At 36.7% G+C, this 144,179-nt stretch overlaps 3 protein-coding genes across 3 annotated transcripts; 1 reads left to right on the top strand and 2 right to left on the bottom strand.

Moving 5' to 3' along the window:
• Nucleotides 1-11,618: 11,618 nt before the first annotated feature.
• Nucleotides 11,619-31,971, bottom strand: LOC140149634 (uncharacterized). The gene is made up of 4 exons (XM_072171717.1): nt 31,873-31,971; nt 16,329-17,019; nt 13,412-13,669; nt 11,619-12,681 (listed from the first exon to the last, which is right to left on the bottom strand). The coding sequence occupies exon 4, from the start codon at nt 12,466-12,468 to the stop codon at nt 11,632-11,634; it is 837 nt and encodes a 278-aa protein (XP_072027818.1). The 5' UTR covers nt 12,469-12,681; nt 13,412-13,669; nt 16,329-17,019; nt 31,873-31,971; the 3' UTR covers nt 11,619-11,631.
• Nucleotides 31,972-41,165: 9,194 nt separating this feature from the next.
• Nucleotides 41,166-45,877, bottom strand: LOC140161907 (kelch-like protein 28). The gene is made up of 4 exons (XM_072185205.1): nt 45,865-45,877; nt 44,370-44,974; nt 43,255-43,512; nt 41,166-42,361 (listed from the first exon to the last, which is right to left on the bottom strand). Exons 1-4 carry the CDS (start codon nt 45,875-45,877, stop codon nt 41,252-41,254), a joined length of 1,986 nt encoding a protein of 661 aa, XP_072041306.1. The 3' UTR covers nt 41,166-41,251.
• A 33,301-nt stretch (nt 45,878-79,178) lies between these two features.
• On the top strand, nt 79,179-131,471 carry LOC140149627 (uncharacterized). The gene is made up of 34 exons (XM_072171708.1): nt 79,179-79,369; nt 93,952-94,017; nt 94,590-94,838; nt 96,121-96,292; nt 96,660-96,817; nt 98,135-98,392; nt 99,578-99,697; nt 100,371-100,496; nt 101,699-101,929; nt 102,498-102,657; nt 102,887-103,023; nt 103,325-103,585; nt 103,902-104,021; nt 104,633-104,749; nt 105,796-105,900; nt 106,645-106,764; nt 108,049-108,220; nt 109,234-109,400; nt 110,141-110,404; nt 111,530-111,649; nt 113,304-113,417; nt 114,217-114,339; nt 114,717-114,836; nt 115,157-115,273; nt 116,530-116,643; nt 117,586-117,699; nt 118,137-118,268; nt 119,067-119,174; nt 121,424-121,537; nt 122,212-122,343; nt 122,592-122,705; nt 124,106-124,285; nt 125,624-125,741; nt 126,579-131,471. The coding sequence occupies exons 2-34, from the start codon at nt 93,957-93,959 to the stop codon at nt 126,733-126,735; spliced, it is 4,875 nt and encodes a 1,624-aa protein (XP_072027809.1). The 5' UTR covers nt 79,179-79,369; nt 93,952-93,956; the 3' UTR covers nt 126,736-131,471.
• Nucleotides 131,472-144,179: the final 12,708 nt, after the last annotated feature.

Here is a 144,179-nt window from a genome sequence, read left to right as displayed (position 1 = left end):
CTTCGTGTTTACAATATACACAATTATTTGGGAATCCGATATTAATGAAGTAAAATTTCAGCGCATTAAACATCTACATATCTTACACCAGACGGGTAGTAATTTTTTGACTCGATCTTGCTCGAATGTCAGTGGATTGTTTCAGATAAAACTTTTGTTGTAAATCCTCGTAGCCATACTTGTGTTCCTCAATATAATTTGCATAGACGGCAGTATTGCGAAGGCCTATTTTTCCAGGTGGTTCCGTTTTGCCCCGGGGGTCCGTTATGCCCCACCTTCCCCTACTTCCTTTCATGTATAATCCATTTACCGCGATCGATGCTTGGCGAAATCATTACTGGAAAAAATTTATAACAAACCCATCCACGAACAAGCAAACGCTACCCAGAAGTAAGATTATGGAATTTCACTGATGCTCTGAACATGTATAGTAGGTTTGTTTTGGGATCTACACTCAAACTGTTTTCTTGATCGTGTTGTGTAGAAAATGTCCTATTAAACATCGAAAAGGTAATCAAAATCGGCCGCTTTTTTGCTGAGTTTCATCTTTAGCAAATAAGGTAAGATTTTGGTGACTTTTTCGATGAAAAATAGATGTAAAATGTTCTTAAATAATGCACAATGTTCCGGTTGAGTCCGGTACATAAAACCTGTTTAATTTAATAGTTTATATGTGTATAATCGTAACTAGCTAACTCGTTTTAGTGCCAAAGACTGCCAACTCTGAAAAAAGCCATCAAAGTTCGGAAAAATTGGGCAAAATGGAAGAAAAAGATGTAGGCCATCAATGACCGATGATCACGTCACCAGAGAAAATCCTATAGGGTGCTTGCACGGAAGGTCATTAGTTCAAATCATCCTTCACACACGCTCCAGAAGACATGCAAATACATGGAATACAATACCAATCCCCGGGGGCACTCACATTCCCCAGCTATACGGGTATGTGCCGCGGCGACGACCCCCTTTTTCAGAGCCGCTAGCCGTTCCTTAGACCCACTAAATTCATTGATTGCCGCTCTTGAAGCCCAAAAATTTTTCTAGCCGTTCCATAGACTCTCAGATCACCGATCTCCGCTCTCATTGGCATTTTGATTGGCGTGTTTTCTGTCCTACTATTTCGAGCCCAAAAAGCTTCAAAGGGAATTTTCCATCGATTTCTTCCCCATTGAAACACATTGTATATAGGAATAAGGTGGATTTTGGGCGGGATTTTGGGCTCCTTGTACTTTGTAGTAGTGGCAACACTGGTTGGTTGATTGTAAACAGTGATTGCAGCACTGCCGGCCGGCGAGTGCTGAGGCCTTCAGCTGATAAACACTTTGCTGGAAATAAATGATTTTGAGATCTCTTTTGGGAATAAAATTGCCAAATATAAGGAAAAGTACCTCAAATAATTATGTACACGTCCTTGCAGCTGGCCATAACAGTGAATTAAAAGGTAATTTACGATCTGCTGGTTCAGTGCCAATAGTGGAATGCGAATGGTTGTCAAATTCTGCATACTTCACTCAATCGTCTCATGTATGCATGACAGTTCAATGTAGCCTAAATGTTTTTCTTTAGTTACGGCACTGAAAAAATATTTTTGAGGGTTTGTTTTTATGGTGGGCTTTTAAATGCTGCTCGCTGCTGCTATAATTATCAGTAGGCTATAGGTAGGTCTGCAGGGTCTAGTAATTTTGATCCGAATGCTGGTTTGCTTTGCTAAGATTTCCATCGTAGGCCACCCCATCAGACCAATTTTACATTAATGATTTTCTTGATCAAAGTGAAATCGATTCCTTCAAAAATCTGTGGCAAAAACGTAACGAAATTGAGCCCTGGTTTGGCCTGCATGGTTTAGTTCCGCGAACCGCCATTTTCAGATTTTGGCGGCTAATCAGTTCCCAAGACCCCCTTTTGGCTGGTTAATTAGTTCCCAAGACCCCCTTTTTGAGCTTTTTTGGCCGGCCAATCAGTTCCCTAGACCCCCTTTTTGGCCGGCCGATCAGTTCCTTAGACCTCGAGTTCGAAACTGGCGGTGGCACACCCCTACCAAAAAAAAATTCGAGTGCCCCCCCCCCGGGTACCAATCACCTATTTAACGCGGGGTATTGATCAAAGTAAATCCTCATGAATAACAATGTCAACTAAATGTCGGTAAAGGGAGTGGACAAAGTGAATGCGTTCGTTGTGGTTCCTTCTTATCTCTTTCTTCCATGATTATATCACTCATACATAAATTCTAGACAGTTCATTGGTTGATTACCATTTTTATCATCACCCTCTCCGTGTGATAGTTTTTACCATCATAGTGCTGCGCCGTAGTGCACCTGCGCCAGGCCGTGCGCTGACTGTCAGACTCGCCAATTTAGTTATGGGGTAGACAGCAAATTGTGAATTATGTCACGGCAAAACATAGTATTATGTTGATGAAAAAATGTATTCCCTATCTTAAATAGTATTTTTGAGTAATAGAATTTATGTACGAGTGATATAAAACAAATATTAACTGTCTTAAATTTGTGTAATGGTCGAAATATAATCACTCAGTGAAAGATGTATTGTTCCATTCCACTCGCCGTTCCGGCTCGTGGAATGGAACAATCCATCTTTCACCTCGTGATTATATTTCGACCATTACACTCATAGACAGTTAATATTTGTATATCATTAAACAATGCTTAGTCTCATTTTTTCACCTATTATAAACCGAACAAACTTAAGGGCATACTACACCCATATATTGGTTTGATTGGTCTAAAAAAATATTTTTTCATTTATAGCTAGGCGATATATGCACGGATCATGTGAAATAAAAAAAAATGAAAAAAAATAAGAAAAAAAATGCTTTTACACATTGTAGTAAGTCATTTTAGCCCTATATATTTTTTGTTTACTGTGTATCCTAGTAACTCAGATCTGTGTTTCATAACAAACTATAATTTATTCTTTTCAACATGTTCAAGTAGGGTACATGAATAGAATACATTAAATCCTTTGTTATACTCTCTATAGAAAATCTATAGTGGTGCATGCAAAATATATAACACTGAATAAATTAAATAAACACTTACACAATGGATGAATAGTCATTAGTCAATTTAATTATATAATGTGTTGTTAGGAGAAGAAAAGGCTATTAGGTCACCGTATGTCAGGTTATAAGCTGTTATAGGTCAATTGGTTCAGGACTTCAGGTCAAATTTAAGCATCAATTTTGAATACACATGTAAGAGTCTGTGATATCATAATGAGGAATAATTTTGATATTCTGTCTTTAACTGGATATATATCGAGAAGTGCAAGGTGGATATACTAATATACCTTGGGATGTAAATGGTGAGTACAATTTAGAATGCCTAGTTGACATGGATTTCACAAATAAATATAAAATAGTTACCAAAATCACAAAAGATAAGCTTACGGAAAACTACCCAATATGGTGGTATAGGTGACAAGAAATACAATTTTTTCAACATTGCTGCAGTATGGTTGTGGTAACCTGTTACCTGGGGCTTAATTATGTTTCAGTGAAATAATGTCGCAAGTTAAAAATACAAAATATAGCTCAACATTGAAAATAGAAGCATTTTACCCAGTTCCTTTTTGATAGTTGTGGAGCACCAAGTTCATGAAGTCATAAAAGAAATCAGGAACCACTTATTCCCATTTTACATATCAACTTTATTTCCCTAACGTGTTAGCAACACATATCCAAAATTTTAACGAAATCCGTTGATAGTAAGCTTTCCAAAATGAAGTGAATTTAAATCATCAGTGATGTACCACCTTTTGGCTTCTACTTTTAAAAGCATGTAAGCTACGTTGATACCGATGCCACCAATAAAACGAGAAGATTTGCCCTTCATTTTGCATACCACTTTGTCCAATTTGTTTTTGTAATTTCTTCACAAAATGCAAAAAAATGCAAAAAAAATCAATGGGTGTAGTACCCCTTAAGTGATGTCTTCAATACTGCTATCAGAAATTGATAATATACTACAGTAAGAATTCCATCTGAATGAATACAGCAATATGCGATTGTATTTCCAAGGACAAAATGTGGGCAGGGTGAAAATACTGATCAAATTAACCAATCAAAAGACATTATCCGATTATACCAGCCAATCAAGAACGAGTTTGATTCACTTCTGCATCACATAGTGCATGCAGGCATTCCTCATGCTGTGTTTATTCAAATGTAATTCTTACTGTAGAATATCATTCATGCCTACATGAATATATCATAGACTGGTTCCATTTTTGAAAAAATCACATTCCTAGCAGCTAGTTTGTGTAAAAGTTGGCAATCAGCTTACTTTTGTTAATTTGGGTATGCTGAACTCGAATCTGTTGTCTGCCAAGCAATATTTTGTGACTGTGACCCTCAAAAAGACCATAACGGGAAAAATTAATTTTATTCCAATAACAGTTTCAAACATGTCAAATTATGCATCTGGCCCCACAGATCCCAGAAATGTAATGTTTGTGTGTGTGCAACCTATCGTTAAGCAGTTATGGGACATAAAAGGTCACAGGTCGATTTGCTTGTTGTGTATGGGTCAAAAATCAAAGTTGCTCCAATTTTGTTTCAGAGGCAAATTGTTTGTCTAGCTTAGAGGTTTCAGAAAAAGAATAGTTAGCACTATCTGTGATGTCTAGTTACCATGTTACACAGCAAAGAGTCAAAAGATATGTAGAATTCCATAAGATTCAATTGAATTTGTATTTGTTTATTTATTATCGATTTTCTGAACTTGACGAACAGTTTCCATCCATTTTTACAAAAATCGTAATAATAACAAATAGACCTTGGACCTGTTGAGCCTCATAACTAGGTAACTATGTGTCCTACCTGTAAATATGTTACATTTTAGACCCAGATGAATAATTTTACATGTTTTTAGTGAATTCGGAGCATGTGTAATTTTTGCCCCCTGTATGACCATGTAGGGCGTTTTGGGGTCTTTTCTAGTGTCACAGGGTTCCAATATACATTGGAATTGGAATTGGAATATATCCAATATACAAATGTAGCTGGGCAGATATTTGAATTCAGCATACCCAAATTAACCACAATAATTTGGTTGCCAGCTTTTATGCGAACTTGCCAATTGATGCTTAAATAAGCAATATTTCCAAAAACAAGAACCAGTCTATCAGCTGTAGTTAGCAAAACATTGAAACAATCAAACAAAATGATAAATGCAGTTTCTTTCTATATTCAACTTTTATTCATGTCTTTGAACTGATTATTTACATTACATTACACTTAATTTAGTAAAAGTCATAAAAATACTGGTTGAAAAATGCTTCAAGTTAATGTTCACAAATGGTCACTTACACTACAGACAGCAGAACCAGAGGAGGGGAGAGGCACCCCAGTGGTGTAGCGTCATAGGGGTAAGGGGCGGGGGCATATTCCCCCAATCGATTGCAAAATTTAGAAAATCCCACAGGGAGATTGCCGAAAAATAGCTTGTGCCCCCTCAATCAGACCCAGTGGCCCCCAATCATGGCCGATGCACCCCCAAAATATGATGACCCACGCTACGCCACTGGGCACCCCTCCCCTCTAATAGGCAACAATCATGAAAAATCAGCATCATTATTTCATCAAATTTAAAACTAAATCCACACCCAAAAAAGATGGTTGGCTTGCTACAATACTACTCATGTTAGGTACAATGTAGGTACAAACGTAATTAGCTTGATCCAAAACTACAGGCATGAGAATGATCATTAATATCAAACATATGAACATCTGGGAGTGACATTTAAATGTTAATTCTGGTACAAACCTGACAATTCAAATGCCCGATCTTTGCCTACTCAGTTTCTGTTATTTAAAGATATTTTACAAAGTCTTATCTTCTTTATTGATCGCATTGATCTATTTCTGGGTTCGGGTTCCATTTTAAATCTGTGCATGATCTCTTACCACATTGAAGCAAGGCTTCACATTAGCATTCAAGCCTTGACCTCTAAAATTGTTGATTGACCTAATTACATAACAAGATTCCTACTGGGGAAGTCCGCACATACAGGTACGTGTACACAATCACAAAGGTACTTAGCTGATACTGTACAGTACCAGGTGGGTATACCAACCAGTGTAGTACCAGTACAGTACATCTGCTGGTGGGTCCTGTGCAGCAGCATTAGTACCGTGTAGCTTCTCCATGTATATTAGTTGGGTATCTTGTGCAGACTATCACAATAGGAATCTTGTAGTGTACACATTGTTGTCAAGCACTTTCTGACGTGGTGGTGGTAGCATCTTACCTGGTACATAGGAATACTGACCACAAACTTCATCTTATATCCAATATCTGCCACTATACACCAATTAACACTAACCTAAACATACATGTAGTACCAATATCTACCACACACCAATCAATCAATTATTATCTATTCATTTTAAGTCGCTGGTAACCAGTATTTCAAAAAAGGGTGTAGCTTTGAAATGATGTAATATATGATGAGATTAAATTTTATTCAATATCTATGCTGACCAACAGATCGTTTTACAGTTTCGCGATTTAAATTACTAGGCTTATATGACCCGATATTGCCAAGAAGGCATTGAGACAAACAATATGCATGTGAAATGTTCCAAAGGTTAATGATCGAGAATGAAAAGAACAGATTAACTTTATCATGTTTGTCTCCCTATGCATGAGTGTGTATATGGCCTTATCTTATGTTCTTGATCAGGTATGAGGTATACATTAAAATAAATCGCATTATCGTGTTCACTCTGGCGTAAGTTTGGGCCCTATTTGACTCATTGGAACGTTCGAAAGGACCACCCGCGACTGTCAAGGTAAAATGAATCAAGTATAATCAACTATTGTCAGTGATCTTAACCCTGGAAATATGGAAACTTTTGGGACTCATATAACTGCTAAATTGTTGGTCTAAACTATATATGACAGTATACATATGTAGAATGGCAAAGACTTGATAAATTCATCTGTGAGGTCAAATTTGGGCAGACAGTGCTTTTTTAAAAGAAAATCCCAAAAACTGTTTTTTGGCCCAAATTTGTCATTGGATTAGAACTGTTCACACGAGACCAGATTTGTTCATTTTCAGCCTATTATGCAAGTTGACCTCAAATGACCTTTGACCACCATAATTATGTGACCTTTGATACTACTAATACATGACCCAAATTTGGTTGTAATAGCATTTAAACTGTTCACCTGAGAGCATTTAATAAAAAACTTAAACAAAATTTTAACCAAAGTGTCACATACAGCCAGACATACAGTACACCCATATCCATACAGAAAAGTGATTAGCCTATAGGCCTATGGTCATCTGCCTTATCAGGTGAGACAAAACTTTTTAAAAACATACACATATGTCACTATGTAATACCACCGAAGATATCATACTGTACAGTAGGACATTTTCGCAAAGGTTTTTATTTTTGCACTTTTCGGCTTTCGCAGATAATTGCAAAACTGTAAATTTAAAAGTACATCAAAATATTTTGCCCATAGGCTTTGATGACTACTGTATTTGTTCCAATAAGCACCCATGCCCCAATAAGCACCCACCCAGGGTATTTTCAATTTGCTAAAGGGCACCATTAATGTTGAAGTGACGGACAGACGTCGATACCATGAAATAGCTGAGGGATTAGAAGTCCTGTGTAAACTTGCAATATATTTTCTGCATCAGAAAAGCTACTAGAACGTCTCAGGACCATTTTATAACGTACATAGATTTGTCTTTAATAAATGCCTGTTAGGAAAAAATTAGGTAAACCATGCATGTACAAAATTATGCGCCCACCCAAAATGACTTTGTTAAGCGCCTGGGCGCTTATTGGAATGAATACAGTAACTGCAATTAGGAATATAAGAAACTGCAAAACTGCTCCAACAGTTCAAATTGCAATAAAATTAGTATCCAAAATTTATTATACCTTACAGTATACTTTTCATACTTTATATATCTACATTTCATTCAAATACACACCAGGCTAGAATTATTCAAAATGCTACGATATGTAGAAATCTAAACTGCTAAATTTTATTTTGCTGAAATCGTATCTGAAAATCAATATAAGAGGAAAAACCAACTCATTTAGGGAAGAAATCAATACTTAACCGGTTGCACTGCGTTAAAAAACTGGCTCCAACCGGACGGAACCGGTGGTCAACCACCAGTCAAGTTATGATTTCATCCCTTATAGATTAGCTCTCTATGTAAACATAACTGCAATGAATAACTATTGTATGTAAAAGAACAAACCGAAAAATTTCTACAATAAAAAAATTAAAAAAATTTGAAGGCTGATCCCTAGCTCCCAGTGGCATAACCAGGGGGATCGAGCTGAGCAAGACCCCAATCTTTTTTCATGGATGAAAATAGGGACACCAAAGAGTAAAGTATCATTAAAATGACTAAAAATGGGACAAAAAAATTGACAAATGGGGATGAAAATTTGGCTTTGACACCATTGTGAAATGTTGAAACGAATAAATTCATTCTCTCTATAAACATCAGTTTTTGACCCCTTCACAGTGTAATTTACCCATTACCAACTTCAAAGTAATGCGCCATATTGCCTTAGCTCCAAAGCTGCAGCACCCATATTTATCCAACAGTCAAATATGTTGTAAAATCACTCATTAACTTTCATGTTCATTTATTTTTCAGATTCAAATTATTGTTAAATTATTCAAATGCTTATATTTACCCAATAACGTATTTGAGATTAAACATTGACTTGTATATTTTACACCCTGCTACGATTGGTACACGCAGTCAGCAGTACTAGTGTTTATGCATGCAGCGCGTGCATAGCTGAACCCCGTTCCCACACACACACACACAGCGGCCATGCGAAGATGGATTTTAATGTCACAAAAACAAAAGATCCGCCAAATTTGCAGCGGATCCGCCTCACAAGCTTCAGCGCATTCAACGCTACGATAATACACGATGTTAATTTGAGATAGACAGTGACGTTCCTAATTACAAAAATTAAATATTTGCGATTAAAAAGTCGTGTTTTTGAATGATTCTGAATTTTATCAATGAAAATGCAGCGATGACGTCATTGGGTTAACGATTTTCCAACTGCTGATTGGTTGATTGCGTCACTGTCTGTGATCTGTGCATGCACGGTACGGTCCGTACGGAATGATTTTTCGTATGGGTAAAATACACTGTGCCCTTCCCCATCAATTTTTTGGCCCATTCCATAATTCCAAATTTCCAATCAGGTCTAAAGGTCAGGTACTATAGTTGGTCAATCCTAAAATTTCAATCCTTTCAGCTATTCAAATGGGATGATATCTCCCCAGTAGTCAAATTCTTTTTCCATTTCTTTTCTATCAAAAGTGAAACTACAAATCATTCCTCTGTGTCCCTTGCTGTTACTAAAAGGTTCCCACTGATAGACATCTACATCTGTGATCTGATCTGAACTGATGGAAATACCAGTGTTACAGCTGAATCCATTGATGCTAACAAACACTTCATCAGCGATTCTGAAGGCACCAACCATGTTCTCTGGGATGTGTTCTTGGTTGATGCTTACTCCCACCTTCACTGAGACAGCATCTGTTGCTTCATCATCGGATAGCTGATGGACTTCTAATGCATGTACTACTGGCTTGTGTTTGTGCTTTGTAGAACAATACCTTCCCACTGGTTTATCACATTGACTATTCACATATGAAACTCTATAGCATACATCTTTATATACATGTGGGGGATTGATAATACCATGTCTGTCTACTTCATGATCTTCGCTATGTACACTCTGCCAGTATTTTGTGTTTGGATGATAGACCTGCAAGATATACTTTACTTGTGATGCACTTTGATAATCAGCTGGGGTAATCCCATGGACTATGATCTTTCCTTTGAATGCTAAAGCTGATATGCTGTGACATCTTTCAGGAAGCGGTGGTAAAATTTCCCATTCTTCTTTACTTAGATCAAACCTCTCCATGTTACTAATTTGCTCCCCATAATCATTTGATCCACCAATTGTGTAGATATAACCATCCAAGTGCACCAATGGGAAATTATTCCTCGCAACCTTCATACCATTTAATCGAATCCAGCAGTTTTCCTTGGCGTCATACCTGTGGAATTCACGTTTACACAGCAGGTCAGACATGTCATACTCAGAGTCATAGAGCTGAGATAAACCACCTGCTGCATACAGTCTTCCATTGACCACTACTAAAGATTGATTAGACGCAGAATGAGGCAGAGGACAAAACCCAGTCAGATATTTCCAACACTGTTGTATGGTGTGGTAGTACTTGAATGTTTTTGTGCATGAGCGGTGTAATGCATCTCCAATACTACCGAATGAAGATACAGGTGCCTGAAATGATACCATAAAAATGTTAACACAGTAATGTCATTGAGCACACACATAAACATGCAGAAATTTGAGAAGCAAACTCGGCAATTTAAGGAAGTTCCTGCCATCCCGATGCCTAGAGAAAGGAACGATAGGAAGGAATGAAGATGAAGAACGAAGATGAAAAGAAATGTTAATTTCTCCGCCCAGAGTTTTGAACCACTGACTCTCGGGTGCGCGGAGGACAAGACCAGAGATAACAAGCTACGAGTATGGACAATGCCCGCCAACAATTTTAAGTGTGTATGGTGTATATGTGGATGACAATTTGCAACCGGATTGTGTGGGATGCTTGGTCTTACAGTCGCTTTGTAGTATTTAGTATGGTTAGGGTTTGAAAGTCAGTTTGACCAAAATAATGCGAGTCTTCAGGTTCCAAAGCCAAGGGAGTATAAACTGAATATCTTTTATATTATTATCCTGAAAATGTTGGTATACAGGAATAAGTTAAAAAGAGTAGTTGAGAATCTGATTGGTAGCATGACCTCCCCCAACTGTACCAAACACAACTGCCTAATAGCCGGGCCTAATAGGCAGAAGAGGCAAACAACTCATTTAGGGAAGAAATCAATACTCGACCGCCGGTTCACCGGCTGTTGCACTACGTTCAATTGTTTAGAACAATAGAAACTGGCTCCAACCGGATGGAAATGGAACCGGTCGACCACCAGTCGAGTTCTGATTTCATCACTTACAGATTAGTTCTCTATGCAAACATTGATGAAAATAGGGACGGCAAACAGTAAAGTATCATTAAAATGACTATTTAAAAAAAATACGACAAACAAATTTACAAATGGGGAAAAAATTTGGATTTGCCCCCTCACACTATAAAGCTGGCTACACTGCTGCTAGCTCCCTCCCTGTCTAAAGATTAAAGAACATAATTGTGAAATGTTGAAAATAATAAATTCATATTATATCCTTCTCTCTATAATTTGGTTCACCTCACGTTTGGTAGTGACGTCAATGCTACTTCGCGGTTGCGCTGCAAGCATGGTAATAAACCGCTTATGTACGCGGGCATATGACTTTACGCACGCGATTTTAAACGGTGGCAAGCAAAATACGCATATACGTCACTACCAAAATTGAGATGAACCAAATTATATAAACATTATCACACTTTTTGACCCCTTCCCCAACAAAACCCAGGAAGTCATCAATTTTTTAGCCCATTCCATAATTCCAATAAGGTCTAAAGGACAGGTACCGGTACTATAGTTGATCAATCCTTTCAGCTATTCAAATGGGATATCTTCCCAGTCTACTTCTTTTTCCAGTTCTTTTCTATCAAAAGTAAAACTACAAATCATTCCTCCGTGTCCCTTGCTGTCACTAAACGGTTTCCACTGATCGACATCTACATCCGTGATCTGATCTGAACTGATGGAGATACCAGTGTTATAGCTGAATCCATTGACGCTAACAAACACTTCATCAGCGATCCTGAAGGCACCGACCATGTTCTCTGGGATGTGTTCTTGGTTGATGCTCTCTCCAACCTTCACCAAGATATCATCTTCTGCTGCATTAGATTGGGGATGGACTTCTAATGCATGTACTACTGGCTTGTGTTTGTGCTTTGTAGTACAATACCTTTCCACTGGTTTATCACATTGACTATTTACATATGAAACTCTATAGCATACATCTTTATATACATGTAAATGTGGGGGATTGATTGAACCATGTCTGTCTACTTCATGATCTTCACTATGTACACTCTGCCAGTGTTTTGAGTTTGGATGATAGACCTGCAAGATATACTTTTCTTGTGATGCATATAGATCAATCCCATGGACTATGATCTTCCCTTTGAATGCTACAGCTGATATGCTTCTACATATTTCAGGAAGCGGTGGTAAAATTTCCCATCTCTCTGTACTTAAATCAAACCTCTCCACATCACTGATTTCATTCCCATAATCATTTGATCCACCAATTGCGTAGATATAACCATCTAAATACACCATTGGGAAACTATTCCTTACAACGTTCATACTATATAATCGAATCCAGCAGTTCTCCTTGGCGTCATATCTGTGGAAGTCAATTTTACACAGCAGATCAGACATGTCATACTCAGAGTCATAGAGCTGACCTAAACCACCTGCTGCATACAGTGTTCCATTGACCACTACTAAAGATTGATTAGATGCAGAACGAGGCAGAGGATATAACCCGTCCAGATATTTCCAACACTGTTGTGTGGTGTGGTAGTACTTGAATGTTTTTGTGCATGAGCGGTGTAATGCATCTCCAATACTACCGAATGAAGATACAGGTGCCTGAAATGATACCATAAAAATGTTAACACAGTAATGTCATTGAGCATACACATAAACATGCAGAAATTTGAGGGGCAAACTCAGTAAAAAGTTCATTAACCCTAACCATCCTGATGCTTTTAGCCAAGAGAAAGGAAAGAAAGGAAGGAAGGAAGGAAGGAAGGAAGAAAGAACAAAGATGAAGAAAAAAGTTAATTGGCCCTGACTTTCGGGTGCGGAGGACAAGACCAGAGATACATGTGGCAAGCCACGATTGTGGACAATGCTGGCCAACAATTTTATGTGTGTATGTGATGTGTGGATGAGAATTCAAAATTGGATCATGTGAAACAAGACCTCACTCTTCAGAAAGCAAATTTGGTTTGTAGTAGAGTGTCAAATTGTTAATGTTAAGCGTAGGCCTACTGCGAGTTCAGAAATGGCGCAGCTACCATGCATAAATTTATGCCCGCGTAAACATGATTCAAAAACAAAATGCATGCACATAGGTAATTTTCACTGGCAATGACGACACGATCATGCTACGCACTAGCCCAATGACGGAAATTTTCATAATTTGCAAATGATAACACGATAACGGCAAAGATTCGGTCGAAGATGGAGACTATAATATTATAAAGTCTGTTAAAAACCACTTTAAATATTTTCCCCCAGCACATATTTGAGTACATTTTTGTTCAATTTTGGGAAAGAAAAGTACATGACGACCATACATTGTACATATACTTACTGTAACGATGTTTCTATTTGCAAATAGCTGTGGTGACTTGAGTGACAAGGTAGCGTCAGACTGACTTGATGTACGCAGTTGCAGTACTTCATCAACTAGAGCTTTGCACTCTGGCTTTTCCAGTATGTCCTTAGTAACCAACTCAGTCAGATGTTCTGGTGTTACAAGACCAAGTCGAACCTTTGACAAGAGGCTGTGTGCATGTGTATGTCTGGTCTCCCAGTCCTGCTTCAACCAGTTGATGACTAACTCCAACACCTGCAAATGGATATGTACATGTTGTAATAATACATTTACTCCCTATTCCAGAAAAATACAGAACTAATTTTTTTGAATAAAAAAAATACAATCCTGTTTTGCCAAATGAAAAATAGCTAAATTCTAATTCTTTAGTTAGTCCTAACTAACAATAAAAGTCAAATTTAGGAACAGGATTGAGCTATGTTTCATTTGGCAGAACTTGATAATATTTTTTAATCCCAAAAAATTAGTGCTGTATTTTTCTGGAATTGAAGTACATTGTAGTCCCTGTTTTAACAGGGACTAGTTAAAACTGTGTACAGTGTGGAATCGAATGTACTCCTTTTATCAGCAGTAATGGTAGCATGTCATAAGGTGGACACAGTTTCCATTACATGTTCAAAATTAACAAAAAATGTATTTTTCCAGTATGTCCTTAGTAACCAACTCAGTCAGATGTTGAAAAGTGCAACTTTTTTTAAAGCATTATTTTTGAAAAATGTGATTATTTTTTTTACCAAAACAAAAGGATTTTGAGAAGGGATAACTTTGGAAGGGTAGCAAAAAGATTCCTCTATTCACAAGATTTTACATTTTTCAAATCAACAAAATGAATGTCAAGTTATGCAAAGAAATGCTTTGTAACTCCTAAATTGATTTTACCATTTTTGAAACACCGGTTCAATAAAACCTAGAAAAACTCTTGTCATGTCAATGAATCATTGTTTTGGGCTGTTTCACAATCAGGGTACACAAGTGGGTTGCACGAGGGTGCAAAATCAGAGCATCTTAATGTGATTGTTTTAAATGTTAAAGTGGTTTAAATATATCAAATTTTCAAGTTCTAACAATTTTTTAGCCACAAACCACTTTTTTTTTTTTTTTTTTCAAATATTATTTTTTAATTGGCTATATGAAGCAAAATGGCCAAATACCAAAGTTTACAAACAGCATTACAATGATTTGATACTGCCTTTTTTCAACTCCAAAGTTGTCTAATATTATTGCTGACAAATATAGCTTTCAAATGATATACAGATTGTATATTATGTAAACATCAATTTTTCGCAGAATCATGTTAACTGATGGAAATAGTTCAAATATTGAATTTGACTAAGGGAAGTTACTTGCAAGTTTACCAAAACAAGTAAAATCTACACAAATATGCATTTACATGATGCAGTGGGTTAGTATCTTGTCTCATGTCAAGTTTGGCGGTCATACTACTTAGCGTTTTTGAGATATGAAGACAAATGTGTCAAAAAATGTCCCCTCCTTTACATAGTTTTGTTGACTATTTGGAGCATAAAATCAAAATAATAACATTGACCAAGTGGATTTTGCTATTTTTATGTCTGCTTGTATCCAACCCATCTTCCTAGGTTCACTTTTCTTTAGTTCAAACAAAGACAATCCTATTATTTTAATAAAATGCAAAAACCATTGATCGTAAAGGAGGGGACACATTTTTTTTGACAGGCTGAAATCTTAAAATTGGAATTACAAATTATTTCTCCAAAAATCACACTTAATTATCATCAGCAGTTCCTATTATGATATTTAACTACTTTTCACCACTCTATCAGTGTGGGAATATATAAAATTAGACAAAGTCATGATTTTGTATTATCAAGCGTAAAGGAGGGGACATTTTTGGATGTGGCAAAAGAAAAAAATCTATAGTGAATTTCAAAAATTGGTTCTTATCCCTACAATGGTTGCACTTGAGCTATTAAAAATGTAATTTAAAAACATGGTACCTAACTGCAAAAATATATTGCAGAGAGAATAATGCTGTAAAGGAGGGGACATGGTTTTTTTGACATCACTTGGTAAGACTCGTCCCCACTCCGCCACTTGATGTACAATCATGACTTTTGGTACTTTGAATAACAGGATACACATGAAACTTTTCACCCATTCTGCACAATTTGGAAGGGTTTTAAATTGATTTATAGTGCTTCATAAAATCAAATGTAAAGGAGGGGACATTATTTTGGAGATTTTTGACAAATCTTTCTTTGGGTCGCATTTTTTCTGTAATTCAAATATGCAAATGATTTTAATTTCAAAACTTAGGTGCATATAACTACATTTAGAAATGTCACCCAGTAGTAAATTTAGAATTCCTTTACTATATAAATTACAGCTTTCAAAATGTGCCTTTTGAAGATGAAACGTCAAAATGTCAAAAAAAGTGAACTTTTCACCATATAATGAAAAAACTAAGGCATTTGTGTGATTTCTTTTATGTGTGATTTTAAGGGGAGTAGACATACTTCATTTATAAATTAAAAGAAATCATTCAGTTTCTTTCATTAAGCAGCAGGATGCTAAGAAACATGGATTTTGAAATATGTACCCTGATTGTGAAACAGCCCTTTTATACTGCAAGATGATTGCATGGGTGACTGGGTTATCGTATACATAAAAATTAAAGAAAACAATATAAAATCAAAACATTGTATCAAGAATGTTTTTGTACATTGCATGTATCGGATATTTTTGGCCAAAACAAAGATCTTAACTTTCGGAGGGTAGGAAAACGATTCCTTCATTCACAGATTTTTAAATTTTTCTAATCAATGAAATGTAAAGTTATGCAAAGAAATGTTTTGTAATTTTAGGGGGGGGGTGGTATTTTTTAACCCTTTATAATATCCACAAAGTTCTTTACCTGCTTTTCTTCATCTGCATGACATGTTGCTAGTTCATCTCGCACAGAAAGTTCTCCAAGAATGATGCACTAGCATTCTGCATAAACACATCTGATCTTTTCATCACTTCAACATTATCTTCCATGAACTGAACTGCAGCCTTTTCCAACTCTTTAAAGTCATCATAATTCTTTGCTAGCATGTATATCTTAAATACATCATCAGGCGGAATCTGATGGCTCTCATCAATAGCTTTAAAAGCTTTAAAATATCCGTCAACAATGGTTTTATAAGTTTTGTAGACATGTGTAAATTGCATATAGCATGCCATATCAAGCACATCAAAAGCCAGCTTGGGTGACATCTTTAGTACCCCAGTGTAAGCATAGTGAATCAACACTTTGAAAACATCAGGATTGCCATCAATATTGATTTCTTTCTCAGTACTTTCTTTGAACCCTGATGTAAACATGGCCTTGTAGTAGTAAGCACTTGATGCGGCCAGGACAGCCCTGTGAGCATTGAAAGCTGTACCGCCAACATTGATAATGATGTCGCATAATTGGTTATCTTCTCTCAGATCATTTAAACCTAGGGACAGCTGTCTTCCATACAACTGGTTCGTAGCTTCATTTTTAGGTCTGTAATTCCAGCGATACATTTTCAGTAAATGTGATCTGCAATTTTTTGACACAGTGTGCTCCAGTGGAACTGTAAAAGTAAGAATATTAAAATTATAAATGATGTGGAGCAAATCACACGCAATAATTAATATCACATTCACACTAAAAGAAGCTCAATGAACAAGGCCGTCAATCCAATGTTGATTGGGGGTGCACAGGTTTGGTTTTAGACCACAAAGCAGGCCTCTCGTAGCCCAATGCAGGGTGTCTGACTGAGGGGAATTCGTTGGGAAATTTTTCAAAATGGGCATCAAATGAAGGCATATAGTGGACATTTGAAAAATGTTCAATATGAAGGCCCAATTGAAGCAGTTCCGAGTTCATTTTTAGTGGTGTGTCTGGGGGAGGGGACAAAGAAAACAAAATTATCCTGTGAGCATTATTTCGGCTTGATTTTGCTGAGATGCGTATGCGCGTGCAGTATGTGAAAATTTCAGTTTCATACTCAAAGTGAAAATAAAGCTGCCCGGAAAAGTTGATACACATTGGGTTCATTGCATGTGAAGCACACAAAAATTTGCATTTTTCCACTATTTTATACCCAAATCAAGGTGTTTACCAAATATGTAGGGCAAAGCAGGCCTGTAGCCAGGGGGGTGCCAAAATAGAGATTTGTTATGCCCTTTTGTTCCAAAAATCTCCAAATCCGCCCCTCAGTCCAGAAAGGTTCAAATTTTGAAAAAAAAGGTCCACTTTTTCAAAATCAGCACCCCCCCAAAATAAATCTTGGCTACAGGCCTGGGGTGAAGTCCTACATATTATTTAAACAAAACTGGCCATGCGTTTTGAGTTGGGCCGGTAATGCGTAACATGTTTAATTGCAAGTTGAAAATTGCATGTTTTTTTCCTTTGAATGTCCATATCTTTCCATACCCAAAATATATAAAAGTATACATCTTCTTGCAGCAAATGAAATGAGGAATCCAAAAATGCACTTTAAAATGGCATAGGGTATAACTAAGGAGTTACGAAACTGAAAATACCAAATATTTTAGAAAGTGAAAATTTGACAAATTAAAAAAAAAAAAAAAAATTAGGTGTACCCTACATATTTAAAAGTTCCATAATTTGAATTCCTCTCAGTCAAACTTTTTATACATATTTAAAACATCATAGGGTTCAATAAAATTAAAATAATTTTGCACCAGTCTCTTTCTATAGTTTGATCAGCTCGTAATCGGCGGGCCTTACAACATCGCGGATTAATATCAATATATTTTATTTTGCGAATTGTCTTGTGCCATCTCGCCAGAAGCATCACAAGTTATTCATTGAGGTCATAAACTTTGTCGTTCTTTAAAACGCAAAATATATACAGCCTGTCTCAAAAAAAATTGTGCAAGTGAAAAGCGCCCTCTATGGCAATTAGAGAATACCGTTGTGACATAATGCTTACATCAACGTCACGGGCGCAGTCTTAGCTCTCAAATGCCGTTTGTTCTGTTCAATTTGCTTGTTCCAATTTCGAGATATGCTTAATGAACAACGAAAGGGTAAAATCACAATTGTGCCACTTTTACTAGGGAAGAGAGCTGTACATGTAAATCAATGATAGCTGATGTTGATGCGTCTATTGCAATCCTCCTTTCGGGCGCATGTATTAGGCGCATCAACATCAGCACGCTGCGTATTATTTTGTCTAATATCTCTCCCAACAAGTAATACGGGTTCGTTAACCTATAACATGCGCAATATTTGTTTGTCTTTTAACATGTCTTAAGTGACTAAGCGAATAGAAAAAAAAAGCGAATAGAATCATGATAAAATCATTGACTTGTACATGTATTTAATTTTTACAGCAGAATGTGAAGTATTTATTTATCTTTTAATCTCTTTTAAGTGGAAAAAGAGAATCATCATTCCTGCATCATGATGAAACAGTAAAAAACAGTCAAAAAAAGTTTGTATTGTGTTATTGATGCATTCTTTTGATTTCACGAAGGAACTCTTGATAAACTTGATGCTATCACTGTTACATGTAAAGCCCTCTTCCCTAGTAAAAGTGGCACAATTGTGATTTTACCCTTTCGTCTTTATCTAAACATATCTCGAGATTAAAACAAGCAAATTGAACAGAACAAACGGCATTTCAGAGCTAAGACTACGCCCTTGACGTTGATGTAAGCATTATGTCACAACGGTATTTTCTAATTGCCAGAGAGGGCGCTTTTCACTTGCACAATTTTTTTTGAGACAGGCTGTAGACAAATAGGTCAACTATATCACTTTTAACGTCGGTCTACTTTTTCGTCAGTAGTCATGCGCATATTTTGGGGACTTTGAGGCGCGAGCCCCGGGTAAAAGCAGGGGGCTCGGAAAAAGGGGCAGCAAAAAGCAGGAGGCAGCAACAACGAAGGGGCGGCAAAAAGAATTAGTAAAGAAAACGGGCGAAAAAAATTTGAAAAAGTATAGAAGATTGTGAAAAAATTGTACTATACATCAAAATGTGTTGCTTTTTTTTTTGCTCTTCACTTTTTCAAACCACCTTCCTGTTAAGGGGCGGCAAAACTGAATTTTCGTCAGCCCCCCCCACCCCCCGGTAGGAGAGGCCACGGTACGCCACTGGTAGTGGTAAAAGCCTAACAATTCTTGCACCATGTGAGATAGTGATCAGTGTGAAATGAGTATAGTCTGGTAACTTAGAAAAAAAGGTCCTACTCGTCGGACTAACCCGAACGGAACATAATATGCAAAATTGCTTCTCAAAGCAAATTACATTAGCTGGAATAGGACCTATGATTGTATGGTGTTATAGTAATTATAAACAAGGAACAAAATTACATTGTAGTTTTACAGAACTGTTTCGTGAGGTCTTGAAACAAGACCTCACTCTTCAGAAACCAAATGCAGTAGAGTGTCAAAAAGTTAATGTTAAGCTAGGCGTAGGCCTACTGCCAGTTCAGAAACGGCGCAGCTACCACGCATAAATTTATGCCCGTGTAAAGTATGCAAAATCGCTTTATCTTACGCATACGTATATACGCGCGTTAAATATTAATGGCTGTTGGCGCAACAGGTGGTATACTCGCAGTAGGCCTATGCTTTATCACAAAATGTTACAGAAGGTAAACTTACTCTACATGTATGCCAATTCAATATTGCAAATCTAATAGTTACATACATTGTAGCAAATGTTTTTTTCTGTGCCTACATGTACTAAGTTCATTTCTTTTGTTGAGAGAAGAAAACTGTGGTCTATGGATGATGAAGAACTTTTCTTTGAGGCAGAGGTTGCAGATTTTGCTCGATGTGGAGTATGCTCTTGCTCTGCTGATGATTCTCCAATTTATTGAATAAGTTACTTTGTTGTTTTTCAGCTTCCAAATGTATTCACTCAGCGTTGTTGCATTGCGTTTCTCCTCATTTCAGAAGCTCGGTATGTTGGTTGTAGCGGGTTTTAAATGAGTTTTCAGTGAGCCCGATGTGAGACTGTGGCTTGATATACGACACTGTTGATCAAGCAATTACCTTTCAGTGGGCACTCATTATTTCTGCAGTTGCAGCTGGTATCTTGTTTGTTTGGTCTGTTGAGGCTCTCTGGTCTTCATGATATGTTGTGTGCAGATATAATTTGGCTCACATTTGGCATACAGCTGTAGCTTAGTTTTACCATGTTTCGGTTCTCATTTCTTCACTCTCGTCACATACACAGCACTTCTTGGAATCTTGGGACCGGGAGTTGGGAGTGTCAACTTTCAATTATTGGAACTGGGGGAGGGCAATTTGATATTGTGTCCCCACATCCCAAAATGTGGAGGGACATGCCCCCGGATTGACACCCAAGGCCAGTGGCAGTGTGCCTGCCAAAATTGCTCCCCTGCCCCTTTTTGCTTGCCAAAAATTGCTTGCCCCGCCCCTTTTCGGCTCGCCAAAAATGTCTTGCCCACCCCCCAAAAAATAAATTTACCCTCCCGCCAGGGCTCATAATTATTCCATCTAGTCCCTAAAATGGGGTACCAACTTCCAGGGCCGGATTTGCCTTTTGGGGGGCCCTGGGCCAGGCCAAAATTTGGAGGCCCCCAAAAGCACTGTGAGGAAGGCATGTGCAGTCAAGTGGCCAAGTTTTAGATTTCAGTAGGACCGCGCGCGAAAAAAATTCAATTTTAGACTATTTTAGCTCAGTTGAAGTTAAGGGGGTACTACACCCCTCGATAAATTTGTGTCTAATTTTGCATTTTTCTCATAAACTAATAACACAGTGGTAACAAAAGTTATGTATATTATAGGGGCAAGGACAAGGTATCCAAGTACTACACTGGAATTTCAGTGACCCAAGACAAGTGGTTTGTTATGTGGCCGTGCGTTTTGAGTTGGGCCGGTAATGCGTTACATGTTTTCGTGAGATGAAAATTGCATGTTTTTCGTTTGGATATGAATATCTTTCACACATTATACCCAACATATATAAAAGTATACATTTTCTGGCTGCAAATGAACCAAGGAATCCAAAAATGCACTTTAAAATGGCACAGGGTGTAACACTAATGAATTATGAAACTGAAAATACCAGATATTTTAGGGAAAAAATGTAAAATTTGACAAATTAAAAAAAAAAAAGTTAGCTTCACCCCACATATTTAAAAGTTCCATTTTTGAATTCCTCTCAATCAGAGCTTTAAATACATATATAACATCATAGGGTTCAATAAAATTAAAATGATTTTGCGCCAGCCTCTTTCAAGGCATATTTTCCCATTGACTTCAATGTGTAACCCGAACGGAAAATAAAATATGCAAAATTGCTTCTCAAAGCAAATTAAATTACCTGGAATATGATTGTATGGTGTTATAGTATGCAGTTTAAAGTGAATTGTAAAATGTGAAAAAGAAATGGACCTCTTGCATCATATGACCCTGGGGTCACTTTTATTAAATTTGCTCCTCCTGATCCTCCTCCTCCTGATCCTCCTCCACCCCGCACATTATGCTAATTAGATGCAAATTATTCAAATGTTAATAACTTTTTACAACTTTTGTAAGGTTTACTTAATTGGTCTCATCACAAGCTTTAATTTGACACCAAATTTAACTACATAAGCTACATATTAACTGAGAAAATTAAAAAGATGAACCCTAAAATGCCACGCGCATGTAACATCTCCACCTATTTACTGGCCCAACTCAAAACGCATGGCCATTTATGATAAGAAATAAGATACCACTAGGATGTACCTAGTTTCCTATCATACGTGTATATAACCGCTTGTCTTGAGTCAATGAAATTTCAGTGTAGTAATTGGATTCCTTGCCCCAATAATATACATAACTTTTATTACCAGTGTGTTATTACTTTTTGGAGAAAAATGCATAAATAGTCACAAATTTACCACAGTAGTACCCCCTTAATAATTTGCTACAAATAGGCCAGTGCGCGCGAAGGGACCGTTCACAAACACTTGTAAGGGACCGATGGAAAATTTTTTATCGCAAATATTTTTTGGGGCCCCCTTTACAGACCTCTAAAATTTCAGGATATAAAATTTCAGAAAAGCATAAAAACTCAATTTCTCCAGGAAAATTTGTGGTCATTTTTTTCAGGCCCCCCCTTATGAGAGTCAAAATTTTTCAGGGCCCCCCTTTTTGCATCAGCCCCCCCCCTTACAAGTGTTTCTGAACGGTCCCTTAGCCGTAGCTCGAGATACTCTAGCTAAAATACAGGTTTACATTTACTATCTTACATTATCTTGCTGTATTTCAGCTAGAGCGGCATAAGAGCGCCATATGTAGTGCTTCCGGTTTTTTTTTTAGAACAATACTGTTACGTAAGACGAAGAAGAAACCTGCCCTACTCATTATTTCATTGTACTTATTAATCCCAATGATTGATATGGCAACATCTCCTAAGCTTTTGAAATCTAAGCCTAGAAAAGTGTACAAATACCAAAAAGCCAATAATGAAGGGTTGAAGAAAGATTTTACCAATCTCAGCTCCAAAATTTTGGACTCAAATTCTTCCACTGTTGAGGATGATTGGAAATTGTTTAAAGAAGGTATATTTCAGGCAATGGACACACACATTCCCTCAAATTATTCTTCAAAAAAGAATACCCGGTAATACCCCATGGATCTCACCGAGCATCCGTAGGAAGTTGAGGAAAAAGCAAAGAATCTTTAACAAAGCTAGAAAATCTGGTAATGAAACTGACAAACAAAATTTCAGAAACATCCGTAAAGAAGTACAAAAAGACACTAAGGTGGCATACTGGAGATGGGTAAGATCCTCATGCATTGAGTCCCCTAAGCAATTCTGGAGCTTCGTGAAGAAGTTACGCAACGATATAGTGTGGGCATTCCTGCTCTTAGAAGCAATGGCTCACTTAATATTAGTGATAGTGTTGGAAAAGCTGAAATCCTAAATCACCAGTTTGAATCGGTCTTTACCAATGAAAACCCTACCGATAACCTGCCTAAACAACAGTGTTATCCCCCAATGCCTGATTTTGAAATATACCAGGAGGGGGTATTCAAATTACTGAATGATTTGGAAGTTAACAAGGCCCCAGGGCCGGACGGCATCCCAGCAAAAATCCTGAAATCTTTTGCCAAAGAACTCACACCGGCGTTATGACACACATTTTCAGGAAGTCTTTAGACACAGGGTCCCTTCCTTCAGACTGGCTCACAGCTAACATCACCCCAATTTTTAAAAAAGGGGACAGAGCCACTGCATCAAATTACAGGCCTGTGTCTTTGACACCTATTTGTTGCAAACTGTTAGAACACATACTTCATAGCCAAATTATGCACCACTTTAATAATTTCAATGTCCTATCGGACAGGCAACACGGCTTCCGCCGTGGTCACTCGTGTGAGAGCCAATTAATCCTTACTGTCAACGACCTTGCTGAAGCCCTTGATTCCAAAACATCTGTCGATATGGTAATCATGGACTTCAGCAAGGCGTTCGACACGGTTCCTCACCAGAGGCTGCTTTACAAGTTAGAAAAATATGGTATAACCGACAGGACTCATACATGGGTAAAAATTTTTTTTAACACAGCGGAAACAGAGAGTTGTCGTGGATGGTGATCATTCACAATTCACAGTGGGTGCCAGTTAGATCAGGCGTTCCCCAAGGCACCGTCCTCGGCCCCTTATTGTTCTTAGCATATATAAGCGACCTCCCTGGTAACATCTCGTCGGAGGTTTGTTTATTTGCTGATGACTGTGTAATATATCGCCCCATCCACGACAACTCTGATGTTTCTCGCCTTCAATCTGATCTTGATACCTTGCATATGTGGCAAAACAACTGGCAAATGCAATTTAATGCCAGTAAGTGTTTCACACTTAAATTGTCACATTCTAGAAGTAAGACTACCCATCAGTACAAACTAGGGCAGTCTGTGTTGCAAGAAACGGACTCACACTCATATCTGGGTATTCAAATAACAAATAATCTTAAATGGGATAACCACATCAATCATGCCATCTCAAAAGCCAATCGAGTTCTAGGGGTAGTGCGTAGAAATTTGCATCCGTGTACCACTGAACTCAAATCAACTGCCTATAAGGCATTAGTGCGGCCGCACCTACAATGTAGAGTATTGCGGAACCGTATGGGATCCGGCAACTAAAGAACACATACTTAAATTGGAGGCGGTGCCACGCAAAGCTGCAAGATTTGCCTGCAGAAATTACGACCAATAGTGTCACTAAAATGTTGACACAACTGGAATGGGACTCACTACAACTGCGTCGACAAGCTAGTCGCCTCACTCTGCTACACAAAACCACCACAGGTCAGGTCGCCATACCGGCTCAAGAATTTCTCATACCAGTCACCCGCCCCACTCGCCGTCAAAACGTCAAGGCATTTAACAGACCACGAGCCAACAAGAACTGTCTCAGAGACTCATTTTTTCCAAAAACAATTAATGAATGGAATACCCTGCCTAACAACATCATTAACATCGAAACAGCGGAAGCATTCAAACAAGAAGTAACCAACCACCTAAGAAAACAGCAAAAACTCCAAGATTAATAGCTCTCTCAGCGCTCTCACATATACCTGATCTCATGTACCAATACCTTGTGTATTGGTACATGATTCGGCGGGTATACTTCAGCAATAGCGAATAAGTGTACACCAAATACAGCCCCCAAAATGGTCTACTTTTAGCGTGCCTTAACTCCGAAACAGTTTAGTCAAAGTTAAAAATGCGATCCCCAACGTTAACCCTTTGCTTACCTTGGACGAATTTGCAGTATTTTCCGCTAGCTCCGTGTTGAAAAATGTCCGGTACTTGCCCGGTACAAACATAGAAATGGCCACATTTGCTTCAGTCCTGGTATGAATATTTCTTCCGTAATCCAATGGTTCCAACGTGGGCATCACGATGATAGTCTCCTACACAACCAGATTGTGTCGGCATGACGCTCGTCGATCCTAAAAGTGAGGACAGCGTGAGCTCTTACCTGCGTAAAAGTCTGTTCGACAAAGGCAATAAGGATGATTGACAGCGCCGCAGAATTCCAAAATATTATTGATGATATGTTTGATGCCTATTGTAAATCGTACATAAAATGTGCATGGTCTTTAAGGACACATTTGAAGGCATTATAAATAATGTCTTTATTATTTTTCTTTTTATATTCAAGTTCTGATTAATGTCCTTGAGTAGGCTACTAATTAATGTACATATAATGAGGTTTACTTCAGTGTAAATATTTTTATTTTTTATTTTCATGTTTGAAACGTATCATTTGTATTTACTGCTGTTTAATTTTAAATTAATTTAATTTTGTTTTATATATTTATTCACATTGTTATTATTTAAATGTTTTTGGATGCACCATCATATTGATGAGTGCCACTGATGTAAAAGTGATATCCGAATAAAAACTAAAAAAAAACTAAAACTAACTATCATGACAGCAGACAGGTTGCGCTGTTCTCTGACCTTGACTGTTCGTCACGTAGACATACCGTGACCTGGGTACACGTACAAAGCTGGGGGATGCGACTCGGCCGCCATTTTGACACGCTGTATCTACTCTTCAGAAAAATTACTTTTGGTGACGCTTTTATATCAAACAATTTTCGATAACGGATTTCTACTAGGATTTCAATTTTTTATTAATGAAGGTGCATGTAGTTTTGAGGAATAACACGGGATGTTTCGAGTTTTATTTCAATATATATATCAGTTGTACACAACTATCTCATTTTGGAAAATGGATCTCATTTTGAAAATCATCTCAAATTGGATAGAATTGAGATGCAATTTGAGAACGAATTTGAGTACCAATATGAGATCCATAATCACCCAATTGGTGCTTAGTACAAAATGTTTGTCATATCTCATGGTCAAAGAAGTTGGATGGGGATCACCAAAATTGTATTTTGGTAGAGCAAGGCCTTAAGTAGCATTGGGAATTTTGTGCTTATATTACAAGTTACAGATCATGTTTCTCTGCCAAGAAGACAAGGTCAATTACCAGTGCATGTACATGTGTTATTGATACTACACTAATGCATCCCACATTATCAGGGTTTTACCTAGCTGGGGGGTTTACAACCAACCCCCCAAGCTAGGTACTGTTTTGCTATCGGATCTTTCTTCTTTCTTCTTCTTTCTGGCAATATTTTCAAAATGCTTCTACGCCTACATGTTACACCCTACAATTACGTAACTTGCACATATGTATCGGCTATATCCAGTGCCCATAGTGTCTAAACAGAATTGGGGTCAAAGGTCATTAAGGGGGAATTTCCGGTATTTAACCAAATATCTTCAAAATGCTTCTTCTGCCACATATTATATAGTACAATGATGTCATTTGCATAAATGCATCAGCTATACCACACGCCTATAACTTGCATACAGAATTGGGGTCCAAGGTCATTAAGGGGTAAAATCTTGCAATTGCATTATCTGGACATCTGTAAGGGGTATGGGGCTCAAACTCGGTGACAACAAATCTCATGACCAGGGGAACATTTTGCAGGGGTCAGGTCAAAGGTCATGTAGAGGTCAAATTTTAGAAATGCATTTCCTGGACATATGTAAGGGGTACAGGGCTCAAACTTAGGGTGACAACAAACTTAGTGATCTGGGGAACATTTTGGAACACTTTGCAGGGGTCACGTCAAAGGTTACCTGGGGTCAAATCTTATAATTTCATTTTCTGGATATTTGCAAGGGGTATGGGGCTCAAACTCAGTGACAACAAATCTCATGACCAGGGAACATTTTGCAGGGGTCAGATCAAAGGTCATGCAGAGGTCAAATCTTAGAAATGTATTTTCTGGATATTTGTAAGGGGTACAGGGCTCAAACTCGGTGACAACAAACTTGATGACCAGGGGAACATTTTTGGAACATTTTGCAGGGGTCAGGTCAAAGGTCATCTGGGGTCAAATCTTAATATTGCATTTTCTGGACATCTGTAAGGAGTATGGGACTCAAACTCGGTGACATCAAACCTCATGACCAGGGGAACATTTTTGGAACATTTTGCAGGGGTCAGATACCTCTACAACACCAACACGCCCCAGCTAGGTTTGTGGTCTATGACCACCATTTGCCACTAGTTGTTTCTGTTTTTCTCTATGATGAATTATTTCTACATTACAAAACTCTTTTTATTTAATTCTTTTTTAAATACTAGTACGTAGCAAACAACCAGAAATGAACTATTCTGTTGGATATTCCTTTGTTAGTAATTAAGTCAGTAGCGTAGCCAGTGGGGTGGCAAGGGGGGCAGAGTGCCCCCCCCCTGACAAAAAATGAAAGAAAAAGTGCCCCTGTGACAAAAAATGAAAGAGAAAATCTGGAGGGCAAAGGAAAAGAAAGAGGACAAGGGGCGCCCTTTTCCACCAAACTTCACCCCGATCATGGCCAAATTAGTGTAAAATATAAAAATTTTGCACACCGCACACGTGCTCATTCTCACAGAAAGCCCCTTTCATCCCAATCATGGGCGAAAATAGTGCAATACAAAATTTTTGCGAGCTACACGCACACTTAGTCCCTCTCTAAAAACCAAACCGGTATATTTTTTTTCGTCTGTGCCCCCGAAATTTTATTTTGCCCCTCCTGACCAAGAAAGCTGCCTACGCCACTGAATTAAGTTCGCTATTTTACTATATACCGGTACTCTAGTTTTGTGCAAATGATTTTTGGCATTAGGCCTACCTGTTTTTTATTTCCCACTTAAAAGTACCTGACATATTTTTCACTCAATGTTGGTGCTCAAGAATGAAATGAAACCACTTTTCTGTAGGAACGTGCACATCAAATTTATCACATTCTCGGCTAACACTTCTGAAACATTGAAAATTGCATTCTCTATTTTTTTTTTCCTACAAACTTGATTAAGATTTGTTCAATTCCCTCCCTCTCAAACTTATTTTGGAGAAAAGCTGAAAAATCTTTTGAAGTTACTATTTATAGTTTACTACAAATGCATTCAACATCAGAGGGTTGACCTTGTTTGAGGACACAGAACAAGAGGCATGAATTGGTTGTTTACAAAAGACCATGAACACCATTAAACCTAATATACTTGACCATGAGAAGTCCAGACACTGGGTACATCTGGTTCCATGTACCATACATGATACAGTACTTCACCAACTATAATAGTTAGCACCCAATAAAAACTAATTGGGTGGATTATATCTCAATTTGACACTCAAATTGGATCTCATATTGGATCTCAAATTGCTTCTCAATTCTATTCAATTTGAGATGATTCCAAAATGAGATCCATTTTCCAAAATGAGATACTTTTGAATAGCAGGCCGGGGATTGAGGTTTCGTTGTTTCAACGATCCGATAGTAGGATACGAAACTTAGGCTAAAAATGTCTAATGACGCCATGTTTACATGAAAACATTAGCTGTTGCGAGGTCAGTGTCGTTGAATTTGTTACCTAAATTCCTTTCAGGATATTCTGATTTCACTTATTTATGATGTGTACGAAAATTCACCATATAATCTCAAAAGTGTGAATGCAAGCAGTTATTGCTGACAATAGAAACATTGTTGCAAAGTCATTAAAAACAGGTATGTATTACAGACGTACTTTGGCCGAAATGAGATACAGGCCAGTTAGTAGGTAACCTAGGCAAACCTTAGTTAACACATTTACTAGTCAGCTTAATTACGAGACCGGGGCCCCAACACAATGCATATTTACATAGAAATTTGAATTTTTTTCGAGAATAGGTGGGTGAAGGAAACCTACATAAATATGTTTTCTATACTTCACTTGACCCAAATATATATGATTTTTTATGGTGATAATCAAGTCGCACATGGAATTTTAGAGTGATTTTGATAGCAGTTCCATTAAAAAAAGCTGCCATCGCCATGAGACTAAGATCTAGAAACACCCCCGAAATGCTGTTTTGGGGAATTTTGCTAGCTGAATCTTTTTGATGAAAGTCAATCTTTGACAAGATGTAACTTTGCTACGGAAAGTGCTATGAAAAAAAGGTTTTCAGTTTTGGCTTAGTTTACTCAAGGGCTTTAATTTGATATATAAAATGATGCAGTTTGATGGCAAATTTGAATTCACCTAGGATACCTACAGTTAGGCAGTCTAGCTCTCACATTCCTTTGCGTTTGGCTTCAGAAGAGGCGTTGCGGAGTATTTCGTCAAAGTCAAAGTCAAAGCCATCTGGCCCTATGGTAAATCCGGCCCTGCCAACTTCAGATGCAGGACTACCACCATGACCACATGGCTACATTGATCATTGTAACACATGTGACAATGAACAATGCATGCCACCACGTACGTACATACATGACATGTGGGATGTGCATACGTGCTAGATACAGACTTTAAGGTACATATTTCGAGGTGCATAACAGACACCAAATTTGTGTCATAACAAGGCTAGGGGACGCAGGGGTAACCTTGTCAATCAATGGTTATTCTATTGTCCACCAAAGTTAAGCTTATGACATCACCAATACTTTTATATCCATGATCAATCCAATCGATAGGCAATTATCCCCAGAGGACCCAAGTTTAACGTGTGCGCATAAACCAGCATGAAGTTAAATAATTACAATTTGAAATGAAATAAAAATTTATAATAATAATGAAAAATCAATTATAAATAATGATAATAATAATAACTTTTATGTTAAATAATTGACCATTTATAATATAAAGCTGTCTATAAAGAGTCTGAAAGGCCATCCTGGCAAACACAAAACATTTTTGGGTTTTGGTTTTGGTAAAAACGTTTTAATAACGTTATTGAAAAATATTTTCTGCAAACATTTTTTGCCAAATATTTTGTCACCACTTAAAATAAATAATTATAGGTTTGAGAATATTTGTAGTAAATCAGAAAATGTTTTTGAATGTTATGAAAAAGTTTTATTCCCTTTATACCCTTTATATAACCAGACATTTAAACATTTTCTGGCAACCTTTTCTAACCTTTTGCGAATGATGTCAAAAACTCGAAAACATTTTGTGTTTGCTGGGATAATTGAACATAATTCAAAATTGAATAACACAATATATAAATAATAACAAAAAATAATATTGCAAAACTATAATACTAATAAATATGTATTAGGCCTATACTCAAAAGACGCATTCTTATTTGTATTAACAATTTGAGAATTATTAAAGTGCTTAGTTTTAACCATGGAAGAAAGAGATATCTCTTTCTTCCATGTTTTAACCAAATAAAAAAACACAAAGCGCATTTTAATATAATATTTTTCTGCTAAATTGAATTGGTAAACCTACATTTTATGACAAGCTATAGTATAGTCATGCTGTTTGTGCGGATATTTATAATGTATAACGTTACAAATTCATATTTAGGCCTATATGATAATGATAAAAAAAGTTTTAATTTCTTTAAGGCCAAATAAAAAAAATAAACATGTTTCACGTCCCCTCCGCTTCCTTTTTTTGAGGTTTTCTCAATAAATTTTTATTTTTTGAAATTCAGTTATAACTTTTCAAAAAATATGTCTAGGAAGTTGGGATGCTTTCTATAGCCTTGTTAAGATACAAGAAACATTTTAGGAAGGTTTTGTGATCATTTGAGGGGGTGTAACTCTCAGAACAACAAATAAAAAAGGGCCTCCTCCTTTTTCCAGGCATTATTGTATGTACGGATTGTACGCTAAAACAGCTCTAAGTATGGGTATTTACACCAATTTTGCGATAAAAAATAGAAAATAAAAAGCCCCCTCTTCCTCCTTTTTTTCAAAAACCTGGACGTGAAACATGTTTTATTTTTTACTCAGCCTAATAAAAAAAATCTTATATACCTTATATTCTTATAATATTATCATTATTTTGTTTATATTTTTAATATCGGTTTAAAAAAAAATGATAATCACAAAGAATAAATTAAGTCATGACAACTTGTTGTCCAGAATCCAGGTAAAGTATTAAAGTGCGCCGCCGTAGCTTAATTCCATGATCCTACTTTTATCGATACAAATACCGATCACTTATCGGATTAAGTATTGAACACAATAGATGAAGTATTTGATTGACAAGGTTACCCCTGCGTCCCCTAGCCGCTTGTCCAAATTGGTGTCGATGACCTGACATGCATGCATTCTTTTGTGATGGTCTTTCAATTTGTACCGAGTGTCCTTGGCAGACTTGACTATGCTTCAGTGGTCATGAAAAGATTCAATAGATAACCTCTGCCCCACTAATCCCCAGCTATTGTCTGAAATTGCACCTCGGAAGATATATTATAACAACTCAGTCCCTCAAATGATAGTCATATAACGACCAAAAGATAAATGACTGACTATCATTGAGGACTGAGTTCCGCAGTCTACATACGTGCATGATTGTGCAAACTTAAAATTTTCCATGATTCCACAAAATATAGCAAAAAATAATAAAAATAATAAAAAATAATTTTTTATTGCCTTACCCTAGTCTTAAAATATCAATCAAATCTAGGCGAAAACAACGGGGAAACATCCACGAAAATATCAGCAGTTCGTACTGTTTACCAACGTGGTAATCGTACTTTTGCCACGAAAACTGTTTTAAGTGCCTATTCACAGTCCGTCGCCCATTCAGGGTGGTCAAGTCAAAATTTATATCGTGCTCAAATCTTGTGGCGCTTTTTTTTACCACTGTCCGTGACTGTCGCCAGTCGCGTCCCCTACCCGGGGTAACTTTGGGCACTTTTCAGAGTTTTTAAATCACTGCTTCCAAACAAAACCAATAATATTTCTAATTATCTCCTTTTTATGACATTAGGGTTCCCTTCTACACTTTGAAGTTGAAAAAGATTTTTTAATAATTTTGTAAGGGTGACCATGGGGTTCAAAATAGCCTGACCAAAGATACCCCACATTTGGGGCAACTTTGGTCAGAGTATCACATTCCATGAAGAAAAAAAAAAATCAAAAAGATTGACCTTCGCTGTATATGAGCAAGTTTTTGTTTTAATTTCAAGGAAATTGGACATGAGCGACTATTATTTCTTCCAAATATATTTCTTAACAAATTGAGACCAAATATGACTAAAAACAATATTGCTGTAAGGAAATATGACCATTAGTTCACAGCATCTTGCGAATGGAAGTGAGCTTTGGCAAAAAATGCATTGATCATTTCATAGAAGAATTCAAATATCACAGATATACTTTTGTCAAAATTTTGATGGGTATGCCCCCCCCCCCAGTAGGGGTCTAATGTTGTAAGGGGTTGTGTAATAATTATGAGCGGGCAGCGGGGGGGGGGACTTCTAAATGGCTCAACAAAAATCGCTTGCCCCCCTCTCTGCCCGCCAAAAATTGCTCTCCCACAGCCAGGGGCTATTTTAGATGAAAAAAGTCACTGCACGTTGGCGATGTGAAGTCTTGGTGATCAACCAGGTTGCAACAAGTTTGCGGGGAGGGGGTGTTGGAGGCAGGGATGTAGGCATGGATATGCCCCCCACCCCCCAAAGAAAAAAATCACCAAAGGCCAAAAAGGTCCAATTTGAAGGCGTAGCGAGGAAAAAATGACGTTTTTTATGCTTTGTCTGTCAAACAAGATCCAATTTGCCCATTTGCGAGCGTAGGAGCGAAAAAATTCAGGTTCTTTATACTTTCTTGGTCAAAAAAGTCCACAATTTGAGAAAAGGTGCAAAAAGGTACCATTTTTCAAAACCAGCCTCCAAAAATAAAACCTGGCTACGCCATTGAATATAGGGGAGTTTCCTCCTTCAAGTTTTGGAGATTTTTACAACATCACTCATTTAAGCACTTGACACTCTTAGTTATAAAGCAACGCAATGTGTGATTTGCAAAAAGAATAAATTCTTATTTAAATGTTTATTTTCACTGATCACATTATCCCCTTTTAATTTCGAGCCAAACAAATGAGGTATATAACGAAGAAAATTGCGATTCATTCCAACCAACGCACTGAATGGTCTATTGTTCTATTGTGTCCGATTTGAGCGCTGACATATTGGAAAATGTTGCCAATCAATATTCATGAGAGTGTACATTCAACGTCCAATTTTCGAAATTGGGTGACTTGTGCTTTGCAGGTGTAAAATACATCTGACTGGGCGTTTTAAATACGTAACGCATAAAGGCATTGCCATCATCGAATGGCTGCCTATAGTGCTGTTAGTGTTAGGCCTATGTGTGTGTGTGTGGGGGGGGGGCTGTGTATAGTTTCTATAATAATTATTATAAAAGGCCTACATTTATTTGTCATTCATTTCTTTTCCTTTCTCTGTACTTGCTAAAGTATCACTCCCTCTTCTTATCTCCCTTTACTTCTCCATCTCCTCTTACGTTTTGTCCCCTCTCATTCCTATCATTTTCCTTACCTTTCTATTTATTTACGTCTATTTATTTATTTCTCTTTATTTCTTCCTCTTTCTCTCTTCCTCCAGTCCCGTCTTATTCTTCATATCCCCTCCTCCACCCTCACCCCCTCCCAAGACCTCTCACAGAAGAGCTGCCCCCTTCAGTACGCCACTGATTATGATATTCCCCTTCTTAAAATAAAATAAAATAAAATCTCAATTTGTAAAACAACTTTTATATAGGCCTATACCGGTATACTTATTATATGTTACATGTATACGTAGCTCCCGGGACGTAGCTATTTAATACCATTATTGTACTATTGACATGCAGACACATGGCAACCTTGATGCGTAATCATTCAGCAAGCGCATTCAATTTATTTAAATGAAGCACCTAATGTCAGTGGGGTGACAACGAAATATGCATTAGCGGCTAATGTGTGCCTTTTGTGCTTACGGCTACTCAATCACACCCTTGGGTTTATGTATAACAATAGGTACTTTTCGTTCCATTAAGCGCTTTCACGCGACTTTCATTTGATCACTTATTGACAGTAGCCTGCTAGGTAAAGCGTTAATACACTGTCGGGTCAGCTTACTGATTTAATGGCGGAAGCCCTTTGTCCCAAACAAAAGGTACCTTTCGATGAATAGCTTGTCAGATTTCAAATCGGCACAAGGTTTCAATGCGTTACGTAATCTATTTCCTCTCCATCTTATAATAGCTCCATGATTCCAACTACCTACAATGCGTGTACTACGCTCGCCGATCATATTACATGTAACTGCACTGAGCATCGCGCTCGACGTGTGTACATACAAGCTGACATCCACGGTACATGTTAGCAAGTATTAAATCGATCGTTGAATTCGTTAAATTTTACTGTTATTAAAGCGCATCACGCTTAGTCTTTTCTAGTATACCACTGGGCATTATAATTATGCAAAAAGTAGAAATCCGAGTAAAATTGAGGGCGTCGCTGTGAAGCAAATCACACATTATGGCTTTAAGCCTTATCTACAAACAAATCTGCAAAATACTCTTAGGCCTATTTGCTCTTATTTTGTTACTTTTTGAAAACAGAAAGAACACCCACGAAATGAGTACAAAATACTCTTCCACTTTCACAAAACAAAATCACCCTAAAATTGAATTAAAAAAAGCAACTTGGCCGAAGGCCCAACAAAATGATTTTAGGGGGGAAATGTCTGCAGTCCAACACTTTGCTCACTTGTAGGGATTAGGCCTATATGACTATTTTTTATTGGCAGGTTATCAATGTTGCGAGCTCAAACGGGTTGGGGTGTGTCCTTAGATCCCCTGGTGGAATCGTGTATCAAAGCCCCTGGCGGGGGCCAGGGTGTAGAGCCCCAAGCTCACTAGTTTTTATATTTAGGCCTTTTCAAGGCATCGGTAGGTGCTATATTTAAAGCATCCCTGTTGAGTTTGTCGAATTGCATCGAAATATTTTAAGCACGGATTTTTAATTCTCACTGCACGGAATTTTAATATCACTGCACAAACGTGCCAGGAGGCACGTTAAAATAGCCCCTGCCCACAGCCCCTCGGCCTGCCAAAAATCACTTGCCCCCTAATACAGGGAACCCATACCGTAGTAGCTCTGTAGCGCCAATACGAATTAGGGCAGCGCCAATACGAAAATGTCATACCGATAAATGACGTGTCTGTTCATTGCCCAGTTTTTTAAGTTTGCGTTGCGAACTACTTGCCCCCTCCCCATTTTTTGGATTCCTATTTGTAAACCTTAGGCCTAAAATGGGCTAGATACATGTTGCAAGCGCAGTGAGCAGGAAAATTTTCATATTCAAGTGTTTCCATACTGTTTTTCTAAGCCTTTTTTGAGAGTATTATTTAAAAAGGTACCCCATAAAATACTTTCCCACCTAGCCTGGCTTATCAAAAATTGCTTTCCCCACAATTTTACCCTCCCACCAGAGCTCATAATTAATCCACAGCCCCTAAAGAGGGCTCAAACAACCGGGGGAACAACAACACTTTTGTAAAACGTACATAACTCATTAACAACAATCAATCAATCAATCAAGTTTTCAAAGCTAGTATAATGATTATTTGTAGAATGAACTTTTGCGAAACATCAAAGTGTTATTTTTCAATAATATATTGATATAGAAAATGAAAATAAATTTTTTGGCTGCACCAACAATACCTCGTTTACTTCGTGATCCTAGCATCCTCTTTTTATGACATTTTTCAGTAGATATCCACGAAAAAAGCTTATTTCCAAAATTTCAGTTGATTCTGATTTTGCGCTTATGCGAGTTATGCATGATTATGTGTATTACACTGCTCCATAGACAATGTGTTGTAATTTCGTTCTGGTGCACCAGAACGAAATTCAAATTTGCGATATTTTTTGCTAAACGAATTAATCTGCAAGAAATATTTGGTACATAAACATTATGTAGCCAGAGGTATCCAGTGATGTAAAAATCTCAACTTTTTTTAGGAAAAGTGGGGGGATGAGGCTGTGGATCACGAAATGCCCCTTTAAGGGGGTACTACAACCATGGCCAATTTGGTGCCTATTTTTGCATTTTTCTCAAAAATTATAGTGCATTGGTGACAAGTAAGTTATTATAGGGGCAATGACTACAACTACTGCACTGAAAATTCAGCAACTCAAGGCAAGTAGTTAATATTGATTTATTGATCAAATATTTGGTTTCCCTCATTTTTTATTGTAATTCCACAATGGTTGTCTGTGCTGAAATAACAGTTCCAGTGCAGTAGTTGTAGTCCTTGCCCCTATAATATACATATCTTACTTGTCACCAATGCGCTATAATTTTTGAGAAAAATGCAAAAGTAGGCACAAAATTGGGCAGGGGTGTAGTACCCCCTTAAAGCCATATTATAACATTTCCATTCAAAATAGATTAGTATCTCTTTGCCATAAAATGTTAACTATTATTATATACCTCGTATATAGATTCCGGTCATCTGATTGGTTGAATGTGCAGTCATTGAATTAACTATGCCCTCAAAATGAACTATGGACCGGTCCATGGAAATGAACTATGGACCGGTCACGTGCGTCGTGATCAAACTGCGCAATCGCAACATCCACATATCCATTCGGTATATAAAACAAGTATTGACTGCTTTATTCGAGACATGGTTAAGATTATAGGCCCGCGGTGATCTCAAAACCATGCTATGCGCCTCGGGTCATAGCATGGTTTTGAGATCACAGCGGGCCTATAATCTTAACCATGCCCCTCGTAGCAGTCAATATTTGTATACTATCAGATATGTCCCCTTTTAATTTTGAGCCGAACAACTGAGGTAAAGGAAACAAAATTGGAATTTAACAGCGCCGAGGTCGCTAATGTGTATCACTCCATCGGTTGTGTTACCGTATTATCCTTTGATGTGTATATCCGTCCCGCACGCCATGTACATAGGCCTACTGTGTAGTGTAGTGAACAGTGTTCGAAATAAGCACTTATCCTCTTGTCCAAAAACCACTGGGGACAACCATATTGAGCTATATACTTATCCCATGGACAACCACTATATTTTACCTCCAAAAGTATGACACATTTTGGGGACAACAAAAATGTATTGAGGACAAGCATAAGTAACGCTTTAAGTTATCCTCGGGATAACCTCCATATTTGAAGAAATGCAAACATGTAAACAGGTATGGGTAGCCCCGGGGGGTAGCCTTATTTGCATTACACATACGCATCACACGTCATTGTGTTCATTCACAATGGTTCATTGTGTAAAAAAAGAAACCATTTTAAACAGTGTTAAAAGTTGCATCTGAGTCCATAGGATTAAACCCTCAATCAGTACAGTCAGCCAGGTCTATTCATGGTGTGGTAAAAGAAATCTGACTGCTATGCACTCAGGTGCAACATTTAAAACGGCCTCTTTTCTTACACAATTAACCATTGTGATTTAACTGAGATTGGAATTCCAGTTTCCTTTCTCACGAAGTAAGGGCTAAGAGTAAAATTGTACAATTGTGTTTGGGAGTGGCCTTCTCTCTTTTCTCTGTTTCCTAGCTATTTTCTTCCATTTCTTGCTTTGTTTAGCAAAGCTTTCTAGGCCAGCATGCATATATTAGCCTACACTGGCTATTCAGGCTTGTGCATTTGTATGAGCTTGGAACGGTCCATGGTTTTCCGTGGATTAGCATGTGTTCCTCACGGACCAACCTGGGTAAACAAACAAACAAACAAACGCAATCATGTGTGATGCTACAAATTGGTCCACATGTGTAAAACAAATAGGGCTAAAGCTAAACAAACCATTTTACATTTCGTAAAATATTTTTTGACTTATTTTAATAAGTATTAGGGGGAACTTATAAGTTGTGAACCCATTATATACACACACACGTGTATATATAGCAAGTGGATGTTATACTAGTATGCAATATCAATCGTAGTTAGTAAAACATTGAAACAATTATGCAAAATGATAATACAGTTTATTTCAATATTTATTTTTTATTCATGAACTGAACAATGGACATTTTCATTATACAAACTAAATATAAGTCATACAAATGGTTATTATTCTGATTAATGGTTATTATATGAAGTGCTTACAAGGTACATTCCCAGATTTTGAGGTTTAATTATTTTCATCACATTTGTCTTATTGAACACCCTTCATCTATGTCGCAAGTTGAAAAATAATGGCATGTCACATGTCATTTATTGCATGAAGAATACTGGCAAGTACACCTTTTATTTGGCTATTCGGGCTATTTTGTAAAAACATACATGTTGTTGCAACTTTCATTTGTTTTTTTATGTTACATCATGAATGTACATGTACCACATCATGAAGTCAAAATGACAACAATAAGAACAATATTTCAGTCAGTGAACCTCACACAATGAATACGCATTTAAATTAATGTCACAAACAGGGTCAATCCACAGGGGTTGGTGGGTTTCACCATCCCCCCCCCCCCCCCCATGTGCAACACATCATGAAAAATCATCCAATTGAATATATGAATACAAAACCCACCCAAGTCCATACTTTGGCCAAATTGAGCTAAGCATGGGAAATTGTTGCTATACATAGGCCTGCCATATGTATGAAAGAACAACTCAAATTCATCCTGTGTCTATTAAGCATGTGAAAAAATAGCATGTATGAAAGAAACACCCAAGTCCAGGATTTGAGTCTTGAAACACAAAATGGGTTTAATCAAGGAAAGTGTGTGGTCTATATTACATGGCAGTATGCTTATCAACATTATACATACCTGTGTGCTTTATTTTGTATCCAACATTGTTGTCTTTGTATATGATTAAAAAAACCACCCAAGTCCAGCATTTAAAATGAACCCCACAAAGTCCCTGAAATGCTAATCGTCATACATAATACAGTTTAACCCGCTCATTTGCACGTAAAACTTACCATATTGACCAGGTAAATCTAACTGAAGGAATTAAAATGATACACAGGTTTTTTTTTTCTCAAAATCACTTCCCATGGACTTGGGTGGGTTTTGAACTCATATATATTCAATTTAAGCCTCTCCACCCCCAATTTGATCATTTATCAAATCCTGGATTTTTCATACAACATACGAAATTAAATTTAACATACTACCAATTTAATAACAAGGTTATGCAAAGTAAATTCTCCATCCTAAATTCTGGGTAGTTCAAGACACTACTCAAGTTTTATGTAAATACTGTAATTTACTTGACACAAAATTTCATTGCATCAAAAACCATTACATGCCTTGTTTAATTTTAATTCATGGATTGTTTTGTTTGGGCAGCAGGGTAAATTAATAACATTTCTGACAAAACACACATACATGTATATATAAGCAATGAGGCTCATAATAAGGAGTACTATAATACAGAATACATGATTACTTTTAAGGGATCTGGAATGAGCATTTTGAACGTTTCGACAGTATTTTTTGTGGCACATGAGAGCAGATCAGACATATCGAATTGCATTCTGAATATGTGACCCATCATATCGAAACACGGCAGTTGTCGGAAACCCACATTTAAAGATAATAAAGAAAAAGTGCCCCGAAAATTTAAGAAAATAATAAGGAATTTGAATCCTATTTGTCACATAAAATCACCATTCAACATACGACATCAATGGAAGAGGTGTCATTTTAAAGCTTAAAAGCTCTCCTTTAGTCTGATAAAGAAACCTACCAGTTCATTTTTGACAACAACTGCCGTGTTTCGATGTGATGGGTCACATATGAAGAATGTCTTTCTGATATCAAATAATTTTCATTTTATGATATTCACGATATAATACAAATTTTATGACAAATTATTAAAATTTGATATTTTTCACATAACAGTCCTCGAATTTAATTTGATAAATCTAATGAAATATTTTAAAGTGTATGTAGCTGGGAGGAAAAGTCGACGGTCAATTGAAAACTTTGACCTTTCATATTGAAGATATGGATTTTTTCCCGAAACGACCTAATTTTTTCTGGTGTTTGGGGAAAAAAAATCGTATCTTCAATGCGAAAGGTCAAAATTTTCAATTGATCGTCAGCTTTTCATCCCACCTACATACACTTTAAGTATAAATCATCAGATGTATATAGTTTACTTCGAGTACTGTTAAATATCAAAAATATCAATTTTTAATCATTTGCCATCTACCCCATCCCTTAATTGAATTTATGTGTGATAATACCTATCTTCTTTTGTGAAGAACATACATCATTTGTGGAGTAAAAGCAAATCAAACACATGTATGCGGTAATATTCTTGCACATTATGTCCTATCATATCTTATTTTATATCATATATAAAAAAACTCAAAATTTTCAGCATCTATTGTCCTCTCTTTTATATCATATTAAAATGATTCAAAATTTTCAGCATCTATTGTCTTTTGATATACTGCCCCCCTTTCTATAAATGTTATCACACTTTTTGACCCCTCCACCAGTAAAACTAGTTTTGTTTATAAGATATCATCAAATTTGTGGTCCATTCTATAATTCCATCAGGTCTAAATGTAGTTGATCAATAAGGCAAAAAAAAAAGATTGTTTGCCTGTCCTCCAGCGACCGACCGTAATTTACCACCCGAGTTTAAAAATAAAAAAGTTTTTAAAAACTTTTACCGACCGACAGACCCATGTTTGTGACTGTGTGAGTTTTGTTTTTTTTAGCACTACTTTTCAACAAAACTACAATGATAACAAACTCAAAAATTAAATAAGATGAAGAAATTAATAAAATAGAAATAGTTTTCACCAATAGTTGAAAATATTGCAAAAAATCGCTAAGATCGATGATAGAGATGGTCATGGGGTAGGAACTTGGGAATGCAATCGAAAAAAAAAAGAAAAAAAAACGCTTCCATACGACCGACCCAAAAAGTTGTGGAGGACAAGCAAACAATCATTTTTTTTTGGCCTAAGCTCAATCCTTTCAGCTAAATAAAGAATGAGACACTCCCTATCAGTGGCTTCTGTTTAATTTTCCAGTTCTTTTCTGTCAAAAGTAAAACAAGTTATTCCTCCTTGTCCCCTGATGTCACTGAACGGTTTCCACTGATCCACATCTACATCCGTGATCTGATCTGAACTGATGGAGATACCAGTGTTATAGCTGAATCCGTTGATGCTAACAAACACTTCATCAGCGATCCTGAAGGCACCGACCATGTTCTCTGGGATGTGTTCTTGGTTGATGCTCTCTCCCACCTTCACTGAGACAGCATCTGTTGCTGCATCGTTAGATAGGGGATGGACTTCTATTGCATCTACTACTGGCTTGTGTTTGGGAGTACAATACCAAGGCCTTGGTGTATCAGATTGAACTTTAGCATATGAAACTCTATAGCATAAGTCTTTATGTACAAATAGATGAGGGGGATTGATAGGTCGCCGATCTATTATGTTTACTTCCTGGTTTACTTCACGCACTTCGCTATGTACTCTCTGCCAGTATTTTGAGTTTGGATGATACACCTGCAAGACATACTTTACTTGTGGCTGTGATGTGGTGGGATTATCAGCTGCCGGGGTAATCCCATGGACAATGATCTTCCCTTTGAATGCTACAGCTGATATGCTGCGACATCTTTCAGGAAGTCGTGGTAACATTTCCCATTCCTTTGTACTAAGATTAAACCTCTCCACATCACTGATTTCAATCCCAGATTCATTACATCCAGCAATTGCATAGATATAACCATCTAAATACACCATTGGGAAACTATTCCTTGCAACATTCATAGCTGGTAGCTGGCTCCATTGGTTCTCCACGGCATGATACCTGTAGAAATGCTTTTGACACACTGGTACAAACCTGTAGTTGGCTTCTTCTTCATACTCATCGTCCCAGTCGGAATCAGAATCATGGAACAACTCATCCGTGTCCAGCTCTTGGTGCTGGTCTAAACCACCTGCTGCATACAGTCTTCCATTGACAACTATTAAAGATTGGTAAGATGCAGAATGAGGCAAGGGACTTAACCTTTTCAGAGATTTCCAACATTGTTGCGTGGTTTGGTAGTACTGGAATTTACAAGATGAGACTGTGATGCCAAATGCGTTGCCAATGTATGTAGATATAGGAGCCTGAAATGATAAACATAGTAGTATGATAACACTGAACATGTATGTAAAACAAGCAGACACCAGAGGAGCAAACAGTTCATTAGCCAATTTGACCAAAACAATGTAGGGCCTTGGTGGGCTCCCAAGGAATGTAAGTATGATCTGAATATTTGTATTATTTCACTGTTGCTATGAAGTCCCTTTGGAAATGAGGTAGTAACCTTTAACAAAAACCTGGCCAAGTGAGATATGTAAACAAGACATTGACATGGGTAAACTGTCACCCAAATCCATGCCACAGTCACAATTTCAAAGTTAGTAGAATGTTCAAACTTTGTGCCAAAATCTGTTTAATATCACTTGAATATTTTGATATCAGCACATATTTAAGCATTTTTGCGCTTTGTCCTCTCACTCCATTATTGATTAAGGGGAAGTACATAGTGACTATAACATCGCTGGAGCGACAAAATCTTGTATCTCAATTTTTGATAAAAATGAGATTTTTTACTGATTTTGTAGCTATATGTATATATAGCAATGTCAATCTGCAAAAATACACCCAGTCATTTACAAAATTGTACTGATAAAACCTTGTATATTATATGGTGTTATGAGGTTTTATCAGTACATGTACAAAATTTCGGCCAATAGCATAATGAATGTTATTATAAGTGTGGTGCAAAAACCTTGCATCTCAAAAAAATCAAAACCATGTAACTCGCATCTTTTTTTTGCATTCAGTTATTTCCGTCATTACTGTTGCAAATTGCATATAAACACTGTTTCTTGACATAAGAAGGCAGTAATTAATGCTACAGTTACCCCATTACAAGATAACCATGTTTTTTCTCTCCTGAACATTTTACTTTTTATAGATATATGGTTTTGTCACCTCAGCCATGATAACTTACTGTAATGGTGCTTCTGGTTGCAAATAACTGTGGTGACTTGAGTGACAACGTGGTGACAGACTGACTTGATGTACGTAGTTGCAGTACTTCATCAACTAGAGCTTTGCACTCTGGCTTTTCCAGTATGTCCTTAGTAACCAACTCAGTCAGATGTTCTGGTGTTACAAGACCAAGTCGAACCTTTGACAAGAGGCTGTGTGCATGTGTATGTCTGGTCTCCCAGTCCTGCTTCAACCAGTTGATGACTAACTCCAACACCTAATATTGAAAAAAAAAATTGCTGAAAATGTATTATACGTATGTAAATTTGTTTGGTGTATATTACCTTGAAGTAGCCCAGCATTACGTGATTCTAGCATCCTCTTTTTATGGTAGTTCAAAAGATGTCTACAAAAAATTTAATTTCCAAAATTTAAGTTGATTCAGACATTGGATTTGTGAGTTACAGGCCACCATGTTACAGACAGACAATAAAAAATTGATGATGTTTTTTGTCAAATGACCAAATCTACAAGAAAGTTTATGTGCAAAAACATTTTGTAGTCCTGGGTTTCTGATAGCATAAAAATCTTAACATATTTGGAATAAGTGGGGGATGGGGGATGAGGCTTTGGATCATGATGTGCCCATTTTACCAACAGAAATGCAATGGGTATGACTTTGTAGCACTCTTGCAAAAAAACCTCTGCATGAATCAATTACTTTCACTGATTTGCTGCTGTATTGATCACCTTTTATTCATACAGCTGATGATTCATGGATCCTGCTCAACAATAATGTCAGTTTTTTTAAAAATAATTTGAATGGCATGAGCACTTGACCAGCCTTAAATTAACTCAAGGTACAAACCAAAAGTTTGATACCATCCTATAAATGAATCTGCTCCCTAAAATAAGTGGGAAAGTGAAAAAAATCATGTTTTACTGATATTTTAACTTTGTTTTTACAAAACGTCTTGGCCCCTTCCCCTAATGCTTATAGAAAGTCATCAAACTTTTGGGTTGTTTTAAACTCAGCATTTTCATATTTTCAAACAATATTCTTTACCTGCTTCTCCCCACTTGCAGTAGCTAGTTCTTCTCGGCACAGAAAGCTCTCCAAAATGACACACTAGCATTCTGTAGAAACACCTCTGATCTTTTCAACTGCTGCACATTATCTTCCATGAATTTCACTGCCGCTGTTGCCAACTCTTCCAAGTGATCATGATTCTTTGCTAGCAGGTATATCCTAAAGGCATCACCGGCTGGAATCTGATTGTTTTTACATTTCGCTTTCAAACACCCTTCTATAAAAGTTGCACACGTTTTGTAGACATGTGTAAACTGCATATAGCATGCCATATCAAGCACATCAAAAGCCGTTCTGGGTGACATCTTCAGTACCCCAGTGTAAGCATAGTGAATCAACACTTTGAAAATACCAGGATTGCCTTCAATATTGATTTCTTTCTCAGTACTTTCTTTGAACCCTGATGTAAACATGGCCTTGTAGTAACTGCTTGATGCGGCCAGGACAGCCTTGTGAGCATTGAAAGCTCTACCACCAACATTGATAATGATGTCGCACAATTGGTTTTCTTCTCTAAGATCATTTAAAGCTTGTGACAGCTGGCCCGGGTACGAGTGGTTCATTGCTTCATTGTCATGGCCTTGCATCTTCGAGCCAAGAGTAAACACATTTTTAGCTGATTTACGAAACATGGTGTGCTCAAGTATAACTGTAAAAGTAAAACACATTTAAAGTCATAAATGAAAGATATCAGACCAAATAAAAGAAATGCATCAAACTTGTACCGGTAACTTTAAAGGAATGTGACCCAATACATTTGGAACATGGAATTCTTTAAAACGTTCAAGCATTCATGCAAAAAGAACACAAAAATGTTACTATGCTACAATGTATGTACGATCAATTTGTAATGGTCTTAGGACCTAAATGCATGTTTGCAGTTTTGTAACTAACTGCATAATACAATGTGTTTACACTCTGACTTTAAAAAAATGGTACATGATCAGTAGAATATTGGAAATTGTTTGCGATGTGCAGATTGTGCACTTTTATGAGGCATGCCTATTTGGTACTGATAAACTATGGTACTGGTAGGTGGTAGCCCTTTGGAGACTACAATTTATCAAATACCGTACATGAACATGTATGAAGTTTTAAGATTTTTCAACAAAAGAGACTTTTCTGGAGTGAAATTTGGTGTAGAAAGTAGAACTTAATCTGTTATTTAAAAAAAGCAATGTATACTGATACTCATTTTTATGACATTGTCCTCATTTTGATTAGGATGAAATAAGACTATGCCAAACAGACAATGAAAATAACTCACAAGAAATAGGCATATCTTTGATATTTTCATGGGCTTGAGCCTTTAACTCTAAATGGAATCAACTAGTACTAGTTAGTAAAATTTACGTTTCAAAACAATATTTGAAATATAAAATTTGTGTGTGTGACAACACATCTTTTTTTTCACAACCTCAGTAGACAAGAGGTCTGATTTTACACAGTGAAGAATTTGGCTCAGAAGCAAATGTTTCTGAACCCTCATCAGCCTCCCAAAGTTCACCAATTCAATGTTGCACATATATGCTTACTTACTGTCTTTTATCATATTGCGCACAAAAAGCTTGGTCAACTCGCCTAGAAAGGTCAACTTTGGCGAAAATTAATCTCTATATATTTCCTATCCTGTGTTGGACATCCTTAAAGGTCGCTCCAAATATCTGGAAAACACATTAAGTTGGGAGCTGTGTAAAGTTTGGATGGTATAGAGGTGAACATTGTCTTGATTATATTTTAAGCCTATGGTACTTTAATTGGGTTGCCCTTGTAAGTTTGCCTGGTCAACTGGATGGGTCTTTAAGAGATTACACAGTACATGTACATGTAGCTAACAGATGCAGACATAGATCCAAGGTCCACATCGTGAGCGTTGAATTATTTTATTCTGCAGTTTGGCTGGTTACTGGGGCTGGTTCCCACAACATGAGTCACACATGTGACACGGCTATAAAAAAATTGACCGGAAATCTCAGGATCATTAAAACGCCCACAGATTTCAAAATACGAAAAACAATCAGCTTAAAATCATGGCATGCCTACATTGCTTATTATAGAGGGCCTCTTTCAACTCAAAAGTTGCGACCAAAGTAAATGGCTTAACTGTATACTCCCCATGAGAAATGCAAAAATTTGAAACTGGACTCCCGAAACTTGATTGAAGGCAAAAAAAGTGACCATACAGAAGTTATCATGCAGTGATGGATCCCTGCGGTGAAAATTTATGCATTACCCTGTACTTGCTTTTTTGTACAGCAAGTCATAATGATGGCCACGCAGAAAAATGCAGAATTTGAAGAGACATAATTGCCCATGGTTCAAGACCCCTTATTTTAAAAAAAATAATCACCTTTTAAAGCAAAATAATTTTCATGTGAAATAAATGTACATCTTTGATAAAATTTTATGATCATCACTACTGTACCCGGTACTCATTCAATATTGCAATTCAATATTCAAATGTCACTAATATTTAACCGTGAATCTAATATTTAACCGTGAATATAACCCCGCCACCTATGCAAGTGATTTGGTCATGGTGATTGGACAGATCAGTCACACAGATACAAAAAATAAATGAACAGTGGTCACAAATACACATTTTGAGCCATATGTCTGATGTGGTGAACTAAATGTAGTATGTACTACCTACATTGTACCACTACTATACTAGAACTTTCTTGAATGAACACAGCATTTAACAACCATGCATTTTTGGGTTGTTTTTTTTGTTTCTTTACAGGGATGTTTTGGGGATACGAGCCCCAGGGTAAAAGTGTGGAAGAAGGGGCAGCAAAAAATAAAGAAAAAAGGAAAAAGGGAGTAAAAATTATGATTGCTAGATTCAAATTTTTTTAACTATATATATATAGGCCTACATCTACATACCGGTAGGCCTATACTTCTACTTCTTTACTCTTCAAAGCCTGTTTAGCAACTAGATTTTTAGCTTTAAGGTTGCTAGCGCTTATAATCCCTTTTTTCCCCTTCTTTTTGCTCTTCACTTTTTCAAACCATCAAAAAAAAAATTGGGTCAACCTATTCGGGCTGTTGATGTTCATTGTTCAAGGGGCGACAAAATTTACCTTTTCTGCAGCCCCCGGGTAGGAGCAGTCACGGTACGCCGCTGACAGCTGTACATGATTCGACCGCGATCATAATGCGCATACCATAATTAAAAAACTAACCAATCACGATCATGAGTGCATCAACTGTGTGCCGTTGATCTGGCATTAGTCGCATGCATTATGAATATTTTTAAATGATGGTTGGATTCACTTCCGCGTTATACACACACAGTCATACGTGCTGGCGTACATAACGCAGTGTACGTAAAAAATCGTCGTCATGCTATGTTAGGCTGTGTTCAATTCATTCAAGTGAAATTTCTTATACAGTAGTACGCTAGTGCAAAATTCGTCACCATTGTCACCTCTTCGAGATTGTGCACAATATAATTCAATGACTTTTAGCTCATATTTGCTAATTTAATGATAAAATTTGATTACTACGTATTCCACGACATGTTTTACAAGCTATAGCAGAAAATAAAATAAAAACATCCTTCTTTTCTTGTCTTACCAAGGTCGAAAACTCCGGGCGAAAATACTACTCGTGTGAAGTAAGCCCAGCCCAGTGATCACTTGCGATAATCAATTTATAGGAAAACTATTGGGTGCACTTATTCCATTCGAACAATGCCACATTTGATTCTGATCGGCAAGCTCCGGCACAAACTTCCACACAACGCGTACGCGATGGGAGTTCGAGGGGAGTTCATAACACATATTATTTCCAGGTTCAATAGGCTAAACACTAAAACAGTTTTGGAGTTGATGTACACGTTTGTGGAAGTGCTACAAATATTTGAAGATCTTTGTTGAGAATTATGAACAAATTGAGAGATAATATAAAGTATATTTAAATTATTTATTGTTATTTAAAAAAGAATGCTTTTTACAAGCCTGATAGCAGAAAACCATGATGAAAATAGGCTTATGCAAATTAATGTAATCTCACTTACCCCAAACAAATCCACTTGGGTTAAGTGGGACGGTGGTTCTTTAAATGTGTTGTTGATAGAAACAAAAACAAAACAAACTAAAACAAAATTAAATTAATACGTTAAATTGCATAATAATAGCCCTATAGGATCTAATGTTGCGCCAACAAGCTCAAAAATTAATACTGAACATGCCTATTGAATGACTTGATTGTTGATTTTGAGGCTAAAAATCGAAAATCATTGGTTTTGTTTAGTTACCAACAACCAACAAAATAGGAAAAAAAAATCATGAAAAAAATAAACATAAACATAATAATAATATGATTATATTTTAATATTATAATTTTCGGATTTATAATTTTAGGATTTTCACTATATTTTCGCACACGAATTTCGCAACCCCCCCCATCAAAGAGAAAATGTCATGCCCCACCTTGAATTTACCATTCCTATAATTTTATGTCCCCCTATTAAGGGCAATAATTCATGTCCCTCCCCTCAAGTCAATCAAAAATGTCGCATCTCCCTAAAATGCTCCATACCCCTGACGTATTGTGATTATTCCCTAAATTTCAAATATTTTTGTGAAAAGAATAAGATTAAAAAGATGGGGTGGGGGGGGGGGAGTCCCGCAAATAACTGAAGATGATCTTCATGGTCTAAATCAAGGATAATCAAAATTCAAAAAAACCCTTTATCAAATTGTGTAGGCCTATACTCATAGCACGTAAACCTATATGGGGTAGGGGTCTTTAAAAGCCATTTCCCCATTATTATATAGCCCAATGAGCTGAAATTCAAATATTGTGATCAGAATAAGATTTAAAAAAAATTGGGGGGTCCCCCAATAACTGGAGTTAATCTTCATAGACTAAATCAAGGGATTGTCTTCAATAAAAAAACCGAATATATAATGTTGTACGGTGTTACGAGTCGTACTTGACTCAAGGCCAAAATCACCTTTTACCCGAACTCACACGAATGCACAACACAAATACACTGGTTGGTTAAGCCAACAAAATCTAAGTCTTTAATTGAAAGCACGTTATGATTGGTACAATATATGACAACAAATGTACATACACAATAATCAAATATAATCACTCTTTAACTATTTAGTACTTAGCCAGCATTCTTCTTCCTGGTGATCATAAAGTTCTTGCAATGTTCTGGACGATGATGTAATATATCCTTGTTCACTTGTCCTGCGAAAATCAGCGAAGTCCAGTGTACACTTGAGTTTATAAATATCCTTGTGTATGAAATCCTCACACAAAAATGGTGTTGCTTTCTCCTTGCCGTTATCTCCTTGCGATGCAGTTGTCCCCACTTATTTTGACAGTTGTGTTGAATCAAAACACCAGACTTCAGCAAGTCGACAGAAGAATATATATTCCTTTCTTGGAAGAAGGACGTTCTTTGACGTATTCTAGATCTTCTCCGACAACACTGGCAAATAGTAGTACTTTCACTACATAAAATATTTCTGGTTTGCAATTTCCTTTCTTTGAAGGAATTGGACTGTAAGCATATTAGCTAGCTAGCTCAGATCAACACTATCAACTGTGACAATAATTGTGTTTACATTTTCTTATAATTATATCAAGCAATGGGAAAAACCCCATTCTATCAATAGGCTATTACTACCTTCACACTATCCTGCAGTCTGGGAAATTCCCAAGTCTTAATTATAACATTAACCTTTCACATGACATCATTTCCTGAGGGGAATCCCGTGACATCATCTTCAATTTACAATCTCTAGGGGTATTACCATATGATCCAAAATTAGAAATGATTCAATTTGTTTTTGATCAAGTTGATGCAAGAAAGGGGAATCCCTAAAATACACAGAGATAAATCATCAAATTAAATTACTCAGGGCACATCACAACGGCTCATAGCATGTAAACCTATATAGGGTAGGGGCCTTTAAAAGCCCTTTCCCCCGCTATTATACGGCCCGATGTGTTGTTATATGTCAGTATGTTCATAGCACATAAACTTAGGGGGGGGGGGCTCTTTTTAAAAGCCCTTTCCTCGCTATTAGATAGCACAATGAGCTCAAATTCAATTATTGTGAACAGAATATTGTAAAGAAAAAAATGGGGGGGATAACTGAAGATGATGATGGTCTAAATCAAGGGATCATCTGCAATAAAAGCCCTTATATAAACCTAGGGGGGGGGGTTAAAAGCCCTTTTCCCCCACTATTAGATAGCCCAATGAGCTAAAATTCAAATATTGTGAACAGAATAAGATAAAGGAAAATATTGGGGGGGGGGGGGGTCACCCAATAACTGAAGACGATCTTCGTGGTTAAATAAAAGGATCATCTTCAATAAAAGCCGAATATATCGAATGTTGTACGGCTCATATCACGTAAAGCTATATGGGTAGGGGGTCTTTAAAAGCCTTTTCCCCCGCTATTATATAGTCCAATGAGCTGAAATTCAAATTTTGTGATCAGAATATTCAATAAGATAAAAAAAAAATTGGGGTCCACCCAATAACTGGAGATGATCTTAATGGTCTAAATCAAGGGACCATCTTCAATATAAAAGCCGACTATATCGAATGTTGTATGGCTCATAGCACGTAAACCTATATGGGGTAGGTAAAGCCATGATTTCTTCGTGATACGGAAAAATTGACGGAAAAAATCACGGAATTCGGGGTTTGCTCACGGAAATTTGAAAATGCCACAAAGTAGTGAAAATCTGTGTAAACTGTCTAACTTTTGTGTTGATTTGCAAAAAAAACAAAGAAAAGTGATAATTTAGCAGTAATCAACCATTAAACAATCCATTCTAGCATTTATTCTAGGCCTACGATGCAAGATTCTGTCCGATACAGCTATCGGAAGTACACACAAGACAATTGATGATGCTTAATTTTAATGGGGATGTTGAGGGAGACTACAAACATGCTTGTATGGGAATGTATGCACTTTTCAGTGCTTTATAATGTAAAACGGAAAATCACGGAATCGTCCAATTTGTAACACGGAATTTAAATTTTGTAACACGGAAAAATCATGGCTTTAGGGTAGGGATCTTTAAAAGCCCTTTCCCCGCTATTAGATAGCACAATGAGCTGAAATTCAAATATTGTGATCAGAATAAGATAAAAAAAAAAAAATTGAGTGGGTCCACCCAATAACTGCAGATGATCTTCATTGTCTAAATCAAGGGCTCATCTGCAAAAAAAACCCCATATATCAGTATGTTCATAGCACATAAACTTAGAAGCCCCTTCCTCGCCCAATGAGCTCAAATTCAATTATTGTGGAGAGAATAAGATACAGAAAAAATTGGGGGGGTCCCCTATAACTGAAGATGATCTTCATGGTCTAAATCAACTTCATCTGCATGCCCTTAGGCCCGCTATATAAACCTATGGTGGGGGATTAAAAGCCCTTTTCCCACTATTAGATATAGCCCAATGAATTAACTGAAATTCAAATATTGTGAACAGAATAAAATAAAGGCCAAAATATTGGGGGGTCCCTAATAACTGAAGACGATCTTTGTGGTTAAATAAAAGGATCATCTTCAACATGTTCAATAAAAGCCGAATATATCGAATGTTGTACGGCTCATAGCACGTAAACCTATTATGGGGTAGGTGGTCTTTAAAAGCCCTTCCTCCGCTATTATATAGCCCAATGAGCTGAAATTCAAATATTTTGATCAGAATAAGATAACGAAAAAATTGCCCCCCAATACCTGGAGATGATCTTCATGGTCTAAATCAAGGACCATCTTCAATATAAAAGCCGAATATATAGAATGTTGTATGGCTCATACATAGTGTATCAAAATGATTGGTACCGGGATATGTGACATTTTAAAACAATATATCAAAACTATAAAATGGCTAATTAATATATTTTTGTACTATAAATAGAAAGGGGCATATGTTAACTTACTGATAATGAAGATAATACTAGGTTGATGCATCTGGGAGATATTGTCATTTAAACGAAGATCGACGTAATCATGGTTTTACTTACACACCTTAAGCATGTTAAGATGAATAGGTTCACTGCTTGAACTATTTATTGCATACATGCTCTTAATCAATATCTCACTTCGTCCACATAACATAAAATTGCTTTACACATACTTTTAAAAAGATGTCATGCCCCCCACCTTGAATTCACCATTCCTATAATTTTATGTCCCCCTTATCAAGGTCAATAATTCATGTCCCTCCCCTCAAGTCAATCAAAAAATGTCGCATCTCCCCTAAAATGCTCCGTACCCCTGACGTATTGTGATTATTCCCTAAATGCGAGGGCAATGAGCAGGAAATATTGCATATTTAAACGTGTTAATAGCGTTTTCTAAAACTTCATTGAATTCGGCGCGGTGTTGGTAAGGGATCTTTGAAAGCCCTTTCCCTCGATATTTTGATAGCCCCAAAATGACATGAAATTCAAATATTTTTGTGAAAAGAATAAGATTAAAAAGATGGGGGTGGGGGGGAGTCCTGCAAATAACTGAAGATGATCTTCATGGTCTAAATCAAGGATCATCAAAAAACCTTTATCAAATTGTGTAGGCCTATGCTCATAGCACGTAAACCTATATGGGGTAGGGGGTCTTTAAAAGCCATTTCCCCGCTATTATATAGCCCAATGCGCTGAAATTCAAATATTGTGATCAGAATAAGATAAAGAAAAAAAATTGGGGGTCCACCCAATAACTGGAGTTAATCTTCATAGACTAAATCAAGGGATTGTCTTCAATAAAAAAGCCGCATATATAATGTTGTACGGCTCATAGCATGTAAACCTATATAGGGTAGGGGGCCTTTAAAAGCCCTTTCCCCCGCTATAGTATTATACGGCCCGATGTGTTGTTATATGTCAGTATGTTCATAGCACATAAACTTAGGGGGGGGGGGCTCTTTTTAAAATCCCTTTCCTCGTTATTAGATAGCACAATGAGCTCAAATTCAATTATTGTGGAGAGAATAAGATAAAGAAAAAAATTAGGGGGGGGGGCTATAACTGAAGTTGATCTTCATGGTCAAAATCAAGAGATCATCTGCAATAAAAGCCCTTATATAAACCTAGGGGGGGGTTGAAAGCCCTTTTCCCCCACTATTAGATAGCCCAATGAGCTAAAATTCAAATATTGTGAACAGAATAAGAGAATGGAAAATATTGGGGGGTCACCCAATAACTGAAGACGATCTTCGTGGTTAAATAAAGGATCATCTTCAATAAAAGCCGAATATATCGAATGTTGTACGGCTCATATCACGTAAACCTATATAGGGTAGGGGCCTTTAAAAGCCCTTTCCCCGCTATTATACGGCCCGATGTGTTGTTATATGTCAGTATGTTCATAGCACATAAACTTAGGGGGGCTCTTTTAAAGCCCTTTCCTCGCTATTATATAGCACAATGAGCTCAAATTCAATTATTGTGAACAGAATAATGTAAAGAAAAAAAAATTGGGGGGCTATTAACTGAAGATGATCTTCATGGTCTAAATCAAGGGATCATCTGCAATAAAAGCCCTTATATATATAAACCTATGGGGGGGGGGGGGGTGAAAGCCCTTTTCCCCCACTATTAGATAGCCCAAAATGAGCTTAAATTCAAATATTGTGAACAGAATACGATAAAGGAAAATATTGGGGGGGGGGGGGGTCACCCAATAACTGAAGACGATCTTCGTGGTTAAATAAAAGGATCATCTTCAATAAGCGGGGGAAAGGGCTTTTTTAAGACCCCCTACCCCATATAGGTTTACGTGCTATGAGCCGTACAACATTCGATATATTCGGCTTTTATATTGAAGACGATCCCTTGATTTAGACTATGAAGATTATCTCCAGTTATTGGGGAGACCCCCCAAATTTTTTAAAAATCTTATTCTGGTCACAATATTTGAATTTCAACACATCGGGCCGTATAATAGCGGGGGAAAGAGATTTTAAAGGCCCCCTACCCTATATAGGTTTACATGCTATGAGCCGTACAACATTATATATTCGGTTTTTTTTTTTATTGAAGACAACCCCTTGATTTAGTCTATGAAGATTAACTCCAGTTATTGGGGCGACCCCCCCAATTTTTTTCATAATCTTATTCTGTCCACAATATTTCAATTTCAGCTCATTGGGCTATCTAATAGCGGGGAAAGGGCTTTTAAGACCCCCACCCCATATAGGTTTACGTGCTATGAGCCGTACAACATTCGATATATTCGGCTTTTATATTGAAGACGATCCCTTGATTTAGACTATGAAGATTATCTCCAGTTATTGGGGGGACCCCCAAATTTTTTCTTAATCTTATTCTGTCCACAATATTTGAATTTCAGCTCATTGGGCTATCTAATAGCGGGGAAAGGGCTTTTTAAGACCCCCTACCCCATATAGGTTGACATGCTATGAGCCGTACAACATTCGATATATTCGGCTTTTATATTGAAGACGATCCCTTGATTTAGACTATGAAGATTATCTCCAGTTATTGGGGGACCCCCCCCCCCCAATTTTTAAAAAATCTTATTCTGTCCACAATATTTGAATTTCAGCTCATTGGGCTATCTAATAGCGGGGGAAAGGGCTTTTTAAGACCCCCTACCTCCATATAGGTTTACATGCTATGAGCCGTACAACATTATATATTCGGCTTTTTTATTGAAGACGATCCCTTGATTTAGTCTATGAAGATTAACTCCAGTTATTGGGGAGACCCCCCAAATTTTTTTTAAATCTTATTCTGGTCACAATATTTGAATTTCAACACATCGGGCCGTATAATAGCGGGGAAAGAGATTTTAAAGTCCCCTACCCTATATAGGTTTACATGCTATGAGCCGTACAACATTATATATTCGGGTTGTTTTTTATTGAAGACAATCCCTTGATTTAGTCTATGAAGATTAACTCCAGTTATTGGGGCGACCCCCAATTTTTTCATAATCTTATTCTGTCCACAATATTTCAATTTCAGCTCATTGGGCTATCTAATAGCGGGGAAAGGGCTTTTAAGACCCCCTACCCCATATAGGTTTACGTGCTATGAGCCGTACAACATTCGATATATTCGGCTTTTATATTGAAGACGATCCCTTGATTTAGACTATGAAGATTATCTCCAGTTATTGGGGGACCCACCAAATTTTTCTTAATCTTATTCTGTCCACAATATTTGAATTTCAGCTCATTGGGCTATCTAATAGCGGGGAAAGGGCTTTTAAGACCCCCTACCCCATATAGGTTGACATGCTATGAGCCGTACAACATTCGATATATTCGGCTTTTATATTGAAGACAATCCCTTGATTTAGACTATGAAGATTATCTCCAGTTATTGGGGACCCCCCCAATTTTAAAAAAATCTTATTCTGTCCACAATATTTGAATTTCAGCTCATTGGGCTATCTAATAGCAGGGGAAAGGGCTTTTTAAGACCCCCTACCTCATATAGGTTTACATGCTATGAGCCGCACAACATTATATATTCGGCTTTTTTTATTGAAGACGATCCCTTGATTTAGTCTATGAAAATTAACTCCAGTTATTGGGGGGACCCCCCAAATTTTTTCTTAATCTTATTCTGGTCACAATATTTGAATTTCAACACATCGGGCCGTATAATAGCGGGGGAAAGGGATTTTAAAGGCCCCCTACCCTATATAGGTTTACATGCTATGAGCCGTACGGTACAACATTATATATTCGGCTTTTTTTTTTATTGAAGACAATCCCTTGATTTAGTCTATGAAGATTAACTCCAGTTATTGGGGGACCCCAAAAATTTTTTCTTAATCTTATTCTGGTCAATAGCAATCCTACCCCATATAGGTTTACGTGCTATAGCCGTACAACATTCGATATATTCGGCTTTTATATTGAAGACGATCCCTTGATTTAGACTATGAAGATTATCTCCAGTTATTGGCGCCCGGGACCCCCCAAATTCTTTCTTAATCTTATTCTGTCCACAATATTTGAATTTCAGCTCATTGGGCTATAGCGGGGAAAGGGCTTTTTAGACCCCCTACCCCATATAGGTTTACGTGCTATGAGCCGTACAACATTCGATATATTCGGCTTTTATATTGAAGACGATCCCTTGATTTAGACTATGAAGATTATCTCCAGTTATTGGGGGGACCACCCAAATTTTTCTTAATCTTATTCTGATCACAATATTTGAATTTCAACACATCGGGCCGTATAATAGCGGGGGAAAGGGATTTTAAAGGCCCCCTACGTACCCTATATAGGTTTACATGCTATGAGCCGTACTACATTATATATTCGGCTTTTTTATTGAAGACAATCCCTTGATTTAGTCTATGAAGATTAACTCCAGTTATTGGGGGGACCCCCCAAATTTTTTTTAAATCTTATTCTGTCCACAATATTTCAATTTCAGCTCATTGGGCTATCTAATAGCGGGGAAAGGGCTTTTAAGACCCCCTACCCCATATAGGTTTTACGTGCTATGAGCCGTACAACATTCGATATATTCGGCTTTTATATTGAAGACGATCCCTTGATTTAGACTATGAAGATTATTTTCAGTTATTGAGGGGACCCCCCAAATTTGTTCTTAATCTTATGCTGTCCACAATATTTGAATTTCAGCTCATTGGGCTATCTAATAGCGGGGAAAGGGCTTTTAAGACCCCCACCCCATAGTTTACGTGCTATGAGCCGTACAACATTCGATATATTCGGCTTTTATATTGAAGACGATCCCTTGATTTAGACTATGAAGATTATCTCCAGTTATTGGGGGGACCCCCCAAATTTTTCTTAATCTTATTCTGTCCACAATATTTGAATTTCAGCTCATTGGGCTATCTAATAGCGGGGGAAAGGGCTTTTTAAGACCCCCTACCCCATATAGGTTTACGTGCTATGAGCCGTACAACATTCGATATATTCGGCTTTTATATTGAAGACGATCCTTGATTTAGACTATGAAGATTATCTCCAGTTATTCTTTTTTTAAATCTTATTCTGGTCACAATATTTGAATTTCAACACATCGGGCCGTATAATAGCGGGGGAAAGGGATTTTAAAGGCCCCCTACGTACCCTATATAGGTTTACATGCTATGAGCTGTTCAACATTATATATTCGGCTTTTTTTATTGAAGACAATCCCTTGATTTAGTCTATGAAGATTAACTCCAGTTATTGGGGGGACCCCCCCCCCCAAATTTTTTCTTAATCTTATTCTGGTCACAATATTTGACTTTCAACACATCGGGCCGTATAATAGCGGGGGAAAGGGATTTTAAAGGCCCCCTACCCTATATAGGTTTACATGCTATGAGCCGTACAACATTATATATTCGGCTTTTTTTATTGAAGACAATCCCTTGATTTAGTCTATGAAGATTAACTCCAGTTATTGGGGGGCCCCCCCAATTTTTTTCTTAATCTTATTCTGGCCACAATATTTCAATTTCAGCTCATTGGGCTATCTAATAGCGGGGGAAAGGGCTTTTTACGACCCCCTACCCCATATAGGTTTACGTGCTATAGCCGTACAACATTCGATATATTCGGCTTTTATATTGAGACGATCCCTTGATTTAGACTATGAAGATTATCTCCAGTTATTGGGGGACCCCCAAATTTTTTCTTAATCTTATTCTGGTCACATTATTTCAATTTCAGCTCATTGGGCTATCTAATAGCGGGGGAAAGGGCTTTTTAAGACCCCCTACCACATATAGGTTTACGTGCTATGAGCCGTACAACATTCGATATATTCGGCTTTTATATTGAAGACGATCCCTTGATTTAGACTATGAAGATTATCTCCAGTTATTGGGGGGACCCCCAAATTTTTTCTTCATCTTATTCTGTCCACAATATTTGAATTTCAGCTCATTGGGCTATCTAATAGCGGGGAAAGAGCTTTTTAAGACCCCCTACCCCATATAGGTTTACGTGGTATAGCCGTACAACATTCGATATATTCGGCTTTTATATTGAAGACGATCCTTTGATTTAGACTATGAAGATTATCTCCAGTTATTGTTGGAACCCCAAAATTTTTTTTAAATCTTATTTTGTCCACAATATTTGAATTTCAGCTCATTGGGCTATCTAATAGCGGGTGAAAGGGCTTTTTAAGACCCCCTACCCCATATAGGTTTACCTGCTCTGAGCCGTACAACATTCGATATATTCGGCTTTTATATTGAAGACGATCCCTTGATTTAGACTATGAAGATTTTCTCCAGTTATTGGGGGGACCCCCTACATTTTTTCTTAATCTTATTCTGGTCCCAATATTTGAATTTCAACACATCGGGCCGTATAATAGCGGGGGAAAGGGATTTTAAAGGCCCCCTACGTACCCTATATAGGTTTACATGCTATGAGCTGTTCAACATTATATATTCGGCTTTTTTATTGAAGACAATCCCTTGATTTAGTCTATGAAGATTAACTCCAGTTATTGGGGGGACCCCCCAATTTTTTTCATAATCTTATTCTGGTCACAATATTTGACTTTCAACACATCGGGCCGTATAATAGCGGGGAAAGGGATTTTAAAGGTCCCCTACCCTATATAGGTTTACATGCTATGAGCCGTACAACATTATATATTCGGCTTTTTTTTTTTATTGAAGACAATCCCTTGATTTAGTCTATGAAGATTAACTCCAGTTATTGGGGGGACCCCCTAATTTTTTTCTTAATCTTATTCTGTCCACAATATTTCAATTTCAGCTCATTGGGCTATCTAATAGCGGGAAAGGGCTTTTAAGACCCCCTACCCCATAGGTTTACGTGCTATGAGCCGTACAACATTCGATATATTCGGCTTTTATATTGAAGACGATCCCTTGATTTAGACTCTGAAGTCTATCTCCAGTTAGTGGGGGGACCCCCAAATTTTTTCTTAATCTTATTCTGTCCACAATATTTGAATTTCAGCTCATTGGGCTATCTAATAGCAGGGGAAAGAGCTTTTAAGACCCCTACCCCATATAGGTTTACGTGCTATAGCCGTACAACATTCGATATATTCGGCTTTTATATTGAAGACGATCCCTTGATTTAGACTATGAAGATTATCTCCAGTTATTGGGGGGGACCCCCACATTTTTTCTTAATCTTTTTTTTGTCCACAATATTTGAATTTCAGCTCATTGGGCTATCTAATAGCGGGGAAAGGGCTTTTTAAGACCCCCTACCCCATATAGGTTTACGTGCTCTGAGCCGTACAACATTCGATATATTCGGCTTTTATATTGAAGACGATCCCTTGATTTAGACTATGAAGATTATCTCCAGTTATTGGGGGGACCCCCAAATTGTTTCTTAATCTTATTCTGGTCCCAATATTTGAATTTCAACACATCGGGCCGTATAATAGCGGGGGAAAGGGATTTTAAAGGCCCCCTACGTACCCTATATAGGTTTACATGCTATGAGCTGTTCAACATTATATATTCGGCTTTTTTTTATTGAAGACAATCCTTGATTTAGTCTATGAAGATTAACTCCAGTTATTGGGGGGACCCCCCAAATTTTTTTTTAATCTTATTCTGGTCACAATATTTGACTTTCAACACATCGGGCCGTATAATAGCGGGGAAAGGGATTTTAAAGGTCCCCTACCCTATATAGGTTTACATGCTATGAGCCGTACAACATTATATATTCGGCTTTTTTTAATTGAAGACAATCCCTTGATTTAGTCTATGAAGATTAACTCCAGTTATTGGGGGGACCCCCTAATTTTTTTCTTAATCTTATTCTGTCCACAATATTTCAATTTCATCTAATAGCGGGGGAAAGAGCTTTTTAAGACCCCCTACCACATATAGGTTTACGTGCTATAGCAGTACAACATTCGATATATTCGGCTTTTATATTGAAGACGATCTCTTGATTTAGACTATGAAGATTATCTCCAGTTATTGGGGGACCCCCAAATTTTTTCTTAATCTATCTTATTCTGGTCACAATATTTGAATTTCAACACATCGGGCCGTATAATAGCGGGGAAAGGGATTTTAAAGGCCCCCTACGTACCCTATATAGGTTTACATGCTATGAGCCGTACAACATTATATATATTCGGCTTTTTTTATTGAAGACAATCCCTTGATTTAGTCTATGAAGATTAACTCCAGTTATTGGGGGGACCCCCTAATTTTTTTCTTAATCTTATTCTGTCCACACTATTTCAATTTCATCTAATAGCGGGGGAAGAGCTTATTAAGACCACCTACCACATATAGGTTTACGTGCTATAGCAGTACAACATTCGATATATTCGGCTTTTTATATTGAAGACGATCTCTTGATTTAGACTATGAAGATTATCTCCAGTTATTGGGGGGACCCCCAAATTTTTTCTTAATCTATCTTATTCTGGTCACAATATTTGAATTTCAACACATCGGGCCGTATAATAGCGGGGAAAGGGATTTTAAAGGCCCCCTACGTACCCTATATAGGTTTACATGCTATGAGCCGTACAACATTATATATATTCGGCTTTTTTATTGAAGACAATCCCTTGATTTAGTCTATGAAGATTAACTCCAGTTATTGGGGGGGACCCCCAATTTATTTCTTAATCTTATTCTGTCCACAATATTTCAATTTCAGCTCATTGGGCTATCTAATAGCGGGGGAAAGAGCTTTTTAAGACCCCCTACCCCATATAGGTTTACGTGCTATAGCCGTACAACATTCGATATATTCGGCTTTTATATTGAAGACGATCCCTTGATTTAGACTATGAAGATTATCTCCAGTTATTGGGGCCCGGACCCCCCAAATTTTTTCTTAATCTTATTCTGTCCACAATATTTGAATTTCAGCTCATTGGGCTATCTAATAGCGGGGAAAGGGCTTTTAAGACCCCCTACCCCATATAGGTTTACGTGCTATGAGCCGTACAACATTGGATATATTCGGCTTTTATATTTAGGACAATGCCTTGATTTAGAATATGAAGATTATCTCCAGTTATTGGGGGACCCCAAAAATTTTTCTTAATCTTATTCTGTCCACAATATTTGAATTTCAGCTCATTGGGTTATCTAATAGCGGGGAAAGGGCTTTTAAGACCCCCTACCCCATATAGGTTTACGTGCTATGAGCCGTACAACATTCGATATATTCGGCTTTTATATTGAAGACGATCTCTTGATTTAGACTATGAAGATTATCTCCAGTTATTGGGGGGACCCCCCCAAATTTTTTCTTAATCTATCTTATTCTGGTCACAATATTTGAATTTCAACACATCGGGCCGTATAATAGCGGGGGAAAGGGATTTTAAAGGCCCCTACGTACCCTATATAGGTTTACATGCTATGAGCCGTACAACATTATATATATTCGGCTTTTTTTTTATCGAAGACAATCCCTTGATTTAGTCTATGAAGATTAACTCCAGTTATTGGGGGGACCCCCCAATTTATTTCTTAATCTTATTCTGTCCACAATATTTCAATTTCAGCTCATTGGGCTATCTAATAGCGGGGGAAAGGGCTTTTTAAGACCCCCTACCCCATATAGGTTTACGTGCTATGAGCCGTACAACATTCGATATATTCGGCTTTTATATTGAAGACGATCCCTTGATTTAGACTATGAAGTCTATCTCCAGTTATTGGGGGGACCCCCAATTTTTCTTAATCTTATTCTGTCCACAATATTTGAATTTCAGCTCATTGGGCTATCTAATAGCGGGGGAAAGAGCTTTTTAAGACCCCCTACCCCATATAGGTTTACGTGCTATAGCCGTACAACATTCGATATATTCGGCTTTTATATTGAAGACGATCCCTTGATTTAGACTATGAAGATTATCTCCAGTTATTCGGGCCCGGGACCCCCCAAATTTTTTCTTAATCTTATTCTGTCCACAATATTTGAATTTCAGCTCATTGGGCTATCTAATAGCGGGGAAAGGGCTTTTAAGACCCCCTACCCCATATAGGTTTACGTGCTATGAGCCGTACAACATTCGATATATTCGGCTTTTATATTGAAGACGATCCCTTGATTTAGACTATGAAGATTATCTCCAGTTATTGGGGGGACCCCCCAAATTTTTCTTTAATCTTATTCTGTCCACAATATTTGAATTTCAGCTCATTGGGTTATCTAATAGCGGGGGAAAGGGCTTTTTAAGACCCCCTACCCCATATAGGTTTACGTGCTATGAGCCGTACAACATTCGATATATTCGGCTTTTATATTGAAGACAATCCCTTGATTTAGACTATGAAGATTATCTCCAGTTATTGGGGGGGACCCCCCAAATTTTTTCTTAATCTTATTCTGTCCACAATATTTGAATTTCAGCTCATTGGGTTATCTAATAGCGGGGGAAAGGGCTTTTTAAGACCCCCTACCCCATATAGGTTTACGTGCTATGAGCCGTACAACATTCGATATATTCGGCTTTTATATTGAAGACGATCCCTTGATTTAGACTATGAAGATTATCTCCAGTTATTGGGGGACCCCAAATTTTTTCTTAATCTTATTCTGTCCACAATATTTGAATTTCAGCTCATTGGGTTATCTAATAGCGGGGGAAAGGGCTTTTTAAGACCCCCTACCCCATATAGGTTTACGTGCTATGAGCCGTACAACATTCGATATATTCGGCTTTTATATTGAAGACAATCCCTTGATTTAGACTATGAAGATTATCTCCAGTTATTGGGGGACCCCAAATTTTTCTTAATCTTATTCTGTCCACAATATTTGAATTTCAGCTCATTGGGTTATCTAATAGCGGGGAAAGGGCTTTTAAGACCCCCTACCCCATATAGGTTTACGTGCTATGAGCCGTACAACATTCGATATGTTCGGCTTTTATATTGAAGACGATCTCTTGATTTAGACTATGAAGATTATCTCCAGTTATTGGGGGACCCCCAAATTTTTTCTTAATCTATCTTATTCTGGTCACAATATTTGAATTTCAACACATCGGGCCGTATAATAGCGGGGAAAGGGATTTTAAAGGCCCCTACGTACCCTATATAGGTTTACATGCTATGAGCCGTACAACATTATATATATTCGGCTTTTTTTTATCGAAGACAATCCCTTGATTTAGTCTATGAAGATTAACTCCAGTTATTGGGGGGACCCCCCAATTTATTTCTTAATCTTATTCTGTCCACAATATTTCAATTTCAGCTCATTGGGCTATCTAATAGCGGGGAAAGGGCTTTTTAAGACCCCCTACCCCATATAGGTTTACGTGCTATGAGCCGTACAACATTCGATATATTCGGCTTTTATATTGAAGACGATCCCTTGATTTAGACTATGAAGTCTATCTCCAGTTATTGGGGGACCCCCAATTTTTCTTAATCTTATTCTGTCCACAATATTTGAATTTCAGCTCATTGGGCTATCTAATAGCGGGGAAAGAGCTTTTAAGACCCCTACCCCATATAGGTTTACGTGCTATAGCCGTACAACATTCGATATATTCGGCTTTTACATTGAAGACGATCCCTTGATTTAGACTATGAAGATTATCTCCAGTTATTGGGGGGACCCCCCAAATTATTTCTTAATCTTATTCTGTCCACAATATTTGAATTTCAGCTCATTGGGCTATCTAATAGCGGGGGAAAGAGCTTTTTAAGACCCCCTACCCCATATAGGTTTACGTGCTATAGCCGTACAACATTCGATATATTCGGCTTTTATATTGAAGACGATCCCTTGATTTAGACTATGAAGATTATCTCCAGTTATTGGGGGGGACCCCCCAAATTTTTTCTTATCTTATTCTGTCCACAATATTTGAATTTCAGCTCATTGGGCTATCTAATAGCGGGGAAAGGGCTTTTAAGACCCCCTACCCCATATAGGTTTACGTGCTATGAGCCGTACAACATTCGATATATTCGGCTTTTATATTGAAGACGATCTCTTGATTTAGACTATGAAGATTATCTCCAGTTATTGGGGGGACCCCCCAAATGTTTTCTTAATCTATCTTATTCTGGTCACAATATTTGAATTTCAACACATCGGGCCGTATAATAGCGGGGGAAAGGGATTTTAAAGGCCCCTACGTACCCTATATAGGTTTACATGCTATGAGCCGTACAACATTATATATATTCGGCTTTTTTTATTGAAGACAATCGGCTTTTATATTGAAGACGATCCCTTGATTTAGACTATGAAGATTATCTCCAGTTATTGGGGCCTGGGACCCCCAAATTTTTCTTAATCTTATTCTGTCCACAATATTTGAATTTCAGCTCATTGGGCTATCTAATAGCGGGGAAAGAGCTTTTAAGACCCCCTACCCCATATAGGTTTACGTGCTATAGCCGTACAACATTCGATATATTCGGCTTTTATATTGAAGACGATCCCTTGATTTAGACTATGAAGATTATCTCCAGTTATTCGGGCCCGGGACCCCCAATTTTTTCTTAACCTTTGTCTGTCCACAATATTTGAATTTCAGCTCATTGGGCTATCTAATAGCGGGGAAAGGGCTTTTAAGACCCCCTACCCCATATAGGTTTACGTGCTATGAGCCGTACAACATTCGATATATTCGGCTTTTATATTGAAGACGATCCCTTGATTTAGACTATGAAGATTATCTCCAGTTATTGGGGACCCCCAAATTTTTTCTTAATCTTATTCTGTCCACAATATTTGAATTTCAGCTCATTGGGCTATCTAATAGCGGGGAAAGGGCTTTTAAGACCCCCTACCCCATATAGGTTTACGTGCTATGAGCCGTACAACATTCGATATATTCGGCTTTTATATTGAAGACGATCTCTTGATTTAGACTATGAAGATTATCTCCAGTTATTGGGGGGACCCCCCAAATGTTTTCTTAATCTATCTTATTCTGGTCACAATATTTGAATTTCAACACATCGGGCCGTATAATAGCGGGGGAAAGGGATTTTAAAGGCCCCTACGTACCCTATATAGGTTTACATGCTATGAGCCGTACAACATTATATATATTCGGCTTTTTTTATTGAAGACAATCGGCTTTTATATTGAAGACGATCCCTTGATTTAGACTATGAAGATTATCTCCAGTTATTGGGGCCCGGGACCCCCCAAATTTTTTCTTAATCTTATTCTGTCCACAATATTTGAATTTCAGCTCATTGGGCTATCTAATAGCGGGGAAAGAGCTTTTAAGACCCCCTACCCCATATAGGTTTACGTGCTATAGCCGTACAACATTCGATATATTCGGCTTTTATATTGAAGACGATCCCTTGATTTAGACTATGAAGATTATCTCCAGTTATTCGGGCCCGGACCCCCAAATTTTTTCTTAATCTTATTCTGTCCACAATATTTGAATTTCAGCTCATTGGGCTATCTAATAGCGGGGAAAGGGCTTTTAAGACCCCCTACCCCATATAGGTTTACGTGCTATGAGCCGTACAACATTCGATATATTCGGCTTTTATATTGAAGACGATCCCTTGATTTAGACTATGAAGATTATCTCCAGTTATTGGGGGGACCCCCAAATTTTTTCTTAATCTTATTCTGTCCACAATATTTGAATTTCAGCTCATTGGGTTATCTAATAGCGGGGGAAAGGGCTTTTTAAGACCCCCTACCCCATATAGGTTTACATGCTATGAGCCGTACAACATTCGATATATTCGGCTTTTATATTGAAGACGATCTCTTGATTTAGACTATGAAGATTATCTCCAGTTATTGGGGGACCCCCCAAATTTTTTCTGAATCTTATTCTGGTCACAATATTTGAATTTCAACACATCGGGCCGTATAATAGCGGGGGAAAGGGATTTTAAAGGCCCCCTACGTACCCTATATAGGTTTACATGCTATGAGCCGTACAACATTATATATATTCGGCTTTTTTATCGAAGACAATCCCTTGATTTAGTCTATGAAGATTAACTCCAGTTATTGGGGGGACCCCCAATTTATTTCTTAATCTTATTCTGTCCACAATATTTCAATTTCAGCTCATTGGGCTATCTAATAGCGGGGGAAAGGGCTTTTTAAGACCCCCTACCCCATATAGGTTTACGTGCTATGAGCCGTACAACATTCGATATATTCGGCTTTTATATTGAAGACGATCCCTGATTTAGACTATGAAGTCTATCTCCAGTTATTGGGGGGACCCCCCAATTTTTTCTTAATCTTATTCTGTCCACAATATTTGAATTTCAGCTCATTGGGCTATCTAATAGCGGGGGAAAGGGCTTTTTAAGACCCCCTACCCCATATAGGTTTACGTGCTATAGCCGTACAACATGCGATATATTCGGCTTTTATATTGAAGACGATCCCTTGATTTAGACTATGAAGATTATCTCCAGTTATTGGGGGGACCCCCAAATTTTTTCTTAATCTTATTCTGTCCACAATATTTGAATTTCAGCTCATTGGGCTGTGTCATCGCGGGGAAAGGGCTTTTTAAGACCCCCTACCCCATATAGGTTTACGTGCTATGAGCCGTACAACATTCGATATATTCGGCTTTTATATTGAAGACGATCCCTTGATTTAGACTATGAAGATTATCTCCAGTTATTGGGGGGACCCCCAAATTTTTTCTTAATCTTATTCTGTCCACAATATTTGAATTTCAGCTCATTGGGTTATCTAATAGCGGGGGAAAGGGCTTTTTAAGACCCCCTACCCCATATAGGTTTACGTGCTATGAGCCGTACAACATTCGATATATTCGGCTTTTATATTGAAGACGATCTCTTGATTTAGACTATGAAGATTATCTCCAGTTATTGGGGGGACCCCCCAAATTTTTTCTAAATCTATCTTATTCTGGTCACAATATTTGAATTTCAACACATCGGGCCGTATAATAGCGGGGGAAAGGGATTTTAAAGGCCCCCTACGTACCCTATATAGGTTTACATGCTATGAGCCGTACAACATTATATATATTCGGCTTTTTTTATTGAAGACAATCCCTTGATTTAGTCTATGAAGATTAACTCCAGTTATTGGGGACCCCCAATTTATTTCTTAATCTTATTCTGTCCACAATATTTCAATTTCAGCTCATTGGGCTATCTAATAGCGGGGGAAAGGGCTTTTTAAGACCCCCCTACCCCATATAGGTTTACGTGCTATGAGCCGTACAACATTCGATATATTCGGCTTTTATATTGAAGACGATCCCTTGATTTAGACTATGAAGTCTATCTCCAGTTATTGGGGGACCCCAAATTTTTCTTAATCTTATTCTGTCCACAATATTTGAATTTCAGCTCATTGGGCTATCTAATAGCGGGGAAAGAGCTTTTTAAGACCCCCTACCCCATATAGGTTTACGTGCTATAGCCGTACAACATTCGATATATTCGGCTTTTATATTGAAGACGATCCCTTGATTTAGACTATGAAGATTATCTCCAGTTATTGGGGCCCGGGGGGCCCCAAATTTTTTCTTAATCTTATTCTGTCCACAATATTTGAATTGCAGCTCATTGGGCTATCTAATAGCGGGGAAAGGGCTTTTTAAGACCCCCTACCCCATATAGGTTTACGTGCTATGAGCCGTACAACATTCGATATATTCGGCTTTTATATTGAAGACGATCCCTTGATTTAGAATATGAAGATTATCTCCAGTTATTGAGGGGACCCCCAAATTTTTTCTTAATCTTATTCTGTCCACAATATTTGAATTTCAGCTCATTGGGTTATCTAATAGCGGGGAAAAGGGCTTTTTAAGACCCCCTACCCCATATAGGTTTACGTGCTATGAGCCGTACAACATTCGATATATTCGGCTTTTATATTGAAGACGATCTCTTGATTTAGACTATGAAGATTATCTCCAGTTATTGGGGGGACCCCCCAAATTTTTTCTTAATCTATCTTATTCTGGTCACAATATTTGAATTTCAACACATCGGGCCGTATAATAGCGGGGGAAAGGGATTTTAAAGGCCCCCTACGTACCCTATATAGGTTTACATGCTATGAGCCGTACAACATTATATATATTCGGCTTTTTTTATCGAAGACAATCCCTTGATTTAGTCTATGAAGATTAACTCCAGTTATTGGGGGGACCCCCCAATTTATTTCTTAATCTTATTCTGTCCACAATATTTCAATTTCAGCTCATTGGGCTATCTAATAGCGGGGGAAAGGGCTTTTTAAGACCCCCTACCCCATATAGGTTTACGTGCTATGAGCCGTACAACATTCGATATATTCGGCTTTTATATTGAAGACGATCCCTTGATTTAGACTATGAAGTCTATCTCCAGTTATTGGGGGGCCCGCCCACCTTTTCTTAATCTTATTCTGTCCACAATATTTGAATTTCAGCTCATTGGGCTCTCGAATAGCGGGGGAAAGAGCTTTTTAAGACCCCCTACCCCATATAGGTTTACGTGCTATAGCCGTACAACATTCGATATATTCGGCTTTTACATTGAAGACGATCCCTTGATTTAGACTATGAAGATTATCTCCAGTTATTGGGGCCCGGGACCCCCCAAATTTTTTCTTAATCTTATTCTGTCCACAATATTTGAATTTCAGCTCATTGGGCTATCTAATAGCGGGGGAAAGGGCTTTTTAAGACCCCCTACCCCATATAGGTTTACGTGCTATGAGCCGTACAACATTCGATATATTCGGCTTTTATATTGAAGACAATCCCTTGATTTAGACTATGAAGATTATCTCCAGTTATTGGGGGACCCCAAATTTTTCTTAATCTTATTCTGTCCACAATATTTGAATTTCAGCTCATTGGGTTATCTAATAGCGGGGAAAGGGCTTTTAAGACCCCCTACCCCATATAGGTTTACGTGCTATGAGCCGTACAACATTCGATATATTCGGCTTTTATATTGAAGACGATCTCTTGATTTAGACTATGAAGATTATCTCCAGTTATTGGGGGGACCCCCCAAATTTTTTCTTAATCTATCTTATTCTGGTCACAATATTTGAATTTCAACACATCGGGCCGTATAATAGCGGGGGAAAGGGATTTTAAAGGCCCCCTACGTACCCTATATAGGTTTACATGCTATGAGCCGTACAACATTATATATATTCGGCTTTTTTTTATCGAAGACAATCCCTTGATTTAGTCTATGAAGATTAACTCCAGTTATTGGGGGGACCCCCCAATTTATTTCTTAATCTTATTCTGTCCACAATATTTCAATTTCAGCTCATTGGGCTATCTAATAGCGGGGAAAGGGCTTTTAAGACCCCCTACCCCATATAGGTTTACGTGCTATGAGCCGTACAACATATTCGATATATTCGGCTTTTATATTGAAGACGATCCCTTGATTTAGACTATGAAGTCTATCTCCAGTTATTGGGGGGACCCCCCAATTTTTTCTTTATTTTATTCTTTCCGGAATATTTGATTTTCAGCTCATTGGGCTATCTAATAGCGGGGGAAAGAGCTTTTTCAGACCCCCCACCCCATATAGGTTTACGTGCTATAGCCGTACAACATTCGATATATTCGGCTTTTACATTGAAGACGATCCCTTGATTTAGACTATGAAGATTATCTCCAGTTATTGGCGCCCGGGACCCCCCAAATTCTTTCTTAATCTTATTCTGTCCACAATATTTGAATTTCAGCTCATTGGGCTATCTAATAGCGGGGAAAGAGCTTTTAAGACCCCCTACCCCATATAGGTTTACAAGCTATAGCCGTACAACATTCGATATATTCGGCTTTTATATTGAAGACGATCCCTTGATTTAGACTATGAAGATTATCTCCAGTTATTGGGGCCCGGACCCCCCCCCCATTTTTTCTTAATCTTATTCTGTCCACAATATTTGAATTTCAGCTCATTGGGCTATCTAATAGCGGGGAAAGGGCTTTTAAAGACCCCCACCCCATATAGGTTTACGTGCTATGAGCCGTACAACATTCGATATATTCGGCTTTTATATTGAAGACGATCTCTTGATTTAGACTATGAAGATTATCTCCAGTTATTGGGGGGACCCCCCAAATGTTTTCTTAATCTATCTTATTCTGGTCACAATATTTGAATTTCAACACATCGGGCCGTATAATAGCGGGGGAAAGGGATTTTAAAGGCCCCCTACGTACCCTATATAGGTTTACATGCTATGAGCCGTACAACATTATATATATTCGGCTTTTTTATTGAAGACGGCTTTTATATTGAAGACGATCCCTTGATTTAGACTATGAAGATTATCTCCAGTTATTGGGGCCCGGGACCCCCAAATTTTTTCTTAATCTTATTCTGTCCACAATATTTGAATTTCAGCTCATTGGGCTATCTAATAGCGGGGAAAGAGCTTTTAAGACCCCCTACCCCATATAGGTTTACGTGCTATAGCCGTACAACATTCGATATATTCGGCTTTTATATTGAAGACGATCCCTTGATTTAGACTATGAAGATTATCTCCAGTTATTGGGGGGACCCCCCAAACTTTTTCTTAATCTTATTCTGTCCACAATATTTGAATTTCAGCTCATTGGGCTATCTAATAGCAGGGGAAAGGGCTTTTTAAGACCCCCTACCCCATATAGGTTTACGTGCTATGAGCCGTACAACATTCGATATATTCGGCTTTTATATTGAAGACGATCCCTTGATTTAGACTATGAAGATTATCTCCAGTTATTGGGGGACCCCAAATTTTTTCTTAATCTTATTCTGTCCACAATATTTGAATTTCAGCTCATTGGGTTATCTAATAGCGGGGGAAAGGGCTTTTTAAGACCCCCTACCCCATATAGGTTTACGTGCTATAAGCCGTACAACATTCGATATATTCGGCTTTTATATTGAAGACGATCTCTTGATTTAGACTATGAAGATTATCTCCAGTTATTGGGGGGACCCCCCAAATTTTTTCTAAATTATCTTATTCTGGTCACAATATTTGAATTTCAACACATCGGGCCGTATAATAGCGGGGGAAAGGGATTTTAAAGGCCCCCTACGTACCCTATATAGGTTTACATGCTATGAGCCGTACAACATTATATATATTCGGCTTTTTTTATTGAAGACAATCCCTTGATTTAGTCTATGAAGATTAACTCCAGTTATTGGGGGGACCCCCCAAATTTATTTCTTAATCTTATTCTGTCCACAATATTTCAATTTCAGCTCATTGGGCTATCTAATAGCGGGGGAAAGGGCTTTTTAAGACCCCCTACCCCATATAGGTTTACGTGCTATGAGCCGTACAACATTCGATATATTCGGCTTTTATATTGAAGACGATCCCTTGATTTAGACTATGAAGTCTATCTCCAGTTATTGGGGGGACCCCCCAATTTTTTCTTAATCTTATTCTGTCCACAATATTTGAATTTCAGCTCATTGGGCTATCTAATAGCGGGGAAAGAGCTTTTAAGACCCCCTACCCCATATAGGTTTACGTGCTATAGCCGTACAACATTCGATATATTCGGCTTTTATATTGAAGACGATCCCTTGATTTAGACTATGAAGATTATCTCCAGTTATTGGGGCCCGGACCCCCAAATTTTTCTTAATCTTATTCTGTCCACAATATTTGAATTTCAGCTCATTGGGCTATCTAATAGCGGGGGCAAGGGCTTTTTAAGACCCCCTACCCCATATAGGTTTACGTGCTATGAGCCGTACAACATTCGATATATTCGGCTTTTATATTGAAGACGATCCCTTGATTTAGAATATGAAGATTATCTCCAGTTATTGGGGGACCCCCAAATTTTTCTTAATCTTATTCTGTCCACAATATTTGAATTTCAGCTCATTGGGTTATCTAATAGCGGGGAAAGGGCTTTTAAGACCCCCTACCCCATATAGGTTTACGTGCTATGAGCCGTACAACATTCGATATATTCGGCTTTTATATTGAAGACGATCTCTTGATTTAGACTATGAAGATTATCTCCAGTTATTGGGGGGACCCCCCCCCCCAAATTTTTTTCTTAATCTTCTTATTCTGTTAACAATATTTGACTTTTCAACTACATCGGGCCGTATAATAGCGGGGAAAGGGATTTTAAAGGCCCCTACGTACCCTATATAGGTTTACATGCTATGAGCCGTACAACATTATATATATTCGGCTTTTTTTATCGAAGACAATCCCTTGATTTAGTCTATGAAGATTAACTCCAGTTATTGGGGGGACCCCCCAATTTATTTCTTAATCTTATTCTGTCCACAATATTTCAATTTCAGCTCATTGGGCTATCTAATAGCGGGGGAAAGGGCTTTTTAAGACCCCCTACCCCATATAGGTTTACGTGCTATGAGCCGTACAACATTCGATATATTCGGCTTTTATATTGAAGACGATCCCTTGATTTAGACTATGAAGTCTATCTCCAGTTATTGGGGGGACCCCCAAATTTTTTCTTAATCTTATTCTGTCCACAATATTTGAATTTCAGCTCATTGGGCTATCTAATAGCGGGGGAAAGAGCTCAGTTTTTTAAGACCCCCTATCCCATATAGGTTTACGTGCTATAGCCGTACAACATTCGATATATTCGGCTTTTACATTGAAGACGATCCCTTGATTTAGACTATGAAGATTATCTCCAGTTATTGGGGCCCGGGACCCCCAAATTTTTTCTTAATCTTATTCTGTCCACAATATTTGAATTTCAGCTCATTGGGCTATCTAATAGCGGGGAAAGGGCTTTTTAAGACCCCCTACCCCATATAGGTTTACGTGCTATGAGCCGTACAACATTCGATATATTCGGCTTTTATATTGAAGACAATCCCTTGATTTAGACTATGAAGATTATCTCCAGTTATTGGGGGACCCCCAAATTTTTCTTAATCTTATTCTGTCCACAATATTTGAATTTCAGCTCATTGGGTTATCTAATAGCGGGGAAAGGGCTTTTAAGACCCCCTACCCCATATAGGTTTACGTGCTATGAGCCGTACAACATTCGATATATTCGGCTTTTTTATATTGAAGACGATCTCTTGATTTAGACTATGAAGATTATCTCCAGTTATTGGGGGGACCCCCCAAATTTTTTCTTAATCTATCTTATTCTGGTCACAATATTTGAATTTCAACACATCGGGCCGTATAATAGCGGGGGAAAGGGATTTTAAGGCCAATTACAATTGATTCTTAGTTTCCTGTTTCCTGCCCGCGTCCAAAGTAGAGAATTGCAAACTATTTAATTATTTTATTTATATTTTGGATTTTCTCTTTAAAAATAACTTTTAATGACTACCATTTGCTACTTTCTGACTTTGATCATATCATCTATAATGATGAATAAACATAGAACCTAATTGTACCATTACTTATGTATAAAATCAAACATAGTAGTAAAATAATTAAATGCATGCTCCTTGTCAAAATGGCTTGATGTAGGTTGCGACCACTTATTTTAAAATAAAGAAAATAAAAGATAATTAATAATTAATAATTAAAAGTCGCCTCATCCCTGGTTTTCAACAATGAAACAGGAAACTAAGAATTAATTGTGAAGGGCCTAAAGGCCCCCGATAGGTTTACATGCTATGAGCTGTTCAACATTATATATTCGGCTTTTTTATTGAAGACAATCCCTTGATTTAGTCTATGAAGATTAACTCCAGTTATTGGGGGGACCCCCCAAATTTTTTCTTAATCTTATTCTGGTCACAATAGGCCTATTTGAATTTCAACACATCGGGCCGTATAGGACCTTTAATTGAACCGAATTGCGCTGGTACATAAAACGTGGAGCGATACCAGGCCCTATGCACTTCCCTGGGCGATCTTCAAGGTGATTACGCCCTCAATTAGTTGTGCGCCCAATTTTACACCTAATTATATGAAAATATTGATCACCGTGTATTTTGATCAGTGGGCTGGGCTTACTTCACGTTGGTAAAATACTACAGGAACAACGAAATCTGGTTTTCCTGTATCTATTCACAGTCCGTCACCCATATAGGGTGGTCCAAAACAGGCCTTAGATTAAGGGTAGATGCGGTATTGTTGGTCGAAGCAGCCGAAAAATCGATTTTTATTGTCTAAATCAATATATTATTGAAAAATAACACTTTGATGTTTTGCAAAAGTTCATTCTACAAATCATATACTTTGAAAACTTGCTTAATTCATTGTTGTTAATGAGTTATGTACATTTAACAAAAGTGTTGTTGTTTCAGCCCTCATTACAACATAACTCAAGAACCACATGACCTACAAAAGTATTTCTGTGATATTTGAATTCTTCTACACGCTCGCAAGGAAATGAGTAATGCAATTTTTGCCAAAGCTCACTACCATTCGCAAGATGTTGTGAACTACCGTACCAAATCGCAACACTTTAAAATAATGATCCGCCGAGTTTAATCCACCGAGACGCCCCCAACACCTTGCCCCTACCATTTGAGGGTCGTCGGGCCTATAGGGACCGTTCACAAACACTTGTTATGGGGGCCTGATGCAAAAAGGGGGCCCTGATTTTTTTTTACCCTCCTAAGGGGCAGGGGGGCCCTGAAAAAAATGACCAGAAATTTTCCTGGGAAAATAACCTATGCTTTTCTATGGGGTTGACCTATAATTTTAATGTCAAAGGGGGGCTGAAAATTTTGAGATTTTAAAAGGGGCCGGACCTTTTTTGCATCAGGCCCCCCCAACAAGTGTTTGTGAACGGTCCCCTACGGGATAGTACCTGACTCATGTTCTTACTTAGGGGGGGGGGCTGGTTTTCCTCAAATTGTTCACTCTTTTTGACCAATGCACCCCCCCACAGACAAAACGTTTTGACCACCCTTCCGCCCCCCCCCCCCACCCCTCTCATTATTGTATAACATTATAAACATTATTCCAGTGGTGCATGGTGTGGTATCTGGATCACATGTCATTGGGGATGCTCTTTGAAACATTCCCGGTGGGACAATTGCGCATGTAAAACAAACACAAGGAAATTTTCATTTTATACCATTTAGATTTGCCCCAAATCAGGGTTTTTATCTGATTTTACCAGGGATAAATGAAATAGGATTTATTTGGATAAAAATGCCAGTAGTATTTCCTAGACCAACCCAGATGTTGCATGTTGCTGATTCATCTTTTATTTTATAGTAATTAATAGACCTATGTGTGCACATTATTTTTTCAAACAAAAGCACTGAAAACCCAAAAGAATTCATTGGTATGTTTTTTAAAAGAGTTGACCAACTTTGAAATTTCACCCGCTACATAGCAGCTATAAACAGCCATTGTAGAATTATGCAAATTAGACATTGTTCCAGTAGGCCTACTTGGGTTTCCGGTACTTTTGATATGTTTTTGTTTGAGCTTGCCAAAAAGAGCTTAATGCAACTAATGGAAGTACCTTTCGATTTGCCTCCCAAAGACCCTTATTTTCCCGTTTGAACAGCACCTTTCAATGATTTTATTATTTCTCATGTTTCTTGTGAAATAACAAAGCCAATTATAGCCATTAAGATTTTAGAACTAGCTAGAAATTCAATTTTCGTGGCTTCTTTTGGCGCTTACCCAGTGACCCCATGCATATTTTGTACATTTTGCTCTCACCGAATGCCAAAAATCATGCTCCCCGATGACCCCATTTTTTATATATAAATTTATTTTGCTCACGCCGAGTACTAGCAAGCTGTTTTTTGCAGCCGCTCCGAATGTTTTAATTGCACTCCGGGGTTGAGGCCCGGGGGGGGGGGGGCGGGGGCACTCCAACTTTGGAGGTGACGAGTATGTAGGGCTGTTAAGACCCCATATTTTTTACGAACATATGCTCTGTCACCCGAAGACCCCCTATTTTTCTATTTGATCTGTCACCCAAAGACCCTTCAAGTTCAATTTGAACAGCAACTTTCATTTTTCACTGATTTTGTTACTTATTTTGAAAAAACAATGAAATTTGAAGCCATTTAGAACTAGAAATTCGATTTTCGAGGTTTTTGTGGCGCTGTTTCGGCTCTCACCCAAAGATTCCATTAAAAAAAAAGGTCATGTTCTCACCCAATGACCCCATATTTTTTACATTTTGCTCTCACCGAATGCCCCTTAGTGCGAAAGTGCCAGTCCTACACCTATATCCATTTCATATTGAAGTGCCACGGGGGTTGAGGTAACACATAATCCATTTCATATTGAAGTGTCCCCCCAGGGGTGGCCCTGGTATGCCCATGGTGGGGATGGTGGTATGGAGTTTCAACCAGGGACTCTCACATCCCTGTTTCAATTCAAGTGTAGCTGAGAGAGGAATGCGTCAAGGATGTCTACTGTCACCGGTACTCTTCTTTATTGTGGAGGTGAAGAAACACTGCAAAAATTAACATCAGAGCGACACTTAAAGCACTTTGTGTTGTAGAGTGGAGGCTACTCTCTTAAATTGCCCGATTGAATATCAAAAAGATTAAATTTTATCTGGAAAAGTGTTATTTTTATGTTTGACTTTGTTTTATAAAGATCTGTAAATATTTCTTTTGTTTTTCATTGTATTATTAGGAAAATTATGAGAATAAGAAGCATCAAAAAAGTTATTCTTATGTATGACTTTGTTTTATTAGGGTTTGAAAATATATTTCCTTTGTTATTCATTGTATTATGAGGAAACTTATGAGAATTTGGTTTTACAAACCCTAATAAAACAAAGTCAAACAAAAGAATATTTTCTTTCTAGATGCCTATTTGCAATTCTCATAATTCTCCTCATAATTCAATAAAACACAAAAGCAATAAATTTACAACCCCTAATAAAACAAAGTCAAACATAAGAATAATTTGAAAAGATTAAAAATCTATTTCCTTTGCCACTGGTAGTTCTACTTCATCCATGTGCTATCAGAGGTAGATCTACTTCATCCACAGTGCTATCAGGGATAGTTCTACTTTATCCACTGTGCTATCAGAGAGAGTTCTACCTCATTTACTGTGCAAGTCACTGGTAGTTCTACTACATACATTGTGCTATGCTATGAGGGGTAGGTCTACTTCATCCACAGTGCTCTCAGGGGTATTCTACTTCATCCACAGTGCTATCAGGTATTGTGAGGGAAAATATGAGAATTGAAAATAAGCATCTAGAAAAAAGTTATTCTTATGTTTGACTTTGTTTTATTAGGGTTTGTAAATCTTTTTCTTCTGTTTTTCATTGTGTTGTGAGGAAAATTATGAGAATAAAATAAGCATCTACAAAGTTATTTTTATGTTTGACCTGTGATGTTTTATTAGGGTTTGAAAATGTACCGGTATTTCTTTTGTTTTCCTTGTATCATGAGGGAATTTATGAGTATCCGGAATAATCATAGGAAATTACTTTTATGTGATATTCAAAATCTGTTCTTTTTATTTCGAGGGAAATTATGGGGAGTTGAAATAAGCATATTGAAAGTTTTTTTTTTAATTTGTTTTATGATGCTTTCAAAATGTAGACTTTCAAAAGCTAGATCTTTATATATATTATTGTGTTTTGATTTATCCTGCATTATTCTAAATATATGGTATTTTGTTTAGTGTCTGAAATGGTTATGAGGTATTAGAGTTTCTTTTCAAAACATGTTCGGTTTGGTGTTTTTATTGCCCTTAATTCTTGCCGTATCTACAGCACATTTCAATTTTTGCAACATGTTTTTAAAAATTATTTTGACAAACATTATACTTTTATATCTTGAAAAAGATTTGGACTGAGTATATACCGGTATACATGTACCAAACCCAACAGGAACACACTTATAATTATCATCTTTCTGTGGGTTGGTTTTAATACAGTTTCAGGTATAAGCTTTAATGAAATACCTTCGCCATATTTTTTATTCAATTGTAGGGGAACTGCTGCATGGTGTTTCTATAGAAATATGATATTGTTCTTGCCTGTAAAGACTAGTTGTATGATTAACACTCCCACATGATTTCGAACTGCTTTCAGCTATAATGAAACCATGTTAACCATGTTTTAAGCAAATACAACACCTTGGACCAGTGCAATATGAACTTTCACATACCGTAATAATGAATAGTAAATAAATAGTAAGGAAAGGCGACCTCGTCCTTTTAGATGTCCAATTGGAAACTAATGACCCATCTCCATTAGCCTTAGGCGACAAAAAAGAAAACCCTGTTCCAATATACGTGCCCAGTCGACCCAGATTTTGTCGATCTGAATCCTGGCCATCAGATGCATATTTTGGCATTGGCCCTAACAAAGTTTGAATGTTGTGACGTTTTGACCCCTGTATACACTTTGACTATTGTTCAAAGGCTACCAATTAGCTAACGTTTGTAATTAATTGTTTCCTAATTAGTGACCTAAACTAAATTTATAAAATTATAGATAGTAATATACATGACGGACCGTCATTGACGGTATGGTAAAATTGTTTTCATCATAAGGTCAAAAAAGGTTTAGATCTAAAGCTATATGCTATGCGGTGTTTTTCGTTTGTTTTTTGTTTGTTTATTATTATAATTATTATTCATTTTTTAGAAAAGCAAGCAAGTGCTAAGTGGGATTTTTATATCTTTTTATTGCGTTTGTAGCCCACTTTTTTAATAACTAAAAAACCCTAAATCAAGGCTACCGGACCTATGGCGTTTACATAAAATGCTCACGGATTTGAGAGACAGACAAACTTTTCTTTTTTGGCTTTATTATATTATTAAATAATTTTTCCTCATATACATGATTAAAATACCGTTAGTCTATCCAGATCCAGTGGATGTATACCACAGACAAACACATACCACATTTACCACGCTTTACCAGGTACCAAACAAGTCAAAGTCATTATTGTACCGACAGATTTCCAGAAGTTCAAAGCTTTGATTTCATTTAGATGTAGTGATCCGTGTCGTATTTAACAGACACTTACTATGAACCATGAACCAGGTACTATAGAAGTAACTTAGTAACTCACAATTTTTCTGCCATTGTTGGAATTAAACGAAGCTGCAATAATCATATCGATGCAGTGCTGTTCTACAGCAAGGCTGGTATGACCAAAGGAACACGTTGTTGTTTGGAATATAGGGATTTGATCTGCAACTTTTGCTTGACCTAAGGTAAGATTTTTTTTTATTTTTAAAATCTTGATTTGCAAAGAAACGTTGGTAAATGTTTGCAAGCTATGCATGTATTTATCCAAGTTTGAGCATGGGCTATTTTACGTGCAATGTTTGTGCAGTGAGATAAAAAAATTAATCATTGTAGTGATCAATTAAGATTTCTGAGCTCATGATAAAATTGTATGCCATTCAAGTTCCAAACCGATAAATGAAAGTTTCTCTGCGAAAGATCAAGTTGGAAATCCAATGTAAAAATGGCAGTAAATAATACATTTTTAGTAAGTGTGTAATCAGATCAGTCAAACATGCATTTAGCGAGACTAAATTCAACCAAAAAATATCTTACAACGCCCCGCAACCACATGCTCCCATTGCTTTTCAAATGTTTTAATTATTCCAAAATTGATCTATTTTGTCAAAACATTATAATGATAATCAGAAATGAACTAATACTTTAACGAGCATTTTAAAATAAATATGGCAGTTTTCATTATTGTGTTCTAAAGTTGGCTTCATATTTGCGACAAAACTGCAACATTTAGTACAAATAGCCTAAAGGGGGCGGGGACAAAATTAATCTACACGTACTTCCTGCTACTTTTTTTGTGTATTACCACAAATTTGCTACATATATTTAGGTCCCGGATTTAGACCCTTATTTTTTTCTTTTTGCTCTCTTCTCTTCTATATTTTTTATTTTTTGGATATCTTTCATCCGCATGTTATGTTTTTGTTTTTGTTTTTTTATCATTATCAAGAATACAAATCATCATCATGATTGATATCGTTATTACTGCTGGCACTGTTGTTGTTTTTGTTGTTGTTGTTGTTGTTTATGATGTTATTCTTATCTAATAATAACAACATAATTATTATCATGATTATTAGCGTTACATATTGCGTTAATATAATAGAAACATGAGAAATGGCGACGACTTAGCGTTAAATCACATTCCAATTTATTGATTGGCTCAAATCAAAACATACTGGTGTAAAGTTAATATTAATGTCATATCTGAACTTAGTGTCAAATCGCCGAAATGTGAATATAAATATGCACTGTAGGCCTACTGACATGTTGAGTCAGTTTCATTGAATATTTGACCAATATACAAATATTGCGGGAGACCCACTCGATTTGCTCATTAAGCATGCGATGGTAAAAGTCACATGATCGACATGTGTTATGTTAAAGTCCCATTCAGTGATCCCAGCGAAAGTGTAACAAAATTTTTTTTTTATAAATTGCTTAAAAGTAAAGGATAAGTCATTCAAATTGTCATTTGATATTTTGAAATGAAAATTTTGTCATAAAACGAAGAAAACAGCATTATTGGCAAAGTTGAAGCCCCATTCAAATACATGTAGCTAATTTTATACTGTCAGTATATAAATTGCAGATTCATGTCAATGCCTATTTTGACAATGACAAAGATACCAAAATCTGAATCTTGATGATTTTTACGATCACCCGGATGAGCAAATCACTGAATGGGCCTTTAAAGGGGCATTTCGTGATCCACAGCCTCATCCCCCACTTTTCCCCCAAAAAAGTTGAGATTTTTACACCACTGGATACCACTGGCTACATAATGTTTATGTACCAAATATTTATTGCAGATTAATTCGTTTAGCAAAAATATCTCCAAATTTGAATTTCGTTCTGGTGCACCAGAACGAAATTACAACACATTGTCTATGGAGCAGTCTGTGTAATACACATAATCATGCATAACTCGCAAACGCAAAATCGGAATCAACTGAAATTTTGGAAATAAGCTTTTTTCGTGGATAGGCCTATCTACTGAAAAATGGACATCATAAAAAGAGGATGCTAGGATCACGAAATCCTCCTTTAAGGTACCTGTATACATGGAGCTATAGTAATAGTATATCATGGAGGAGCAATAGATTATGTAACGCATTGTTCCTTTGTGCCGATTTGATTTGCCGACAAGCTACAAAAAGAAAAGGGAAGATGGGCAGAAAAACTTCACGTTTGTATAGTGTTTTTTTATAGTTTTTTCAGTGACTCATTTTAAAATTTAATTTTAAATTTTTGTTTATTTCCTGGCAGCTTGGTGTCCGGGATGTGTATTCAACTGTTGTCAAATAATATTGGTATTTTTTTTTATATCGAAGGAAAGCTAACACTTCCCCCTAAAAACACTTTTTTCATTAGGTCAACAGATAACGCAATTCAATGTTTATAGCAAGGCGAATGTGGTAAATCTGTTGAAAACGACCTATCCCAGCACAAATTTTGACCAAAATGTAGGTTTTAAAAGTCAAAACCTCAAGTGTTCCTTATACAATATTTTTCAAATTTAATGTCATTAAATGAAAGAGCACACTTATATTGTCCATATACTAGTCTCATTTTAATGAGCAATGGCAATTCTCTTTAAATTTCAAATTTTGTGCAAAAAGTTACTATTTTTCGCCTGTTTTGTCATACGGTTGTAAATTAAATGAATTATGACTTTGCTAAAGAGCACTTATAAATTGATATGATATAACAGGTATATATATAAAGGGCATAAAACGTTTTCATAACATTAAAAAACATATTTTTGATAACCGACTGTAAATATTTTAACATAATGTTTTTTAAGTGGCGACAAAATATTTGGCAAAAAATGTTTGCAAAATTTTTTTTTTTTAAATGTTGTTATTGCCGATAGGTTTATTTGTAGTATTTCTTTCTTTCTTTCTTTCTTTCTTTCTTTCTTTCTTTCTTTCTTTCTTTCTTTCTTTCTTTCTTTCTTTCTTTCTTTCTTTCTTTCTTTCTTTCTTTCTTTCTTTCTTTCTTTCTTTCTTTTTCTTTCTTTCTTTCTTTCTTTCTTTCTTTCTTTCTTTCTTCCCGCCGGGTAAGGTACTGGGGGTAACTTAAAATGTTATCACTAAAATGAGGGCAAAGGATGGATCTACGATTAGCTCAAGTCGTTTGGGTGTAAACATGTTCGTTTTTTGTTGTTGAAAATCATAGGTGAGGTTGTAGGACTAGGGCTAAACCACAAGTCGATAAAAGTATGATCTTCTGCTATTAAGGGTACACGATGGATTGTTGGTCGAAACATTTTCATTATCTAAATCAATATATTATTGAAAAATAACACTTTGGTGTTTTGCAAAAGTTCCTTCTACAAATCATATACTTTGAAAACTTGCTTGATTTATTGTTGTTAATAAGTTATGTACGTTTTACAAAAGTGTTTGTTGTTTCAGTCCTCTTTTACAACATACGATAACTCAAGAACCACCGGACCTACAAAAGTATATCTGTGATATTTGAATTCTTCTACACACTCGCTATGAAATGATCAATGCAATTTTCGCCAAAGCTCACTACCATTCACAAGATACTATGAACTACTAAATCGCAACAGTTTAAAATAGTTGCTAACCTTAATACCCTTGAACATGCGATATCGTTTTCAATTGCTACACGCACACGTGTAATTCGAATGTAAATGATAAGTCGATTTTTTCTTCTAATGGGTATAACTAGGCCCCCCGCGAACTAGGCCGGAGAATAAAGAATAACATCAGTATTAATTACTTTTTCCTGATACCCCCAAGCGAGAACCACATTGTACACATCATTATATATGCATGATTTGGATCACCCGTCGAAAATCTGATACCATCTTGATTGTTAGGAGCGATGTGGAAAGTAATTAAACGAATAAGTCAAGTCTGAATTTTGAAGCTGTTTTCCAAGAGAAAGTATATTGGGACAAGTGAAAATACCCATGGCCCTTACTTTTTATTATTTTGACAATACAAATAACAGAATAATAACGGAACAAATGTGTATCAAGTGCTTCTTTCTATAATAAGAAACAATAAATGATATCCTAAATCGACACTTAAATAGCGCTAATAACGGTGCGAGTGATTATCTTTGTCATGGTTTGAAGCATACTTTATGTTATGTTTTGAAATTATTTCACTCAATTATTGACTGAGTATCTCTTTTCCAAAAATGACAAATAGGAACAAAGCTCTATGTTTTTCCATAACCTTGTATTAAGATCTTGAACACCACTCAGACAATGCTGCATACCTTGACATCATTATTTTTAAGAATAAAGAAACAAGGTTATACATTTACCTTGTGGGCATGTTGGCATTGTTTCGTTAATTTTTCTTGTTTGCATTTCTTCCAAGAGAATTCGGGTCTCTAGTAAAACTATTACAAAGCAACACCTTGTTTTACTCGATTCGTTATAGGGTACATATTATAAGGTATTATTATACAGGAGACCTTTGAATATAATTTCATGTGCAGTTCTATGTGTACCCTGGGATGTGTACATAGACTTGAATATATGTGAGTGGACACCACGAATCAGCCGTAAAGTCGGCCTCTGTCAATTTTGTTTTATTTCGTGTTTAGAAAATATGTGTCATAAGCTTTAAAATGGTATATCATTTGACTTCAAACGATATCCAGAAGCGGGTTATGGTTTGTTGAACTCTGTTCCTTCAACAAAATTGTACCTTTTTTCGGTTCTACATGTGTCTGTTTTTCCACATTTCTGGTAATAAATATCAATAATAATTGGCGGTCATTTCAAATCATCCCCAAGTCAACGAGGTTCAGGAATGTCCTCTCATTGTTAATTGTTGGTTATACATACCTAGACAAAATACAATGCTTTGTTATCCAACACTTGAACAGGATTTAGCCAAAGCAAACAAAGACAAGAACTATTTAAAGATTTTATAGAAATATGTAGAAGCTTATTATCCTCTTCAGCAATAGGATTATTGATTGCTTGGTTTAAACAGTGTTTGATGAGATACTTGTCGCAACGAATTGAGATACCTATGAATACGACCTTCACGCACATTTTACACTGTAACTCAGAATACAATTTCCCGAGTTTACGGCTCATTCGCAGTGTCCAGTCACAAATTATGATGTCTTGGTTTGATCTGGAAATAAAATATAAATCAAAGTATCGATCGCTTGATTATCGATCAGTCCAACCTCTCTTGTCAAGACCTCTTTTATCATGTTTATCCGGACCTCGAGCTGTTATCCGGCTATTTAATCGTCATTGGAAACCCTGTTTTTAATGCATGACACCTTAATTTGATGCTCTGAATCATTCAGAAGAACATATCTATGTTGTGTATAGTACTCAACTTATTATTATTGTCCCAATTTTAGCACTTTGGACATTATAAGTGCAGAATTACACAAAATTCACTTATCCGGATTTTTTACTTATCCGGCCAATGCTTGGTCCCATCATATCCGGATAAAAGAGGTTGGACTGTATTTAAAAATAATTAATGGAGAGTTGATTATATAAAAGATGTTCTAACGACCGTTTACTTCCTCAAAATAGTATAATAATTATCTGGCAACCAAGATCAACATAACATATTTTCCTCGGGACATTTTAGCTCGCTTACGGCGCGCTTATCAACACTTACAAACTTGTTAAAGTCTGCCCTTTAATATTTTCGTAACAGACATTGTGTACCGCTGATTATTAAAGTTGTGTTCTTTTTGCTTTGGTTTGCTATTTTATTTGTATGTACGTATGTAAGTGTACATAATTATGTTTGTTCATGATACGTATAATTCCTGAATATAATTACACATTTTAATTGCTATGTAACAAAACAGCTTCTGAACTTGTGCACCCTTGTTTTCACTACGTTGACAATAAACTTTTTGAGGTACTGTTTTGCTCTTTATTTTACTACCAATGTAGCCTCAGAAGTTGTTGTCATTCTCTGGTGTGTAACAGCATGAATTCGCGGTTATTTGTATTTAAATCAATTTTACGTCAATTAACAATACTTTTCTTATCACACTTATTATTCTTACCTGAACAATTCTAATTGTCAGATAACAGTGGGTAATATTTGACGTGCGAATGACCGTTACGGGAACTCTCTTTGAGAAATCATGCAGCTCTTTACTATTTCTCTTCCCACATACACTAACACAAACCCCTACCACCTACACACCCGAACACCCCCAGAAGGCTTACATACACCCAACACACCCCTCCATACTCCACCCACCCGACACCCCCTTCCTATACCGCACATCCACATCCACACAGCTCCACAAAATAAACACATTTTGCAGTGTCGTACTTATGGAGTGTTCATAAATACTTTGGTGGGAGGGGGGTTGTTTGTTTGTTTGTTTGTTTGTTTTATTTCTTCTTTTGCCTGGGTTACTCATTCAGTGGATGTTTTAAGGTATCCTCTGTTCTTCCATGACGCCCAGGGAATATATGGGGGGATCAAGCTTCAAATCAACAAAATTTCAGTCAGTATTAGGGGGATCAACAAAATTAAAGGATATTTTAGATATTGAGCATTTCTAAATACCCACATTAACAATCAGAAGAAACAATGACTTGTTATAGCACTTTATTCTGGACTGACATTTTGTATAGAAACCTTTAACCTCTGCATAAACTTAAAATAGGGTGGCCACAATGCTAAGCTGTTGTGTGTTGAAGTTGTTATGTGCTGCTGATATCAGTGTTGGTGAAGTCTCTATACTCTACATCTACTCTACATGCGAATGACCATTACGGGAACTCTCTTTGAGAAATCATGCAGCTCTTGACTATTTCTCTTCCTGCATACACTAACACAAACCCCTACCACACTACCTACACATTCGAACACCCCCAGAAGGCTTACATACACCCAAAACACTCCTCCATACTCCACCCACTTCCTATACCGCACGTCCACATCCACACACTTTGGTGGGAGGGGGTTGTTTGTTTGTTTGTTTTATTTCTTCTTTTGCCTGGGTTACTCATTCAATGGATGTTTTAAGGTATCCTCTGTTCTTCCATGACGCACAGGGAATATCCTGGGGAATATATGGGGGGGCGGGGGGGGGCACTCACATGTTAAGGTGGTACGGGTATGTGCGGCGGTCAAGGGTCCCTTTTTCAGGCTCTCCGGCAGTTCCTTAAGCCCCACATTTGAATCTAATCCAGTTCTTTGAGCCTCAAACTCTGACAATTGTAGCTCTTTAAGCTCAAATTTGGAAATTTTTAGCTCAACAGCCTATAATTTGGCCCAAATTTCAGTTCTTCAAGCCCCTATTTTGCCCGAAAATCAGTTCTCAGTTCCCAAAGTTCGGCGCTCCGCCGCACACCCCTACCAAAATTTAAGTTGAGTGCCCCCCCGGGGGGGGGGGGGGATCAAGCTTCAAATCAACAAAATTTCAGTCAGTATTAGGGGGATCAACACAATTAAAGGATATTTTAGACATTGAGCATTTCTAAATACCCATATTAACAATCAGAAGAAACAGTGACTTGTTATGTTATAACACTTTATTCTGGAATGACATTTTTATAGAAACTTTTAACCTTTGCATAAACTTAAAATAGGGTGGCCACAATGGTAGGCTGTTGTGTGTTGAAGTTGTTATGTACTGCTGATATCAGTGTTGGTGAAGTCTCTATACTCTACTGATGATATCAGAGTTGAATGAACTCGCGCTTTGTATTTAAATGAATTTGGTGTCAATTAGCAATACTGTCCTTATCACACTTATTATTCTTACCTGAACAATTCTAATTGTCGGATAACAGTGGGTAATATTTGACATGCGAATGACAATTACCATGATTACGGAAACTCTCTTTGAGAGAGCATGCAGCTCTTGACTATTTCTCTTCACACATACACTAACACAAACCTCTATCACACTACCTACACATTCGAACACCCCCAGAAGGCTTACAAACACCCAACACGCCCCTCCATACGCCACCCACCCGACACCCCCTTCCTATACCGCACATCCACATCCACACAGCTCCACAAAATACACACATTTTGCAGTGTCGTACTTATGGAGTGTTCATAAATACTAGGGGGGGGGGTTGTTTGTTTGTTTGTTTTATTTCTTCTTTTGCCTGGGTTACTCATTCAGTGGATGTTTTAAGGTATTCTCTGTTCTTCCGTGAGGCCCAGGAAAAATATGGGGGGGGGGGGATCAAGCTTCAAATCAACAAAATTAAAATTTCGGTCAGGATCAACAAAATTAAAGGATATTTTAGAAATTGAGCATTTCTATATACCCATATTAACAATCAGAAGAAACAATGACTTGTTATAGCACTTTATTCTGGACTGACATTTTGTATAGAAACCTTTAACCTCTGCATAAACTTAAAATAGAATGGCCACAATGCTAGGCTATTGTGTGTTGAAGTTGTTATGTGCTGCTGATATCAGTGTTGGTGAAGTCTCTATCTACTGATGATAGCAGAGTTGAAGAAACATCAATGTAATATGAACTGATTCAACTCTCAAAGTATCTAGAAATGACTACTATAAAAGTAGTAAGTACACAATTATTGTATCTAGATACCTGTCATGCGAATACTTTGGAATAAATTCAAATTAGATTTATTTTATAGCGTTGTTATTTTTTTGTCTTATAGACATAAGAGGGGATCCAAAAAAAAAATTAGACCCTAAAAAAAGAAATTTTTGTGTCCAAGGTGCCAACTTTTCCATCCCACCCCACCAAAGTATTTATGAACACTTCCTTAGGATTTTGGTTCTCCAGTTACCATAATAACGTGTGTCATGGTTGCTATTTTGTTACGTCATTACCATAACAAATAATGTTAATTTAAAGCGTGACTTTTAGCAATGAGTAAAAAGCCCTTGCCTGAGCCTGGTCCTATCCCATCGGTGTATTGGCTGAGTTTGTGTTTCATCCAAGTGACTAGCTAGTTGACTTCTGAATCCATGCATTACCATGAACATTTTTTGTTTCTTTTGCAATGGGGCGGCTATTGGTATTCACAAGGCAACATCGGTATAAATCTAGTTCAAATATCCTAATAATTATATTTCTATCATAAAATTCTATTCTGTTAATATTAATAACTACTTCAGAATCAGAAATATTATGAATATAATACAGGTCACCGTGGTTAAAAGTTATGGTTGGCTTTGCACGGTTGGTGGCTCGAAACCAACAAAAGAAAACGACTTTGCATATGGTTCTCGTGACACGGCATAGACAAACGTCAACCTTTTACTTCTCACATAAATTTTCGTTTTGCATGATATGTGATATACAGGATGGTCCAAAAAGAACTTTACCAAATTTGAAAGGTTCATTTCGCATAGTTTTAGAACAGCTATTCCCAATACTGTTACATATTCGCAATTATATATTTTAAAAATATGTGGTGAAAAAATGAAGGAACATGAAGCTATTAAAATTAACATAGTGGTGCTCGTTTTAAGTTAGATGGTCGAAAATCACTTTATCCACACGCGACGTGTCCGATTATCAACAGTATTACGTATATAATTGGTAAACACCCTCAGACATGTCATTGAAAATTGATGTTTTACATCCCATGAGTGAATTACAATCCATGATCATCACTAGTCATGTTATACATATAATAGTGTACCCGGTTTCATCTGGCGTGATTTTTGAATTTGAAATGCGCATATTTGCCTTTTGTGACTGCGTGGATTACTTATGTATACTTATTTGGCAAAGAATAACAAAATTAAAATTGGACCGAAATCATACATGTTTTTTAAATCAAAGGCCCTATAAACTAATAAAAATTATTTTTGATTATCTATTCTATTTTATTAACCACCTGACATTCTGCTGGCGACTTTGGCAATTTTGCTCCTTCTAAATCCATGTTTTCTCACTTCCTTAATCAAATAAAGTAGATTCAATTGCGTAATTAAGGTTGTTCAACTTGAACCTAAATCGGCAAATAAAAGTGGAATCAAGGTGCAATAAATGAACTATAATTTCGAACCTATGACTCATGACATAGACACGTTTGACTGGAATTGAAATTGGAACTATTTAAAACTACCATGATCACGGTACGGTGAATGCGCTGGGTGCAAAAATCAAAATGCCTATTCATTGACAGGGTCTCGTACAAAATGTGCCTTTCATATGAAATACATATTAAATTCTGCAAAAATAATCCCGGATATTCATTCCTTTCATTCGACTGCAAAGCAGGCGACTACAAAGTTAAGTTCCTCCATGTGAAGCTAAAGCGGGAATGTCATCTGGCAGTAAAACACAAAATGGGCAAAAAGAAAGAAAACACCAGTACTGACGAAGTTGAAGCCCCATTCAAATACATGTAGCTAATTTATAGATTCGTGTAAATACCTTATTTTGTCTTAAATACACGGCTTTCGGCTGAACCACTAGCAGGCTATGTTAGCACATCTATGACAATGACAAAGGTACCAAAAACTGAATTTTGATGATTTTTACGATTGACCGGATAAGCAATTCACTGAATGGGCCTTTAAGTTCTGCTTTTTCTGATCGGCTGTTGTACATACACGTATCTATATTTATATTCTATATTTGTTGTACCAAATTTAAGCATTAAGATTGAGACAACACTTTATCCAGTCTAATATGTTTCAGTATTCTTGTTTCTTAAAATATTGGAATAATATTATACAAAAAAAAATCACTACTTTGCAATTTAAAAATAAATGTTAAGATTGCACTAAATAAACGTGAACTGTGACAAGTTCACTGAATTCGCGGTATACCATACCCATGTACCAAGTACTTATTATACATGTTCATCGGACCATAGTATTGTGTGTTACATAACAACAAAATCAGACTATATTTAGTATTGAGTGTTCTGAAACAACAAAAAATACTGATTATGTAACAAATTAAATGCGCTTGAATAAAGCATTAATCGTCCATTATTGTCATGCGTCTTTAAATTTTATCAAAGCGCTGAACAAGGAGAGAAAGAATGAAAAAAAAAAAAAAAAAAAAGAAGAAACGCAGACTTCAATTGACTTGAACTAAAATAATACCTTTTCATTGACGGCTGAGACAGACAACTGGCCTCGGTAATATTAGTAATCAAACGCTACATCACCTACACACCCCTATAGCTAACACTTGTGGGGTTCAGTATTATGTGCGTATAAAATATACCAGTGGTTCTTTCTGGGGGTATATTTGATATTTCTTATCACATCATTCTTGTGGGGTACAAAAACGTACCACCATAACTATGGGGAACTTTGTTTCACACAGACCCACATAACACCCCCTATGAAATACCTCTAAAATACAATAAAGTATTGCAACATTGCTGAAAAAGAAGAATTCCGCAAACTGCAGTTGACCATTGATCCACTGATCCTGTCGATTTCACATGACGTACTGCATGTCGACTATGCCATAGTCGAATTTTGATTTAAAAATATGTTATTATTAATCATGATGAACGCATTCCGTTGAACTCAAAATTATACTGATGTTTATTAGAATTAAAGTGTTCAATAGTAAATGGTCATAAAGAGTTTATATAATTAGATGATTAGTGACAATAAAAGTTATATTGAATGTAACATATCTTGCATAATTATTCTGATTTTGGAATCTACCAGTTTATTGATCGCGAAAGCCCGAGTAAAAATCCCACTTGGAAGCTAACAAACAGAGGGAGTAGGGTGACTGAAAATATCAGATGTGAAAATCTATCAATTGCACACAAATTAATACAAATCAGCGTTTTATGCTTTAAATGTAATAGCCGGAGTATGCAAAATGGGCAGGTGGACTACGGAGAAGTCTATACTGCATGGGAACATTCTTTGCATAAAGTAAGATTAGGTTAATAAATGGGATTGAAGGTGGTGGTGACAACATGTGCATATTCCCTTGCTTACAATGGCGGAAAACAGGAATCCGTTTGAATGCAAAGCCGGAGTCAAAGAAACTTTAATAGTCCACAAAATGTCCAGATGCCTTTAGAATGGTCGCTAAATGGTTTAATCGGTTTCTACAAGGTATCAGACAAATGGTTACAGAAGATGGTTGTACGGAAGTTGTGATTGGACGAACGGATTGGAGGTCTCGGGAATTGTAATTGCAATAATAAGGTCACGTGGTTACTCTATAAAGGACATAATGGTATTTCACGTAAAACCGCACAAGACAGTATTTTTGGTGCGATTCAAGGTCATTCGGTACATTATGTAGCCACGTGACCTTTGTTTCTTCTGAGTCCTCCAGACCTTGAAGGACCTCAACATCTTCTAAGGCTGGTAATTTCTTCCATCCGACACATCCATGAATCATTTTCCCACCATCATTTGCCTGATACCTTGAAAAAAAAACCCAATTAAACCATTTAGAGACCATTATAAAGGCATTAGAACCTTTTGTGAACTAAAGTCTCTTCGTCTCTGCATTCAAACGGATTTCCGTCTTTCCGCCATTGTAGGCACTATAATAGGCGCATGATGTCACTACAAGTGAAATCTTCCATCCCATTTATTAGCCACTCTAACGTATTTCCTTATTTCATCAAAGAACACTTCTATCCAAATTATACGTCACGTGAAATCATAGACTACTAGAAATCGACAGGATATTGGATCAATGGTCAACTTACAGTTTGCGGAATTCTTCCTTTTTCAGCAATGTTGCAATATACTTTTGTGCAGTGTGTGTAGAATCACATTCCAGAATTAGAGTTGATAGTAGATTTACAAATTGCACAAAAACTGATTCATATTATTTCAGGAACATTGTTTCCAGCTAAATTTAAATTGTTTTACATTGTGGGCAACTTTGACATTGTCGTTAAGATCATTCCAAGACAGCACACAGTAACTTGAACTTCTCTTCTTGAAATTTGTGTTAGAATTCGAAATGTTTAACACCTGAATGCCACGAAGGTCATTTATCTCATTATTGATCAATTTATCAAATGAACACTTAGATAGAATGTCGTGTTGTTGTATAATAATAACATTATAGCAATCACACATTATTTTGTTAATACAATCCCAACCTGAGAGACCATTTGAACTAGAATCAGACCATAGCGCCAGTGATAAATTTGATAGCTCTGTTCTGGAATTCCCATGACATTAGTATTGCAGGTAGACCATATTACATCAGAGTAGTGTGAGCTGTAATAACACTTTTGAAAATAAGGGAGAGAGTGTGTGTTTGTGATGGTAATACATTTTTACATTTTCTTAGCATGTAGAACGTTCTTCCTGATGTTCTTACCTTAATCATGCCATGTCTAACAGTAACATTAACATGTGACGTATAGTGAGGTAGATCATTTTAATGATAATAATGAACAATATTGCAATTATTGACTCAAGAATGGAGTCTTGAGGAATACCGCAAATAATGTACTATTTGCTGACTTGGACATAGTACAATTATTAATGTTATGACTTCTTCCAGTCAAATAGACATTGATCCAATTCACAAACTGTATGATACGATTAGTGGCCTTGGCTTGTAAGAAGACCCAGGGGCTGTAGAAACATAAAACCTGGAGAACACAATGAGTTTCGACAGGATACGTTGGTGTCTCCGATGCCATGCAAGTTGATTCTGGAAGAAGTTGACTGCGAGCTACCATTTGTCTCTGTCCGACTCTGTCCGACTGTCAATCCCACTTGTCGTTGCGGCAAGCGGCATTCAGTCATCGACAAATCTTGATCAGTTTGTCTGCAATGTGCTTGCGTGAAAACCTTGAACGCACAGCGGCAGCAGCTTATCTCGGAAGGCAAATGAGATGAGAATAAACAATGTACGCCATATGATACAATACATTGTTACCATCACGCTCCGCGCTACAAAACAAAACAAACAAACAAAACACCAAACAAGCGAATAAAACAAAAAAACCAAGAAACAAAACTAATCCAGCTCTTCCTTTTCCGAAGTGTGATGTAAGCCAAAGTGTGAATGAAAACGTTTTGTGGGTGAAAAGCAAATAGTACATGTATATGCATATCTTCGTCCTGATGTACTGATGTAAGACAATGGCAATTGCTAGAATAGCACTCATCATCCCTACAGAGCATAACATAACCTTAATGCTGAGAATGCAAAATGGAGGATGCTGCACTTACGTGCAAGAACTTACGGGCTTCTACAACACGTCATTCAGTGAAAGATGGAAAGAGAAGAAGCACTGTCAAGCACAATGGGCAGTTTACAGTGGTTTAAAACAATGTTGGTGGAGCGATCATAAACTGGTTTAACCGAGCCGAGCGTGGCCATTGTTTACCATTTAAAAGGGCATTTCATGATCCACAGCATCATCCCCCACTTTCTCAAAAAAAGTTGAGATTTTTATATCACTGGAAACCTCTGGCTACATAATGTTTATGTACAAAAAAATTCTTGCAGATTAATTTGTTTTGCAAAGATATCGTGAAATTTGAATATCGTTCTGGTGCACCAGAACGAAATTACAACACATTGTCTATGGAGCAGTGTAATTCACATAATCATGCATAACTCGCATACGAAAACTCAGAATCAACTGAAATTTTGGGAATAAGCTTTTTTCGTGGATATCTACTGAGAAACGTCATAAAAAGAGCATGCTAGGATCATGAAATACTCCTTTAAGAAGAACGTTACATTAATTAAATAATAAAATGAACGTATCACTTTTTATATAAGGATATAAAATTTGAATACCCACACCGATGATATAATTAGCGTAATTTCTTTTCATTTCTGCATACTACAGGGATCATGGGTGAGCTTATAAGATTGCTGCTATTCCTTGGAATTACCGTGACACATGTTACAGCAGGTAAATGAAATATAAGATAACGTTTAACCCCATGAGAACTACCTGCCGATTGGCTAAAATGAATATTGTGTCCAATTTTGAACCAATCAATGAGGATATTAATAAGATCATCTGCAAATGCAAGTTTGACAATAAATAGTTTAAAGCCTAGTCATATTGGCAATTGAAATGAGCATTTCAAGTTATCAACCATTCAGAAATGCTGTTAGATGACCAGTAGTGTCCAATGGGTTCACCTGGAAGCTGCATTGTGCACATTGTATGGGAGCATGGGATACACTAATTAGGGACCGTTCAATATTTACGCCAGTGGGAATGTGAGTTTTGAAGAAAAAAACCCGAAAAAACAATACCGTTCCATTTAAAACTTAACATTCCCCCTCATGGTTCAAGACCCCGAAATTATGTAGTAAATGTTTTTGAGAGATAGTGGTTGTAAAACGCTTGGTAAAATGGTAGCGGACACAGTTATTGCAGAACATGGTGGTCTATTTTGGTCTTTTTTTTCCAGTAATGACAAATCCAGAAACCGTTGCAATAATATAAAATAACATTTTGATTTCTCTATCCAGTTGACTTCGCCATTATTGCTGACGACAGATTCGACCAAAATGGAACCATCTTTCGTGCTCCAATGGCAAATCTTCAGAGTATGGCTCCGATACCTCTATACGGACTTATTAATCCAGTGGCTATTGACTACGATCCCGTAAGGCGACTGATTTACTGGTCAGATCACGGGGATGCTAGTATGCCGCCTTTTATAAGCCGTGCGAATTTGGACGGTACTAGTCAGACAATTCTCTATACTGGAGTGGGAGGTAATGATTTGAGTATCTTTAAAGACATTTTGCTCTTTTTCGCATTAACCCCGGAACGTTCGGCGTCTGCGCCGAGCACGCTAAGTCGAAGGCTCCCTATCATGCCTATGTGGAAAATAATACGAAATAAGGTTTATGTCGAAAACTGGTATTGGGTTATAGTTAGAGTTATGATTCGACATGGCGAGCCTTATTTCATATGGGGTAAAGTCCCATTCAGTGATCCTAAATTGTTTAAAATTGAAGAATAAATCATTCAAATTGTCATTTGGTATTTTTGACATTTGACAAAACGAAGAAAACAGCAGTATTGATTAAGTTGATGCCCCATTCAAATACATGTGGCTAATTTATATACTGTCAGTATGTAAATTACAGATTCATGTAAAATGTCTTATTTTGTCTTAAATACACGGGTTTCGGCTGAAACACTAGCAGGCTATGTTAGCACATCTATAACAATGACAAAGGTACCAAAATCCGAATTTTGATGATTTTGATGATGTCCAGATGAGCAAATCACTGAATGGGCCTTTAAAGATTAGGATTCTATAAGTCCTAGGTTTCATATATACCTTGGACATGTTGACTATCACACTTCGTCAATTTTCCCAGCCTCTCGAAATACAGATACCTATAAGACGGTGTTAATGATTTTCTACAGTATTCAAGAACGGCCTTCAGCATTGCCCTACCGTTCTGTCAGCTTGTTAAGCGAATGAGTTGCAGATGAGATGATGACGTGATTATGGTGATTCAAAAGCCAACCAGAACCTCACTGAACCGTGTTTACCATGTTTACGCTGTAAACAGCGCCAAATGGGTAAACTGCTGAAGGACCTTATAATTAGACAGCATTTATGAAGTGTCTTATCGAAAGAGGTCAAGACACTGTAAAAAAAGACTACATCGTAACTTACTACATTACATGTACTAATATTGCTTAAAATAATCTATACACGATAAAGACAAATAATCAGACGAGAAGCACAATTATATGAGACGAGAGAAAAATGATCTTACTGGGAAGATGTGAGAGTGAGAAATTGCCAAATATCTGAATGGTTCAGATCATGATGGACGTATAGGAAACTTCAAAATTGTTCATTTGGTGCAGCGTATGCGTTTTTATACAGCGTATCTACATGATCTAGGACACTTTTCATCTTTTATTTGTGTCACCGGATCGTCTATTATGTCGCAAAGGTTTTTTTGTAGATCCAATATGCTATGTCTATATTTCTTATAACGTTTGTTTCATTATTACTTTTCCCACCTACAGTAATTAATGGTTTATCTATAGACTACCTGGAAAATGTGTTATACTGGACTGAAACAAATAATCAACGGATTATGAAAGCAGGCGCTCAACCAGGCTCGGGACCCGTACCACAAGCTGTGGTATCCAGCAACTTAACAAGACCGCAGGATGTTGTAGTAGATCCAGCTGGCAGGTCAGTACGAAGGGCTCAAGTCACACATTCTTTTAACTAAGAATTAACAAAATCAGTGTTCCTTTTGAATAAGGCTTTTTTTTTCTATTTGCACAATACATAAAGGTATTAGTATTGTTCTTTTTCATTCATTCAGTTTTTGCAAGGCCCAATAACATTATTGTTGTTAATTGTTGTTGCTACTTCCTTCTCTAATGCAGCGTTGGTCCGGTTGGTAGCCTCATCCGCGTATATCACCCAACAAAATGGAAATTTTGGTAGCAGTAGAAAACTTGTTATCAAAATTAGACTAATATCCAAAAAAAAATAACCGCTTCAGTTGAAATCATCGTTTAAGGCCTATCCATTCCTGAATTTTTACTTTCAGAAAACTGTTCTGGACTGACTGGGGTTTACCAACAAATGGTCGATTACCCAAAATTGAGCGTTTGGAATTAGATAACACAACTAAGCGTCGAGTTCTGATTGATGGTGCGAATCATCCTGGTGTTCAGGAGCCATACGGATTAAGCTTGGATTTTGAAGGTAAGATAGCTCAATGGTCTACTATTTGGGAATCGCCAAATTTGCTCTCCGTACGACTTACCAAATTCCACTAGCCATATACTGTTCTTTAATTTTAATTAATTCAATACATCACCACCGTTGGCAAACAAAGAAAATAAATATTATCATTTTGCATATTTATTTTGAAGAGACAGTCATAACGCAGTTACTGTTCATTTTCCTATACACAATACACAGTGCTCTCACCATTGAGGTGTGACCTCTACAAACAGTGTATGTTAGAGGTATAGGGCATTTCCTAGTTAACGTCACTGTGTGAAAAATAACCGGCCAATATTTATTGTACTCTCTGAAATTCTAGGAAAAAGTTTTGTATCATGTCCTAAATTTTTAGCTAATTTAGATATTTGGAAATATTCGCACTAAGGTGTTTTAGTAAGTAGGGCACGGCATGGCCTGCAAAATTCCCTGTGTAAATCGAATCCTTTTAGTGACTATCGAATACTTTTAGTGACTCTCACTCACTTGTAGACCGCTCTCTTCCGAAGGGCATTAAAGCTAAACCACTTGACGGATATTTTTTGTACTTGCTGTCAATCAAGAATAATGTATATACATTACATGTAGGCTAAAAACTGAGTATGTGGGGCATCTGCAAATGCCCATAACTTTGGTCAGTGCAGCGAGTCAGGGATTTCATGTGGGTGATTATTGATTGGCAAGTGCCATATTTGGCTATAAGTGCAGTCCACCATTCAATGTGGAGGATAGACTAGACTTTATCGATTGATTTTGCTGGAATAGTTTCCTGTTAAACCAGGTTTAAGTACTGCAAAGGTCGAATCATGTTTGCTGTGCAGTATAACTGTACTATGTTTCAAACTGATCTCCTCTCCTTGAAATGCTAGCACAATGATGACCCTGCCGTAAATTGATCATGGTCTTCGGGATAAAATAAAGAATTATTGAGTTATACAATAACCTTTGAAATAGATTTTCGTATGTCACGTTTGAACTATTGAAGACAATTCATTCAAGTATGCCAACTGATTTAGGTAGTGTGATCAATGTTGATGTCACGCGTACAAAAGCCGTTCAGACTAATCCTTTCCAATCAGGACTAAGAAATCATAATCATTGTGCTTTAGACAATTTCATGCCAAGAACCACAAGCAGGTGAGATTGTTTAAAAGTCGGACCAACATCAAGCTTAACATATCTGTACAACACGGTGTCCCAGAAACCAAATCCTGGTTTCCCGCCATTTCTTGTATGTTGGAAGGTTTCAGTACAGTCATGTTGTTGTAAGTTTAACCATTCGATTTTCTAAAACAGAGCAAAGACTCTACTTCTGTGATCCCATGAACAACTCCATCTATCTGTCTGATCTTGAGGGTTATGGTCTTCACAATCTTATTGAAATCGTCAGTCCAGAAATCAAACCATTCGACGTGGCTTTCTACAGTAACAATGTTTATTGGACTGATAAGGCGATACCAGCACTTATAGAAGCAGAGAGATACCAAGGGTTGTATGCCAGGATTGCCGGGCCTTTTATATTTCACTCAGCTAACAGCCTCATCATACACACAGGCAAGTTACCGTACTATTCTCTTTTGTTTGTTTTCATAGCCATTAAGGGCTGGGGTATGAACGTTTGGACAGTATTTATTTTGGGACATCAGAGCACATCAGACATATCGAATTGCATTCTGAATACGAAGAATGTCATTCTGATATCAAATAATTTTGATTTTTGAAATTCGCAATTTAATACACATTTTATGGCAAATCATTAAAATTGATATTTTTGATATTTAACAGTACTTGAAGTAAACTTTATAAATCTGATGATTTATACTTAAAGTGTATGTAGGTGGGATGAAAAGCCGACGATCAATTGAAAATTTTGACCTTTCGTATTGAAGATATGGATTTTTTTCCCAAAACACCAAAAAAAATTAGGTCTTTTTGGGAAAAAATCCATATCTTCAATATGAAAGGTCAAAATTTTCAATTGACCGTCGGCTTTTCCTCCCTGCTACATACACTTTAAGAATACATCATTAGATTTATATAATTTACTTCGAGGACTGTTATATATCAAAAATTTGAAAAATATCAAATTCTTATAATTTGTCATAAAATTTGTATTATATTGTGATTTTCAAATAATGAAAATTATTTGATATCAGAAAGACATGCTTCGTATTCAGAATGCAATTCGATAGGTCTGAGGTGCTCTCATGTCCCACAAAAAAATACTGTCGAAACGCAATAAACGCTCATTTTAGATCCCTTAAGGCGCAGATGTAAACTATAAATTCACCTTTTGTCGATTTTCAATATGAATGAGCATGGACGTAATTTTTTTTTTCGCAATTTGCTCAACGCACAATTAATTTTGTTATTCACTTATAATAATTTATTGTAAACACTTTGGTAAAGGTTAAGGATTTACTCACAATGACTAAAGGATTTCTGTTGTAGTCGTAGCATTTAACTCACTACGGCTCGGGTTCGATTCCGGCTGAAGTAAGCATGTTTGCAGATCCATGACCATCCTCGCTGTTGTACTCCTGTTTTCCTCCTACCTTGAAAATCGAGCTCTTCCCATAGCCTTTTCCTGTCCCATCTATATCCGGTTCACCTCCACATAATTGCGATTCACAACAGTACCTTTGGGGAGTGAGTTGCCGTATATCCTTCCCACAATCTATCGTAAAAAGTTAAGCTTAATCAAGAATTGTGTTTATATTTCATTCATTTTCCTAACAGATACGGACAGAAGTTGTTACGATGGGAATCCATGTATGAATGGTGGTCGATGTAGACAATTTATAGTAGGTTACAAATGTGTTTGTATCCAGCCCTATACTGGGGACAACTGTGAAATAAGTAAGTACATGATTATGTTGCGTTTTGTTTTTCAACCAATATATCTGTCTTCTGAGCTCTATGTCAGCTCTATTCTATATTCTACAAATCACTTTCGAACAGGAGCACGATTAGCCAAGGTCCGTATCAGAATGTCGTCTGTTCAGGGCTAGCTCCCGGGGCTAGTTTATGTGATATGATTTTAATGAGAACTTCCTTTAAGCATACTTCCTTAAAGATTCGACAAAAGGCACATATCGAGAGATTAGAGCCAGAACTAGTTATGCCCATTTGTTTCCTCAATTACATGTTACTCATTTCGGTAACAAAGGGACGGTTAATTCTGCCCTCCATAATAAAATGTAAGTGACTTTAGGGTATATGTATGGTCACTAACTGTTCATACATTGTGGTAAAAAAATTGTTTTCAAAACATATTGACCACCCCCTAATGATGGCAAAAGACGTTATAGAAATTAGAGTTTTCTGCTTCTGCTTGATAGGTGCATCCCTCCAATGGAGTATTATCGCACCGTTTTATCAATAATATTAACTGTTCACGTGTAAACCGTTTGTTGATCTTGCAAGCGGTAAATGACACTGGTAGTTGTGTAAAGATCTAATAATAAATCATAACCCATCCTCATTTGAAACATTTCTTGACATTCCAAACTCTTGTTCGATCGATCCACAGGTTCAGATAACAGTTGCTACAGCAATGGTGGTAATCCATGTAAAAATGACGGAGAGTGTAATCAGTTTGCGACCGGGTTTGAGTGTTTGTGTAAGACGGGTTACTCTGGTCCTACGTGTGACACAAGTAAGTGAATGGAAAAAAAACAAAAGCAGCAGCAACAACAAGAACAATGACAAAACAAGAATAAAATCTAAACTAAAGTATAACATGTATAATCATAGTGTATTTCTATTCCTGCTTGCATTATAACACGAATTTTGAATGCAAAATCATCTTAGAATAAACGAGTACTGCAATTAATTATACAGTAAGCCACAAAATTAAGGTACCAGTTATGTTTACCCCCTGTATATCCTAAACAAAGACAGATATGTCATAATTAGATCCAGCAGCCAATAGCTACAGTTTTTAGCTCGAATTTAAGAGCTCATTCGTTGAAATTGTTCAAGAAATAAAGACACGACGATCCAAAACCCCAAGGAAGGTGCTAATTTAAAAGCTATTGATTTGTACACAAAGCGTTCGCGAATAAGGGAACTAGCGCCGTGCTTCCATTGATTAGCCCCGGTGATTAGCACGTTAAAACTAGCGTCATGCTTTCATTGATTAGAACACAAAAGTGCAACTTTTGATTTCGTCTCTTCAGTAGGTTTTAGATCACCGTTTCTTTAATTCTCAACCAATTTCAACAAATAAGGTCTTGAATCAGAGCTAAAGAGTACAGGTATTAGCTGTTTGTTTTAATTTTGACATATGTTTCTTAATTAAGGATATACAGGGGTGAACACAACTGGTACCTTAATTGTTTGGCTTACTGTACACACACGTAACATAAGTATTGCAACATCCTTAAGAATTTGATAAAACCCCACTCAGTGATTCCAGCGAAAGTGTACAAAAATTACAATTGATTGAAATAGCTTGAAAAGTGAAGGATACGTCATTGAAATTGTCAATTGATATTTTTTAAATGACAAATTTGGCAAATAACGAAGAAAGCAGCATCAGCAGTATTGACGAAGTTGAAGCCCCATGCAAATACATGTAGCTAATTTATATACTGTCAATATTAAAATTACAGATTTATGTAAATGCCTTATATTGTCTTATTAAAATACACGGCTTTCAGCTGAACTACTAGCAGGCTATGTTAGCACATCTATGACATGTCAAAGGTACAAAAATCTGAATTTTGATATACAATGGTTGAAAATGGTTAATTTTGTATCTTTCACAGAGTTTCATTGTGCATTAGGTTCTATTGATTATTGTTCAGAATCAAATAAATTATGATTCAAGTTGCGTATGTTTTAATATCATTGCAGGAAGTTTTCTTATTGTGGCCGATACAGCAACGAGCCAGATCTGGACTGCTCCAATCCCAATCAAAAGAGGAGCTGTGTACACAGAGGTCCCCATTCCAAATAATACTTCTGCACCAAAAGCTCTCGACTATAATCCAACCGATGATCGCATCTTTTGGTCGGACAATTTTACTATCTCTAGTATTAAACGCAATGGGACAGACCAACAGGTTGTGATTGCAAACATTGGTGGTAGGTTTATTGATTGCGTTAGTTCATAAAAGGAAGGACGGAAAGGGAGGAAAGGAAAAGAGAGGAAAGAAAGGAAAGGAAAGGATAGAAAAGGAAAGGATAAAAAAGGAAAGGATAGAAAAGGAAAGGAAAGGAAAGGAAAAGACAGGAAAGGAATGGAAAGGAGAGGAGAGGATAGGAAAACTATTATAGAAAACACATTTATCCCTTTTACATTGATGCTACATGTTTAACATGTTTAAGAACAAGCAATAATTGGTATGGTACTCAAACAAATAAGCCCTATAGTTTTCATTAGGTCAACTGTATATTCATTATCAAACATACTGGTATTTGGAAGATTTTCGAATAAAACTTAAGCCCTAACCAGACATTTCACATTTCCTATAGAAAGGGAGTGACTATCAAATGGAGTCTCATTTTTCTTCTAACTCGGCTATCATGCCCTTCGTAGTACTAAAGGGTGTACAAGTTGTATTCGGGTTGATAACGATTAAGTATTTTGATTTACCACCGAATATATCGATAATCATGATAGTCAAAAGGCTTGTATTTTGTTTTATTTTAGAGGTACAAGGAATAGCTTTGGATCTTATGAATAACAAGCTGTACTGGACAGACCGTATAAAGCAGACAATTGCACGATCCAATCTTGATGGCAGTGGAAATGAGACTATCTTCAGTGACTTAGGGCAGCCCTGGAATATCATCGTGGACCCTGCTGGAAAGTAAGAATAGAAAGACAATTTGTTGTTACCTATTATGAAATTATGAAATTATGTTCCATCTGAAATTTGGTATATTTGTAAACAGACTTGGAATGAAGTACATGTGCCCAGCGCCTCATTCGTTTTCGCTTCTAAAAACATAACAATATATATTCTTTGCATACGTTTCTCCATTGTGGTGCTGTTTGAACGATAATGTGATTAAATTATACAACAATTTTCGTTTTAGGTACATTTACTGGACAGACATTGAAAAAGAAAGTCATTTACGGACCATCGAACGAGCTACACTGGATGGGAATGAATATGTGACGCTTATTCCAGTCAACCTGTTCCAGCCTTTGGCTTTGCAAGCTGATTTTTCAGGTAATGCCACAAGATACCTATACTGGTACATTATAAGTCATTCTATAACTGATCACATAATGTATTGACTTAAGGTTGACATCAACTGCTCTTATGTCAAGTTTACAGGTAAAATCATTTTGGTTCAAGATTCAGTAGCATGGAGTTCATTTTATTCACTGTAATGTGAGCTATATCTAATACTTATTATCATCAGCTTACTCTGTGTTTGATCTCTCTAAACGCACTGTCCGATATACAAAGGGCTACATCGCAATCTAAAGACATTTTCATTTTCATTTTCAAAACTCCTCCACTGCAGTCAATCAACTGTTCTTCGGTGATGCTCTCGTCAACAAGATCGAGACATGTGATTTAGATGGTCGCAACAGACGGGTGTTAATCCAGCTAAGACAGACCGATTCACATCCCTTCGATATAGGATTGTATCAAGATATAATCTATTGGTCAGATAACAATTTAAAAAGGATGGTTGCACTCAACAGATATGGAAGCACCGATGGTGCACTACTGGTTGGACCAGAACAATTTACACAAGCTGCAGGAATGGTTATATACGAAGGTAAGATACTTGTAACAAATGCCGACTGCTGTGGGAGTATTTATTTATTTATTTATTTATTTTAAAATTCAAAAAACAGATCTTCCAGAATAGATAGTCTTTACTCTGAGTTTCAAGCCTAAAAGGCAATCGTCAGACGACACGTTTAAATGCTTTGGGAATGTCCCAAGAGATGCGAGTCTCTCCAAAGTATTTCAACATGTCGCCTTCACATTTTTAAAAGTTCAAACCTTTACAATTCAGTGACATATGTGTAAGCTATAGATGTATTATTATTATATGCATTAACATTTTAATACTGAATCCTCATACACAGGAAATGATGGAAGCTGTGATACCACTCCGTGTCTAAATGGCGGCCGTTGTAGGCAGTTACCAGTTGGGTATCAGTGCGTGTGTGCTGGTACAGGGTATATTGGAGATACATGTCAGACATGTAAGTGTTGCAGAAAGATTGACAAGAAAAATTAAATATGTGTGTACATCTTAATTTTTTAATATAATATTGGTATATTATTATTGTTAAGACAAATGTTTTTGTACTCTGATATTACATTATGAGGAATGCTTACTACTGTATATCCCCAGAGGATGATTTAAGTACTACCCACCACTACTTGCGGTTAGCACAGCTGTGTGAGTGAACATGACACCACTGCTCGCCCACTGCATATACGTGCATGGTTAAATTTGAAATTAGACAGATATATTTACAATAAAAACACATTCAAAATGCTGGTCGATTTCACATTTTATGTTATATACAGAAGGTGTGAATTATCCTTCATGCATACATCACTTTTGTTCTGAAATCGACCAAGTAATAATGACACACACACAATTCTAAAACAACATCTTTTGCACAGAATTCAATGGGATTTGAAAAGTAAAGTGGCGGTTGAGACTCTAGTGATAACAATTTTGCAGTGCACGAAGGGGCTTCCTTAAATCATCCTCTGGTATATCCCATAGTACTCGCCATTCCGGATATGACGTCATTTTCCTTTCCCATAATTCATTTAAGTTATTTGATGCATCTCTTAACAGCAACTGACAACTCCTGCATCTCAAACCCATGTCAGAATGGGGCCCGGTGTGAACAGCTAGCGACTGGTTATAAGTGTGTTTGTCTCTACGGATATTCGGGTGAAACGTGTAACACAGGTATGTTGCTGTTTTTTCAACGAAATAAGAAAAAGAGACGGAAATGTTATTCTGATGAAACTGGGTCTGCTCACATCATCTCTACCAACATGTTTATTAACATGGGTAGATTGTGTAACGCATTGTTCCTTTGATGCCATATTGATTTGCCGACAATCTATTCATGAAGTGGTACCTTTTGTTTCGGACAAAAGGGTTCCGCAATTAAATTGGTAACTGCACCAACAACATATAGATTTGTAGATTCCGCTGGACTCGGTACGCGTCTAGGGTATCAATATCAACAATGATCAATAAGCGATTGAAAGGATGTCGAGTGTAAGCGCCTACATGAGAAAGGTGTGTTTGAGCGGTTTAAAGAAAGAAAGAGGGGGGGGGGGGAGAGGAGACTGAGAGAGGAGGGAAGCATGACAGAACATTCATAAAGAAGAAAGAACGATGGGAAGGAGACGGATTGTGAGCAGTGCAGGGGGAGGAGAGAAAGACGAAGAGCAGAGAAATGAAAGGAAATGATATTTATAAATAGAATAACAATATTATTTTTATAGAAACTAAATGAATATCAGCACAATTAGGAAAGGCAGCCATTCGACGAAGCCAAAACCTTAATGTTTTACGTAATTAAAACAAACATTCAGAATAGTTCACATCTGCCTAACACAAGTCACCCAGTATCAAAAACCGGCAAAAATTGGACGTTGATTGTACTATCTTATGAATATTGATTGGTAACACTTTCCAATATGTCCGCACTCAAAGCCGGGACACAATAATTGATGAATCAAAGTAAAATCAACTTTGCCCGTTGATCTCTCAGCTGATCTCTACCATTTGTAGATTATGTAACCACATCACACGTCACACCTTGCCTCGATTCATGGCCAGCCTATCATTTGACATTTGTTGTACGGTTGTACGGGATTTATTTTTCCACAATTACCAAATTTTTCTGCTTTCTGAAAACGTTGAGAAGAAGAATAAAGTTGTGAAAAGCCTTATGCACATTTTAACAGTACTGTTGCCATCGCCCCTCTCTTTTTCCTCAGAGGATGTGATGTACATAGCTGATCAAGCAAATGGCACGATTTACTCGGCTCCAATGAGGACGCTTACATTCAATCCTGTTCTGCAGAATCTATCAAGTCCAGTAGGTGAGTAGTGCTGAATACTGGTATGTTTATTTTTAAATCTATTAAAGGCCTATTCAACGATTTGCTCATTCAGGAAATCGTAAAATCATAAAAATTCTTCTTTTATTGCACCTTTTGCATAGATATGTTAACATAGCCTGCCAGTGGTTAAGCCGAAAACTGTGCGTATTAAAGGCAAAATAGAACAGTTTACATGAAATTGTAATTGCAATCTTGGAATTAAGTCTTGGAACGCTTGCATGTAAATAACGGAAAATTGTCACCCCTTTTCCCCCATGCAATGTTGAGAAATGCCAATGTCTTCAGCGGTTTCCCAATGTGTCCAACATTGATTGATGGGGAGGGGGAAGGGTAAATCATTGTTGTAGATGTCATGTTTGTTCCCAAGCACAATATACGTCATTTCCATGATCATTAGAAATTCTGCACGGAATTTACGGCAGAGTGTGCCAAGCGTTCCAAGTGCTTATTTCCAAGATTGTAGATGTATTTGAATGGGTCTTCAAACTTTGTTTTATTGTTTTTTGCCAAATGGTACATTTTAAGAATACAAGAGACAATTTTAATGACGTATCTTTCACTTTTATTTAGATTCCTTGACTAATTTTCATTCCAAAAGGGTTTTAGAATAGGATTAATAATCGAGCTTTGAATCATGTTTACAGCAAGACCCCCTTCAATAATGAGCAACAATAATTCTGCCTCATTTGAATTTATTCTTATGTCATGTAATTCCTGTTTCAGCCATCCGGTATGACAACCGTGATCAAAAGGTTTATTGGGCTGATAATGTCACCAACAAAGTTGAAAGAATGAATGCAGATGGAACCAACAGAGAGGTTGTTATTGAAACCGGCTTGATGAGTTAGTATACTTTTCTATAGACGTACGAAAGAAATTGTTATTAAAATGAAAACTCTTTGTGAATATTGAGCATTTATAATAAGAGAAAAGGATAGTGTAACCCACCCAATGTGTTACAATTAAAACTTGAATAATAATGAAACATTCGATACCGTGAATGTAAAATTGCTTAAAGGTTTGCATGGTTGGGGAATATCTTCTTATAGAGATACCTTACGCAAATGATTTTTCGCGAGGATTCGGGAAAGAATAAAAGAGTATATTGGAACTCGACCGTTGTCCGAAATAGCGAATATAATTAACCAATGTATCATTTATCTCTTTCTAACGTTACGTAGTTACTGCATATGAGTCAATGGTCAATAAGCCAGCAAATCAGCTGTACAAAAATGCAGGATAAATACTTCTGAATCATATTGGGAATTAATTATGTACTTATCAATTTGAATTGAACATGTTAAATGAAATTCGTTTCGAGAGAGAGCATTCAATAAATTCGTTTCGAGAGAGAGCATCCAATACTAAAAAAGAATTAGGTGTACAAATGGTAATAAGGAACGGAATATCCGTGCAAAACAAAGTAGACTTGTGCCTTAATGTCTCCACAGTCCGATCAAGAGCAGGTAATTGTCTCTTCTTACTCTCCGCAGTCCGAACAATAGTGACTTGTTCTTCCTTACACTAAACAGGACTACTGAGAGAATGATTAATTAAAGGAATTCTCCGGTAATCATAGTATTCATGGTAGGGCGGGGGGCTGATGCAAAAAAGGGGGCCCTGAATTTTTTTGACACTCCTACGGGGGGGGGGGCTGAAAAAAATGACCACAAATTGTCCTGGGAAAATTGAGTTTATATGCTTTTTTATGGCATGTATGGGGTTAACCCATAATTTTCATGTCCAAAAAAGGGGGGGGGATGACATTTTTGAGATCTCGAAAGGGGGGCCCGAAAATTTTCGCGATGAATTTTTTTTTTTGCATCAGGCCCCCCTAACAAGTGTTTGTGAACGGTCCCTTATGCCTTGTAATTATCAAGCACGAATCACATGGTCTTATTTAAAACTTTTAGAGGCCGCTGTTTTTATTTATTTTCATGGTCAATATGAGTTTGTTTTAAATACCACTTGATTCGTGTAGTGATTGCCGGAGACTTCCTTTAAGTCTTATGAAATCCTGCTCTTTAATTGATAATTATACGACTATAACCAGTACATTTATTGAACTAATAAATTATTGCCGTTGTATTTAGAATCATTCGCGAGGATTTTGTGTTCTTATCATAGATCCTACGGGCCTTTCTATTGACCGTGCCAACCGAATGATATATATAACAGACATTGGTGCTAATAACATTAAACGAGTTTCTATGGACGGCAATATTCCGGCAGTGACAGAGATATTTGTTGATACAGAAATTATGGATCCTCAGCATATTGTTGTCGATTGGCGTAATAAGTAAGTTTTCGCCAACACTGGCAGTGGGGTGGGGTAGGGGTGTAATAAGAGCTAGCCTAGAAAAAATTTCAAATTACAATTTGGGATTTCCCCCCAATATAGTGAACAATTGAATATATGAATACAAAACCCACCCAAGTCCATACTTTGGCCAAATTGAGTTAAGCATGGGAAATTGTTGCTATACATAGGCCTGTCATATGGATGAAAGAACAACTCAAATTCATCCTCTGTGTATATTGAGCATGTGAAAAATAGCATGTATCAAAGAACCACCCAATTCCATGATTTGAGTCTTGTAACACATTGATTGAAATCCAGTATATATAAAAGTTCACTTGTAACACATTCATTGCTGGAGAGTGACTTTTGAAAACAAAATGGGTTTAATAAAGGAAAGTGTGTGGTTTATATTACATGGCAGAATGCTTATCAACATTATACATACCTGTGTGCTTTATTTTGTATTATCTTACTAGTGGTAATCTCATTCCAACATTGTTGTCTTTGTATATGATTCAAAAAACCAACTAAGTCCAGCATTTAAAATGAATCCCACGAAGTCCCTGAAATGCTAATCGTCATACCTAATACAGGTTAATCCACTCATTTGCACGTAAAACTTACCATATTGACCAGGTAAATCTAACTGAAGGAATTTTAAGATACACAGGTTTTTCTCTCAAAATCACTTCCCATGGACTTGGGTGGGTTTTGTATTCATGTATTCATGTATTCAATTTGTTAGGGGTAGTCCCAAGTCTGCGGAAATGTCCTCCATGACTCCAATACTCGTCGTATACTTGTATTCAGAATGTGACCCTCACTTCACTTTTGCAGACCCGGAAAAGAAATTTGTCAAGGCTACTCCCAATTTATTTAAGGTATCCCATCCATTTATTTAAAAGTTTTCTTGTTTACATGTTTACAAAAAGCTTTTGATCAGGGACATGAATAAGGTAGCGATATCTTTCCATAACTTTTTTACTTGCGTGTAAAAAATCCATTTTCAGCTATGTGTATTGGACCAACAACCAAACTGATTCAGTTCGCATTGAGAGAATGAACACTGATAAAACTGGGCGTGAAATAGTAATTAATAACACATTACCTGACAACATTCCCCGATCAGCAAGACCATGGATGCGATATCCATTCGGACTGACAATTGATTACGCTGGTAAATGATTTACTTTTTTTTAAATCTCTTTCACATGTGTTTTAGCACAGGTGTTTTTTCAACTTAACATACTGAGTATATGACATTGATCTATGTGGATAAATGAAAGACTTAAAACTTAATACTCGGGCAAAAAATTGCACTAGTTTTGGAATAGAAAGTAAAAACATTTTAAAAATAATTTTACTGATCATGGTTGTCGTCAATTACCTCTCAGGAGAGTCGTCGTAATAAATATAAAGTCTGCACAAGAAGTAACGCAGCTGTTATAAATACGCCTACAGCTTCAGAATATTTCAACATAGAGAGAAGGATGATTTATTTACGCGAATTTTGGTCCCGGGATTTTGTTAAATACCGTTCAACATTAACAACGCAGTAGTGCTTTAAAGAAAAATACCCGAATTTAAAAGTTGCAGTTTACAGCGATCAATGGTTATTATGCCAGCACTGTAGCACGTAAAGCACGTCATTATCTTCGCGCTTTACTTCAAATCAATACAAATAGCTGCAACTTTTAAATTCGGGTATCTTTGTTTCAAAACACTTCATTTTATGTTAAAATATTGCGAAAACAAGTATTAGTTCTGAAGCTACAGACGTATTTATAACAGCTGCGTTACTTCTTGGGCAGACTTTACTTCTAATTATTGATAGTGCTGTATGTCAGAGTATTTAAAACAGAGTTGTCATAATTGACATTAAATTTAAGTTTTCTTCATTTCTCTTTTCTTCTACAGAGGAAGTACTCTACTGGGGAGACTTATTGAAAAACAAAATCTGTTCATTTGATTTAGTTACAAAGGAGCAAAAGATTGTCCTGGATAGGGGTATTCTTAAAGACACAGTTATCCATCCCTTTGACATCATAGTGTATGGTGAATATCTGTATTGGTCTGATATTATTATCGGAGGTCTAGTGGAGTCTAATCGCCGATTTCCTGTGGCACTGTCTGTTGGGTCTGTCGTATTCGGAAATCCTGGTGGTTTGGACATTTACTACTGTAAGTTATTTGTTTATTTTTACATTATTGTTTATTTTGTTTATAAACAGTTAGCACCCTCAATCCGACAGTACATATATCCCAATGATTTATAAACGTAAAAAACGGCATTTTTGTGCGAACAATTATGAGAATATTCCTGCCCAAGATTTTGCTACCAACCTTTCAATTGTTTCATTGTTTAGATTAGGAGAGTAATGAAAAGTTAGTGTATTTTATCTTCATTATAACCAAAATTAATTAGTGGTATTTGTACAAATTTTCGCACGAATGAAGGGGGGGGGGTGCCATTATTTATCCTTGGCCCCGGACGCCACAACCCCTAGCTACGCCACTGAAAGTTACACCTTGAAGATTTGAATGGGTACGGACCGGGAGTACGGAATGCTAAACATGCACTTTTTATGAAGATATTTCGTTTCGACACTCTTTACATCAAGACCTATAAAAGTGTAACTGTGAATTCTTGGAAAAAGTTAGAACTAGCCCCGTTCACAAACCGCGACGCCTCTCGAATAGCGAGCGAAACGAGCACCGAGCGCGCGTAGCGAGGAAATATCATGGATCATGGAGGAGCCAGTGCTAAGAAAAAGTAAGACCCGTTGAAATTAGACGTCGGGGTATAAAGATACATTCTACCTGAGACTAGTAACAGATTCTACCAAAAGTACAGAAACCTTAACAAAGAGTTTACATTCTATTTATAGCCTTTTCGAAGTATGGCGTACTCAAAAGGAGGACAGTCTTCAAGCTGGGTAAAACCCGGCAAATTCAAAAGACTTTACCCACTTCGTGCAGCGCCATCCTCTTGTGTCCGCCATATCTCGAAAAGGTTAATGGAACAAGGCATCTGGAAGGCGATAGATAAATGTAATGTATTTATAAGGGGACAAGATATAACGTTACTGACACATGACCTGTCAAACACTGCTTCCCCTCCTATCAGCCTGTCAAAACGTCTTTGCCTCCCCCCCTTTGCCTTTGCACATGTCAAATTTTTAGGTTCCAAATAATGCAAATTTTAAATGGTCTTGATAATATGTAGTGATCAGGAAATGTTGCATATTTGAACGTTTTTGTAGTGTTTTCCTATACTTATAATTACTAATCTATTAATTCCTACAGCGTTACCAGCCTGTTGGGCGGAACCATGTAAGAACGGTGGTACCTGTACTGATTTACCAGACACAGCCTCTTATACTTGTGCATGCACAGCCGGCTATACGGGAGTACATTGCCAAATAGGTAAAGACTTGTAATTAATTAAATCACCTTATGTTAAAATACACCTATGCCATTTAACTACAGTAAGCCAAAAAATTAAGGTAGGCCTACCAGTTGTGTTTACCTCTGTATATCCTACATAAAGACAAATATGTCAAAATTAAAACAATCAGTCAATACCTATATTCATTAGCTCTGGTTTAAGACCTTATTTGTTGAAATTGGTTGAGAATTAAAGAAACGGTGATCTAAAACTTAATTAGTTGCACTTTTGTTTTCTAATCGATGAAAGCACGACGCTAGTTTTAACCTGTTAATCAATGGAAGCGTTGTGCGTTGTGTACAAATCAATATGGCATGCAATGGAGCAAACTGAAACTTCAGGAATCTTCTTTGGGTTTTTGGATCGTCGTGTCTTTATTTCTTGAACAATTGAATGCATGAATACAAAACCCACCCAAGTCCATGGGAAGTGATTTTGAGAGAAAAACCTGTGTATCATTTTAATTCCTTGAGTTAGATTTACCTGGTCAATATGGTCAGTTTTAGGGGCAAATGAGTGGATTAACCTGTATTAGGTATGACGATTAGCATTTCAGGGACTTCGTGGGGTTCATTTTAAATTCTGGACTTCTGGGTTTTTTGAATCATATACAATGACAACAATGTTGGAATGAGTTTAACACTAGTAAGATAATACACAATAAAGCACACAGGTATGTATAATGTTGATAAGCATTCTGCCATGTAATATCAACCACATACTTTCCTTTATTAAACCCATTTTTTTTTTTCAAAAGTCGCTCTCCAGCAATGAATGTTTTACAAGTGAACTTTTATACATACTAGATTTCAATCAATGTGTTACAAGACTCAAATCATGGAATTGGGTGGTTCCTTCATACATGCTATTTTTCACATGCTCAATAGACACAGGGGGTGAATTTGAGTTGTTCTTTCATACATATGACAGGCCTATGTATAGCAACAATTTCCCATGCTTAGCTCAATTTGGCCACAGTATGGGCTTGGGTGGCTTTTGTATTCATATATTCAATTTCAACAAATGAGGTATTAAATTCGAGCTAAAAGATTCGGGTGTTGGCTTCTGGTTCCAATTATGACATATTGTCTTTGTTTAGGATATATAGGGAGTGAACATAACTGGTACCTTAATTCTTTGGCTTACTGTATATATTCTCGAGTAAGAAATGTGGTGATTACTGTGTGCCAGAATTGTACTGTTATCATGGTTATAAGACCTAGTACATTTATGCAAAATATATTTGATCAGCCTTGTCACGTTTGCTTGATGGAAAGGAGCAAATTTCATCAAGTCATCAGAACGATCTTATCTCAAGTTCGGTTCTTATTAGTTTGGTCATACAAATATAAAATCATAACGGTTTTAGTATGAACCATCCCCTCTTAATAATGCGTGTTTTAAATATTTTCAAACCAATTATAAATTATCGATTACTTCATGTCAAAAAGTGTTCTGCTGCAGCTATATATTTGCTTTCATCAAATTAAAGGCTTCAGTAGAAGTATTCCCTCACGTACACAGCTACACAATGTGTGCACATACTCCTCCCCCTCCCCACACACACCCCCACCACAACCACTCACTTACTTAGTCTCTCATCCACTCACGTATTTTTTCCTCTGTGTATAGAAATAAACGAATGTGATCCTAATCCCTGTATGAATGACGGACTTTGCCAGGACGAACTGAATGGTTTCACCTGCTATTGTGATGCAGGAATTACTGGCCGTATTTGCGAAACAGGTAAAGTTATTCATTGTTGCTCAGTGCACCTAGACAGTACACTGCCCTGGTGATTAAAGTCGTATAAACTATTAACGTCACACCTTGGTCATATTTGGGGTACATACGACTTTCTTGGACCTTTGAGGTACTTCTTTGTCAACAAACGATGTTGTTAACTCTGGTGTTTCTTGTTTTACATGGCTATCATATAAAAGTTTGGAAATTTAAATTGGTGGTCTAAAAATTATATTTTGTTAATAGCTAACTTTTTAATTATTTTGATATAGTTTTTGCAACGAAAGTCATAATAACGATTTTCAATGGTACATACGACTTCACTAACGTGATCATGAAAAAAAACCTTGTGCATACGACTTTGTTGCTCAATTAAACAAGGTTATGACTGGATTTGTTTACTAGGTTAATGGTTTACCTCATTGATTTCACTAGCCAAGAGTTCCAATGGGGTACTCAAGAAGGCATAACAATGATAAGAGACACAATTTGAACTATTTTAGTCTAAAATATTATGCCAATTTATCAGTTGTTGATAGAAAACCTCTCTAGTATGTAGTAATGTGGTTTGGTTTTATCAACATTGGGAATTATCAACTCGCAATAACCTTCACAGTTAGAGCAAATGAACTATACGTATTTATTAATTAGCCGTATGTGTGGAGCGGCCTGTGAAGCTGGAGCATACGAATTTCTTGAACACTTAAATTAATTATTAGTTGGTGTTTTACTCAAGCATTGGCTCACAATTACGATTGCGTTTCTGTGTCATGTTCTATTTTATGAATTTTTTTGTGTTCAGATATCGACGAGTGTGCCTCTACTCCTCCAATATGTCGGAATAATGCTAACTGTACTACCCCAGAAGTGAACGAGGTCATCTGTGAATGTCCATTAGGTATATGTGGTGATCGATGTGAAAAGCGTAAGTACTGAAAACAACCATTTTATTATTTTATATAATACAAATGAACAACTAAATAGCAAATTTGTTGTCCGGATTTTAATTTTCATTTTAACAAACTATATACCTATTGCTGTAAGGGTGGGTGTTCAAACACCATCCCTTAAGAGCTCTTAAGCCAGTGGTAACTGGTAAACACTTTGAACGGGTGCTAATGGTTACACTGAATTTTATAGCAGTACGACCCTTGGTCGGTCTAATCCAAAATTAGGGTCGGTATTCATTTGTACAGTAATACAAAAAAAAAATACTTTTTTTTTCAGATTTTCCAGGTTAGGGTCGGTCGGTTTTTTTGCCTAATTGAGATGCTAATGTTTTCTATGTTTTGCATTATACAGAATGCCCACCGGTATGTGATAGTAACCCATGTCTAAATGATGGCACATGCACAGAGCCGATACCATTTATGTGGGCGTGTGAGTGTCCTCCATATACTACTGGAGATAATTGCGGCACAGGTATAGCTTATTTCGATGTTGCGTATATCAATAATACATGTTTCAATAAGTTTTTACAATAAAATATTTTAAATGTGCGAAAATGAATATATGGTCTAGCAATGGGAGCTAATTTTTCAGTCACATTATCTCTAAGAACGATCTAGTTTCATTTTAACAAGGAATTGAACGAAATATATCTGGTTCAAATCCTGAATGGCAAATATTTTAAGTGTTTTTTTTAAATAATTTAATTACACTCTAAGTATGCACGGGCTTTATATTGAAATATATTTCTTTAATTAGCGAAATAATAATAAGAGAGTTGATTTTCCCCACAGAAATCGACCCCTGTTCAACGTACCCGTGCCAAAATGGGGCTACGTGTAGGGCGGCTGTATTTGATTATTATGCATGTAACTGTGCTCCAGGTTGGATGGGACAAAATTGTGACCAAGGTAATGGTTGAATTTATTTACGAGTATTCAGACTTTCTTAACTGTCTTAAATTCGTTTAATGGTTGAAAAGTAAATATTTTTTGAAATAAACATTGTTACATTTCAAAAGCCGTTGCAGCAAACTATGCACCTCGGGATTACATTTCAAGTTCAACCACCATGCACAATTAATATCAAAGGCGGCGCATTAGAAAAAGTTCGAGGACATCTCCCGTTCCACCGTGTGTGGTGAATTGACTAAGTAATCAGACAATCGTCGGTATACGCCAATTGCCGTATCTTGCTAAACAAGTGTATTAAGGCCACTATATCACAATTGATATTGATTTGAATATGTTATGTTCATAAAAATTATTACATGCAAAATTTTTTTTAATTAAAAAACCGACACATGTACCTGATGTAATTTTAACCAAGAATTTCACTGTTTCGTAGTGAATTAAGGCCCAATAATGCCATTGACAATACATGGTACCATGCGTTCAGCGCTAACATGTACAGAAGGCTGTGTGCTACCATTAATATAGACTGCTGCCCTCATTCGTCAGCCTTCTGGATTGACGAATGAGAAAACTACTTGGACAAAAGTGGCGGACTTTTGCAACCAGATTCTGGTTGCACATGAATATTAAGCAGGTTGCAAACATTCAATTAATATTTTGTAATACTTCTGGCGAGATGTCACAAGATAATTCTCCAAATAAAATATATTGATATTAATCCGCGATGTTATAAGGCCCGTCGATTACGAGGTGATCAAACTATAGGAGAGTGGTTATTTGCATAGTAAATACACTATTAAATCACGACGAGATGTAAATTGGGTGATGTCATAGCTCATTAAAGTTTGTCACCAGGTGTATTGCAACTTGTTGTAATGGGAAGAGGGGGAACGTAAAAATCATAACAGAAGAAAAATAAAGCAATAATTGCCCTGTACATTTGCCTTTTTAGTACAAAAACATGGTAAAACTGCAAAATGGCAAAACACATCATATTTCCGGCTAAAATGTTGATTTTGTCACACCCCTTAATTTCAATACTTCGACCGCCGCTGATTAGTATTTGTATAATAGCTAATGTCCATGAAATTTCTGGCAAGAATGTGGTCTTGATATTCAAATATAAAAATAGTTGTTTTGGTTCATGAAAAAACAGCAAATTTAGGAAAGCTGCGGAGATGCCGCATGGATAATGACGAATTACCATATTTAATTTCTTTAAATGTTACGAAAATTGTTAAATTCTATTTCAGATATTCCAGAATGTGTCAGTGCACCGTGTCTCAACGGAGCAACGTGTTTTGAAGGAACAAATAGTTACTTTTGTCACTGTCAAGTCGGATTTACAGGAATTATATGTGCAACAAGTGAGTAGAAAAATAACACCTTCGGATAAACGGTGGTTCATGCGCATGTTGGAAATTTTCAGGGATTCGGCAAATATATGACAACACTCATTGGCGACGGAAGCTGGGAGGGACGGAGGGGACACATCCCCTCTATATTTTTGTATGGGGGACGTCTACCTTAAAATCCTAATAGAAGATAATGTAAAGCAGTAATTGCCCAGTGTATCCATCCTCCCTTTAAGCACAAAAAATACCGTATTTTGGACCAAAATAGGGTAAATTGCACAAATTTCCGAGCTTAACATGCACTTGATCACCAAATTTTATCATTATTTTGGGTAAAAATATTTATAAATATATTGATTGGTCTCAGATATAGCACTATTAATTGCATGCTTTTGACAGGTTTAACTAGGAAGCTCTAGGACAATTCTTTTAGCATGATTCTTAAAAGATTCAAGCAATTTTATATCTTGACCCCTTAATCATGTTAATGCTTTTTGCCTCTCTAAAATACCCGGTGGTGTATCAAGAGAAATTGTTAAGGCGGCGGGGTCATTTCTGAGGGCCAGGAGATTCACTCTATTATCATGAAAAAATTATTTGAAGAAATCAAAGAGCTCTTGAAGTAAAAATTGTAGTGTAATCATTGACAGACACAATTTCAATCAATGACAAAAATTAATTTTTGTAATCGATTAAAAAAATAAACGTTTTATATTAATTTTGAATTTAGCCTGAATCCGTAAATATGCCACCTCTCCGCGCCTTTTTTAGGCAAAGGCTATTTTACTATTTACCAGCGAACCATTGTTGAAGCTATTTCACAAACATGTTCAAAAAAGAAAGAATGAGGACATACATTGTTGAAATATTTTTTGTTGATTTCGAATGAAGACGTTAATTTTTTAACGTCAAATTCCAAAAACCATACATTTACATTTTGTTTCTTAATTCCAGATATTAATGAATGTTTGTCTGACCCTTGTTTGAATCGTGGCATTTGTATGGACTTGGTGAATGGATACCGATGCGACTGTCCACCATACTACATAGGGGACTATTGTGAAATTCGTAAGTGCGAGAGTCAGTCAAAAAGTTCTACCTCCGTCGCATCTCTGTTATCTTACGTGCCAGGAAATTGAAATTACCTATGGTTATGTTCTTAAATCTTGGCTACAAAATAAAAGTTCTAGAATAAGATCTAGGTTCACTCTCACGGATGGCGGATGGATTGCCAAACCTGTTGTTTTTGAATGCGGTAAAGCTAATCTGTATTATCATGATTATTTAAAGACTTCTTGAGATACCTATCTGTATCTTTTGGGGGTCTTTTTCCAAATCTGTTTCAACAACTTACTAATATTAGTGGAGTGATGGGAGGGCTTTGTGGATCGAGCCCAGAGAAAAAAAAGAGAAGGAAAAGGAGAGAAATGAAGAAAGAATGAAGGGGGATAAGGAGAGACCCGTATATACAAGATAATCACTATGCCTTTATTTACATTTTATAGCCATTGCAAGTTGTCCGGATCCTGATGAATCACCTCTATGTGAGAATGGCGGGACATGTATTGATAGGGGTGGCGGCTTTTCGGTATGCATCTGCCCGGAAACCTTCGCGGGAGACCGATGTGAACGAGCAGGTAAAACTATAGTACAGCATGTTGGGTTCAGTCGCTTTATACAGTGGGTCTGTTCAAGTATTTGATTTAGTTTTGGTTTTGGTTTCTGTAATTTGTACTGTAATTCTATTGAATGTGTTTTGCGGCTTATTTAAGACCATGGTCAACCATTTTGTGTCTGATATTCACATTACAAAACATTTGGACACTTTCATAAATGAAGGCCAGAGAGGCTACTCCAAACAATGGTCTAGAGTTCTATTCGCGGAGTAAAACTGTCACACACCTTCCCAAACCTTATGCTAGTGCATTAAACAAAAACAAAAAACCAGGTACTAATATTTTGTACTGTGTTGAACAATTACTGCCATGTCTATATAACAAAAGGGTCAACCATGAAAGGATTGCCCTTATATGCCTACCTCCAAACAATAGTACCTGGGAGGTGGTGCCAGAATGATGGACAGCTCTGTTACTGGAAAAGTATCAGAGTTTTAAGCATTATCAGTGGCAGTACCATAAATGGAAATACATTTGTTTCTTTGTCTGTGAGAGGTACTTACGAATTGTTAATCACAGACTTGTTAAGGCCCACTGTTTTAAATAAATATTAAGTTGGCTTTATAATCAGATGCTTTAGCCTGTGAAGTATAGGCTAAAGAATTGTAGCATGCGTTTCACACAGAAGCTACTGACTGCCACTCGCTTGCCAATGTTAAAAAGTTCAATTTAAATCCCACACGATGGTTCGTAATTGAAAATACAGCGAGCAAAGGCAAGCAGTTTACTTACTTTCCTCTAATTTCTATTTCCTTGCAGATTTTTGCCTCAGCAATCCGTGTTTGAATGGAGGAAATTGTACCAGTTTGAGTGACAGATACACATGTAAATGTTATGACGGTTTCACTGGAACAAATTGTGAAAATGGTAAGTCAAATAAACAGGTTCCTGAACCGCGGGAAGACATAGAATAATGTAAACGACTGTCTTGTGTGCTTGAGTTGATAAGAGCGGTTCAACTTCAAATTAATCTTCAGGACAGTCATCCGGTATTAGACTTGGTACTTTGATTTTGGTATAACGGAAGATCTTTGTGGTTTGCCCTAAAATACCTATCGTACACATATTTTATTCGATTCACGTGAATCGGCATACTGATTAACTTGTTGTTTCCAAGTTTCTGACTCGAAAATTAACGGGACCCGTTTTCTCAACTAACAAGTAAGGACCAGACCAAAACTTCATCAATTTGCGGGAGAGACTTTTTTTGCAAAGCTGAGATACATATCTCCAAACAGTATCCCCTATCTGTTATTCAACTTAATGAGAACGTTCATAATACCGATCGATCATAATTGCTTGATGCTCTTCGGCATGAGCTTTGGAACATGTTCTGAATACCTCTAAGTGGCTATTGAGCTGTTCTCCTAATGTCTTGCCAGGATGTTGACATTCTTACAGTAAAGTAACGTCAATATTAAATCTTGCTTCCCTGCCATGCCATACAATAGGAAGAAGGGCAAACAGACAGAATTTGTTGCACATATGCAAAGTATCTATCCCAGTCAGGAAATTGATTCACATAATGTGAAATAGTATCTAATATCACTGCATTATACCTTTCCTGGATTGCATTGCATTGTGGGTGTTATGGGCTGGTATTTAGTTTCTGTGTACGCATAATGCGACATACTTCAAGTGCCACTTTGCTGAGAAAGTTTGTCCCTCTGTTACTTAATAACGACATTTCTTTCTGGTAAATGTCGTCTTGCCGGGGTGTGTCATATGTGATATACCGTAATATACTACTGAGAGCAAAATATTGATGCATCTTTAGGCAACTCATCACGACCTAAATAAGCCAACATTAAAATAGCAAACCCATCCAGCAACAATGCCTCTTTAATTTCCCCCAAATCTATATCACTGGGAATGGAAGGGGCCTTTTGTGCTGCTGTTTAATCGTCAACCGTTTACCGTTCTGGAAGTGCAAATTTTTAACGGCATCAACTTGAGGACGAACTTGATCGTTTTGTGGATGAACTTAATCGTTTTTTGGTTCTTGCAAAACGTCATCTGCCATGTCATTAAAATCAGTCTTCTCCCACTCTGACTGTAAGGATTAAGGGGGTTGACTATGAATGAGAACAGCTTGCACAATTGTCTAAACTTGCATACTTAAGTCTGCCAAGAGCGTCTGCATTGGTATTGCTGTGGCCCCGAATATGCACAGTAACTTTGAAATTAAGGGCTCATCGAGCAAGGCGCCCGGATGGTTTATAGGCTAGAATAGGCCAGAATTGGAGGCTCCGGCAGTTTTTGCTTCAAAGTTTCAAATGCTTCAATGCATTTTGCATCCCAATGAAAAATTTGTGTGGGGATCAGGAATTTTACAGAAATCTTCGATTATCTGCGATAAAACCCCACAAAACCTTAAAAAAAAAGAACGAACTTCAGAAACTGTGGTTGGAGTAGAATAATCCTTAACAATTTGCAGCTTTGCGGGATACTAGTATGTTAGCAATGCCATCTTTGCTAACGACGTGCCCTAAATACTTGACTTCAGTCCAAAAGTGCATTTCTTTGGTTGTAACTTTAATCCCGCTTCTCTTAGTCTATTAAATACTTTTAAATATCCAAATGCTCTTCTAAACTTCTACTAAAGATAATTACCTCATCTAAGTAACAGAATACAAATTTCTAATTTATTTCACGCAATACTTCTTGCATCGCTTTCTGAAAAGTTGCTAGAGCCTTGTAAATACCAAATGGAAGAACAATAAATTCATACAGACCGTCTTGAGTGATAAATGCGGTTTTAGGCTTAAATTGCTCCTCGAGATTTATTTGCCAACAGCCAGAGGCTAAGTCCAAGGTTGTAAAGTATTTCGGGTTTTTTGTTTTGTTTTGTTTTTTGGTGAACTGAAGACCGTGGGACTACGGTCTTGGGAAAATAATAGGCCCACGATCGCCATTTCACCTCGGGGACCAATGGATTCCAGCAGATCCCCCATGAGCAGTAAATATTTGTATACTATACTATACTATACTATACTATACTATACTATACTATACTATACTATACTATACTATACAACATACATTGATTTCTCTCATTCATTACAGACCCCCTTATAGCAATAATAGTAATCTTTCATTTTCTCTACTTCTTTCAGATTATGACGAGTGCATTAGTCTACCATGTAAAAATGGTGGGACATGTTCGAACCTTGCAAGCAGTTACGCATGTAGCTGCACAGACGAATGGCGAGGACCTAATTGTCAAACAGGTAAAGTAGGATATAAAAAGTCCCGATTAGATGAAAAGCTGTAGCCAATTAGAGGAGTCTAATAACGAGAAAGGACTAACTGATTCCAGTATCTAATACTACCAAGAATTTGCATGACATCAGTCACAATGTACCTAATTTTAAGTGGCCTTTGTGAATGTCAGATCCTGGCAATCATTCCCAGGTTAGGCCTCTCCTACACAGGCCCACCCACGGTACACACCCACCCTTACCCACACACCCCTACACCCTACCCCTACACGTGTTTGGCAGCAAACGGGGACCCTGTACAGGACCAGTAAACGGGTCGTGTATTTCTGATTTTCTGCGCCTCATTTTATACACACTTAAGTTGGATTCTGATTTTTATCAACAATAAGGGACGTACTCTCAAATGCATTTTTGGAGTCAATTGCACATCTTATTTAAACGGGAACGGTCCCCGGTTGCAGCAAAATCCACGGTTGAAATATCCAGTTTCATTTTAAAAAAATTCCGCGTTTAACGGCAAACACATGCGCAGCACACACATGCGGAGCATACACATGCGTAGCACACAGTTACGCTTGTGGCTACAAATTAAACGATATTCACATCGTGACCTTGTTCTTACATTTCCTATAGTAAATGTCAACACTAAACACAATAATACACATTGTATCATTATTTTACAGCTGTGATTACTGTCTCTTGTGATGATGATCCTCCACCATGTCAAAATGGAGCGACTTGTGAAGGCAGGTCTGGAGCAGGAAACATCAAATGCATCTGCGCTGATGGTTTCAGCGGGGACAGATGCGAAATTAGTATGTATTTTATAACTATGATGACAAATACTTCACAAATGCACTATTACTACTTCCACCTACTACTACTTCTACTACTGCTATTACAGTAGTAGAAATGTATATCATCATCACCATCATCATCATCGTCATATCTGAAATCTCATGAAGACAAACGCGTAATTGATAGTTGCGTATGAAATTAATAAGTGCATGGAGTCACATCAGTTTTCAATGAACTATTCTACCATTTTATTTTTGTACTTCAGATAACAACGAATGCCGTAGCAACCCCTGCCAGAATAATGGACGTTGTATAGATAATATCAATGCTTTTATGTGTCGTTGTCCTGCTCCTTACAAGGGGGATAAATGTCAAGATGGTATGTTGATGTGATCTGTTTGGATGCGAGTCTAAGAGTTTGTTTAATATGAATATATATATAATATAAGAATATGCCAGGTATATACTAGGTATTGTATTATTGATCAAGCTTGTTTTGTGACTTCTTTCTATTTTGTTTTACTTAAAAGCTATTCGCATCCAAAGGAATTGCTAACAAATTGGACACTTCAAATAATATTTCAATAGGTCAATCAGTAGTTTTATTTAGTGCTGAAATGAAAAATGTATAAAAATGGCACTATACAAATAACCTATGTACATGTTATAAAACACTTTAAAAATGAAGGATCGGTGTTTTTTTTTATGATTCATACAATATTTATTTTATTGTATGAAATGAAAAATAAAATGCAAAAGGGGTCCTAGGAGCCGTGGAGATAACTCATGTAGAGCTTGACGAGCTACTGACCCTTTACATAAAGCAGTGACGAATCAGAGCAAAGGCTGCAGATAAACAGCATAAATTCTGGTGTTAAAATGTCTAACTCACCATTTGTCACCTGTCACAATTGCTTAACTCACCACGGGTTAACTCACCTCAGAATCTCCTTTATGATTGATCAATGTCAATGGCATTATTACAGCAGTGAGTTAGGCAATTGTTGTAGCAGGGTGACGAACCCAGCAAACACAAAAACGTTTTAAAAACGTTTTTAATAAGTTATATTTTGGCTTTTGGTTTACATAAAAACGTTTTAATAACATTAAAATGTCGGGTTATATAAAGGTCATGAAAACGTTTTAAAACGTTTTGTATGAAAACACACTACAACAATATTTTTAAAATGTTTTCAAAATGTTATTGTAAACTATTTTTGCAAACATTTTTTGCCAAACATTTTGTCAACACTTAAATAACATTATGTTAAAATATTTGCACCCAGCAAACACAGAAATGTTTTTAAAATGTCTTTTTCAAAACGTTTTAATAACATTTAAATGTCGGGTTATATAAAGGCCATGAAAACGTTTTTAAAACGTTATTGCAAATATTTTGGGCAAACATTTTTCGCAAAATATTTTTTCAACCCCAAAATAACATTCTGTTTAGAATGTTTTGTATCAAGTTTTCAAAAACGTTTTTGGAATGTTATTAAAACGTTTTTATACCCTTTATATAACCCGACATTTAAACGTTTTCTGTTAAACATTAATGTTTGCTGAGCAATAGATTATCAAAAAATGATTTTTAATGTTATGAAAACGTTTTATACCCTTAATATACCCTTTATATAACCCGACATTTTTCTGACAACCTTTTATAACCTTTTGCGAATGATGTTGAAAACGTTTAGTGTTTGCTGGGAAACTACTTTGTCAGGCAATTATCGTAAAATGACTCTGTCATAATGACACTTGCTCATGTTTGTCCTCCAGTTAATGGATGTGTAGCACACAGGCTGAAGAATGGCTACCTGTATCCAGAGAAGCTCGTATACGGCCTTAATGAAAAGGTGTCCTTTTTGTGCGGCAATGGTTACACCCTCAAAGGTGCCACCGAAGCAACTTGTTCAGATGATGGATGGTCTAACGATGCACCAGAATGTGTCATAAGCAGTGAGTATAATAGTCCCCGAAATGATCCGTATTAAAAATATAGGCAGGTACACTCTTTTTCATTATCTGAATCAATAAATTATTGAAAAAATAACACTTTGGTGTTTTGCAAAAGTTCATTCTACAAATCATACACTTTGAAAACTTGCTTAATTTATTGTTGTTAATGAGTTATGTACGTTTTACAAAAGTGTTGTTGTTTCAGCCCTCTTTACAACATAACTCCAGAACCACAGGACCTACAAAAGTATATCTGTGATATTTGAATTATTCTACACGCTCGCTATGAATTGAGCAATGCAATTTTTGCTAAAGCTCACTACCATTCGCAAGATGTTGTGAATTACTTTTTGTTTTGGCTGTTTCGACCAACAATACATCGTATACCCTTAAAATAAAACGGTGATTATATACCTAAAGTGATAATATACCTAATTAAAATGAACAATATATCTCATCAAAAAGAATATAGTTACGAGATCCAGAGTTTTTCGGAACTAGAGATAGATGCCGTTGGTGGCGTCTGGCCAGATGAAGGGGCTATCAGATGATGGTGGATGCGATATCGCTATTTTTGACGTCGCCATTGGATTAACACATAATCATGAAATCTTCACAAACAATTCTAAATTTGTTATGTGGTGTCAAAGCAAAATTATCTTACTCTAAAACCGTTGGGGTTCTGCAAAGTACCCCACTGCAAGTATGTTAATTGTCCATTTATAATCGCTAACCGTGTATTGTGAATGGGGCTGTCAGCCCTGTATCTTCGCCAGCCTCGTACGTCCGTGTTGCGTGTCCTATGCCCCCTGGGGGCTATACCCGGCTACCTGTACATGTATAGACCAGTGACGTCACGCAGACGTCACGGGTCTATTAGATCTGTCGATTAAATGCACTTTTGGCCTAGATCTATGCTGTTTCGTATATTTATCAGCGTTTCCAACCCTTTTGAAACCATTCTAAGGCATTCCATGCGCTACAATGTCAAAATTGTGGCTACATCATAGATATATCGGGCATCTCAGAGCATTACCTGGTTTTTCCATATGAAAGTAATTATGGTGTTCCATCAAAGCTTTCGTCGTGTGCTGCCACCTAGCGGTGGTTCCGGGAACGTTGCGTCAAGAATAAATGAGCAGGCCTAAGGATTCTATTTAGAAACATGAACAGTGTGAAATTAGATATACGCCTTAATATACAATTATACTGATAATTATTTGTAGTATATTTCAGGTTGTAAAATTTCAACATTTTCACAATTTCCTCCACAAAAACGGCAATATCACTGCTAATATAAGCGAAATTAAAGACATTTACTCGGGTGTTTTTTTTCAGGTGGCGCCACAGCGGGCAACGTTGCCGTAGCTGTTGGAGGTAGTTTTGGAGTGGCCATAGCGTTATTCCTACTAATTCTTATTTTGCTGGCAGTTATTTACTTCGTTCGTGAATCACAGTGAGTATTAATTAACAAGCAGTCCGGCGCAAAATTGCAAAATTGAAACATTTAAATGTCGGGTTATATAAAGGGTACAAAACATTTTAATAACATTTAGAAACCTTTTTGAAAACTTAATACAGAACATTCTAATATAATGGTATTAAGTGTTGATAAAATATTTACTTTGCAATTTCATTTTGTCAATATTTTGAAATTTTATTGTAGTGTTTTTCGCAATTTACTGCATATGAGAAGCACTTTGAAACAAATTGCATTGAAATCAATCTGACAATTATTGCGAGCAGGAATTTTGGCCTCCGTCACTCACAAAGAGGTATTAAAGTGATTTTATGAGGCAAGTGCCATGTTCAATTCGTAGCAAATCATTGCTGTATTGATTACGTGTTTATTTGCTCAATTGCATTTACACCCATAAACCTCCTCTGCAGAGCCAATGGAATTTGTCCAGCATGACGTCACGAGGTGTCGCTGTAGCGGGAACGTATAATACAACCTGTGCATTATTTCTGTAATTTTTACCTATAGCTTTAATTTGAGCAAATATCTGCTGGTGTGTGTCAACTACTCGGATTATGGCTATCATTGTCAGATTCAATTTTCCAATGTTAACCTCAATCATTACAAAAAATATCACAAGATATTAATTTTCCCATTTTCTATTATGAATACATAAGCACTGAATCCCTAGTCCTCAACCAAACTCCGTAATGCTAATCACATTCGTTCATCTATCTTTAACCATAACGTCATATCCCAACCTTTTAGTGTTAGAATATTCTTCAGTATATTAGTGATATATTTAGTGCTGGCCTTCCTTGTTTTTCCACCTAGGAAATCCACCCCAGAAGACAGGCAGGTCGTGGAATACACCAACCAACATAATGGGGGCACAGACGGTGATGGCTTTGAAAGCGTACAAATTGGTCCAGCTGTTGATGAAAACACGGCTGATACAGCACCCATTCAACCAAAGGACGAAGACGAATGAAAGTCACGCGTTGAAAGTTTGCCAAATACCTGGGACAAATACCATACAAGGATAAGAGCGTCCATTTTTTGCCCAATAGTTATGTCAGCATGTGTCTGGTTTATTTGAAATATCATTTTATTGATGAATATCTTCAGTTCTTACATTATACTATTATTATTGTATTCTGGTAATGAATGTCCTGTTTTCGTGATTCTTGATCTCCAAAGATGCTCACATCAATCAAGAAATCCATGTTCTTACTGAATTTCTTTCTTTACTGAACGGCACAATGATACTAAGTAAAATCAGGTTGAGGGACGGGTTATGCATAATATAATGGGAGACATAAAAGCTGCGTACATACATCCTTCTATGGCATTATTCCAATGTGATTCACTATAGGTTTTTATATAACTCATACAAAGATTGTTGTCATTTGATGCAATAGTCCATTTTCCATTGCACTAACACGCAGCTACCATCGCCAATTATAAGTGTGGGTATCGCTTCTAAAATAAATATGTTTTATATTTTTATATTTATTTTATTTTCCTGATCTATAAAATTAAGTGAAAAAAAAATATAAATGAGTTATATAAAACAAATGAAGAGCTTATTTCCAAACCGTGTTAAGTCCACAATTCCATGTGTCTCATTTACTTGTGTGATACAATCACAATTACTTTGACAAGTTTGACATTAGCAACAATGAGTTATACTGTTATTTACCATAACAATGGTGCATAACAATATGCAGACTATTGTTCTCATTTGGGAAACAAAATCTCACACAGTATTGTAATTGTGCGTTTGCTTTGTAATGGTGCATCCAATTGAAATTATAATATACTGCGCCAATAAAGTATCCTTACAGTTAGAAAAATAATCACAATTTCAAAACTGAACAATATTGGGGTAAATTTGTTTTTTTAATAGATGCACTATCTAATCTTGCACATTATGACACCACATTGAATCCAATGTGACTTCAAGAAGCAAAGTTACAAGCATTTGATTAGATGAAGGTCCCGTTTTAAAAGTGACAAACTGGCCTATTCAAAACTCCGCACACTAGACATCTGGTTTGAGAGTGGTGAATGGATAATTTATGCGTTTGGCTTTAATTTAAAACAAAAGGAACAAAAAAAAACTTAAACAAAAGAACTGAAAAATAAAATAAAAGTTATGAAAACTACAGAGAAGTAAAAACTGAAATAAAAACCTGCTTTAAATAACGCTTCATTGAAGAAACTTTGAAATCTCTTTGTTGCGCTTGTTGGAATCTTTTTGCGCCTTGTATAGGCCAGTTTGTCACTTTTAAAACTGGACCCTCGTCTATTCAATTGCTTGTAACTTTACTTCTTGAAGTCACATTGGATTCAATGTGGTGTCATAATGTGCAGGATTAGTTAGTACATCTATTACAAAAACAAATTCACCCCAGTATTGTTCAGTTTTGAAATTGTGATTATTTTTCTAAGTGTAAGGATACTTTATTGGCGCAGTATATAATAGAATTGCAATATCGCACAGGGAAATCAGATACATGGGTTTGTGGACTTAACACAGTTGGAAATAAGCTCTTCAAATATTGAATGCTTTTATTCAATTAATGGACATTTTTTTTTTTAATTTATAGGTGAAATATGAACTGTTTTATTCAACTTGGCAAAGGGTCGTTGAATGGAACAGTCCATATTTCACCTCGTGAAAATATTCTTACCATTGTACTCATAAACATTCAATATTTGTTCTTCCCATGATTCATATGAATGCTGCCACCTGATGAAATGGAGATAGTAGGCTAGACTAACCAGGCGCAAGCAAATGAGTACAATAATGCTACCATCAATATTGGAGGTCCTGCAAATCCACTGACGAGAATGGCTTACAGGAAACAAAATATATTGAATCATGTGCCCCCATGGAAACAGCATTATACCGACCTTTTTTGACATTTAGTTGTAGCTAAAGCTAGGTATCTCATTTCAGATAATCTCCAATCATCCCACCGATAGTAGTGGTTTACAATGTAAATATATACCTATATAACAGAAATATTCGGGGATGCAAATATCTTATCTAAATATTATGAATCCTACTCGGGTAGATAATAATTGTCCAAAAATGTCCAATGCAAAACTAAACAATATATATGTATATTGTTCAGTTGTAGCATGTGACATTGTGCAAGTTGTATATAACGCAAACATTATCCTCATTTCGTATTGACATCCGAACATCCGATTTACATCCGAACTTTTTTTAAAGATTTTTAATACCGGTATGTACATAACGCGCGAAGTCTTTTACATGAAAGGAAATGTAAGCCTCAACTTAAATCATATGCAGCGCGAAATATAAGAATTTCTTATGTTATAGAGAAATGTGAATTAAACTTTTTACCACAACATGAATGATAACCAGTGAAAAAACATCCAATAACCATCCTGGAATTGAACCCGGGACCTTTGGTTTACCGAATTTTAGTCTATAGATACATACTTAACAATGTTCTGCTTTCTCCAGCTAACTCAGTTGGTAGCTCATTGGACATTTAAACTAAAGGTCCCAGGTTCGAATCCTGGATGCCCAATGGATTATTTACATGGATTATAATATTACTATTATTCTTATGTTATTTTCTTGTTTCTCGGTAATAGTTTTGCTTTTCTGGTTTAAAAAAAGGACACCAAGTCTAGAAATTTGCGTCCCTGAAAAAATAGATATTAGGATAGAATATGAATAGAATTATGTATAATTCATGTACACAGAGAAAGCTACTTGTATGATAATGTGTCATAAAGATGTGTTTAATGTTCTTAAAGCATTCCAGCGAAGGATGTGCAAACGTTAATGTGTAAGTAATTGTGCAAATACAAAATATGTTTTTATCTAACCAAAATAAATGTGATGTGCGTGTGGTGCGGTGTGACTTTTTTTTTTTACTAAATCACCTTGCGGTGCACCTGAAAAAAATCGTAATTCGTACTTTGGATCACACTGCGTTGAAGCCATATTATAACATTTGCTGAGGAGAACGCCCTCAAAAAAATTTTAAATTCAGGTTTTTACACGATTGTAATGTACTTTAGTGAACAAAGATTCTCTGCAAAAATAAAGACTTTAGGTGCTGTAGTTTTGTCAAAATCCGAGATTTTGAATAAACCACCGGAACCGTCGTTTTATTATTACGATAGAAATATTAGTCGAACGCGTATGCGATGTCAACACACCCCTACGTACACGGCGTGCGGGACACACAAACACGTACACGCCAGAGGATCGTACCATATTACAACCGCCGGAGTAACATGCATTGGCGCTAGTAGTAAATTCCAATTGTCTTTGCTTTACCTCACTTGTTCACCTCAAAATTAAAAGGGGACATATCTGACAGTACATGTTAACATTTTATTGAAAATTAATACTATAATCTATTTCTAAAGAAATGTTATAATATGGCTTTAATTTTGATCTAGGGTTCGTATTTTGATACATTTATTAGGAATGCGTTAAAACCTTTGTTGCATTAGAATTGGAGAATAAGACATTTAAGTTTTGGGGACTGACACACGCATTGACGATATAGGGATTCACACACGCATTGACGATATATATGATACACGCATTGACGATTAATATAGGGATTGATACACACATTGACTATATAGGATTGAAAAAGAGGTTTATTTAATCAATAATTGACAGTTGAGCTGTGATAATCCCTATTCAATCCTGTGTAAGGCAGAGCACTAATTAGCACATTACACAGACTAGCAATTTTTCAAAAATATGAACCTTTGGTATCATTTACAAATTTATCCATATCTTGAAAAGTATTGATGCTATGTATATAATTTTGGTATCATTTTGAAGCTTATCAATTGGCCCGTGCTTGAAGATACTGGGACTGATACACGCATTGACTAGGGCTGATACACGCATTACCGATATATGGATTGATACACGCATTTACGATATATGGATTTATACACGCATTGACGATATTGGGACTGATACACGCATTTACGATATTGGGACTGACACACGCATTGACGATATAGGGATTCACACACGCATTGACGATCTAGGGATTGATACACGCATTGACGATTAATATAGGGATTGATACACGCACTGACGATATAGGGCTGATGCACGTATTGACGATATAGGGGTTGATATACACATTGACTATATACAATTGATACACGCATTGACGATGTAGAGGTTGATACACGCATTGACGATATAGGAATCGATTCATGCATCGGTGATATAGGGATTGATACACGTATTGCCGATTAATATAGGGATTGATATACGCATTGACGATATAGGGCTGATGAACGCATTGACGATATAGAGGTTGATATACACATTGAATATACAGGATTGATACACGATTGACGATATAGAGGTTGATACACACGCATTGACGATATAGGAATTTTTTATGGAAAGGCTTGATTTATTGCTTTGAGAAGGATGTTAACAAATCAAACTAAAATATTATAAAATGATAAATCAATAAGAAATCTTATAATTTGTTGATTGTATTTTTTGTATTGGGCACACAAAACTATTCCGAGTACACAACTGAAAATAATTAATATATTCAGGGCTCATCAGTGCCAATTTAACGATAAAGGATGTAAATTCATATTATGTTTGGTGTATTACAATTGTTATGCAATGTAAATTTTCAATAAAATGTTTTAATAAAAGATATAATTTTTACAATAAGATAACATTCTTGATATATGACTTACAATATCCTTTGCATTTAGCATGTTTAGGGGCTGTGCAATAAGGGCAAAAAGACTAGGGCAAACAATATTTGGCAAGGCAAAAGGCGGGCAATACAAGAAATTTTGACAGGTCTAAAGGGGGAACAATGGATTTCTGACAAGTCAAGGATTTGCAATGCAAACTATCGAGGAATGACATTCCAACATTGGGCCAATGATACAATGCCAACTATCGAAACAGGAATGGTATTCTAACATTGGCCCAATGTTGCAATGACAACTATCGAAACAGGAAGGGCATTCCAACATTGGCCACTAAATGTTACAATGCCAACTATCGAAACAGGAATGACATTCTAACATTAGCCACTAAATGTTTCAATGCCAACTATCGAAACAGGAATGGCATTCCAACATTAGCCACTAAATGTTGGAATGCCAACTATCGAAACAGGAATGGCATTCCAACATTAGCCACTAAATGTTGGAATGCCAACTATCGAAACAGGAATGGCATTCCAACATTGGACCAATCATGATGCAGTCATGTCTACAGTAGAATTCATCTCGACCTTTGCAGGACTTAAACCCCATTAAAAGCTATTAAACCAAGATAACACTCATTGAAGCAGCTCAACTGATTAAATCAGATCTTCTCTGGTTGTGTACAAGTGTCTGTTTTCAATGTGCGACATCGCAATAAAGCTGGTATTACAGCTTCAGTTGGGTAACCGATTATAAAGGAAACGAAAGGAAACAATGGTATGTGTACCATTGTTCACGAAATGACACAAAGAACTGCTTTTTGTTAACCAGCATTCTTCAAAATGAGCAACATAATGATTGTTGACTTAACACAGTTTGGAAATAATTTCTTCATATTTTTGGTGTTATCTGTCGTTTACATATCCTTCCTAAAACACAAAAGTACGACCCTCTCCAAACATCTAAATTAGCTAAAAATTTAGGACATGTTACAAAACTTTATTTTCTAGAACCTATTTAGAATAATTTAAATGTAGCTTTTACCGTTTTTTGTGGCATCCTTCAGAAGTGAGCGGTCCGATACCAATATTTTCGGTCAAATCTCCATTCAATTAACACGGGGAGTTGGCTAGCTATGCCTTGCCCTCACTCATATTTTACAAAAGTGCGACCATTTCTGAACATCTAACCTAGCTGTAATTTTAGGTCATGTTAGAGAAATATATTTGCTAGAAGTTTTGGAGAATAAATAAAATATTATCTGGTTATTTTTCACACAGTGATGTTAACTAGGCAAGTGTCCATTCTCCCAACATACATCATTTGTTGAGGTCACACGTCAATGGTGAGAGCACTGTGTATTGTGTATAGGAAAACGGACAGTAACTGCAGTATGTGTTGCAATGTCAACTATCGAAACAGGAATGGCATTCCAGCATTGGCTCAATGTTGCAATGCCAACTATCGAAACAGGAATGGCATTCCAACATTGGGCCAATGTTGCAATGCCATTTATCGAAACAGGAATGGCATTCCAGCATTGGCCCAATGTTGCAACTATATTGACTCCTGCATGTCATATCAACAATGGCCCAATGTTGCAATGCCAACTGTTGATACAAGATTTACATTGCAACATTGGGCTAACAATGGAATTCCAAGGCCGCTGAAAAGATGGCAAAAAAACCTTGGACCAATGTTGGAATGCCAACTGTTAGTCAAGGGGCAAACCAACATGGGGTCAATGTTGGCGTGCTAGCCGCGATGGTTCCAACGTTTGCCAACGTTGGGCCAATGTTGTTGATCCTGTGCCATATACTGGGGTACCCAAAAAGGTGGTTTTGTTACATTTTGATGTGTAGTGTGGATTACAAAACATTGTCTCCTGAGTATTTCTTTACCTAGAAGGCTCATTAAGGTCTTAAATTTAAGGTAATTTATTCTTTATTACTCATGTAAAGTGCTGTTTTAAAATCAACTTTCATTATTTTTTCATAACGTTTTAAATGAAATGTGCCAAGGGTGGCTGAGGATTAGGGGGAGGAGGATTAGGGGGAGGGACTGTATAAAGTCTATGCAGAATCATACTTTTTCACTATATCATTTTTAATTTTGTTAATTTTTGTTAGCAAACCTTAATGGAAATATTAATATTTGGTCTCATTTGAAAGGGAAAATGTTGCAGTTAGATATTATTAAATTGATTTTATTATAACAAGACCCCTAGAGAGAGCAGCGGTTGTCCTCTCGCCTTGCACCACTGAGGACTCGGGTTCAAGCCCCGGCGCGGCACAAGAACTTATGTGCACTAGGGTTATCCCGATTCCATGCTCGCTCTCGCAGGTTTTCTCCGGGATCTTCAGTTTCCTCCTGCTTTCAAAAATCGGTTAGGCCTATTAGTTGCTTGGTTAATATCTAAAACTTCCTTCATCCAATGGAATTTGGGGAGCTGCACTGATAATTGGTGGATCTAAGTGCGGATAGGTTTGCGATCTGATTGTGATGATTCACCATGGCAGCGAAATTACAAACCTCTGAGATCTGGGGAAAGGCGCTATATAAACATCGGAATTTGTATTTTTTATTTTATTTTTTAAGAAAATGCACGGTGACCACCCTGTTATGCAAGACTCAGTAAAATCTGCCATTCACCCTAGCATAGTAAGAGTATACATTTTTGGAAAGCTGGTGACTCTAGGAATCTAGAATTACATGTATAAATAGTATAATATATCACAAAATAAGCCCTAATCTTTTCGAAATATCTTCTTTTTTTTTAATTTCCAAATTCCAATAGGCCTATGTTTATTGGGCAAATTTTACACATTTCAATTATCATGCCTAGTTATTGACATGCTTTAAAAGCATTGTATTATAAAGTACACTTAAATTACATTTAATGAAACATTTTGTAAGGGACAAGGTATGTCTAAAGTTAACGATCACTTACAATTGTGATGAATTTATGCTACGAAAATATTAAATCATGGAATTTTATGTTACACCCTATACATGTAGGGTGAAGTGTATCAACAGGGCCAATTTCCATTCCTTTTTAAAATGTGTAATAAAGGATTGCTTCATGGGATGATGTACATGTAGGAAACATGCTCATGTTTTAAACCTGTGTTTTCTTTTCACAACATATTTGTATGTCGTACATTTAAAATAGCAGAAATTATGTTGCGTTACTATTTAATGACACCCTGTATATTTTAAAGCAGAAATTATGTTGTGTTACTATTTAATGACACCCTGTATAATTTTGTATGGCATAATTTAACATTTTTACTGTAATCTGCACCATTCAATTCATTCTGGAGTATATTTGGGTATTCATTTGTTAATACATGGCCAAATATTGTGTACGTAAACAGTTATCTAAATATTTTATATAAATTTTCTACAGGTTTTTGGCACACCCTGTATATTTTAACTTTAGGCAAAACTTAAACAAACTGTATATTTTGTGAAAGCGTCATCAATATACTCTTCAAATATATCACTATTATTGCTAAAATCATTTCAGTGAAAAATAAATAGGTAAATTACATAGACAAGTTTTCAAGCACTTATTTTTTTGTTTCACCCTGTATATATTTTGGGCAACCATGTATATCAATTTGAAACTCAAAAGTTATTATCCCTGTATTATAAGCTATCTGAAAATATATACTTTTACTATTGTCAGATTTATGGAAAAAATGATACAGCACTTTATGCCACACCACCTCTGATTTTCAACAATTTGTGACATGTAACACAAAGGTACCCCAGCTTATGACACAGGACCTGTTATCTCATTTGGATTTGGATTTGGAAGATACCTTCTCTTAAATAACAGTATTGCGAACCACCAGCATACATAACTCGATGTAGAGAGTCTTTCCTATTCAGAGGAAATATTGCAATTACACACCTTATTGCCTTTTAACAATAACCATTGACACTAGCACATATCAGAGAAGATGTAAGAAAAGGATGGAGAACATAATTATATCCTTGAGATAATCCCGTAGGTAATCCTGTTGCACCTATCATAGTCCTTTATTCTCAAGTGGTGGGTTAACCAACAATTAACAATGAGAGGAAATTCCTGAACCTAGTTCAGTTGGGGATGATTTGAAGTGACCGCCAATTATGACCATTTGATATTTAATACCAGCAATGTGAAAAAAAAGAAATAATGTAGTGCCAAAATAATGTACCCTTTTACGGAAGGAGCAAAGTTTAACAAGTTATAACTCCGCTTCTGAAGTACGAATTTCAGCGGCGAATGTCAGGTTATTATTTCCCAGTCTTTAAAAAAAATTGCAGGCAGAGGTGGGAATCGATCTCGGTACCTCCAGGTTAAACAGCACTGTGGAAGACCACTAAGCCAACTAAATATCTGTTGTGAGATGTGTGACATTAATCTTTGATATTGCTTAATGGAACAAATCGTGGAATTAAATCAGTAATAAAAGAAGTAGATTCTTATATAGCGGTCAAATTAGATAAAGGGGAAATATTTGTCCCTGCTCTAAAGAAAATATAGGTTAGAAAATTATCAAATAAATTTAAATTAAAAATTGAGATTTTATATTTCTTTCTTTCACGAGGCGGACAAACACTGACAAACACTGTATAAGCTAAAAATTCGACCCTTATCACTAGATCCTGTCATAGCTCAATGGTAGAGCATCGGACTGCTAATGTCAATATCGTTGGTTCGAGTCCTCCTGCCAGCAATGGTTATATTTATGATTTTAATACTACGCTACAATTTGTTCAATTTTTTTCGTTTATTTATTTATTTATTTATTTATTTATTTATTTATTTTATTTTTTTTTATTTTATTTTTTTTATTTATGTAAATAATTTGATATATTTGAAAGAGGTATTTGAGCAATTGAAATTTTGATTTTATAATCCTATGGGGTCATTTTGAACCCCCATCCCCACCCCTCCCAAATTGCCAAACGCACAAAACCTATGAGTTTGCATCATACATGTCATCATCATAAAAAAAAAAAATTCTATGTATACCTGACGCCGCCGGCAGCCTATATTAATTTACTAGTCAACATTTGCATAGGAACCGCATAGATTGGAGATTATATTAAAAACCTCGCGTCGAGGTTTTGCCAAGTTTAAAAAAATAACGGTTACTTAATGAAATAACGGTTAGTTCATGAAAAAGAAGAAGTGAAATTTAGCAAAACGCGACGAGGTTTATTTACCCGTAAGAGAGCTCTATTGTTCCGCTATTGTATCCGCTATTGTATCCACTATTGTATTCTATTCATAAAAGCTACTGCAAGAATCGCGGCAATCCCTGATCTTGCAGGTGTCTACCGCCGGCGTTTCGCATTTATTAACATTCAAAATGATCCCAAACTCTTACATTTATAGACTTATTCCCGCTTTTTATATAATATTCAGAAATTGCAATTATGAAAACTACAAACTTTGAAAGTGAAAATATATTACCATCGAAAATATATCATACTTAAATTCTATAGAATCTATAGAGGCATTGCATGTGACGTATCATCCCGTAAATATGGCAGACTACTCAAATGCATTCAACAAAAGCATGATTGCAATCTACCGTGACAGTTCGTCTCACACACATAACCCTGCACTACGATCAAATAGGTTGATGACAACATTTGATTGAATGGACTGTACTCCGCCATAACTACGGTGAAGGACACCGGTTCAAATTCTTTGTTTGGAGCCAATCAATAATTTCATGCAGGGCCTCTATAGATACCCAACCCAGAAGTGCCCATTTATTTTCTAATTTTTGTAATCGCGCCCAAATATCCCCGCAAATATCTTATACACGGTTTTATTGATTCATTTTGGGCATTTCAAAAGTTAGAAATCGTCAAAAATGGCAACATCCATTGATAGCAATGGTTGAGTAAACATTGTCTAAACACTAGATAAAAAGACAGCTTTGTACTATAGAGAAGATGTGAGGAAAAAAATATGTGTGCTGCCGCTCATTCAAAAGTAATCACGCTATTCAGGTTTAACAATAAAATACAATAAAGGGGTTCGAACCCATGGTGGGTGTGATACACAACTTGCTGCTTAATAGTTTTAGGGAAAGGTCAGTGTCTGTATATCATCATACTATGCATACCATGCATGCAGACCCTAACATCCAGTTATATTTCAAATGAAAATATGACCGAAGTTCCATGGCAAATTATAATTTCTGACGCTTGTTGACTCTTTCAACCTCTACGATTTATGATACAGACTATTTTCAATTATCAAAATATCTTTATTAGGTTTGCAGGAAATGACAGGAAAATACATACAACAATAAAATAAACATGATCAACAATCATCCCTTTTCTAACAAAATCCTAAAACACTCTCCCTAAATAATTATAATTCGAAATAATAACACCTATTCATTTATTCATTATAAACCTCTCGCAAACTGGAATGTGTATGTGTGGTGAATTGTAATTTTAATAACCGATATGGAAACAAACAGGTACTATAATATTATTCAAAATCAAGAATAATATCAAACAAATCCTCCTACTCGAACAGTACACTTAATTTAGGCCCGGATTTAGGCCTGCATTATGATTATAGACCTAAGGTAAAAATACTTGAAGAGATAACAAGAAACCTTTCGTGCTTGGCCACTGTAGTGCTTGGCTGATCCTTGCTGGATGAAGGTCAATATTGATCTATTATGTGAGTGAAATCAAACACCGTGTCCTCGTTGCTACTCCCATGTAATCGAAGGTCGTAAAAATTAATCCGATAACAATAGAGGGTATTCATTACTACATCATTGATGTGGTTGCTCAATGCTCATGCATAAAATTCTTCCATGGGCTGTTTAGCTTAATCATGTTAATCGGGAAGTGACCTCTTGAAATGATATCATCACAAAGTGAACGATGTTATAACTTGGAGGGCTAACAAACCAACACCGCCAAATTCGACTGACGTGTGTACAACGTGAGAAGCTATGAGGAAATGGAACACTCGTTGTCTGATAATGCATGTGTTTATGGTTAGGATAGCGGTTACTTAGCAGCTCTCGTTCCGCTTGGGTTTATTGAATACACTCTATATATAGTCATCAATATGTCGTTTCCAGTCCCTGGCTGAACTATAGGGTTCAGCTATTATTTTTTTAAATAATTCTTTTACCCCATGCAGCTGATTGGGGTGGTTACAGGTCGTTTAAAAACCACTAACCGCGCAATGAGGATATCGAACATAGGCCCCCGCAGGGCTACAAAAAACTGCTAACCGCGAAATATGGATATCCAACTAGTTTGCCCCTCGAAGCTGTAAAAAACCACTCACCGCGAAATATGGATATCCAACTAGTTTGCCCTGCAGGGCTACAAAGAACCACAAACCGCGAAATATGGATATCCAACAAGTTTGCCCCGCAGGGCTACAAAGAACTGCTAACCGCGAAATATGGATATCCAACTAGTTTGCCCTCGAAGCTTCAAATAACCACTCATCGCGAAATATGGATATCCAACTAGTTTGCCCCGCAGGGCTACAAAGAACTATTAACCGCGAAATATGGATATCCAACTACTTCGCCTCGCATGGCTACAAAGAACCACTTACCGCGCAATATCTTTTTACCTCAAAAAAAGAATTAATATCTACCAAAACACGTTTCAAAACGTAAAAAGGGGCCAAGTTTAAAAAATCTTTCCTGTGTGGCTTTTCACCCTTTTTTAAACTTGGTCCCATTTATGAAAGTTTCTAAAGACCCATACGAAGTCATCTTTAGGCTACTTGTTTGTTTTCTTAGTTGTCAGTGTTCATTTTGTAGAGTAAATTAATTAATGTTCGTGCTTGATTGAAGTTTTTCCGTAAAGACGTTATAATGTATTTTGATTTAAGCAAAAGTAGCAAATACTCACTTTGTTAAATTCTTCATCGTCTTGTGCGATCCTGCGCCTTATGTACAGATGTAGGGCCTATAATATGTAACAGGTTGACAGACAGTCAATTTGCTAAGTATATATAATACTCTACTACTCTTTATGAACACGCAATATAATGAAACATAAACCTTCAAATGTTTTTGATAATACATAGCCTACGTCATATTGCACCGCTTTCGAACAGTCTGAGTCTTAAACCTAATTGTTGCATGTAGAAATTAGGACTCATTCTTCATGTTATTACGGTACCACTTTACTGAATGGGACCAAGTTTAAAAAAGGGTGAAAAGCCACACAGGAAAGATTTTTTAAACTTGGCCCCTTTTTACGTTTTGAAACGTGTTTTGGTAGATACGTATTTATTAGTAATATTGCAGTTAAGGGATGGGGTATGAACGTTTGGACAGTATTTATTGTGGGACATTAGGCACATCAGACATATCGAATTGCATTCTGAATACGAAGAATGTCCTTCTGATATCAAATAATTTTGATTTTTTGAAATTTGCAATGTAATACACATTTTATGGCAAATCATTAAAAATTGATATTTTTGATATTCAGTACTCGAAGTAAACTTTATAAATCTGATGATTTATACTTGAAGTGTATGTAGGTGGGATGAAAAGCCGACGATCAATTGAACATTTTGACCTTTCGTATTGAAGATATGGATTTCTTTCCCAAAACACCAAAAAATAGGTCTTTTGGGGGAAAAAGTCATATCTTCAATATGAAAGGTCAAACTTTTCAATTGATCGTCGGTTTTTCCTCCCAGCCACATACACTTTAAGAATATATCATTAGATTTATAAAATTACTTCGAGGACTGTTATATATCAAAAATGTGAAAAATATCGAATTTTAATAATTTGTCATAAAATTTGTATTATATCTTGAATTTCAAAAAATGAAAATTATTTGATATCAGAAATATATTCTGCGTATTCAGAATGCAATTCGATGTCTGATGTGCTCTCATGTCCCACAAAAAATACTGCCGAAACGCTTAAAACTCTCATTCCAGGTCCCTTGAGTACCGAATATTAATAGTATGGAATGTAAATATACCTCATGGTATCAGTTAAACTCTAAAGTTCCTAGAGCGATTTTGATAAACTCATCACAAGAATACTCTGTTAGCAATATGATCAAAAGAGTTTTATCCCAGTATTCATGATACCAGCATGGTAGCCCTCATGATAAATGTCTGGTATTGTCTCTTGAACATGCTCTGGCCGTACGTGCTTGGTACAACCTTGAAAAAAAAAGTAATAATGCAGTCTTGGGTTCGATTCCAGTAGAAAAATATTAATTTGGTACGTGGTCAATAGATGAAATATCGCTGTGCTGCCCTGAGCTTGGGGCAAGTTCGCCACTTCAAAATTTTCTTTTTGCTTTACCCTGCTGCCATAGTCCTGAGAATGCGGTGGTTGTAGCCCTCGGGGTGCACTCCCTAACAATAGGCAACGGACCGGACCACATTGACCCCCATTTTCAAACCGCCTGTCACTGAATGACCCCCTTCTTTCTTTGCTCTCACCTAATGACCCCCATTTTTAAAATGCTTTCTCACTGAATGCCCCCCCCCCCATTTTTAGATATGGTCGAATCCAACCAAAAGTGTTCACGGGCCAAAAATAAAAGTCCAAGATAAAAATGTCTCCACAATTTTTCCTTTTGCCCATTGATTGAAGGCATGTTGGCCTTATAGGAACCAAAAGTGCCATTACTAATTTTGAAAAATAAATCCAGGGCGTGTGATAGTAAATGTGACATCAAAACCGAAAATTGGCCCCAAGCTAAGCCTCACACAAACCAATTCGATATTGACCAAAAGGGATAAATGATTTAATATGTTAATGAATATATGTGACCGTCCATCACGAAACAGCTGTAAAGTCGGCTGGTGGTCAATTTTGTTTTATTTCGTGTTTAGAAAATATAAAATGAAAAATCATTTGACTCCAAACGATATCCAGAAGTAAAAAACAAGGGGGTAAGTGCACAACGTACAAAAAAGTGACTATATCTCATTTATAACCGATGATCCTACAGATATGCGACCACTGACTTTTCTGTTCCTTTTGACATATGGCACGACTCTCTAAGATATTTGGTTAAAAATTTAAAAAGTGACTATATCTTATTGACCAATGATCCTACAGATATGCGACCACTGACTTTTTTTTTTGTTCCTTATGACTAAGGGAAAAGTTTGACATATCTCACGACTCTGTAGGAAATGATGTACATCATCATCATCATCATACATCATCATTTTATTTTCATACAAATCGACATACAATATATATATAAAAGACACAACATTTGAATGAGGAGATGCTCAAAAGGCCTGAAGCGAGCACCCCCTTACACTGCCTTAAGTTACAACATACAATTACACAAAGCTAACAAATAAAAGAAAGAGGAGAAGAACATGCAAAGAAAGAAGCAATATAAATATTTATAACATTGCATATAGACCCCGGGATATAGACATTCCACAGTTCACAGAAGAAATTGATAGTTGGGGTGGATATGGGTGGGGATGGGTGAGGTCATTAAATAATGCCTAAATATTAGATGTAATTTTTATTAGACTTTTCTTTATTTGTAACTTAAGCTGGTTTACTGATTTTGCCATCTTTATATATTTATCAGTAATATTCCATTTCCTAGGACCGGCAGCTCACCGGAAGCCCGTGTTGTGAGGGCCACAATAACTGCGGTTACGTACCCCGCTACGTACAGATACGCGAACGCTGACTTTTTTTGTTCTTAAATTATGACCTGAGGAAAAGTTCGACATATCACGCGACTCTTTAGGATATTTGGTTTAAAAGATAGTGGGTTAAGTGCACAAAGTACAACGAATTGGTTTGTGACCGAATGCAAGACATCAAGGCATCTAAATATACAGATTTGGTGTAAAAACAACGGTTATGGAGAAAATCACGAAATAGTTAAATTTGGCCAACTTTTTTTTACATCAATATACAGGGTTCGAATTAGCATGTGGGCGAATTGGTTTGGGGCTGAATTGACGAATAGTATTGATATCGATATTGATATTTTTACCCACGTGATATTTCGATATGATGATTCGAATTGTCACGTGATCGTCAAACCTGTACTAAAGGTGTCAGTTCTGCAGGAACTGACACAAAAATATTTGTTTTCATTTTTATAACGCGATCAATATGATCTTATTCAATTTATGTTAGTTTATTTTTGAAAATGAAGTTTAGGTCAGTTTCTGTATTTCATTGATCAAATGAGTATGAATCAATTTACATATTGTATAAGAAAGAGTGGGATATCTGTTTTCAGGAATAGTAGGAATAATAAGCACACACATAACGCTTTATAAGATAATAGGTGAAGAAACCCGGGTATTCGTATGTAACATGGACGATTTAACAATATTTATATTGAGTTTAGAGGTTCAAATTTTGCAATAATGTTAAAGAATGAATAAAATGGTAGTTTTTAGATTTGTTTCAGATAGTACGTCCAAATGAATAAATGTTATTACCTTAGATCAAAAATATTTGGATGTTTTTAGCAAGATTTTGAACATTTCATTTTGATATACAAGTAGTTAAACAGCAAATTTACATGATAAACAATTGTTGAATGACAGTTTTTGACAATTAATTTCCATTTGTAAGGATACTTCATTACAAATGTCATGTATTATGCTGTATTCGTAAGTAACATTTCAGTACTTGTAGGTAAGAATTAGACTTTTGGTGGATATCGAAATCAAATCTTCATTTTATAAAGCACTTTGAATGTATCATTTTCTTTATGTGGGTTTATTTATACTAGAGACCCTATCATGTATTAATAATGTCTTTTCACAGTGGTTGAATGAGGATTGAAGTAAGAAACAAAGGCACTAAAGGGACTTTAATTTACGTAATTGCACACAAATCGCTTAAAAATTGTTATTACAGACTTGTGAAGTCCATCTTGGAGTCAGTTATGTCTTGTGGCCTTTCGTTTGAGGGCAACTACAATAAGCTTTATTCCAGGGTCCATCACTATGTTGTCTAGATCACAAGACAATGAGAACAGTCGTTTTTGTCCATGGTATTCGTAGGTAACCTTAGCGAATAAATCAATTTGGACACAAATTACTCAGAAACCAGAAGGTCGGTAATCATTTAAAATGAAGCACACATGACAGCTGACAAATCCAAGTATTTATCCCTTCTAATCTTCCTCGAATCTGATTTTTCTTTCAAATGAGCAGACTGTCGTCTATTTCAGTACATATTTTTCAACAATTAAGCCGTATTCAGTTTTGCATGGCAGGCATGTGTGTGAATTTGCAACTTTCATTGGCATATGATTTGATAGCGAACGTACAGGCCTTCTTTATGTACCGATATGGGCATTGGCATGAATGGCGGTGTTTCACAAGGTCATGATGTCAAATTGTATTTGTAGGCAACATTCGGCTACCGAAAGTTACCTACGAATACTTATTTATTTTGTTAATATCTCAGAAATAGTTAAATGCAGGCTATTGAAACTTGGTAGTATTAAAGAGTGTATTACCCTGCACCTATTGCTTAGATATAATTTACTCTTCTCTCAGTTTGTGGAAACGACAGAGCTTTTAACACGTATTCGGAGGTAATGCATATTTTTTTCTTTTACCTATTTTTGTGCCATTTAGAATTTCTGGCAGCTAAACACAATAATAACTAGACTTAGCTGTGGTCTAAGACCACGAACACAGCCGTGTTATGACCCCTTAATGACCTTTGACCC

This window comes from Amphiura filiformis, chromosome 1, assembly GCF_039555335.1.
Source record: "Amphiura filiformis chromosome 1, Afil_fr2py, whole genome shotgun sequence".
In the NCBI taxonomy this organism is placed as follows: Eukaryota; Metazoa; Echinodermata; class Ophiuroidea; order Amphilepidida; family Amphiuridae; genus Amphiura; species Amphiura filiformis.
Note: the sequence above shows the minus strand (reverse complement) of the source record. Positions and strands in the feature narration are given on the sequence as shown.

What these genes read in the sequence shown, in the direction of transcription:
- LOC140149634 (XM_072171717.1), bottom strand. Translation starts at nt 12,468, where the DNA reads ATGTCTGATCTGCTGTGTAAAATTGACTTCCACAGATATGACGCCAAG.
- LOC140161907 (XM_072185205.1), bottom strand. An exon ending in CAGAGGTGTTTCTACAGAAT is followed by an intron (nt 43,513 to 44,369) that starts GCTAGTGTGTCA and finishes TTTCAATATTAG; the next exon opens with GTGTTGGAGTTAGTCATCAA. An exon ending in CAACCAGAAGCACCATTACA is followed by an intron (nt 42,362 to 43,254) that starts GTAAGTTATCAT and finishes TTATCATTTCAG; the next exon opens with GCTCCTATATCTACATACAT.
- LOC140149627 (XM_072171708.1), top strand. Translation starts at nt 93,957, where the DNA reads ATGGGTGAGCTTATAAGATTGCTGCTATTCCTTGGAATTACCGTGACA. An exon ending in AGGACCTAATTGTCAAACAG is followed by an intron (nt 121,538 to 122,211) that starts GTAAAGTAGGAT and finishes ATTATTTTACAG; the next exon opens with CTGTGATTACTGTCTCTTGT. An exon ending in CGGGGACAGATGCGAAATTA is followed by an intron (nt 122,344 to 122,591) that starts GTATGTATTTTA and finishes TTTGTACTTCAG; the next exon opens with ATAACAACGAATGCCGTAGC.